Consider the following 144,179-nt stretch of genomic DNA (forward strand, 5'->3'; position numbering starts at 1 on the left):
AAAAAAAAAAGAGAAAAAAAAAAAAAAAGAAGAAGAAGAAGGAAAAAAAAAAAAAAAAGAAAAGAAAAAAAAAAAAACAACCCAGCCAACAACGAAACAACCCAAAGCCCAAAGGCACCACCGCCTCCAACGCCGCAGCCCCGGCCCCGCCGCCCGCCCGGAGGAGCGCAGCGCAGCTCGGCCATGGCGCGGTGCTGAGCCCCGCGGGGCCCCGACGGACCATGAACCTGGTGGGGGGCTACCAGCACCACCACCACCACCACCATCATCACATGCTGCACGAGCCCTTCCTCTTCGGGCCGGCGGCTCGCTGCCACCAGGAGCGCGCTTATTTCCCCGGCTGGGTGCTGAACCCGGCCGAGGTGACCCCGGAGCTCCACGGGCAGAGCACCGCGTACGGCCCCGCCGAGTTCGGATCCGGAGGAGCGGGCAGGCTGGAAGCGCTCAGCGGTCGTTTGGGGAGAAGGAAAGGGGTCGGGGGTCCCAAAAAGGAGAGGAGGAGAACGGAGAGCATCAACAGCGCTTTCGCTGAGCTCCGCGAGTGCATCCCCAACGTGCCCGCCGACACCAAGCTGTCCAAGATCAAGACGCTGCGCCTGGCCACCAGCTACATCGCCTACCTGATGGAGGTGCTGGCCAGGGACAGCCAGCCCGGAGAGCCCGAGGGCTTCAAGGCCGAGCTCAAGAAGGCCGACGGCCGAGAGAACAAGAGGAAACGGGAGACGGTAAGCGGCGGCCGCGGCCCTTCCCCTGCGCTGCCCGACGGGAGCGGCGGGGCTGAGGGAAAACGCTCCCGGCGTTGCTGGGGAATTGCTTTTCCCCTTAAAAAAGGAAAAAAAAAAAAAAAAAAAAAAGGAAAAAAAAGAAACAGAATAACGTTGGGGATTTCGGTGGAGGAAAGGTCGGGATTCGCGCGGTCTGCGCGGGGCAGCGGCCCGAGGGCTGACATCGCGGCGGTCTTTCCTTCCCCATCAGCCGGGCCGGATTGGAGCGGGGTGGCCGCGGCTCTCCCGTCCGTTTCGGGAGGAACAGATCGCATCGTACCGTAATGGCAATAATAACTATAACGGCAGTCATAACACTAACAGCAACCGTGATATTACGAATAATAATCATAGAAGAAAAAAAGGAGAAAAGCGCAGGCTCCCTATCCCGGGGCTGCTAAGGGCCGCTTTGCTCGGCCCGGCTCTCCTCTCCTCACTGCTCTTTTCTCCGCAGCAGCCCGAGGTGTACTCGCAGCCTTTGGCTCACGGCGAGAAGAAGCTGAAGGGCCGCACCGGTTGGCCCCAGCAGGTCTGGGCTCTGGAACTGAACCCCTGAGCCCCGCTCCATGTGCAATGCCGTCGGGGAGGAGCGGGGGGGGCACAGCGGGGCCGGGTGCCGCCGTTCCCCCCCCCCCCCCAACCCCCCCCTCGTCTCCCCGGGCTCCGTCCCCGTTTTGAAGCCATCCCCGCTCCCCCCGCCGCCCGCAGCCCCCGCCCGAGCCGGGCCGGGTGGGATCGGTGTTGTTCGTTCGCTGTTGGAATAGCGGAGAAACCCCGACCGCGGCCGAGAGACTGCGTTGAAACTACCTAAGGTGCCTCCGGGACCGCGCCTGGGCCGGGCGTTCTACCTCAGCTCTGCATGACCACTTCCCGAGGGACCGGGCGCGCCACACCACGTATTTAAAACAAAACAAACAAACAAACAAACAAAAAACCCCCAGACCGGAATAATTAAAAAAAAAAAATTAATAACAATAAAATTTAATCTTTATGCAAACGATTCCGGGTCCGCCCGCTCCTCCTTCCCCGCCGGCTGCAGAACCGCGGCGTTGGTTGTCGGACGGGGCAGCGGGGCGTTTTTTGCAGTTCCCCGTCCTGCAGCCCCCGCCCGGCGCGTGGTTCTGAGATGCCCCGCAGCGCTGTGTGCGGGGCGGCACCGCGGGCTCCGTTCCATCGCAGCGCCGCGGTTCCCATTCCTCTCCCCACTCGGCAGCTCCCCGCACAGCTCCTCGCAGCGCTATGGCAGGGCTGAGCCCTCCACAAAACCCCAAACCTCCTCATTGCAGCCTCTCAGACAAGGCTCTTTGGGCTGCTCGGGGCGAAACCAGGATGGGAACGGCGTAAATTCATGGTGGGGTTAATACGAGGGCTTAGCGGGGAACATTCTAGCTTCTATTTCACTAAAGTAAATCAACAAAGATGCAACACCTATAAATCGCAGATGTTCCTATGAGGATCGCTGGTTTAAGGATCACGTTGTGCGTGTGCCCGGATCCGGATGGCCGCGCTGTGGGTACGGATGGTGTAAGGAAAGCAGCGGGCTGTGAGATGCAGCCCCGGCCCCTCCAGCCCCACCGCGGCTGTGTGCCCGAGCAGAGCCATCCTCCCGCTGCGCTGCTTTGGATTCGCATTAGACAAAGTTCCGCGTGGCATCGGTTCTGCGAGTTAAACAGGGAGGGGGCCCTGTAAAAACAAAAAGAATTTAAAAAAAAAATTAAAAAAAAAAAAAAGAAGGAAGAAAATGTACAGAAGAGTGGCTGCCAGTGTCCTGTTTAAGGCTGAGTTTCACCGTTCCTTACGGGGCTGCTTTGTAACGCTCCTAAGCTGACTCTGGACACTCTGTGCCACGATGGTGCAGCCCGAGCTCCTGCTCACACGTTCCAGCCACTCTCCCTCACCATAAGGCATCGCACGGGGCTGCCCCATAGTGTGGGCTGGGGGAGGAAGGGTGATGGATGCGGGGACAGCTGTGCTGCACAGGGGTCGTGCAGCAGTGTCTCCGGACCCAGCACTGAGCTCCCATCACCGGCAGCCTGGGCACACTGTGCCTGCAGCCCTCCCAAAAACCTCTGCTGCTGTTTCTCCCGTGGGTTTCCAGTTCTGGCAGTGGGATGCCCGGCACTGTCGGTGCAGCTCCTCAAGCACTGCTGTTGGGAGCGCAGTGCCTACTGGCAGACAGCATCTGGGACATCAGTGCCACGCACACCTCCCTCATGTCTTTGTGGATTTCCGAGTAAAAATGCTCTCTGTTTCCACGTCCAGATCAAGGAGATTGTTCAGTGAGATTAGATCACAAAAACGAATGCTACACGTTTCCTGTGCTCCTGTGGTGCAGATGGGCTGTGTGTGTGCGAGCAGCCCAGCGTGCAGGGATTGTTGAGCTGGGGAACAGCAGCTGCAGGACGTCCTGACAGCGGGCAGGCAGCTGCGTGCAGCTCCTACCTCAAGCATCCCCTTTCCCACCCAGCAACACGTACCGAGTGGCAGCTGGGCCGTCAGCTTTGCATTTTTGGCCACCTGATGGCACACCTCCCACTCGACCCTGCCGTGAACTTGGTGCTGCTGGGACACGACAGCTCCCAGCACGGGGCTGCGGCAGCTCGGGCAGAAGCAAACACCCCGGGGCAGCACCCTACGTGCTGCAGTGCCTCCACTGGGATGCAACCACCGGGAATGGCGGAGCAGACCCTGACCAGACACAGGGATAGGAGTTGGGCAGCAGCGCTGTCGGGTCCTTTTCACCCCATCCCTGCATCTCTGGGGCTTGGAAGAGTCCTCTCGTCCTTTTGCATATTTCTGCCCCGCTCCTTGTTGTTGTAGGTATTTATGGGCCTGTTTATCTGATCTCCAGGGAGCCCGCTCTTATCTCAGAAGCAGCGACGGAAGGGTTACGCTGGACAGCTCAGTAGACAGTATGGAGCCAAATAAAATACCAATCTGACAAAAAAAAAAAGTAAGAAAGAAACACCCAACTGCAGCCCCAGCTCAGCCAGGAGCAAAAGGGGACCTGGAGCAAAACGGTGAGATCAGGGGGTGCTGTGCACAGTGTGGGAAGGGGAGCGGCACCGATGCAGCAGCACAGCACAGGGAGATGTATGGGGTACCTGTAGGTACCATCAGCAGGCTGGAACTCAGCTCAGCGCTGCTGCAGCCTCCAGCAAGAGGCACACGGGCACACAGGGCAGCAGAGCTGTGCTTTAAGAGCACTGAAAGAGAAAAAGCAAAAGGATTTTTTAAAAAACTCAGGGCTTTGGTGACCTGCACTGCAGCAGAGTCAACCTCAGCCCCAGCGGCAGCTCCCCCCAAAGGTCACGGCCAGGGCCAGGGCAGATGCAGGGTGATGGGGATGATGATGCAGGGCAGGGTGGGGGCAGCCCCTGTACCATGCAGCCTGCACCCACCAGCAGTGAGCCCTGGCCTGCAGGTTGAATGCAGTTCAGCCAGCACAGGATGGGATGTCTCCATGCAGGAGGAGACCCTATGCCAAGAGGAGGGTCCCCTTTACCCCTTTCCCCCCCCTCCCCATCCTGTCACTGCCCCCTCCCCAGCCTGCACCCCAGTAATGACCTGCTCTTAAGGAAGCGCCTGACAGTTGTGGCCATTTAAGGTAGCCCCAGCCCCTCTCGGGAGGGGTAATTGGGTCATAATTTGTTTTCGGTGTCAAGATGGCGTCAAAGATAAGACAAAAATCTCCAGGTTTGGGGGCTAAAGAGACAGGAGAAATCCTGACCTGGGGCCGACCTCAGAGGAATGGCCACAAGCTCCGGTAAGGAAGATGGCAGGTGAGAGATTTACAGCTGGGGCAGCTTTTTGATCCTCACCCAACACTCGGAGCCGCTGAGCCCAGTTGCCGGCTCCCGGGTCAGACTGTCTCCTGCAAGGACTGCTCAGGTGGAAGGATTCTGTCCAGCACACGGCCCCTCAGCTGTAATGCTCCCAATGCTTTCCCTTGAATCTCCGTGCTCGCAGAGCCACGTGACTGGGGACCCACCTAAAGAGAAGACTTGTTCCCAAACCGTAGCTGTAGGCACAACCTCCAAGCACAGGGTGACACTGCAGGTAGGAGGCAGATGAACACTCTTGCATTTATTTATTTTTAAATAAATCCACACTCTCTGGCTTTGCACCCCTCTGACAATCCCCACTTGGATCCACCAGCACTGTGATCTGCCCAGGCTGCATTTTCCCATACAGACAACAGCGCTGGAAGAAAACCAAGAGCAGTGCACCCTTCCCAAGAGCATCCCTGGCACAATGGACAAACTGCAGTCCCATACCCTACACCTCTTCATCACCAACCTGTATTGCTTCACCCCACGAAGGATCCATTTCCAGCTGGGAGAAGTGCACATTTACTGCTCTCACAACACTCACAAGCTCGGGGTGGGGATCAGTAAGTATTCTCCACAGCAAGCATCCTTACTTGTCAAGTTCCCTTTGTTTTTTTTGCCTGTTTGTTCTTTTGCATGAGGAATTCAGGTCCTGACCACCCCGAAAGATTTTATAGTAAGCAGAGAACCAGGGGAATTTATGGTGTCACCAGCAGCTGAAAGGAGAGGAATCGAGAAGAAAAAGGGATTTTTTTTTCTCAGTCTGCAGCTACGTTGACAAAAGTTCTCATGGCCCATAACTGACCTGCAGGAGCAGTCTGGTTGGAGTGCCTTGGCTGGGAGCAGCATCCCGAAGTGAGGGGCTGGGCAGCTCTATGTGCTGACCTGCTGCATGACATGTGTCAAACCAAAAACTCCCTCAGCTGTTCACCTTTCCTCTTCCAAGTGCTCCTGCACACCAGCCCAGGTTTTTGTGTGAGGATCAGAGCTTACATCCAGCAAATGGTGGAAATTACTGGGGGGGGAAGGGTGGAGAGGGTGCTGGGGGAATTCCTTCCATTAGAAAGGTAGGTTTGGCTCAACGAGAACATCAAACTGGTGGGCACAGATCCTTCTAGGGCTGACTGGATAGAGACAAAGACCCAGACACTCACTTGTGCTGTGAACAAGACCACTGTGGGATGCAACCCAGCTCCTCCCCTGTCCTGTGAACAAGGCAGATTTGCCCACACAGGTGTCAAGGCCAGGAGGAGACACTGCAGGCAACGCTCAGACACTTGTGCTCAGTCTTCTCTGTGGCCACAGCTGGGATTCATCATTGTGCCCCCAGAGCTTGCTGCTCTGAGCTGTGGCAGGGGAGCATTCCCCCAAGCCAACTCTTCCCTCCTCACCTGCCTTGCGGTCACTGCTTTCCCCTGCATGGGCAGCTGTGCTTCCATCTTGGTGCTCTCTGCTGAGGAAGCAGATCCTGGAAAACATTCAAAAAACAATTAAGTAAAAGCATGTTAGGGGGCTCTGAGGTACTTAGGAAAGAAGCCAATGTTGCTTGCAAGGATAAGAGATCTCACTTGGCAAAGTGAGATTCAGCATTGGCAGAGCTGCAGTCACCTCTTATTGGATACAAGGAAATAAATTAAAAAATAAGAAAAAAGTAGAGCAAACCCAGGCCCTGAGGCTCTTCCTCCACCCTCAGCCCGCTCTGCTCAATCACATCTCCAAAGCATAAAACCATTGAACGTATTTTGCATTTTTCCCCAGTCCTCTGTGCTGCCCTTTCTGCTGAGGAGCAGAGAACCGGAGCCTGTTTTCCATCAGCACAGCAAGGAGGCTGCAGGAGGGCTCACACAGACAATCAGACACGTTCAATTTCAATCTCCAGCAGGGGGAAAAAAAACAACAAAACAAAACCAACAAACCAACCCTTTTCATGGTCTTCACATCCCACTACAGCATCACTCCACTTCCACTATCTGACAAGCCCAGCCAGCTCCTGCCCAGCAGCCATCCTGGGGACAGGGAGCAACCCCCAGGCCACGGGCACCCAGCACAGCGAGCCAACACTGCCCTCGCACGGCAGCTGGGAGCACAGGAGACAAGGCGGTGTCGGTCAGGGCGCCCAGTCAGCTCGCTGCAGTTTCAGAGTGTAAATACATGAAAAAGAGACTGAGTGGATTCCTCCCTGGTTTTTGGAGCATGAAAACCGTGGGTTGCTTGGCGAGCAGCCAGCACGAGATTAAGCAGCGTTATCTGTGCAAGCTGCAGGTTCATCAGCAGTTTGTTTCCAGCACTGGATTTCCCAACGTACCCTGCATGCTAAAGTTGGCATCTGCAAAACTGCTGTCTGAAGTCGTTCTCCCTTCAGCCCTGCTGCCTTTCCCCCACCAGCTCCTCGCTGTGCTGGCAGACCCCATGCTCACAGCTTTGGGAATGCAAATGATGCAGCTTCTTCCTTTCCATTGGGGTTTGCTGCCCTCATCCTCACCTGAAGACCTTTCCCTGACACCTCCTAGAAATGCTTGGCAACATGCAGGTGACGTCCTGCTAAGTTTCTACTCCTGCTCTTTGTGACCTCTGGTCTTGTCTTCTCCAACTGAAGGTTCCCCAGCACTCCTGCAGCATGCTGCCATGCATGCAAAAAGATCCTGAATCTTTCCTCAGGCTTCCATATGTCCCCAAACACAGGCAGTGAGGACACAGGGACTTTTCTGGAGTGCCAGCTCAGTTCCTCCCAGCGTAACTGACTGCCTTTAGCTAAGAGATTAGATTCAAACAATTACTGATCACTGATTTTGCTGCACATCAGAGTTATTTAACTCGACAATGAAAAAATCAGGTAATATATTTTGAGCTCTCAGCATTCTATCATTCCTCTCTGTGATAGTCCAGGTGTCTGAAAAGCTATGTTTTGTCTTTCCTGGCTAAAAATCAAGGCTAAAACATAGCTCAGACAGCACCAGCAGAGACTTAGGAGATGCCACGACAGGCTTCAGGAGAACAAGTATTCCAGCCACAACTTCTGCCATAACTCAATTCTTACTGAAGCAAAACACAGGAGTTGTCTTTGCTTACAAGGATGATGGTCAGGATGAAGAGCAATACAGGAAAATGAAATGAACCAGAGCTCTTCATGGAAGGCAATCTCTCTGCTTAGCTGATTCACACTGTGACGTTAGCATTGTTCTGGAGCAGCACCCACCTCAGCAGCTGGGCAGTGAATCAGAAACACCTGCCACAAAACATCCGTGCAAAGCGAAGTGCCATTGTTTCTGGAGCTGAAAATGCTAAGAGAAGAAAAGCCAATACAAAAGGGAATGTAGGCCTTGTTGCTAGATAGATCATTTATTAAAGTGAAATTCAGCATTTCATCTCTGTCAGACAGTATAGATTTATAGTCTTATACACAGTGGAAGCAGGACATTTCCTACACCTCAGAGAAACGAGTTCTACAATTTTGCTATAAGTTACTAAGTAGCTTTAACAATACACAGCTATATTACACAGTTAAAAATACAAGGTGTCCAAAACATTTGGCATAATATCAGCACAACACATGGAGGCCAGAAACAGAAGAGAGAACACAGTTTTCCTCTCCCAGTAAGCCACTGAAAGACTCCAAGCCATTCTGTGAGTTACCTGCTGTTCACCTCCCCTGCACCCAGTGCTGGGCAGGACAGGAACCAACCCAACTCTGCCAGGGTGCAGCTGGGAGATGCTGGAGGTGTACAGCATGGCCTGCAGAGATGCTTGTGAGGGAAGTTTGGGTTTAAGGCAGAAGCCCCCCACTACTCCCCACATTTTCTTCAACCATTTCATGCATTTCTAACAGACGTGCTCACAGCCAAGTCAAAAACACGAGATCAGGGACAGCTGTGAGAAGTGCAAGGAGCATCTTACATCGTAACTGTTTGCGCTTTGGAAGTGGAAAATGAGATCTCCCCTAACTTGGTAAGCTAGAGATGGCTAAAGGACATCAGTGACAAGAGGAGTGAGGCATCAAGAACATTCCTTCACCTTTAGGACTCTGCAGTCGACGCTGTGGGCAGTGCAAGGACTCCTTGTGGTAGGGAGACCACCTCCTATCACCCACTCTGTTAAACTGTAGAAGCAAAGTGACGCTAGTGCTCTAGGGAAGTATAATGATCTGCCAATTTAAATAAACAGTCCTCCAGCAGACCATTTCTCTTCCCTCCAACTGCAGTTACTGCTGAAGATCTCCCATTGGTATTTACATTTGGCTCAACCAAAAGACGTAAAGTGCACAGCTCCCCCTCCTTCCCCTCTCATAAAACATCCATTACTAGAGTTAACACAGAAAGAGTCTTCCCCCACCTTGCTAACTGTGGAAGCGTGTTTTGCTCAGCCTTTCCATGGGCTGTGTCCTGTTGTTTTTTTTCTCCTTGCCATCACGATGTGCTTGAAAGCATGCATTTACTATGGATTATTTTGGCTCACGATCTTCTTGTACGTAAGATCAACTTTAAAATGTCAGACAACATGTTTAGATCAAACTTTGTACACCATGGAATCTGGTGGTTTACAGCCACACTTCTGAGGAAAACTGGGACACCAGAGTTTTGGGGCCAAGCAGTACAAGCCTGTCCTCTCTGCTTTTTAGTCTGAACATCTAAAGTGCCTGTCAAAAGAAACATCAGCTTTTAATGCAATTGCTTACTTCAGGTTGATATACAATACTCTTTGTGAGGCAAAGTGTTACAAAAACTGCATTCTAACCCAGCCTCCTTGGAAATGCATGCACTTCTCAGCCACCAGATTGTTGCTGACCTCACTCTTCACGTTTCAAACTCCCTTGAGTGGAGCTCAAGCCAACAGCTACCAGTAATTATTCCTTCTTCTTCCCTTAAAGAGAGCAGAGGGTCAGTACACAGGATAAAATTAACTCTGGTAGAGATGTTTCTGCATTATTTGGATTTCATATTAATGGATTTGGATCTGATCAGAGGTCTAATGAAGTTGATGCAGCTCTTCAACAAGGATTGAATTAGGCTATGGAATTGAGTTAGGCTAGGTAATGGCTGGAGGGCTTCAAAGACAGTTCTCTACCCCTGGGTGAACATCTCCTATGCAGGCTTGTAAGAAATAAGCTTCCACTCTATTATAAATGGAAAATGACATACGGTCATCCCCCATGCCCCAAGGCTTGTGCTCCATGGTTCAAAGCTAGACAGAATTTAAGGCCCAACTGTGAAAAGCAAAATGTAAAAGAGGCAAAAAAACAACCACCACCACCCACCAGATGTCATACCAGCCAAAGCCATCTGGGTCTTCTGCCTTTCCAACGAGTCTCATCTAAAAGTGCTACGAAAACCTCATGGCTTCATAAGTGTGAGGTTCAAACACATTTACTTTGAAATTAAAAAAAAAAAAAAAAAAAAAAAAAAAGAGTCGGAAAGTTTTTTAATTGGCATGCAGCATAAGGAATCAGATACACAGAATGGTATTGTACAGAATGACAATTGCATTGTTGCGTTCTCTGGTTATTAGACACTAAATGCTTTTCAAGAATCACAGGCACCCTGAACATGGATATTGCTACTGAATTGACGTGTGAGTTCAGTTTATAGCGTGGCAGCCAGAAAGTGGCCAACCCTTCCAACAAGACATCAGCTTTCATTTGCTCAAGGCGTTTTGCTCTAGCTAAGTTGAGAACAAGGCAATAAGGCATTCGCAATTTATAAGGCTATGGGGTCTGACAGCCAAAGATTCTTTTGGGGTTTTTGTTTGTTTGTTTGTTTTTTGGTATCTTGCCCCTAAGTCTTCCACCTTATAAACAGCTGCTAATGGCTGGTAAACATCACTTCATCATCACATATCACTATTATTATTAGTTTTCCAAAAAAGTATAATTGCTTAAGAGCGAAACCAAGGATCACATTTGACATCAATTGACTATTTTCAGAAAAAAAATAAAATAAAACAAATTCCTGGATACCACCTCTGCATAAAGCATTCCAGTGAATACACCTGAACAGATGGAACCTGCCACCATATTTCCTCAAAAAGAATCATTTTGCTGCTGGCTGCTAAAACACCCCAACAGATGTATTTAGTCCTAGAAATAAAACAAGTAACAAAAAACCCCAAACAAACTACTTTTTTTTTTTTTTTAATACAGTTTTGGTCTACAAGTTACGCTGAGGCGTAACTCTCAACTCAGAAACTCATTTTCTCTTAATAACATCCTCTGACTACGTGAGCACTTTGAATATTAACACGCAGCCAGAGAAAATACCCTTCTAGCTATCTGTCCTGAATGAGAGAAGCCAGATGTCATTGACTGATGTGGGAGCTGCTCCATCCTTCCAGTAAGGATCACCATAAGTCAGAAATTTTGAGACATTCACAAAATACCAGTACTTGACATTCTCTCCTCATTCTCTGAGCACTTCTCCTATTCCATGTTCTTCGGTTTCACACCGAACTGAACGAGGAAATGCTGAAATCACCACGCTCCCAAAACTTCACAACTGGGGCACGTAGCATAACAGGTTATGTCTGGCTATGACACAGAACTTATACATGCTGAAGCTCATTTAACATCTCCTTAGACTTTCAGCACACCATTCAAAGCTGATGCGGACACCTTGCTTTAAATTGTGACTTGATTTTTTAGAGACCTTGGGAGAGCTTCACTCGTGCCTTACAAAACATCTGACGCAGTGTCAAGCTGGGACTGAGACCGTGTGTTCTGTTCTTCAACACAGCATCGTCTAGATTCGGGTGACTAAAATGCTAGCCAATGTTTTCAACTGTTGAGTTCAGTGCTTAAGGCTTGTTGAGAATATACTCTGTGTGTGGAGTCTTGGCATCTTGCGACAGAATGGAGACAAAGGTTGGGACAGCATGAACACAGAGCAGTGCTTTACAGCAGATCCCCTTGTATAGAACTTGAGGTCACTGGAGAGCAGGCAGACGTGACCAACAATTTCATCAGCTCCTTTAGCCAAAATAACTACTGCTGTTGTTTATAAGGACACGTTGGCTTTAAATAACAAAACCAGAGATATTTCTGTCTACAGCACTGTTTGTGAGCACCAGCAATCCACCCTCCAGGTCACAGAACTCTTAGGAAAGCACAAGGAACGCTCACAAGAGAAAAGTGCTTCCATACTTCTGCTCCTTCACAGACAGATGAAATGCACCACTCTCCAGCCAGTTCATCGCCTTGGTTACTGTGCTACATCCATTAGCTGAAGTCTGATTCACACCAAGCAGAGCACACTGACCCACACTGCAGTTTTGTGACACCTGTTAAAGACCAGCATCAGTATAAAAGTCACACTGCTTCTGATTGATACCTGATCTGGCATAGAGATTAAGAGATGGACGTCTTAACAACCCACTGTTTCACCTGCTATCATTAAGTCTTGAATACAAGGGAAACACACAGAAGTGAAGTGAAAGAGCATTTCTACCAACATGATCATTCCCAGCAAATTTGCCTTGATACCACATTCTGAGGAGCTGCAAAATTCCTTAAATGCTTATAGATAATTAAGAAGTGAGTTCTTAAATTAAAAAAAATAAAAAAAATGGAAAAAAAAAATTCCAGAAAGTTGTTTGGCTTCCATTTTGGGGGGAGGAGGGGAAAAGGAAGATTAAAAAAAAAAAAGAAAAAATCAATTTTCAGCCTAGTTGAGTAGTTCAGTGGAGCAGAGTTGGTGAACTGGAGCATTCATAGAAGTTTGAGACTTGAAGCACTGCCTCAAGGCAAGACAGAGCACGTGTATGTGGGGAGCAAGCTTCAGACAAACTGCTGAGCCGTGCACCTCGACAATGCATTTCATCTCTGCTGCTATTCCAGTCCTGCATGAAAACAAACTGCATGGCGTTTGGTGAGACAGCTGAATTCAGGGGAAAAAACCCCATCCATGACCTAAATTGCATTGAGATGTAGATTTCCAGAAAGATTTTAGAACACTACGTTAACAGATTCCGCAGTCCTAAGTTTACTCTGTTTCCTTGTTATTGTCATTGCTTTATTCCAACGTGAGTTTTAAATGAGAAGTCTTCAGAAAAATGGTGTGCACGTGTTCTCAAATATTCCTGATAAGAACTGTCTATACTTTTCCATCATCCAGATTTACTGCATTAGAAAAAAAAAATTACAATATACTTCAAAAGTTTTTATGTATCTAAAAAGCACAATACCACGTGTTCCTTCAAGATCTCTCCTATTCCAGGTCTTGTTACTCTTCATTCTAGTTGCTTGCTACTTTCTGATTTCTGGTCCAGCCTGCTCTTGTTGTTCTTCACCATATAGATGAAATAAGCCAGAGTCTCTTTCTCATTCACAGGAATATTCCTGAAGTGTCGACTGACAGTCTAGAACAACAACATACAAAAAGACAGAAATTTGGGAATTTAAAAGCAGAAATAACCAGAACTCCAGGTTCCCTGCGTTTTCCAAAACCTGATTTTACGGTCGCTGAGCACAATACACTCCTAGGCAAACATGCACAATTCAAACTGTCAGTCCTCCTTTACCTCTCTCTGTCTCTCTCTCTACAGCTGGAACGTTCATACGAGCAGAACACAGTCTTGCTATGTCAGCAGTATTTGCAGCCAACCTACAAGCGGAATTTGAAAGCCAGAAAGTCCTCCTGCCAAAGCAGCATATTCTCATTTCATGCCGAGATTATTTGGAAGAGTAAAGTCTTCCTGCATCTCAGTATTTTAAGGTGGGGTGTCAGAAACACTGAAACACTTTGCTATGTGAACCAGATGTAGTAAAGTCTTAGATTCCAAGGGAAAATACACTGGGTAAGCTTTCACAAAAAGGAATCCCTGGGGATTGGCAATGGGAATGTCAGGGTTCAGTTAAGGCTACCCGTCTCAGATTTGAGTGTAAGCCCTGAACCACAGCTGCTTTCTTTTTCCCCCTCAGAAAATGAATGTAGAAAACACTGGAGCTGGCCGAGACCTGCTTCTTATATCGAAGAAGCTCTTTTGGTTCTCAGTACAACTCCAGAGCTGGATATTGATGCAGGCTGAGCAATAAGTCACTCCAAGAAGATTTATGGAAGTTTGAATTTTCCTTACGGTGGGGTAGCAGCAGGAGTCTAAGAGCCTCAGGCAGCAGTGATTCAAGCATGGGAGCTGGACGAGGATCCAGCGTAGTGTCAAAGCTGCTCAGACTTCACAGGAAATCTGGGAAGTGTGTGACAACTTTAAGTTAGGCTCCCTTTAAGGTTATTTTCTGCTTGCACAGTAGGTTTTTTTTTTTTTCTCCTTTCCCCTCCTGGGCATATGCATGGTAAATTGCTTAAGTATGCAGTCCTTCATGGCAGGAGGCAACCAACAGGCTGGTTACTTATAACATATAAATCTGATATACTAATGAGGACATACAATCTTACTCCTACGTGCACTACACTATATATTCTCTACGTTCATTCTCTAGCTGACACTGCAAGAAGAAGAAAGTGTTTTGCTGTCTTTTTAGGTTGTTCTTTAAAGTCATAGCAAAACTGTTCAGTCTTTGGGAAGACAGCTGTGAAAACTCCAGCTCACAAAAATAACCTCATTATCACTCAGTAACTGCTACAGTTCCTCTAAGTGTGGAGAAGACATTTCCTGGAGAATGCCTTCAGATCCCATTAGGAGAGAAAGAAGAGCAGATGCATGTCAAGCACAACTACCCTGACTAACAGAGTTGCAGGGAGTTATTTCTCAATAAATATGGTGTGAAAGAAACAGTAGAGTTTTTTCCTTAAGGAAAAAAAACCAACCCTTTACTAGAGAATCATAAGACATTGGGACAAGGGAGAGAAATAAGGAATCTGAAGTCACGGTCAATGATTTTGCCTTAAAAAATATCAGCAATTTCAACCAGTTCAGGTGGCTGCAAGGAAATAAAAAATAGGGGCACTTAAGGTAACTATTAATGGGGAAGCTTTAATTTCAGAAAAACAGCCATCTTCAGCTAACACTCAGGCCAGTCAAAACTATGTTTTCCTAAAGGTAACAGACTGTGTCTATAAGTACAGAAGTAAAGGAAGCAGGAAAAAGCAAGTTACTAAAACATGCTTTTAAGAACAACCTCCCATGATTCCCATGAACACCCCTGGTGAAAGAAAGCACACAGCTTTCTGTTCACACCATCCCCCAGATCTGCCATGGAGCACATGCTGCAGGTTAGTCACTACAAGTATTAGCATCCAAGAAACGGGCACTCCAGCATAGGAGCAAAAAGCATTTTAATAACAAGAGAGAATACGAACACCTCGTTATCACTTACTTCTGCCAGCTGAGCCTTGTTGAGTCCAGGCCTGGTCTGCAGCTTATAATGTCTCTTGTAACGTCGCAGAGTATTCACTTGGAGCTGGAACAAGTCAACCTGGAAGTGAAACAGAGCACAGGGGATGAGTGCTCACTTGAGCATCTATTAAGCATAGATGCAGAGTGATCTAAAAATAACTACTTCCTCATCAACAGAGCTGCTCCTTGCTCGCATTCAGAACCACGTCAGCTTGCCTTACAGACAAATCTAAATCTATTTTATACTTGTTAATGCTAAAAGACTAAAACAGCCTCAGGGAAATACGGAATTTCGTTCTGGTTCACATGCTGTCAACAGAATTGCTGGCCAATTTCTACTATCAATTACACCTCCGCAAGCTCTGAGCAAAAGGAAACCTTTTGTTCCCATAAGGTTTAAAAAGCTCACATCCGAAATACCAGTTTTGCAGGCACTGAACAAATGCCTTGTGACATAAGACAGAGCTCAGAGATAAAATGTAATTCAAACATATCAATGGGGAATGCACTGCTTACAAGCAGGTTGCAGGATGAAGATCATGTGAGAAATGCCACGTTTCAGAGACAGAGAAGTTCTGCATATTTCCTTCCCCTCCTTCCCCCCCCCAAAAAAAAATTGAAAAAAATGACATAAAGACCAACATGCTGCACAGTTCCATGTGTGGTAACATGATGAGCATCCCTCAGTTTTAAAACAGCACACAGCATACACATGCTGCAGCACCAACATCCCTGGATGCCAGCTGGGCTTTCACCAGCTGTTACGGTAACTGATGTGATGTCAGTATTGTGAAGTTCCAACAGAAAACCAGATGGAACAGAAGCACAAACAGCTACAACAAAGGCTCACGTATCCTCAAAAGGAAAAACAAATCTCAGTGCTTCTTCCAGACCTCCAAGCAGGTGTGTGGATTGCTGGCATAATGCCTTACTTTTCTTTTGAGCACAAACGCTCCTTGCCAGCACGGGAGGCACATCCAGCAGAGGGCTCTGCTGACACGGCCAGAACTCAGGGCCTCCATCACGATTACCTTTGCTCAACTTCATGCAGTGCTAACAGTGCCAGAATCATCAAAAAGCAAACACTGCATACCGCTGCACAAAGGGGCGATTCTATCATTTTGTAACGCAGAAATAAATCTGCCTACCTCCTTAAAATAAATAAATGTTACCAATACAGTCCATAATTTGAATGTAATTTTTAAGCAGTGCTACAAGTACGACATACAAAGGTCTGCAGAAGCCTAAAATCTCTGGTTCTCACCAGTCATACAGAGATGGATTCGATACTCTACAGTCTTTGTGAAATGATGCATGGTTGCTAACAAGGAACCACATCAGGACCCCAGTCCCCTCTGTAAATACAGTTTGCTTAGCTTCAAAAAAAGGAAGTAAGGTTTTCTTATCTAAAAAAGGTAAAGCAGCCTAGCAGCTCCCTGTTTGGAAATGGTACGTACACAAAGCTGTGCAGTTAGATTATTACACTTTTTTTTATAGCAAGCTTTACAAGATCAGAGAATTCCTACGGGGATGACGAAGAAAACCAGGATATCACACATCAGCTAAGTCTTGGAAATAAAAAATCAGAGCAACTTCACAGCAGTTTTTGTGGTGCTGAGAATATTCCAGTGAAATTTCACCAGGCCCAACACTGGTTAAGGTTAAGGAATCTACAAGCTCTTGGCAGCTACTGACCTCCGGGACGTCCGTCTCGTGCTCAGGAGAGTCGCCTCCATCATCGCTTGTCTTCCTTTTCCGTTTGTTTCGGACACTTTGAATAAAATTCTTGTGAAAATCACATATATACAGATGTCTCACCTAAAAAGCAGAAGTGGTAAAAAAAAAAAAAAAAAAAAAAAGCAATCAAAACAGGCAGTGTAAAAATGGCATCCAGCAGTATTACAGAGTACCTGCTTACTTCCTCGTGGCTAACGGTAAGAAATTTCTAATCTTAAAGCCCAGGCATGGAAGATTGCTTACACTACAAACACTAAAAACAAGGAAAATGAAGGACTCAGGAGCTCCAGCTGAACCTCTGCAGATAACATATTTCTTCTTTATGGTTGTAATCACGTGTCAGAAAAAAAAACAACAGTGGACTGTCTGGAGGAAATGCATCTGCTTTAGGAATTACTGCCAGGGTGCTACCAAGAAAAATGTTGCTCTGTTCAGCCTTGCAAACTTTCTATTTTGAACAGTAAGTGAGATTATTAATTTAGGCAAAACAGAAATTGGCTAATTATCTCAGTTAAAAGAGGCAAACTAACAGCAAACGTATCCCTTTGCCATAGCTTATCTCGTCACAGACCCTGGATTTTAACTGAAGTTATCTCACAAGAAGTGGCACATGTACAAAAAAAGACCACAAATGATCAAAATTATTTGATACCAATAAGATATAGAATATCTTCAAGTGATGCACACACCCTGCATGCCAAACTCCTTCGAGTAGCACACTTCATACTCCCCACTTCATTCATCTGGTTTCCTCTTTCTATCTCTGAAACCCTTAACCTAGCAATGAAGACTTACTTTCTAGAACGAGGTGCCTGCACCACCAAACCAACCCACTGCACTCTGTGACCAGCAGAAACATTTTATTCCTAAAACCCCAGAGATCCCCTTCTTCCCATCACATTTTGTATCTTGGATGTGTAAAAGGGACGTAAGCAACAGAAGAAGCTGCCAAATGAAGGACTCGAAACTTCACCTTCTTTACTTTTCAGTGCTTTCAATCTGAGATCAGATAAGAAAAGCAGGCAGAGCAGACTTCCGGCAACAGCCTCACTTCTGAGAAAAGCCCTCTGCAGCCCCCACCACTGCTCTGCTCTATGCATTCTCTGCCCAGCAAGCCCGTTTCTATCTTGAGCTGACAGCTGTCACTTCGTGGCACAAAGCAGTCAGCAGCAAACCAAGCTGCTCGGTGCCAACCAGCCACCACATGTGCAAGCGCCCTATTTAAAAGGCACCTCACATTCTGAGCTTGATGCAATGGTTTATTTTTAAGTAACCCGCTCCACTATCGCGTTCGCAGAATCACAGAACGGCACGGGCTGGAAGAGACCTTAACGATCGCCTCGTTCCCACCCGCTGGCAGGGCTGCCACCCACGAGGTCAGGCTGCCCATTCATTCTCCTTAATTAACCGAGTCGGTTACGCTTAACTTGAGATAACAATCCGCACCGTTTATCTCACCTAGCAGCACGAACGTGTTCCAGCACGAAACCCGCATTAAAACAGCAGGGCAGCCTCCAAAGCGCAGAGCCGCCCGTCCGCCCAACCCGAACGACCCCGCCGCCCTCCGCTCCGCACCGCGGCTCGGTGCCGCCCGCATTCCGCGCCTGCTGCCGAGCACCGAGCCCGGCTCCGCACCCCGCAGCGCCCGGGGATCTCCAGGAAGGCGCGACCTCCGGAGGCCGCGACTCACGCTTTTGTCGATGTCCAGCTTCAGCTTCTTCTGCGAGATGCTCTTCTGGATCCTCTTGCTGAAGGACGCGTTGCCCGCGGGCCGCGCGCAGCGATCACCGTCGTCGATGAGGCAGCAGCTCTGGCCGTAAAAGGGGGCGGCGGGCGGCCCGTCCCGGCTGTCCTCCTCGGTGCTGAACCCATTCATCGCCCACCCGCCCGCCCCTCGGCCCCGAGCGCGGAGCCGACCGCCGCGGAGGGAGCCGCCGCCCCGCCGCCGCCTCTCAGCGAGCGGCCCTCGGGGGGACCCCGCCGCCCGCCGGGGCCCCCCACGCCTGCAGGGGTCCCCTCGCGGGGGGGATCCCCCGAAGCGGCCCGGGAAGGACCGCCCGCCGCCGCTCGCTACCGGCGGTGCCCGCGGAGGCCGGGCCGCGCCGGACTCAGAAGCGCCGTCGCCCCCCGCGAAAGCCGGGACCCCGCTCGCACCGCTCTCACACACACACAAAACCGCCTCCCCGGCGGCGGAAGTCCCGCCCCCCCCGCCTGAAAGCACGGCGTTGATTCGGTGGGCTAGGCCCGGGGGCGGGACGTAGCCCCGCCGCTCTGTGATCCTATTGGGGGATAGCGCCGTCCGTCTGTCGCTACAGCGAGGCTCCGCCCCTCTCCCGCTCTCGTACGGCAGCCGGAAGGCCGGGAAGAGGGGGGCGCGCGCCGTTGCCAGGGCACCGCGGTGCCCCCCCCGCTGCAGCGGCCTCCCCTCAGCGCCGGGCCCGCGTCCGTCACGGCCGTGCATGGAGGAAGGCCTTGCGAAACCCGGCGGCTCCCCAGGTCGGCCCTTGCCTGGGCGCTGGGCTAATTAAACACCGCAAAAAAAAAACAAAAAAAAAACACCAAAACACCCACCCCCCACCAAAACAAACAAACAAACAAACAACAACAACAAAAAAAAACCACCACCACAACAAAAAGCACCAAAAAACACCAAGAAAAAGAAAATTTGGGGCTGAACGTGCATTGCTGCCCTCGTAAATAACTCTGACGCTTTCTGGGCATCACCCGACACTGAGGTTCCTGAGGAGATTATTAAATACATATAATTTCTAAGTACACAACAGAGAGAGAGGGAAGAGTGAGCTTGGAAGCGTGTTCCCCAGGCAGGCTGACTGGAAACATGCACAAAGAAATGAATGTTGGTAAAGGTGTCACTTTGGAAACGCCGTCACCTGCGGGCCAGCAGGCAGCAAACACAGCAAACACTGCCAGTGGGCACGGGAAGTGGAAAGTCATCCCATCTTCCTGAGGAGGCTTCTTGTACAACCAGAGAAACAACGTGCTATAGGATAACGTATTTCTGCAAAGCCTGAACTCATACAGATGGAAAAACACGCTTTAGTGCAGGATGAGCTGGGCTGAAATTGCCCATGTGAAATACCTCAAAGGCCCACACAGCAACACTGACACTTGTGGCCTCTCCTTCCTCCAAGACAGCCCAAAAGTACTAAAACACACACGTTCCAGGCAGCCCTTGCATCACCAAGTGTGTCAGAATAAATCTCGAGGGCAGGGCTCAGTCTCACTACACTTCCTCCATAGTTCTCTCTTGTCTTGGTTTCTGTTGTCAATGAGTAATTTGTTTGTCCCTACAGCTACTGGAGAACCACAGTGCACTCTCCTGCGGACAGCAGGCCCAGACCCATCCACTCCAAGGGGGAGGGGTGGAAACAACTTCACCTTGCAGCCCAAAAAGCGGACAAGGAAGAAGAAAGAAACTTAGAGGAGCAAAAAGCCCCCGCTGATAAAAGCTCCCATCCCGATTGCTTGGGAGCCTGCCTGAAGCAGTATGCTGGTACATAGACCAAGGAAATAGGAAGCACAGAGGAGTGACAGTACATCTGCGGTCTTAGATTTCCTGATAGCACCCTTCTTTTATCTTAATGATACAAATAAAACTCAAATGTCAGGCAAGACTGCCTCAGCATTCAAGAAACTCCCAACACAGACTGCAGGGACAGAAGATGAGAGCAGCAAGCAATCGGATAAAAGAGAACTTAATGGTAACAGCCAGGGCTTCCTCCTGTCCCAGCAGCAAGGAGATGCTGCAGGTGCTCCTTGAATGCCTCCATGCGAAGTTGGCTGGAGAAAGAGGCACGGGTTGGTATTTACCATCCCACTGCATTTCATTTCTGTAAATTTCATGTAAACCCTGATCCCAGTGCAGGTGAAACAAATTATTTTTTTTCAAGTTGTCTTGCAATATCTATTAACGGGGAAAAAAAAACAAAACCAAGTTTCTCTTGTTGCTGTTTGCTATTTCAATGCTAGCTCCTGCCAGCTCAGGGTAATGCAGTGACACATCTTTTCAGTCTTCCATAAAACAGAACGTGGAGGTCTTCATATAATTACAGTCTATTTCAGCATATTTATCTTCATGGGAACCTGAAGATTTCACAGTCTGCTAGACCAGAACTAGCTTGCTGTAAAATAAACTGCTTCACAGAGCCATTCTTTATTAGGTATCTATCACTAACCTGATCTAATAATTCTTTGTGGGAACTGCAATGAAGTGAGAAACAATGTTTCATACACCCATCAGCACCGAGGCAGCTTTAGTGCCTTTGAAGCAGCGATAGCCTGCTCACCCGAGTCAGCCTCTAATGAAATTAAGGAAACCCACACAGGCCCTTAAATCTTACCTGGAACAGCACTACCTTCTAAAGATAGGTCTGCAGTATAGCTGTCATCTGGAAGTTGCTGTTTTAATGGCATCATTCACGGTTCTTGAGGCAGAAATACTATTCCCCAAAGAGTACGTGCTGCAAAAGATGTCCTGAGATGGCCTTTTTTTCACCTCCAGCCAGAAATCAGAGTATTCCCATTCACTCTGTGTTGGAGGCCCATACAGTCACAGCACTAGTGGTGCTACAGGTTCCCTCCCTCATCACCATTTCTGTGATGGCATATACTGAGTTGAAGGTGACACTGCTATGGTGCTTAAACTCCCACAGCTATAGGCATGCACTGCCCACTGAAATGCTTCCATGGCCAAGAATCACAGCGCAGTCTTCCCCTAGGAGTCTGCCTTGCAGTTGTCTGCTGTTCCCAAAGGAAGAGCCTTTCCATACGTTCACACCTGCATTTTCACACAATACTGCTGCCCCCCTTCATTTTATTGCACTGTTTTTCAGTTTTACCCCATGGAGACATATAGAAATGAGCTTTGGAAAGGCACGAAAGAAATGGTGACATCTCTGGATGTTTCCCAGTGGGGCTGGAGGAGAGCACTGTGTCTTGTGTCAGGAATCCTATGGTATAGAAACACCAGACCAGGTAATGAAGCTATTTCTAAAAGCAGAGAGAAAGAAAATCAATCACCAGAGCAAAGCAGTCAGGGACAGTCATTTCTGCATACACAGATTCAGAAAACACATTAAAAATTTATTTTAAATATATTATAAAAGGAAGTCCATTCAACTTTAAAAACACTAGGCATTCTATCAATGATTCCCAGTTTATGAAAGCTACTACATTAAAGTGCTACAAGTCCTTTACCACCCCCAGATATTAGGCTGTTGGTCCTAATATGCACAGAAATAAATATACACTAATTCAAGAGGCACCATCCAGTTTTACAGATAAAATGCATGCAGTACAAGGTATAGACAAACTTAGATCTCATCACCACGATTCTGAAGAATATCTTTTAAAACCAATTCTCTTCACCACCCTACAGACTAAAGATATTTGTTGCTTTTATCACAAGGGTAAACACTTTCATCTTTTAGCTTGATCAGGTTGTCTTTTTTTTGTTTGTTTGTTTGAACTTCTCTTGTGGTTGAAGGTCTCATTTGCTTGCTCTCTAATTAGGATTAAAACTTTTTTCCAAGAGTTGAACTAGTAGCTTTGAGACCACAGGATCCAGTGTCGTTACATAAGACTGCTGGAATCCCTAAAGTCCTTTGGGTAATACAGAGGTATCAAGAAAGCTCAAATGCAGTGAGCATAATCAGCTAGCAGAAGCAGAGTTTAAAAAAAATAGCCATAGGGTTTTACTGAGGATTCCTGTAATATATCATTGCCCAGTTTCATACACAGATCTCCAAGTTCAAGTGTGACACTACAAAGGAGCTAGCTGAACACCTACTGAGGTAGAAAAATGAAGCACTTACAGCTAAATCTTACACTGGTTAGGAAACTCCAGCACACAGACTCACCTTGCTTAGCTGACTTGAGCCTATTGCTTGATGCACTGAGAAATGGAGCAGCACCTCCTAGTGCTCCTGACTCCCAGCCTGGCTCCCCTCTTACCGTCTATAACCTTTGACAGGCCTTTCAAACCGGTCTTCACAGATCCTGAAGTAACCTAAAGTTCTTCATCATTTTGGCAATAGTTTGCTAACTAATTAAGAAGCTTGTCATGCTAACTAACTGTTAAAACAAATCTACCTTGCTGCTTCTCAGGCAAGGACCCCTTAGGCGCTATCAGGCTCCTTTGTCGTAAGTGCTTAGAAACACAGTAGGTGAGTATGAACTTGAACCACAGCAGTTGGGAACAGACAGCACACTTGGATCCCCTGCTAGCAAAGCCAGTCTGTTTCACACAATTTTAACAGCACTCTTCTGACTGAAAGAAAACATTACAGGCTGACTGCTAGAGGCTGTCAGTTCTCTCCAGTCAAAACTATTCAAGTGTCTGTTCCTATCTTGAAAGAATTTAAAATAAAGGCTACTCCCTTTTCACACCCAGCAGTTATGCAATTGCCCAATACAACTTTTAAGAGATCTCCCTCATCTCCCCTCAGTGATGCAAGTCAGTAGAGCTACTGTAATGATCCTACTATGAGAACAGTATCTTCTGCAATACTGGCTGCTGGTGGTGCTTGTTTGACTTCAGTGCAGCACGGAGAGGAAAGTTTGCTGCCTGGAAATTTTCAGTAAAGGAAAGTGAAGTCCTGTGCACAGATGTTACAGTAAAACAAACCGGGAAGAAAGTTAAGGGGAGAAATTGCTTTCTTGCTACTTCTGTATTAGATTTGAACGTATCCTTTCAAAGTTTCTTAGCGATTGAAAGTATCAACTTTCTGTAAGACACTGCTGCTACAGATCTGATCATTTTTATTTGTGATTTCCTATTTGGATACTCACAACATGAAAGGCAGGACCTCACATGCCAGTGAAATTCATTAGCCTTCACCATGAACACCCAAAAGCTATCAAGAAAACCTCTGGTCTAGCTTTATTCATTAGTGATAATGTCCACCCTACCCACCCCCAAGTCATTAATGACATCAATTTAACAGAGGAAACCCAGGAGCTTCTGAATTACTGTCACCCACACAAATTTTGCACTTACACATTAAAAAGAATGCACACACACAAATTCTGCATGAGTCAAGCTTTCTCATACACCCTCATCCCCCCGGCCCCTTCCCCTCTTCTCTTGTCCAGCAAGGCACTAGGAAATGGTTCAAGTTTAAGCATTTGCTGTACATTTACATTTAAAAAGGCACATCTTTATTTTAAGGATGCTGTATTCCCCTTTCAGTAAGGCTCACTCTTTCTTCTACTACAACGTGAAAAACAAAGTTATATGCTGAGGCATGAAAAAGGACACCTTGCATGCATAAAGTCCTCAGACATTACTCTGCAGGCCTTGGAGATTAGCGCCTCTATGAAACAACAAGAGCTTCAAGAGCAAATCAAAGTATAATTACGCATCATAACACACATCCAAGGATCTCACTCTTGTCTGGGATTCTGATATTTTTAAAGCAGCAGAATTTACGCAACCATGGAGTGAGGATTTGATTGAATATTTTAAGGAGAAAAAATGAAATACATTTGGCATTGGATAATGACTGGTATTTAATCTCCAGTCTCGGCTTGCATGCGGATATGAAGATTTGCTTGTGTATTCATGCTTCAGCAATTTTGCTTACAAATAACCAGAAGTAATCGGAATAATCAACCAGTTTGCCCAGCAAAGGCCCAATTAAAGATGCAGATGGTGAAATACAGCTTCTATTTCTCAATCAGTGGATGGTTGGCTATATTAAGTCTTCACATTAGTCAGCAAAGCCTCTAGGGTACTGAAACTTATAACTAATGTAAATAAATTAACAGCTCAAAGCCCAGTGAGCCAGTGAGAAATGTACAGAATTTGTGGGGCACTTACAAGTTCAGAACCCCAAATCTTTAGAAAACAAATGAGATCAACAATATTGAGAAGCACCCATAGGACCAGTCACCCTAAAGCTCCGGTTTCCACGTATTGTAATTGGTTATTGAAGACAAAATGCCTCAACATCCCTATGTCTTTTGATGCATACTGCTACTATCTGTCCTTCCTCACTCAATTAAGATCACTCTGTGGTAAAAGACCTGCTCATTACTGTAGTTCTTTCTGAAGCAAGCGTCCAGTAGGGCAAGCAGCTAGGACTGCAAAGCTCTCTTCACAAGGTGAGTCCAAGTACAAAGCAAGCCATGCATTTTAGAAACAGAAACAAACCCTCTTGTTAGAAAACAAAAACACACAAAGCTGCAAGCAGAACGCCCTACAGTCCACGTACATCACTTGCTGATTGTGTTGCAATTATTAAAAAATGAAAATTGCACTGATCATGGACAAACAGCTTCTTGTTCCACAGGTATTAAAACATTCATAAAGACATTTATTCAGGCCGTCTAGTGATCCACAGTCAGCACTACTAGACTAACGAGAGCATTAATAACTTAAGGAAAGCAAGTCAGACACAAAGCACTGGAAAGCGGTGCTCTCTCCCACAAGGGCGAAAAGAGATTCCAATGACAGACATATTGCAGATACTGAGAACATATGATGTCAACTCTGACTGACATTGGTCTCACTTCCATAGAATAGTGCTGCAGAACTGTCTCAAGGAAGTCTAGATCTTCTTTCCTTTCTTCACTCCCCAAATGTTAGACATGAATACATTTGGCAACCCCACACCCAGCTGCAGTGCAGTGCCCACTTTTCCCCTGCTCTGAGACTGCCTGTACCAGGTGAATTAGTAGAGCAGGTCAGATACAGCCTCAGTTGTGAGGACACAAAAGGTGGAAATGATTTTGAACCTCAGAGTTAGCATAACAGACGTTAGAGCTACAGAGGCAGCTAGTTCTGTCCTAGTCTGCTCCCAACTTACAGACACAGCTCTATAGGACCTCAAATATATCTGAAACACAGGTAATGATCCCACAGTTGGCAACAGGAGAAAAGGCTTCTTCTGGAGCTCTGCAAAGGTGAGAGCCAACTCCTTCACTTAACAGAAGAGAAAGATATGCCAGAACAGAGCTTCCAAGGAGGTCACATCCATTAACCATGTTTCTCAAGAGACCCAGGGTGCTGTACTGCACCTATCCTGAATACTTGCTGACTTTCACTCTCCCACAGCTGGTTGCCCGCTACTTCCCCCTTCAACATTACTAAATGCACAGCTGGACAAATTGTGGAACTGAACAATTATTGGAAAGGGCTGATTTTATTCCTTTAGGCAGCATCTTCATTCACTTTTTTTTTTTACCATGAAATGCAACTGCTGCCTTCAGAATGAGACAGCTGATTTATTGTTTTTGCAACAATTTTAAACCAGCACGTTTGTTGTGTTTTTGTTTTTTTCAAACACTCAGCTCAGACTTCATACTAATAGTTCTCCATTCATTCTTCAGTGTCAGCACTTTTTTCCAGCTTGAGGGATGACAGTTCTGGTTGTGTCTGGTAGATCCTGTAGCCAGACTAGAAGGGTATTACCTTGCACTGCTAACTGACTACACAAGGAACAGGGTATCAGCTGGCCCCCTCGATTCCACATCTCTACTTAAGCAGCAGGTTTCCAGTCACTAGAAACTGTACAGTTCTGTGGATGTTGGGAAAGAAAGGGAGAGTGCATTCCCACAGGCCTAGAACACCACTGACCACAGGACTCATGATTAGAATAAACTACAAATGGATAAAAACTAATGGCTAATCCCAGCCCTGACTTAATTATTCTGAATTAATCTGTTCACGCCAGTGAGTTAATCTCTAAAGGAAAAACAAAAGTTGCCTTCACATTTAACTCTAAGAAACCCTAGAGGTCTCCATGATAAAATGGTGCTGAACAGAAAGTGAGTTTGGTATCCAAAAATCTTAACTTGTAAGAACTGTGCTCACTTAAAAGCTCTGCTGATCTTTCACCTTGAGGATTCAGCAGCGAGTGACAAACTGACTGCAAAACAAATGGACCAGAAACCCAGATTCCTCATCACCAATAACTGCAGCAATAACCCCAACACTCGGCTGCACTTCCTCTAGAGCTCTTTCCTTTATCAAAGCTATCATTTGGAAAGCAATAACAGTCAATCTGCTTGAAATATATTTTGGTTTCAGGAAAAAAAAAATTCATTTCATTTCACATTTTGATGGCCTATTTCTTTTTTATGCCTGTGACATCAGAGAATTTAATTTTGTGTCCAAGATTTTACTTAGATGGAATTTGAAAGATAAAGCACATATTTGGGAATGCTTCAGCAGGTGGTATAGCAGCTACATAAAGCACTGTATTTGAGGGTCCTAGAGAATAAAATCAGTTACCACCAGACCCACAAGGGAAATAGAGCAGTTAAAAAATAAAAATAAAATAGTTTGAATCACATTCAGACTCCTCTGAAAACAGAGTTTTTGTTCTCATCTCAGCACAGAAATGGCTCTGGCAAAGCCTTTAGAACTCCACCATTACCAGAAGAGAAGGATGCAGCATCTTCACAATAAAGACTGGCCCTGCTAGTTTACCTTCTCCTGAGATTCTCCCTTTTACCTTCATTAACTGTTAAAAAAAAAAAAAAGGATTCTTAAAAAATTTTTTGTAACCCTCCCCAGTAAAAACTATAATTGTAAAATATATATATAATATATATATATATTCTCAGTCTTTTAAAGATCAAGATTTCTGTTGAATTTTTCCAAGATGGTTGAGTTTGTATGTTCAAATATCCACTGCTGTGTTGGAGATGAAGGATTGCAGCTGTTCATAAAGATCTTTCGGTCACTCTCACTGCAGTCCATACAGCTGCTGCTTACTGGATGGTAGAGGGTCTTGTCCTGGAGAAGATACATTTTGTGAGGTTGCTAAGCAGAGAAGCACAGCTAATTTAAAACCAACCGAAACGAGACTTAAAAACCAAGGCAAGACACTTCATCACTTGAATGTATCCAAATAAGTTGTTCTGCGCTTTACTGTTTGGCAAGTATTACCTCAATTTCCACCCCATGCAATGGTATTGAGAGCCCAATCCTAACAATCACACTGGGAAGCTCAGAACCTATTTCTGAAGGCAGGTTCTGCAGACTCCAGGCTCATATCCTGTTCCAGTCACTCTACAGCACTGTGCATATGGACTGCAAGGACTCAGATATGGCATTTAATCAAGAACTTACTTACCTGCCTGCAACAAAAGCACTGCTTAGTAGGAAGATGAATAAATCCTTATCTACTTTTGGCATGACCTTCTAGTGTTTAGAACAAACCAATAAGCACAGCACAACTCTTTGCAAACAGGTTTTGCAAGGGCATTACATTATCTCACTTCCAGCAGCAGACAGGACTGCAAGGACAACATCCTTCTGCTTAGCAAGCCCTGGAGAAGAACTGCTTACCTTTTGTAACCAGTGAAGAAGGGCAGCAACCTCTTTCTAATCAAAGGTAATTAGTGGCACAACAACAACAGATGAAGAGTCAACTAAGACTTAGGTTGTGTCGTTTTAAGGAGATTTAGGTGGCTATAGGCAATTTGACACCTTATATATGCACACACATACACACACACACACACACACACTCACTTTTCGGTATCTCCACAGCTGGTTCCCCTTCATCCCATGACAGTCATAGAGGGTCACAGGGCTGCTGTGGGAAATGGCATCAAAACAAAACTTCTTGGTGTGCTGAGGATCCCCAGGACGGATGTCTTCTCTCCAGCTAAATGTGAATACCTGCTAGGACAAACAGGACCCTCAGGATGGTACCAGACACAGTCCTTTCACCAGCAGAAAGGCATTCCCTTCTTTGCCCACAGGGTGGGGGTTGCTTCAAGAAAGGACAAAACTATCCTAGAGAAAAACTGCTTCCACCTTTGGGGACAGGAACTGCTAATGAGGGGAGTCTATAACAGCTACCACGTGGACTGCCACACAGCATGCTAAATGAGACTGTGCAGCTGCAAACTGCCATGCTAGTTAGCTTGGATACTAATGGCAGACTTGAATATCTCTGCATTGCAGACATACATCAAGGATTAAGTGAGCAGCTGACCAATTACAGCACTTCACAGCTAGCAAAAACAGGGAAGAGCTACAGGAGCTCTCAGTTAAGGCTGGCAGTAAATATTCAAGTCTACATACACAGTCTGCAGTCACCTTGAGAACAGTTTGCCCCATGCCTTATGACACAAGGAAACAGGAGGTTTACAGCTCCCCACCCCACTCCACTGAACTGTCACAAGGGTTAACAGCAGGGCAATGCTTCCTGGTGCTCCATATTGACCTTGCAATGATCTGTCAGCCTGTCCTAGACCTCTTTGTTGGGGTGAAGTAAAAGAAGGGAAACAGGAAAGAAAAAGGGTTTTATCTCTAGTAACTAGGCGTAACCTATCAATGCCTGGCCAAATCATAGCTTTAATAGAAGCTGCTGGATGCCAGCATATCCTTTCTATGCAGTGCTGCAGGAATTGGCCCTGCATGTAGCAGGGGGGTTGGAGATTCATGATCCTTGAAGTCCCTTCCAACCCTGGCCATTCTGTGATTCTGTGAATATGGGCCAGCACACAACCCCTCATGGCCCTCATTGGGAAGGGGCTGTTTTGGGGCTCCTTTTAGAGCCAGGTAGGGGAACAGTCTTTTCCACAGAGAGATCTCATGGAGCACTAAGATAAACCAGTAATGAGTGGAGTGCTACTATTTGATGCAATGTGGCCAAAAAAACTTCTGCACAAAGCAGCTTTGTTCCCATCTCCCTTTAGACCGCTCTTGTGGGAGAAATTACCATAATCATTGAGGTTCAAGGCTACACAAAAGTCCAAAACACATTCTCTTCCTAAACATAAGCCAACACTAATTGTTGAAGATCCTCCTGACACAACAGAGGCTTAGTTTTGGACTGTGTCTGAGTAAATTGGTTTCCAGTTTTCATGCATCAAAATTGATAGGCAGCAGCCCTCTATCTCCCACTGAAGCCATTGCCCTGAAGAATTACATATGGCTCAGTAATAAAGGCATTGTTTTCTTGATCTTTTCTCAGCCCAGTTGCTACAGTTTAGACAAACTAATATTTCCCTCCCTTCTCTTACAATAAAGCTGTCGTTTCTGGCACTTTATATGTTGAGAGGGTGAATCTATAGCCTGGACAATTTCATCTCTCTCCAGCAGTGGTTGGGTGTTTATAATGCATTTGCCTCCTGTCAGAAGGATGATAGTAAGTGGTTATTGAATGCTTCTGCAGGCTCATTAATATGCATGATGCTCCTCTATCACTTCTTTCAGCACAACCTTTGAAGTTAATATTCACTTTGTTACATATTACAGCTGCCTTGTCACTGGTTTCTTTTATTATTTTGGCGCATTGTTTTCCTGTGCCGTCTTTTGTTCACCCTGAGAACTTCAAAGCAGAGGTAAAAGCTCTGCATGAAGGCTGCCAGACTGCAGACTCTGCCGCAAGCACGTCACATCCTGCTGCCAAGACCATCAGAAGCAATGTGCACGTGAGCCTTGGGGTGCACAGCACTCTCCCTTCACCTGACAGTTCTACAACAGCCTTGCTTCGCATTTACCTGTTGTTGCCACTCCTGCTCCCCAGATTTATTTAGGAGCAAATGAATGATCAGAGGGACTGTTACCTGCACGTTGTTCCATGCTGCCTCTCCTCTGTCCTTCACGCAGCTTTCCAGCCTCAGCGGGGATCCCAGAGATCCATGTTTAGTGTCCACACACAGCCCAGTTCCTACGTTGCGTATCTGAAATATTAAATTAGTGCTCAAATCTCCTCTTATCAAGTGACAGCCAACAGGAAAGAAGGCTTAAACTGCTTCAAATAACAGCAGCATTTGTACGAACACAGTTTTAAGATTTCTCACTTAACTACATATCTGAGCTGGCAGGTAACAGCTAGAAGAAAGTACAAACCCCAGATGGGACCCATCAGGAGACAGCTGTAAAATAACCTGCAGGTCACAGCGAAAACCATCAGCTCTACAGATGCAGAGCCCACTGTGTTGTTACGTGTAACAATTCAGTACCTCACCACTGGGGTGACTCTTTCAAAAACAAAAATGTCTTTCCTGGTTTTCAGACGTGGAAATGAAGGTGCAGAGTAGCTCAGAACAGTTGTACAGCCCTTTGGAAATACAAGATTCCTACTAGTACTCAGCTGCCCCCTCCTTCCAGTTTACCCTACTGCCACGTTCTGCCTTTGTCTAGGAATGCAGCATGCAGACCAAAACAAGTCCCTTTTTTGTTTTGTTTGTATTTGAGCACTAATAGAAGCTGCTGCTTAACTGCTTTCATCAATTAAACCTACGTAACAGTATGGGAATTCTGGTCTTTGAAACATATCAAGCAGGATCTTTAAATACTTGCTTAAATACTGGAGCACAGGGCTAAGGCAACTTTAACGTCCTGAATTGAGCGTGCTTGCCCACGGCAGGTTTCAGAGCACAAACTTGCCTCTCCCCAGGCAGCTGCAGGAGGCTCCACTGGTGGGTAAAACTTTGGCAAGTCCCATGCAACCTCACTCATGAACCACTTGAAGCTCTTGCAGTTGAGGTTGTTGCGGAGTTCCTTCTGAGCCGTGACGTCCCCTGCAGAAAGATGCCGGTACTCCGGTCTGCGCTGGTAGATGTACTCTGCATACTCGTCCATCCACACCTCAGCAACCCGCTTCAGATTCTGTGTGGGTAATTGCCATGTGTGAAAACGGAGGGGAGAAACACACGAGAATTCTCTGCACAAACTACTGACATTAGCATTCAGCACAGCTCTCCCGTTTTAGCTCAGAAAGGATTTTCATTCACATCCACTCTCTCTCTCCGGCTTTAGGACAAAGATTATTTTTATTATTCTCTAGTTCCAAGGGATTTTTAGAAAGATATTTTCAGCTGAGGTCAAAAAGAATCCTGGCACTTAGCCATTATATCCAGCGCCTTGTGGTTCAGAAAAACAACATTAATCAAAAGTTGTTTCGGTTTTTTTTTTTTCCAAAAAAGAAGCAAGTCAGAGAATGATGCTGGTAAATTCCACTGGCCATTCAAAGGTCCCTGACAAATTGTTCTTTCTTACATATTCCCTGTTACATTTTATATTCACCTAAGAACTGGATTTGCATTACTGCCTGATAGAAAGCTTCGGTTTACAGTATCCTTTCTTACCGCTCTTCTCTGGTTTCATGGCTTAAAAAACCATTTAAGAGAAACTCCAAGATAGAGTAGGAGTGCACCTCTTTCAGATGACCCTTAAGAACAGAAGCAAAGGGTTTATTTCCTGGCAGTGGCATGTTTCACACTGCTCTGCACAACAACCCCGCCAAAATAAAACCAACAGACACAGAAGAACATAACACAGACTTGAGCTGTTCGAATCACTCAACCAACTGTTGGACCTTGGACTGAGCTCTGGCAACATGAGGCACACTCCTGGTGCCACACAGCAACGTGTTGCAGGCAGCCATGACTGCAGTGACCCCTCAGCATCGTCCAACTTACCTGAGGGCAGTCAGCCCTGCAGTGGTCAGATGCTGCCAAAAAAAACAAGGATGTTAAGAATGAGCAGTGCTCCCCTGCCCCAAGTTCAGCCTACACAAGACAAAAACAGGCGTTCATCTCAAGGTGACCTTAATAAGTCGTAAGACATAGCCTTCCCTGCACCTGCCCACCAGTGCCTCCCAGCACTGTGAGGGTATACAAGAGTCAAATGCTGAATCAAAAGAAATACAGCTCCTTCCTGAAGGGATGGCACAGACAGGAGAGCGCTCTGCTCCTCTGATAGGTCATTTCTGGGCTAAGCAATAAATCCAAATCTCTAACTAGGGTGATGCTACTAAACTGAGAAACACTGCAGCACTTTGCAAGCCCTAAGACTGCAGAGCAGCAGGGTACTTTTTTGTAGTTTGTAGCTTTGAAGCCTTCCTGCTCCTATGATTTTTTTCTCCCACCAGAGGGCAATGCAATTCCTTCTCAATTTGAGAAATTAATTGGACAAAACCAGTGCACAACAAGTAAAGGCTTTTTCCACTTTGGGCTACACTAGGTTAAGAAATAAGATGTCACAGAACTTTGCATTGTGGAGAATTACAGTTTGCTCATTTAGTGGTTTGTGACGCTTGAAATGGAGAGGTCTTTTCAATCACCAAAACACAATCAGCACTCTGAAGCGTGCTGCTCTTGGAGAACACAACTAAAATGACTGAAGTATTATACAAATAAAGATGTTATCTTGTTTTTTAAATTGGTGATTCCATACCCTGTGCTTGACTCTCTCACCATGTAGCAGTGGATGGTATTTTAAGTGTAGCAGCTGTCTGCAGATGAGTCTGCAGTTCCCCTAGACTCTCATCTTTTTTTTTTTGTTAGATGTCTGCTTCTGCAAAAACTGCCCAGTTTGACCCCTGTAAATGTACAGTTTGAGTATAAGAAGCCTAAATTTGCCTCTCCAAGTGTGGCATGGTCACACTGTGGTCAGACATCACTCATAGCTTAAAAGGTAAAGAAAACGGACGAACTTTGCTTTACAGAACCTCCCCACAAGCGGGTGTCTGATCATGTGCAGGATGGGGAGAACATCACTGCCACTTACTCTTGCCAGGCTGACTCCTGTTGGAACCTTGTAAGGAACGTATTTTCTGTATATATGACCAACTCGAGAGCAAGGGATGTCCTCCATACGACCCCCACACATCCATACCTGTGAAACAGCAGAGATACAGATTCAGTCTTGGTTATATGGAGGGGAAAAAAAAAAGGCTTCAAGTTATGAAGAAGCTTGATGCAGAACTTTATTTTTACCTTACAGTACATTCTTTGGAACACCCTCCCTCTTTGCTTTAGTCTCAAATCTTTTAACTACCTGCTTAGAGCCATGCAAGCCTTGATTTAGTGCAAGTTTTATCAAGCCCAATGGCTGATAAACGGTTTAATTTTGCATTCCTTTGAGAGAAGAACAGAAAGAAAAGTCCAAGCACACAGCACACTTTAAATTGCCACAGCAGTTAAAACGGACTGCCATATACGATCCTTGGGTAGGCTGCAGTGCCATCTCTACAGTGCTAGTCCTGTCATATACAAAATGCTCCAGGGAATACACAAGTCTGCTTAGATGTCAGAGGGCAGAAAAAAACCTGCTACTTTACCCTGTGGTTATCACTGCAAAGTCTGGGATATCACTTACATAGTTTTACTGCTGACAGGCAATCATCGGTTTTGCAGCCTTACAATTAAGCAGAAATCTCTTCCTGATGAAAACATAATTAGCCTTAAAAACATTCTCAGAAAGCTGATGAAACACACTGCTAGTTAAAGATGATTACACTGATGCTTGACTTGTGGCTACATTATGCCCAAAAGTTTCCTTCCCCATCTGGGAAGATCTCACTATGTGCCAACAGTCCGCAACAGCTTTCTATTATTCCTCACTTATAGCACGGATGGAGTCATTTTGCCCAAGCAACCAAAACCAAAGGTGTTTTCTGCAACACCTGATCTACTTTGTTAGGTTTAGGAAATATATTCCTACGTGCTTCCCAGAGATACCTAATCAGTAGTGAAAAGCATCCTTCACTCTGCAAGACAAACCATGTTCTGAATTCCTGAGGCATGACATTGCCATGCCCTTCCCTTTGTCCCTAGACCTTCCGTTAATACCCCCAGGGCAGCAGTATTAAAGGCAGCCTGCTGGTGCTGCAAGCTGATGCAGAGCTCTTGATCTCTCCATTCACTGTGGCTAATTTGAGCCACTGCAGTTCACTGTACAACGAGCTTAGTCAACAGCTTCACATATAGCAGGCAATTCCATTAATATTCTATGGTGACGATATTAAATACTTAGCTTGGAAGAGAAATATTTGGCCAAGGCTGCTGCATAATTATTAACTCTGACACTAAAGTCCTCTGGTGTTTCAGCTTTGTCTACTGGCCCTAATAATTACAGTCATTTGCTGACTGTGTATAACTTAATGGGGGTTGGTTGCTCTCCATTAGTGGAATATTTTTCACAGGCAACTTCTAAAGTTCAAGGTACTTAATTACATGTCATTACAGTGAAAGAGATACAAGAAGTTGACAAACACTCCTTTTACAGGATTTCATCCCTTTTGTCCCTGCTGTGTCTTGAGAGTCTGGCAAAGAAGAGATGAAGATGAAAAAGAAACTTCTTCCAGCTTCTGTGAAGTTTATAGTGGAATCAGAAATGCTTCCTGTCCCATAGCTGCTGTACTTTTTACTACAGAGGGCCACGATATGATTTCTTCTGCTAGGAAATTAACAGACTGAGAAAACAAGAATTTGGAGATGTTTTGTGCTTCTATGACAAAAATTTGTACAAAGCTGCAAGAACTGCAACGTAGGTGTCCAGACTGGGAGCTATTAAATCTGCAGGAACAGCTGCAAAAGCCTAGAACTTAGCTGCATAAGCAGAAACATTCCCCAACAACCTGTATTTTTATACACTGCAGCCAGCAACAAGAAAGTCCTATTGGTTCAAAAGTAGCTGCATTTTAGCATCATGCATGTGTGCATGAAAATACCAGCTTGCTGTCCTTCCTGACTGCCCAAACGATTCTTTAAGGAAAGGCTTTCAGTTGGGCAATTGCAAATACACATCTCTGAAAACATAACTGCTCTAAGAAACAGCAGAAAGCAACTTCTGCAGTCAGCATGCAGCTAGAGGAAAAAGCTCTATCCTTGCACTGCAGGTCTTGCGGTGCAACGCAGACAGCACTCATCTGTAAGGACATATGGGAAGCTGGGCAGAATGGTGAGGCTTTGGGCCAGGAGCTCCTCACTGACTCCATAAGGCACTACGTAAACACATGCAGTGATGTGTTAAGAAAGGCTACTGAACAAGGAAAGTCTAACATCAGTTCTAAGCTGTTTTTCAAATCACGATTTAAAATATTTACTCCCCAGTGATGCTGTACCAATGCTGCATGGAGCCAATGGCAAACTTCCCAATTCCTGCCAGCAGACCTCCGTGACTCTTCCACCGTACTTTGCCAGCTCAGTGCTTTACTATTGTCTCGTGCTGCAAGTGACAGCACGTTTGTGGTACAAATCTAATTTTAAAAGCATAGTCTCTATTCATTCATTGCTGCTTTGATTTATTTTATTAGTGAGCTTCTTTGTGTGGTGACAGAACTCATTACAACCTCCATAAAGACAATTACCAGTCCTTATCTATAAAACTGGCAGAAAGGAGAGAGGGAAAGAGTGTGACGTGCATCAGTAAAACACTGCAAACAAAAGCATTAGGACGCTGGAGGTAAAGGTCAAGGGAATCGCATCCAAGGGTCTGTCAAGGAATAACTGCAAGGGAAGCAAACCCGAAATAGCTGTGTGCTGAGAGCACACTTCCACTCAGTTGGCAGCATTCGGTTGTTTTGGAACGAGGGTGCAGTTCACAGGCATGACACATCAGAACTTGCACTGCTAAAAATACAGCACTGCTGAACAGCTGAAGCAGCGCTGTTCTGTGGGGAGCACCTCACAGCGACACTGACTGTCACTTACTGCCGCCTTCCCCCTTGGCCAAGCAGCCAGCTTTTTGGGGGGGATGTTGTTTTATAGAGGGGTGAGCTAGTGACTCAACTCTCCAGTTGGGCACGACAGTAAACATGAGAGCCTGGACGTGATGCACTTAATTTCCAACAGCCATTTACTAGATCGTAAGAACAAGAATCAGAGCTGGGCAGGCAGGCAGGGCTCTATAAAACGACCTGATCAGATCTCATTAGGAGAAAACAGGAAATTTCTCTTCCTCCTCAGGCACAGTTTTACCAATCTACATTCTGAGTTTGGAATCCGGCAGCTGACAGCTCTGCTGGAATTAGCTGAAAGCCTGGCTATGCTGAGGTCAATGGGAAAGCTGCAACAGAGTTTTTGGAGGCCACAGACTCGCTCTAATGATAAAATCATATACAGAAGAAGTAAAGTAACAGCACAGGTGATATTGTTTCTGTCTTCCTGGCAGCCTGGAGAGCTATAACTCCATATTCATAGAATGACTCAAGAGCTTTTGACTTAGCTAGTGTGCTATGAAAGCATGAGATAATAACACCACCTATTCTCTGCATGGGAATGTTATGCTGATCCAATTCCCGTTCTGCCATTTCAGAAAACAATGTCACATAAGAGAGCTGAACCTCTCCTCAAAAACACACCGATACAATACCACAGTTGGTGTGAGAACACAAATTATCTGGGTGTACAAGGTTTATGCTTCCCAAGACAGGAATAAAACAAAACAAAACCACACAAAAGAATGAGTCAAGCCTTGAAAAGAAAGCTGCTTCTGCAAGAAACAGCAAAAATAAAGATCATGGGGTGCACCAACGGAGAGAAGCTGGCTGGTTGTCTGAGCACACACTGAAAGGTGGGAAGAAAAGGGCACGGTGGATGAGTCCAGGGGGTTCTCTGCATGACAAGGTAAGTGAAAGGATGAAAGCAAGGGCAAACAGTAACTCAGGAAAACATTAATTCTCTGTACTGCAAGCATCAGCTGCCACTGTACCTGGGACTGACTGCTCTACGAAAGATTGAGGTGGCTAGAAAGGCGCTGTGATCTGTGCATGTGCACATCTTCTCTTGCACTATACGGCCAGTGCAACCCTTCCTCATCTATTCAAACACTGTAGAGTGACAGAGCAGACAGCACTTTCCAACAGCCACATTTCACAGGGGGACAGGGAATGTTGTGAGCTCATTCTCCTGCTGGTGTGAGAGTACACAGATATTTGAGCCGAGCACACAGGATGAACTGAGACCAAAAAGTGACAGTCTGATCTCTGTGCCAGCAGGACAGAGGAAGAGGGAAAAAGCCACTCTTTGCTGAAGCAGAGAGCCTTAGAATTAATGAATATGCTGTCTTTACAACAAACGAACAAAAGAAAACAGAATGCCAGGTCTGCTTCAGTGTGGGCAAACGTGAGCTGCTCCTTCATTTTTAACCCAGAAATTCCTATTTGGATGGACTGAGACTGCAAGCCAGCATTTACGGTTGGGACCCCAATTAGAAAGTTTGTTCCTAATTCAAATTTTGCTTAATTTCTTTTTTTTTCATCCCCACACTATGCTATGTTTCGTAGTGAAGTTTTTGCACGCGCTTAATCCAAGGAACAGGTGTTCTATTAATGGAATTTGATTCATTCCCTGGTTAAACGTTTTCTGAGGTGCAAAAGACTCATAGTTTCTGTGTTGGCTTGCCTTCAACCTGAATATTTCTTTTCTGAAGGAAGCACAGCCAGCTGATGACAGAAATACATACGATCTCAAAACAGAAAGGCAAGAAGCTCCTAAATAAACTTGTTTATTTGCAGTCTCTCAGCAACAGAGCCCTGGATTTTAAAATAAATGCAGAAAACCATACAGTCTATGTGTGGGGGGAAAAAAAAGAATATATTTGAGGAAAAAAGAAATCTGCTCCCGGTGAGGCTTGAGAAGGCCAGAACTGACGCAGCAGTTCAAAAACCAACAGCACAACACAGTACTGCACCCACAGCTCCCAGGCACAGGAATGGGTTCTTTATTAAGGCTGAGCTGTACATTTGGCACAAATCTGAATTTGCATTAAATAGTAAATAGCGCAAAAAGAGTTAGCCCATGTCTAAATCCAGAGGTAAATTATTTGATGATGTCCCTCTACAAAATCTCAGTTTGCTTCTCAAGGTAAAACGGCAGCTCTAAGCTCACCAGGAAATGTCATGGCTTCATAAATTCTATGAACAAACCTTCTATTCTTGCAATTCCAGCAGAATTATTAAATCTATCAGCCATAGATGAATGTATCAATTTATCTTAATTTCTGAAAATATACTGAGCCTCTTTCAGCTAAAACTTCATTTTTCTGTTGCGCAATGAAAGAAAAAAAGAGGGTCTTTGCAGAGATTAATTAAAGCAAATTTATCCCTCCATAAATTACTGTCTTTGGACTGAAATAAAACACAGCATGTTTCAGAGAGGATAAGCAAACAGATGAATGAAGCAGTCTTATTTCCTGCAGATCAAGCAGCACGGCTGTCTGCTGTGGCACCAGAGACAAAGGGCTTGCCCTGCTGCTGTCATCACTCTTGGAAACCAGCATTTTCCAAAAGGGCCGAGGAAAAGAGGCTGAATACTGTCACTACCCCTCCTGCAGAGAATGACATCGTTACACTATTTCATTACATGCAACACAAAGAATAAATAGCTCCAACTGTAATGACATCCCCAAAGAGGGAGTCCCTCCTCCCTTTCTGCTGCTGTTACATAAGACAAGGGACCTCCACCATGGCTTTACGGCTGCATTTTGTGAGCAAACAATGGAAGAAAAAACTTTGCTGTATGGTAATACATGGTACATACGCATAGTAATGTGGTTTGCTGAATATAATTTAATATGCCTTTGAATTGCACAGAGGCACTGAGATCTAAGAATCTCATTTTGTTAGAGATCACCCATGCCTGTTTGTCAGGGAGACAGATGAGGAACTTCAGCTGCTGAAATTGCACACTGTGCTATCATTGCTCCTGCCTTCGGGCCCAATACCAAGGCCAACTACCTTACTTCAGTGGCATTCATACGCTTATAAGTTTATATATTCAATCATTGAAAGAGAAACCACACAGTGGCCCAACAGAGCTTAATGTGAAAATTTTTACTTAATCCTCTACAGGCTATGGGAAGGATTCCCACCACTGAAGAGAAGAACAGCCACATGCCTTTGGTGATCTGGGGCATCCCAGTGGGCTTCCTACATGTATTTCAGAGTGTCATACTCCAAGATAACATAGGTATCAGTGGTCTTCGTAGGTCACAAGTGGCTCACTGCCACCAGTGTGCACTTTTGGTCAGCTAACTTATTTCAGAGCCCTGAAACCAAACAGTTTGGACAATCAGTAACAGAACTGTCTTTAAGGCAGACAGATAATGATACGAAGCTGCTGCCAGCAGAAGTGTTATTATTGCAATTGCTGAGGATTTCTCCCAGAGTAATTAATAGGCTCCGTTCCTTGCAGCCAGGAGTCAGATGGATTGACTACAGACAGTAAGTTGCTCTCAGCTCTGGGAACTCAACCTCAGGATGGAGGCACTCAACCAGGCAGACAATGAGATGCTTGGATCTCTTTCACTCAAAGAGAGCATTTCATCTTCTTGCTAGAGTGCAAAAAGCCTACCAGTAACAGATAGCTCCACGCAAGCTGACTTACCCTTGCTGGGAAGAGCATATGCATCTGAAGCTGTGACCACAGAGCAGGGGCACACCAGCTAATGCTCCAAAACTGACCCTCACAAATGACTGGTGACATCATCACTGTCTCTTCTGCATACTGTCTTACTTACTCCCAGCTCTTTCACCTTTAGTTGCACGCAAAAGCAAGGACAAGATAGAACATTCACATTCTGAGCCTCAGAACAGTTCTTACTTTTCAAAACAAAAGGAATTTCCAGAGAACATAGCTCACCTTAAAGGATATTTCATACTGCTCTCCTCCCCATATCTCCAGACCTGCATCATACCCTCCCAGCTCCCAGAACCACTTTCTATCGACTGCAAACAGTCCTCCAGCCATTACAGGAGACCTTTAGGAAAAACCAGACTCCATATTACAAACATATTCAAAGACACAGATCTCCAGCTAAACATTTAAAAAACAAAGCAAGATTTCACAAATATTCTTTCCATCACCCAGTGTTCACGATGCATTTGCAGTCCTTTAGGAACAAGCAATTGCTTTTGCATTAGCTATTAATTTCCCAGTTGCAAATGGAGGACTAGACTAGGCTCCTCTCAGAACCAGTAAATGCCTCTCCTCCAAACAGAAAGAGTTCACCATGAAGTGACAGGACAGAACCTCTCCCAGAGGGACCCACATGCTGCACTTGTGGTGTTCTCTGACTCAGTAATACGATCAAGTCATTGAGAATGGCCTCAAAAGGTGTTTGTGTTGTGTTTTTTTTTTTGCTGCAGAAGTAAAAAGGACAGCAGAACTGCCTCAATGTTGGCAAGCACAGCAACAGCAGAACATAACTTGATCACAGATTTACTTCTGCAATGCACTGCAATCATCAAAATTGCTGTAATTATTCTGCTAGGTTTTCTTCTCCCCCCACCTGGGAATGACATATAAGCTGCCACCAGTTTGTTGTTTTTGGCAGAGCACTAGGGATACTAAGTTATGTTTGAAAGATCTCAGTAATAAATGACCACATTAAATGTTATACATCACAGTTTCAAATGAAATGTTAACTTCTGCTGGAATTAAGGTGGCAAAAAATAGCAATGAAAAGGAGAGTGTTCACAGCTACTACACAATGCGTTTCTTTTAAATCAGCAAAGCAAACAGCTGCCAAAAAGCAAGTAGCTCACAATCAGCTTCTGGCTTCCAGTACACCGAGGTGTAAACCAGCCCTGTGACAGGGTGTTGTGTTGTTCAGCCAGCTCTTAGCACACTGCATTTCAGTCACTTACTCAAATGGATCACTGGGATCGAGTTTCTGTAACTCGGGAGGAATAGGGATCCTCTTGTAATACATCTCCCAGTCAAATGCACCTCGCATTGCATCTCCAGCCTGAGTCTCATATCCAAAGTGGTCATGATCAATAACATCAATCATGGGACAAACGATAGTCTTGCGGTTTCGGGCAATGCGATCTGAAGATTGGAGAAACATGTTAGAAAACCTGCACCAGTCGGTTCTTTGACCATGAAAGCATAGAAAAAAACATCAAAATATGCAGTCCAGATACAGCTTTTCTCCCTTTCTCTGTTTCATTCTCTTTTGAGCAGGTACTTCAATTTGTATGAATTTATCTGGTGTTTCTGAGATAATCGAGATATCCAAGGTAAAACTATTCAGATAAAAGCATCCTATTGAGGACATCAATCCGAAGCAGAATAGAAAGACACAGCTGCACCACCACAGACACTTCAACCATCAGGTTCAAAAAACAACAATCCTGTAGTTGCTTAGTTAGTGGTCCTCATTTTAACGAGCGACCGCAACGTGAACCCTTCTGCACTGATTCCAACGGAGGGCAATAACCCATTGTACCACCTCGTTTTAATTGCTGTGCCAGAATCTGTCAGGAAGTGATCCAGACTAATGGCATAAGTGCTCTCAGCAGGCTCCAGAAATGCAACGCACCTCCTCCCCTCTGCCTTTTCTTCCAATCAAATCACAGACGACAGGATTAATTCCTGCATAAACATCTGGAACTTCTTAAATACTTTATTACCAAGTAGGTCTCCTGTTGGAAGTTAACTTTCGCAGCAGAGGCGACAAACGGTGTTTCGGCTTCCAATGAACGTCGAACAGAAATCCTTACTACGCTTTAAAACTATAGCACACCACACATGTTCTCATTTAAATGGCATTTGAACTAATCCTGTGCTCCCTCTCTCAGGCTCAAAAAGCTGCAAATGCTTTACACTGTTGTGAAAGTAACATTATTATCATCCAACAGTCCTGCTGACAAGTCTGACTTCTTTGTTAAACCTCAAAGAGCTGTGACAGGTCACTTGCCAAAAGGTTGTAAAGAGTTTGGTACTCCGTAGGGCAAAGTTTCTTCTTTCATACAGCATCGTATCTGACAGCTAAAGCGAACTGGGTACTGTGAGACACCCACTCTAAATAACATGGGTAGAGCAGCAGACACAACTGGGAATTCTGAATCTATAGGAGGGCACAGACCACAGAAAACACAGCCATCCAAAACAAGCACAAAATCCAGATGGCATCATCCCACCCAGCTGAGCGCTGCAAAAAAACAAACAAAAAAGGGAACTTGCCACGTAAACAGAGACCTCCTCAAGAAGCACCTGGCGAAAGGTGGTGCTGACCAGGGGCACAGAAGGCACTGTCCTTGCAATTAGTCATCCTTGGAAAGAACTGGCATTGTAAAAGTGATGCTTCCTCCTTAAAGATGAAGCACTGCCTTGGAAAGGACTAATCATTTCCACAAATACATACCAGCAGCCATTACTCAGAAAAAGTATTTTCCACAGGCTTACAGACTATGAAGTTGAATACAGTTTTGCAGGAGAAAAAAAATGGAAGCTACTTAAAAACTGTATATAAAGATCTTTTCTGAAGCACAAAGCAATTACTTTCTGCAAGCTGCTGAGTGACCACGTAATAGTTTACTCTTCTAACAAGCTGCAAGTTATTTAATACTTCACTTAGTGAGGAAACAAAAGAACATGATCTTCGCTCTTTAATTAATCAAAGCTTATTACAGTACCATTGTACAGCCTAGCACAGAAAAAAATCTTGTGGTGAAGGTTGCAGGTTGCCAACACTTTTCTTTAGTCTTGCGGTTAAGTGTTGTTGGGTTTTCTTTCCCCTCCTTTAAAGCTATTTCATGTTCTTTTTGTTCACTTACTCTCAGCACAAGGAGCCAGCAGCAGGTGGAAATAAAATACACTCAGCACTGATATATGTCACCACCTCTACAGCAGTTCAGCCATGTACAACACGACACCTCCATGCATACCTAACAGAGGTGGCAGCCAGTTCACGTTGGCCTCGCAATGGGAATCCAAGAAGGTGATAACATCTCCTATGGCCACAGAGGCTCCCAGCATCCGAGTTCTTATCAGCCCTTCCCTCTTCTTGGTTCGGAGGATTCTTACATTTGGGAACTGGGCCATATAATCTTCCAGGCGTTTCTTCAGATGTTCTGTATGAAAAATGAGAAAATAAAACACAAATAAATTCTTTAAAATGCTGTTCCTTTCTTTACCAGAAAGGTAAAGGTATTACCTTTGGAAATAGGTTCTGAATGCTTAACAAATGCACTAATAGGAAAGAAGAAATAAGAATACTTTGGTTGAAATCTGAGGTTTAAACATAACTTCATAATCAAGACTTCTGAAGATGCTCTCAAACTTCAGGAGTAATTAAAAAAAAAAAACAAGGAAGAACAAGAAGAAGATGGAGGAGTGCAGGGTGAAAAAAGAAGCAGCACAGAAAGGGAAAAAGGAATAAGAAGCCAGCAGACCTCTAAGAGAACTCTATCAGAACAGACTGTAAGGAGTCACGGGCATTCTGCAGAAAAACATACTGAAGCCTAAAGAGATGCAGAACAATTCACTTTTAGGAGTAAACTGCACTCAGTGCATTTAAATTGTGTTTGGTTTCTTCAGAGCACAAGACATGACCACTCCCTTATGCTTAAATAAAAAAGAGCCAAAGCCTAGCCAGGTACCCTGCAGGGCAGGCACAGCCTCCCTGTATATTTGGATGGCTACAGAAAATGCTTATCAGAGATATGTGCATTTAAATATGGGAATATTTATGTTACTGAATAGAGACTGGAGCCACGTTTGAAATTGTGCACACGCTTGCGGTCACCATGAATAACAAGAATTCAAACAGGAAAACTGCAGAGAAAGATGACCGAGTGATCAAAACAATGGGCAGCTTGTTTAGATGCAAGAAAGCTTGGTCTACAAAAAGGCTGAGGGCACACAGCTGTCTTTACATCAAAGAGCAAAACACCACCTAAAAATAAGCTCAGAGCTGATGCTGGCCTGCTTGCTAATGGGGGGATCTTAGCAGCTGAAGTCCTGACTTACTTGACAGCAAAGCCCATTCCCTGTGTGCCAGGAGCCGTTCATTAACACGCTGTACTACCTGCTGCCATCCAGTGCTGATCAAGGATTCGAGCCTCTTTCAGCCAGTCCATTCTATCCAAGCAATTAACTAACCTTACATCTCACACACTAAATGGAAGCCATCGTTCACATCCAAATAACCCCACAGGTTTATTTGCCTTGACCACAGGGAACACAGCAGCATATTCTTGACTCCTAGCTGTGCTGAGGTGCAGCACGTTGTCCATGCGATGTGCACAGAGTGCTCCTCTGCTTCCAAGCAGGCACGGAAAGGCAGAGGCTGAAAAGGCAGATGGGGTGAAAGCACTCTTCATCAGTGTGCCAGGGAAACCCAGTAGTGGAACAGCTCCTCAGAAAGAGCAAAAGGGTAAATAAACGTCACCAAGTCTCGAGCTCTCCTGCATGGTGCTGACCCACTAATTATGCTTTAGGACTTTATCTACTGGGGGAAGAAAACAGGCAAAATCCCTGTGCCTGCCATATGTTCTGCACATTCCCTTTGAAGTAATCATCACCTGCCTTCAGTGAAAGATAACCCAAACCGACTTCTTTGCTTTGGAGCTTTCCTCACAAGCTCTTTACCTTTTTCAAAGCTTTATTTAAATTTCCCCAGGATTTTTTGCTCACAAATGCATTTTAGTGTTTTGCCTGACAAATCTAATTGTCCCACGAAATCTGCATAGGTTTGCCTGCTCAGTAAAGCCCTGCCGTACTTTTTGCTGGCTGGCATACCTTTCCTTCACCCTTTTCAAGTCTTTTCTGAATATGACTTTGAAAGCAACCAGAAATTTTGTCCACTCAATTACAGGTTTGTCAAATAAGAGGTTTCTGTAGAGACGAGATCCATTATTACTGCAGCTGTCCTCACAAGGTAGTGGATAGACTTGAAAGGCAGAAAGAAAAAAAGGGGGGAGAAAAAGAAGAAGAAAAGGCCACCACCACTGTTCTCTAACATCACAGAACATCCTTTGCCATTGTTAGCTTATCACAAAAGAGAAAAATAGCCCTGACTTCACGCATAACCCAGCAAAGCTGGAGCTATGAGGTATGACTTCGTAAATCCACCCAAGACAAGTTCAGTAAAAGAGTGGCTGCTGGTGTTCATTGTAAGAAGAGAAGGCAATGGTCACACAGAGGATTTGAGCTGGTTCCCCTCCCTGTAACCACAGACACAGCAACATTTGCAAGATCAGATCCCACTTTTAGTACTTTTCTAAACCAGACCTACAAGGCACGGGAAAGTCTTAAAAAAAACCCCACAGCTCCAAAACAGTGGAAAATATTTATCTGTTTATTAACGTATCTACTTTCCCTTAGTGAAGTGTGACAGACTTTCAAGCAATTTCACAAACAAACAAACAAAAAAACCCACAACAAAACACAGTTTTCAAAGGCAAGGTTTCCTCATTTCTTTTCCCCCCCCACTCTACTCTTCTCCCCGCGTGGCCTTTGCGAGCCCTGATGGAAGATGTTTGTTTCATCCTTTTACAAATACTATTACAATTAAGTCAGTTTTTGCTTTTAAAAGAAAATCTCACAAAACAAACAAGTGGCATTAACTACTGCAAAATTTTATGAGCCTTTAAAAAATGTATTATGGCATCTTGTCACACTGAGTAATTTTTATTACGAGAGCAATTTTCTTTAATGAAAGTTGTTAGGTGAGCTGGATGGAATCCAATGGCTGTGCCTATTCTGGGCAAAGTGATACAGCCTAAACACATAAATGAAAGTAAGTTTATCTGTAGATTAAAAACTAGGCTGATAGCTTAATAACACACTTTGCAATAAACTTGATATACAGCATATACATTAACAGTACCAGGCAAGAACTACTTCAACTACCATCAGCCAAGAAATATTGTTGCCTTTATTTTGAACTGTAAATATAACTCTGTGCTAAGAGATGCTTCAACAGTAAGAAGGGGGACAAGGCCAGAGGAGCCCAAGGATTCTTTCTGATAGCTTAGAGGGGTAAATACATAACAAACAGGGCAACTGAACACATGCATCTGCAGCACAGGACCAGCTGAAGTGGCCCTGAAGTCCCAGGCTCCACAGGATTAAATTGTTCAAATAAAGCAAATTGATACATGTCTTGATATGTCCTCTCACTGCAAACCATGCAGCCTGTCTCTGTGCAGCACGCCTGGTTCCTTCCCACTGCTTTTGCTTCTCAGCGGCTCAGTTCACATTCTCATAGATGCTTGTACAAAACCACCAATAGCTTTGTAGTTCACTTTGACTTGCTTAGTCTTGGACCACAGTTATATTCCCACAAACATCACTGAAATGATTCAACAGTCCTCAAGTTTATGCATTTTAACATCATCTTGTCCTCAAGTTAAACAACTGTTTCTACGAGAGAGGCAGGCCACTGTACTGCCACAGATAACAGAGGAAGTCTCACCTCTTTTCTGTCCTTTCTGCTCTCTCAAATCACACTGCAGGACCCAAAACACCTGATTAGAAGCAACTGCATATGGGATGCTTACCCTCCCTACAGACAGCCACAAACCCCACTGCTTTATGCAGCTGTCCCTCACTGGGCAGACTGGATGCACATGGCACAGGAGGGGAGAACTAACTGGAGGATCTGCAGAGCTTCCTTTTAGCCAAACAGGGCTGGTTCTTCTCTCCTGGAGGTTATTCTGGATAGTTTCCAAACACCAGAAGCGTAACTGTTTGCCTGGCGTTTGTTTACTGGTTATCCCATCCCTACCCCCTACAGGCAGACGCGTTCGTTTAAGATTACAAATGAGCCCATTCATCTTTTCTTAGATACTTGGGCCTAATGTGCTGTTTAACAATTTAGGAATGAATTATACTTCCTCCCAAATCTATCACACTGTGCAAGCCAGGCCTCCCCAGAATAGAAAGCTCTACATCATTGAAATTAACTTTTCTCCCTGTTTTGGTACAGATGAGTAATTCTTTCAAGTAGCAAAATGTGCTGTTATCCAAACAGGCAGCACTTACACTGGTTTTAATTTTCCTTCAATGTTTTCAACCTCTGATCAGTGAAGTTTGGGAGGATAATAAACATTTAATAAATTACACTGTGAAAATCAGTCCCAATAATAGCAACTGATTAAGCTGATCACAGCCTTCTGAGCAGAATCTTCTTACAAGCAAAGAAGAAAAGGCCTGGGAAAAGAGCAAATTAATATCTGTTGCTTGCTTGATTACAGTTCTGTGGTGGGCTGCCTTAAATGCCTGATAGCTGTGCAGAGCTGTGCAGCTTCACAGCCCCTCCTGCATCAGTGCTGGGGCTCAGCACTGAGGGAAACAGTTCTGAGCACAAAACACAAGAGCTGAAGCTGTAACACCTCACTTGCTAATACGTCTTTCCCAGGGGAAACAGTCAGCCGCTCTCATTAGTTTACTCTTCTCCTTTCCAACTTCATTGAATATGAATCAAAATTAAAGAACTCAGTTTTTTCTTTCCTCCTTTGTTGACTATATCTGATGTAAAGAGGTGATTTTGTGTCTCTAATTTCCTTGTTGTTTGCTTTTGACATCAGAGAATATTTTGCTGACATACACACTAGATAGCTATATTTTTGTGCTACGTAGCTTTTGAGGCTGCTGAAACAGGAGCGAACTCTTTGCAGCACACTTAATATTCAGCTCAAGATAAATGTAGCCATGGTGATGAGCAGGAAGGGCAATACTGTCCCAAATGCTGCCTTTAAAGTGGGGAATCTGTGCCCTCAATCTTAATCAAAACCACTTCTTTGGCCTTATCTAGTTGCTTACCCAAGGGAACGTCCACATTCCTGCTCAGTGCTAATGTACTTTTACTACACTGATAAACACTGCATGGGCAGAGGAAAACACTGAAAATCCCTAAGACAGGCCATCACACCACTGGCATCACCAGTCCCAGCAGAGGCTCGTGTATACACCTCATACTGGTTTATAGTCCTACAAACAATGGATGCACAGGGAATGAGTGAAAGCAAGCTGCTGTGCTAGAGCTGCTTCTGCACCTGGGCAGCACGTCAGTGTACTTTCACCGTGGATAGTGATGTACAGAGTAAGGTATCATAACTGGGGCCTGACACCTATAACCAATACCAAAATAACACACCCAACTTGCCAACACACGGAGAGATGCATGCAGGCTGATGAAGCATTAAGGCACTGCATGCTAAAACATTTTGGAACAAATCAAAGCTGTGAGATTAAAGTCTTAGAAGTCACCCAATTTTGCCAGGAAAAAAAAAACAAAACCAACACAAAAAGACAACAAATCAGCTGGTCCTCAGAGATTCAGCTCTGCCTTTATCAGCAACGCTCATCTAAAAAAGTTCTTGGCCTGAAAGTATTTGCTGTGTGCAAAACAACAACAAAAAAAAGGAAATTGCAGAAAGTGCAAGAATTCACAGAAAAATCCACCCTGGACTTCTGTCTGTTAGAGATGATGCTATTAGGTCAGAGATGCAACCCACTTGAAAGTTGTCTTGATTTGGTATGAAGGCATCCCTTCAGAGTCCAAAGGCTTTGCTCCAGGTGTCTCTGAGAGGAAGGGTAACAGAGAAGGCTAAAACGAACAGCACAGACCTACAAATGTTGTACTTCGGGGCAGCCAGACAGAATACTGAAAAACATAATCCTTCATTTCTACAATAACACTCATTAATAACAAACAATGACAAAGCGAAATGTTTGCACTGCAGTCTGTAAGCCAGAGAACAACAAATGAAATATCTGGCAAACAGAAGAAGTTAGCAATATGGCTGTGGGAAAAGTACACAAATATTTGACTTGCAGTAACAAACCCCCAGCATGTCAGATGTACAAACTCAACATTTCACTCTTTTCTTCCAGATCCCTTCTCCATCAGTTCCCAATGCTCTTGTTTACTTTATGGGCACCAAATGCAACTATTACAGTAAGTTGTTGACATCTGCCAGGAAGGTCAGTGTATCTATTAAATCCTGAAGCACAAATCCAGGGCTTCTCACAGCTGTGCTGATACCACAGCTAAAACATCTCATGGAAAATAACCTCACACATTCATTTTAGGATGTGGATGACATATGGGAGAGGGGAGCACTGATAGCTGCCTGGCACTGCCCAACGTGGTGAACTACCACACTGCACATGCTTAGCTCACTGTTAACAAGACCCTCCTGACACAAATAGATGTAAACAGGAGTGAAGATCGCGTGCACTGTTTCTTCTTTGAAAACACAACACTGCAACTGAAGCTATGTAGAAGAATATGTTTCAGACTATCCACTTTCATTTCTAAATTACAAAAGCACTATTTTCCAGTTTTCTCAAAGTGCAGAAGTTTCCCCTTCTACCAAAGTCCCTGTATCAGAACAGCTGCTTTGTCAACACACCCAAAATGCACACTTGAGTAGCAGAAACCACGATTACCAATAGTGGACATCACGTACGAGCACTGGCAGAGGGTGTTCGAATCACATTTCTGACCAACTCCTGTAGAGAAGCAGCTGTAAAGCATTAAAATGCTGATCTGCACTGCTGCTGACATATCTAGATATTTCTGACTCCTAGCAGATGAGGACACAAACTCCAAGACACACTTCAAGGTGAGGAGAAGAGAGTTAAATCTGTTTTCCTGCAAACTTCCAGCAGCCAACTACACACGCAGGGTTTTGTATCACTGAGCAGTGCAGTTAGATTTATTTAATGAGCTGTAATGGAAAGCCTGCTCCTCAATTATTTTTTTTCTAAACTTCAGTTTACCAGACATCCTTCACTAACAATAATTAGCTCACAAAGAGGTCACACTCAACTGGACCCTTTCAATCTACCTCATCTTCTTTCCAGAAGGATCCTTCAGCAGCAGCAACTGATCTCAAAGCAATAAATACAAGAAGATGAAAAGTAAACTAGTTAGTTAATTTAGGCTGCCTCTTAAAAAGCTCAAGGAAACAACTACAAGGGGCTCTCAAGTTCTTTACAACTCTAGAGAATACGCTTTTAATACTCTCCAGCTAATGCTTAATGAACACCACAGTTTTTTTATAGCCCTTTATGAAGTTACACACAAGAACAGAAATGGTGCTTAACAATATTAAAAATGATTATTCAAATATGAAAAAATTAGAAAACTGAATCCCATCCACATCTCACTGTGAATCCAAAGAAAGCCGTTACTCAGCACTTCTGATGTATTGCACAGCCACAATACATGGCCAGAAGTAGAGAATCAAAATTACTCTTTTTTTTTCATTAACAAAAATTGGACATCTGCACCAGGCTTTATGCCACTCCCCTTGGTGCCCACCATCAAATAGAATACTGTGTAGCCCACAGACTCACTGCAATGGTACAACTGCTCTGCAGTGCTAGCTCTAATTCGCAGCAGTTTTGGTTACAAACATCACATGCAGGCTGTGGGTCACAACCACTCAGGAGCCCAAATCCTCTTTCTCTTTTAATGTTTTTGCCACTATCTCAATGAGTGCTATCCACAAACTCAAGTCACATCCTACCTGGAAAAATCACACAGGTATCAGTGACAGCCTTAGAACTTGGCCATGGCTGCTTACACTGTGATGCTCTGCACTGCTGTTAAACCACAGGACAAGTGCCCATGCTCACACAACAAGCATCAGCAAGAAGCTGAGCAGATTTGTGATAAATCTTCTATTCCACTGAAAGAATGAAGTACATTTTTCCTCAGACTTCCAAGTCTCTACACTTATCAAGACCAACCTGCAACCGCACACCCAAGGGGAGATTCTCACTGACAGCCATTTTCAAAGCCGTTATGAAAAACTAAGCAAATCTGAGATGATCTGCAGTGAATGCTAAGGGCAAGAACTTAATTTACAAAAATAATCCTTTCATAAGTTGTTTGAGACTATAGGTAATCACAACTTCTACTTAACTTCAACGCATCACTTAAGAAAAGGTTGTGGGAAATCAGTTGCCTAAGAAAAGTTTGTTGTTCCCCGCCTCCCCCTCAATACTTGAAGGTTAAAAGCTTTAAAAGAATCATATTCAAAATTCAGTAAGAAAAACTGTCACCACTTTGTCCTAAGCACAGTCACTATTTCAGAGATGTACTCACCAGATGCACTTTCGTGCATTTAAGAGGGAAAAAAAAGACTTTTACAATGCATGTGCCTAAAGATGAAAAGATAATCTCTTTAGCTGCATAAATCCTTTCCTGTTCCATTTAAAGATCAAGAAGAATTCAGGTTTTAAACCCTTTCTTTTATTTCAGATGCTAAGAGCATGATTTCTTTCAATTAAAGCCTGGCAGATATGGTTAATGGAACAAGAGTTGTATTTGCTACATACCTGATGCTGCAGCAAATGACACATTAATCACCCCTTGCCTGTTCCTTTCAATACGCTGTGCTTAGTGACTCATGCCCTTCAGACCAGCATGTGGCTCAGCCAAGTAGCCTTACCCACATTTGTTTTTCCATTCGGATTATCCCATATGGCCTCCCCCAGAATTACTCGAGCTGCAGTATGAGGAGAGATTTAAAAAGTCACAGGGATTTATCTGTAAAAGGGAGAAAGGAGATTTGGCTGTGCCTGCCTCTGGCACTCGGGGAACAGATAAGCTCCCGAACTCCCAGTGGTAAACTTTCAAGCAAGCTGAAGAAAAGTGTGGGACAGCAACCCTACAAGTGGAAAGGACAGAATGGAAATAGATTTTGCTAGAGGTAAAAATAGATGGCGCTGCCAACAGAAAACACTCCTTGGACACCATCACTGGAAGCCCTAGAAGTCTTGTGCTGCTTTCCAGAGCCAAGAAGCAGTGCCCACAGGCTGCATTCCAGACTCACAGCACCTAGAGGAGTCTTCCCAATGTAAAACTGCAGTTCTAATACTTATTGCATAAAGTCCTGCTGAAATAAAACCTACAACTAAGCAAAAAGCAAGTAAGATGGGGACAGAAAAATAAAAAATGGATGAACAAAGACATCCAGGACTTCTAACCTGTTTTCAAAAAATAAAGCCAAAGGAAACAGTGCAGCGGTGGAAGAAAGACAAAACTGTAACCTGGAACCTCCCGAATGACCTCCCCAAGGGGAAAATAACACCCCATGTGTCCTACTTATAAAGAAAATGTTCTCAAAATTAAATATGTCTACATGTGCACGCTACCTCCTAAAATACAGTGCTGTTTTTTCTTTCTTTTTTTTTTTAAACCTGAAGTCCGAAGGTAGATTTTGAAAACATCATTGTCATTCTGCATTACACACATTAAATTCAGCTGAAATTGTTACTGCCTTTCAGTCCCAGGAGCAGATTTTGACTATTTACTGCAAGGAGGATGTTAAGCCTTTCTGCATTGCCACAGTACACACACGTATAGTGCTGTGAGGCACACAGCCCAGAGCTGAGTTAACACTTCCAGAGCAATCCTGATGTTTGGAGACTGCAGTATTTTCAGTGCTGCCACATTCAACATCACTGCTGTATCAACACAGTGCTTTGCATATAATGTGTGCCTTAGAGATGACTGATGTGCAGTTCTCATCCTTCAACAAGGGACAACACTTGTTCTAAAACACTGTCATTTATACAAAAGCAGCCTTAAAAATGAGTAAGAACGAGCTGTCAGGCAATATGCAAATAACCAAATAGAAGAATGTGATGCATATGAAATTTAAGCACTTAGTCACAATCGCTGATTTGTGTCAAGCTAGACCGTAAAATAAGATATATCCAAAGCACTTCTGAACCAATCTGTGGTGTGCAGATTGTCTTCTACTCATAGCTAACCCCAAGTACACAACAAGATGCTTCTTGTAACTGACATTCAGCAATTGTCACCACCTCCCAGCACACAGGGAGGATGACTCGAATAATTTCGGATTTTCAATTGCTACAAAGGGTGAAAAGGTACAAACATGACTGCTTTAATGTTAAAGGAAAGTCAGTTTGTACCAAATAATCATACTAATGCAGACCACGTCATCAATTCTCGGAGATGCCTGGCTCCCCTGTTGTGCCTTTTGGTGACTCAAGAAGGCAGCTGGGGCACATGGGCATATAATGTGTTTGAGCAGCCCATTCTGGTAGGTCTACTCTCCCAACACATTTGGGTTCCCTCACTTTGGAGATTTTCTTACCTATAAAAAAGGTATATTACTTTCAGTGTTGCCTTTCACAATGTCCTAGTGGACAAATGGATGAAATATCATCATTCATTTATCATCACTGAACATCTTCATCCATGACCTCAATAAAAGAACTGTACAAAGCCTGTGAGGTTTTGCAGGTGATACAAACTTGGGAGGCATGGTCGATGCACCACTCAAAGAAATTTTGACAGGCTAGAGAAACTGCAAACAGCAAGCCCATGAAGTTCAACAAACTGAAATGCCAATTCCCATACACGGGGAGGAGTAACCTCATGTGCTGACCGGGGACTGGAAAGCAGCTTCGTAGGAAAAGACCTGGGAGTCCTTAGGCACAAACTGGAAGACAGGAAATACAGATACTGGCTTAAATAAGATTTCCAACCTGATGCTTGTGGCTTCTTATTCTTAATTTCATTTTCCCCCCACAAAGTCACCATAAGATCGACTGAACAGTAGAAGAGGTTCCCCAGAGAGATTATGGAGTCTCTGTCCCTGGAGATTTTTGAAACGTAAGAGCTTGAACAATCTGCTGCAGGTGAGCACCGGAGAGGCAGATGAGATGATCTCCAGGTATTGTTTCCAACCTCAACTACTCTGCGATTCTGTAAGTGTCCCAGTCTAGCCTCCATCTCAAAGCCACCTCTTCTCCGAAACAGTCACGAGAGAGGACAGTTTCACTTCAGCCTTTCACCCAGTGGTAGTGTTATGCCTGACGTTCTTGTGCAGCAGAGAGCTACTAAATATGTATCAGGTGCAAAGCAGAAGAACATTTAGACAAGAATCCTGCAAAGACAAAATTCGCCATCCTCTGCCCTTTGTTCTTTTTGCTGAAGGCTGTTCATTCATGTAGTGAGAGACAAGGGCAGCTCTACATTTGCAAGCTGCAAGGATTAGATGGGAGATCAACAACCCATTTTGCACAAGGCAGACACTTGAGATGAACAGCTTGATTTCTCACAACCATAGATTCAGATTGTTCACCTAGGAACTGAAGCAGCCCCTGAAGCATCACAAACTGCCTGCCTGGTATTCATTGCCCACTAGCAATAATAAAAGGCTACAGTCGATACAAACTGACCTGCATTTCAACTTCTCTTTCCATCCTCCCATTGCTATGATATAATGGAACTCACAAACCACTCAACAGCATTATAATTAAATAATCAAAATCAAACAAGTTTCACATCTGACAATCCCCAGGAGAATGCCGATATACATACAAAAAGCATTTTAGTTTACTTCGAGCAATTCTGGTAACAACAAGCTCAGAGGGATATAATTAGTACCCTGCAAGCCAGCATATGAAAAGCCTTCATTTAACTGAGCTCAACACTAAAGAATAGTTTTAGAAATGAAATGTGAAGCCACAAATCCACATAGGACTGCCACAGCTAACCATTTTTATGATCAAGAATTCTAGTCATAATTTATATGTATTGCATTTCTGATTTCTATTTATCCAGAAGGGTGCATCCTGAACCAGCTGAGGTCAGTCTGTGGGTCTTTAGCAGTTCTCAGCAGGATGCAGAAAGAGGCAGACAATGTCAGGCAGGCTCATTCTTCCTCTCCAAAAATAGCTACTGAATTGGTGCCTCCCTCTGTTCAATATAACCCGTACTCTTCTCCACATTTAAACCTTCCCATTGCTTTGAAATGCTTATGGTCAGAAGAATGAACTCCTTATGTCCCCACAAAGTTTGTGTGGAAGAAAAGTACATGCTATTATAGCAGCCTTGTTGGGAATGCTAAATTCATATCAGAGACTAATAGGAGAAAGTAGAAATACACCCAGAACATTTCCTCTGTTGTGACCAACAGCACACGCTAGAAAGCAGCTTCTTATTGAACCAACCCAGCCAGATTACGAAGACAAGGGTCTGTCTAATCTAACAAGAGTCAGGTGCTAAAGAACTGCTGGAGACAGAGACCACTAAGACCATCATCAACCATCATTAGACTGATCCCACAGACAGCCAGACCTTCCCAGAGCAACGTGGCTGATATGGGATTCAGCTTTAAGTTTGAAATAAGACCAGATTTTGATCACTGTGTAAGAGACATCCAAAAATAATGCCATACAGTACGTTGCTCCAGCACATTCAGCTTTCTCAAACAGAAAGCAAAGGAAATATTTCAAAAACACAATTGGGTAAGCTTTTGTTGCTTGCTGTTAAGATTTGCTGTCATCAGGGCCGTCTTCTGGCTGAAAAATGTTTATTGTTAAAAGTCGCAGAGTTGTGTCTCAAGCAAATCAAGAAATAAATGGCTGTTGACACTTCCAGAAGATGATTCATCTGCCCAAGAACTCCAGTAATGAAAGCTGTGCAGCTGCCTTTCAGGTATGCTGCAGAACACAGCATCCACCAACTAACCCAGAAATCCATCTTCACTCTCCTGTCACTTTATTAGCTGACTTCTCAACTCTCTTCATAACCAAACCAAAAATTTCTTGCTTGGAAACTGATAAAAAAAACCTTACAAAAGTAACATCAGTCAAAATCATGTGCTTAGAAGTCAGGTTTCCATATCTGTTCTTTAGCTATTATTAGTTAAGTCCCCTTTACTCTTCTGGTGAAATATCCCCCATGTTTGAGAGCTGATCAGATGCATAGATGAAAGATGCTGATGGACTGGTACTACATAGTCCAGTGTAGTACAACACAACACTGCACAACACAACACTGCTCTGCAACAGCGGAACAGGAGAGAAACACCATCAGCAGGGCCTCAAGGGCAGCTGGGCAAAATCCAGTGCAAAATCCAGTGTGTTTAACCCAACACAGGTGAGCACACGAGAAATGCCAGTGAGAATAATATGGTTTCCTAGCTGGAGATAGCCAGGTTTTTGGGGGTTAGTCTTTTAAAGAGTTATTAAGGTGCTAGGTCTCTTTGTACAGCCCTCAAGTGAAAGGGCACCAGGAGGTACAGCACAGAGCATCAGATATTTCATCTTGTTGGGGTAATCTCTTGATAAAAAAATGATTAAGGTTTTTTTTCTTTTCATTTTCGGCTATTCACTGGAGTTCATTATGACTGTTTACTGATCTCTTTGGGAAGAAGCTGACATTTACTGTTCTTACTATCGCCTCTCTGATCTCCATCAGGCTCCTAGCTATCACCGTGCTCAACAACGGTTCTATAATTTCTGAACAAAGACTGTTACAAATCTGTGGGAAAACCAACTGAAAGAGAAGCACAGCATTCCACTCTGCAGACAATGCAGCAGAGCAACCATTTGAGATTTTCAAAGAAAACTGAGAAATCTCTCCTCACTATTAACTGCTCACCGATTCTGTGGCACAGCAGTGATGGTATCATCTGCTCAGAGATGTGGTCTTTATTCTCTGCCCAATTTAATCAGGAGATAAATAACCAGAATGGTGGTCTAACAGTCCAAATCCGAGAATGTGGCCTTCCTCAAATACACAATACGTGAAGTAAAAGATTTCCTGGAGCAGTTCAGTTTGAGGTGTTAAATTATCTATTCGCAGGCCCTGGGTTAAAGAAAGGTGATTATTTTTTTTTGAAACACTTACCATAGATAAATTAAAAACAAATTTATAACCAGCAAGCTTTCAAATCAAGGTAATGCTTTTAGGATTTAGCACTCTTGCCTCTTGAAGACTGAGGAGCTATTTAAACTCCAGGAGGAATGTGGGAAAGCAACACCGGTGCAGCTAGGGGAGAACACTGCCTGCTGGAAAAGGAGAAGCAGCCAGCAGGAAATGCCACAGTGCAGATACAGACTGACAGCAGGGAAGGAAAAATGTTTCATCCTAACCAGTAATTGTCCCAACATGGCTAGATCAACTGAGCTAGCAGGAAAACATTGGTTTCAGAAAGGTTTTTATTAGCATGCTGTCTGTGTCTCGTTCTCTTCCCTTTACAATTCACCTCACTGTCCAACACCAGTAGTCTTTTGTACCCATCTGTAAATAGCTGCTGCACAAATTAATCTCAGCCATTTCTTTGTATGAAAGATGGATGACTGATGGAGAGGAGCTAGCAGAGGCAGGTGGAACAGAGCAAAGGCAAGCTGGACAAACAGCACGTGTGCAGCCTGATGGGGAGAGAAACGAGAGAGCCAGAGAAGTGCTCTGTCAGCTGGTCAGATGGGCACTTCTAGAGAACAAGGAAAACAGATGCACAGGAAAACAGATTTCACTACTTCCACTCGTCCCATAAGAAACGTGTTTGTACACCTCTGCTGTGGTTACAGTATGAGCTTTACTAATTTGCTTCTAGACCAAGTAGCAATAAAGAGACCTTGTTGGGAGGGTATTCTTCCCCCAGCGTAGTTTGAAAATCCTCTGAAGAAATACTTAATTCATACAACTGATTGATTTGTTCAAATCAGCATGCCTTACTTGCAAACTAATTAGAGATATACGTTAGAACAATTACTGTAGCTATCGGGCAGTGCTTATTTCACAGTCAATATAGGTCAGAACACAAAATACTCACTAGCTTGTTTCCAAGCTCATTTTAGGAATTTCCTACATGTCCAAATTTTGAAGCTGTATCCTTTAGTGTCCCTATAGAGAGTTCTTTTTGATTAGTTGCATTATCTCAGGAGCAGGACTCAAGCTCTGCAGTCTGTAAAGAATCTAAACAGTCGTAATAATTTTAATGGAGAAAACAGATTTGCTGGATCTGACCGTAATCCTCTAAAAATCACTGTACCCTCTTTAACACAGGAGGACCAGCTGCTTCACAGGGCTTCCAAATTCCATGTGCTCTCAACACAGCAATGTCTACAGGACAGACATTCATTCCTCCCGTTTGATTGCTTTTTCCCCCTCTTTAGCAGGAGTGCACACTGCATGTGTTTTGCTTTAATATATAAATTAATTTAATTTAAATCACGCAGCACATAAATGGTTCAGAGAAAAAAAGATATCTTGCCTTTCTACTGCAGATTAAATACATCCAGCAACGACATGTATACACCGCTATGACAATTAACAATGGTTCTTCCATTTATGGTGATTTCTCATGCCAGAGATGATATGTGTTCACAATGAATCCAATCCAAAACAAATGCTCTTTTCTTGACAGTACTCTCCCTGTTTCGCACTGCATGTCAGCAAGGGAAAGCAGTCAAGGCTTTGGATGCTGCAGATTTACTTTCCAGAGGCACAGTACTTGGGGAAAAAAAAGCCAGGAATCTCAGATAGTCCAAGGTAGAGACTTCTTATCCAGGCTTCTTTCATTTTCTGAGTCTAGAAGAAAGTGCAAGATCTGAGGAGTGAGCTGTTTCCCTTCAGTCCTTGTTTCTGATTTGCTTGCTTAATTGTCTGGTTCCTTCATATTGTCCAATATGCAGGACAGCCCATGCCAGGAGTTGAAACAGTACAAACTGAACTTGAGACATGATTTTTTTTGCTGAACTTTTGGACTTTCAGTTATATCGGAGCAAGATTTACCTGAGCTCCACTGTTGGCAAGGAAGAAATCACTCAGTTACCTTAAGCACACAAATATTTGCAAGTTCATTGATCCCTTTGGCAGATAAGCATAGGCAGATAATAACAGATGGAGATGTAACATGCAAATTGTCATACCTCTGTCACTGAAGTCATCCACCAGCACTATCTCTGCTATCAGCTCAGGAGGGGAGCGGTTCAGAACGCTGTGCACTGTCCGGAGCAGGGAGGACCATCCTTCATTGTGGAATGGAATTATCACGCTGGTGTTTGGCAGCTTCTCCAGGTACAGCTTATTCTTGCAGCTGGATACAGAATAAGGTCAGGAGGCAGTGCCAAAAAACACTAGCACTTCCATATTAATCACCATCAGGCAACTCAGTTCATCCTCTATTCCCCAGAACGATGCAGGGTGCCTGAAAAAGGACTTCTTCGAGACAAAGTTGACCTGTTCCAGTTTGCCTTGCCAAAAAAAAACCCATTCCTTATGAAATAGTGACTTTTAATAGCCAATAAGTGATATTTAGCAATTCAGAAAGTCAAAGAGATCTGTTAAGTACTGAAACTGCTTTTAAAGGAAATTCCCATTATAGCCTAAGGTACAGCATTCTGCAATACTTCTTTTTCCAGTTCTCACACCTCCAAGATCATTAGGAAGAGGATTTTCTGAAGTCATTCCAGAAGTTGAATGCGTCTGTTTTAAGCTCTCTTAATACATAGGTTTAGCATACTTAATCCCAGATTTCAGGGAAGTAAATAATTCTAATCACACATATAGCCATCATCCAAAAATTTCAAATGGAACGTAAAGAAAGTAAGGATCTTGTCTAACAGCACCTTCCCTAAAGAGCTGTAGAAATAGAAAACGTTATGAACAATAGATGGAAGAGACAGGATAATGACAAGAAAAGAACTGTTCGATAAATAAACCTGCTTCCCTCAGTAACAGATCGATCTCCAACTTCTACACAAGGCTTCCTTTGTCATCCTGGGTAAATTATTCAAATGCTATTTTTCTTAAGTAGCCAGTCTTGTTTTAGCAGTTCTAATTTGACACTCAGCGTTAGCAAATCAAAGCAAGAAAGTTGGCCTTTGAATCCAAAGCACTGCAGGATTTGGATATGGCCAAAGATTCAAGTCTTAAGGGTCCCCACAGACCCCTGGGCTTTATGGGCACTGCCCCAAACCATTAGTCTCCCTTAACACTGAAATAGGAATAATGCTGCCTCATCCTGTGGGTGTGTTTTCAAGATAGCCTCATGAAAAACATCCAGACAACAGCATTAAGTGCAGAGTTTATTTTCCTGCAGGTGTGGCCCTCAGAGTGGAGTCTGAACTTTGCTGAACAGGTGAGGTACAAGGCCATTTGATGAACAACTGCAGTTAAAATTACCCCACATGTTCAGTGCAAAACAGACAGTGCTGAGAGCACGAACTGAGATTTTTAGCACTTAAATGGTAATGCTAGCATGGTGGCTAGCAGAAAAGGGAGGCCATGCTCTATTCCCTGCCCTGCCACAGCACCGCCTGTTGCACAGCATGCACTACAGCTTTGCAGACCAGGCTTTTAGCACACGCACAGCAGAGCACTTGCATGCAGGCAATCCCCTCCCCATTCCAGGAAGGGCAGATAGGAACAAAAGCAGCTCTGGCAGTGGAAGCTTTCTCCTGGGTGCCTTTCCCAGGGAATGAAGAAGGATACACCTATGTTACACAAACTCAGTAAATCTGTGGTTACAGGAAGCGACTGTGATGCCTGCATGAAAGGACAGTAGCTTATTATGGGTCTAATGAATTGTCTTGGGGAGCTGCCAAGAGCTTGCAGGCTACGGCTGCAATGCACAGATTCAGTATGCAAAATAAAGCTGCATGGACTGCTTTCATCCAGCCCCTGGCAATGCAATCAACCTTCTTCGGAGGTAGCTGCTAGCTACAATTTTGTGACAACATGAAACAAGGTCCCCCAGTTCTCTTCTAACCCTTCCTAAACTGCAATTCTCATTCTCCAACTTTAGCAAGTAGAAACTTTATCTATTCAGTTTAACTATTAAAGAGTTTCTCTCAAGCTATCATATCCACAACTGTTTTTACAAAACCTGCAAAATTAGTACTGAATATTAAAAACCCCAAAGGCACTGAAGGGAAACATTATTGCCCCAGTTCACCTTGTGCTTATATTCTCCTCTATCTGCAGGCACATATCTGAACTTCAAAGTTTCCATTTTTTCCTACCAAACATAAAAAGGAAGGTGAAATAAGTGCTCTGCAGCACAGCTGGTGTCTTTCTATAGCGTTCTTTATGGACTTTACCTCAGCTAAACTTCATAATAAATTGCCCTCATCAAGCTCCCAAATAATATGAAACAAAACGTTTCAAGTGTATCTTTTTTTAATGGGCAGGGAATAAACAGACCTTCTCAGCTGTGAATTCCTTTACTGCAGATCTCCATTAAATGCAACCCCATTCCCTGCCCAGCTAATCCTAGCATCCATTACATACATGCTGTTTATCCTCATCTTGAGACCTCTGCAATTATAACTCACCACACTGGGGGAAAGGATGTGTCAAACATCAAGCAGAACCAGCTGCAGCAGTGCCATTAATCACAGCTTAAGTTGTTGGTGACTCAGACACTTCACTTATTAATTTTAACTGGGGACTACAGTCAGAAGTTTCAGATTTTAAAAAAGTTTTAATAGTAGAATTAGCAATGAGGAATCAGCAACTCTGTGAAGCACTGGGGAACGTTAATTAATTTATTAATCTTCAGGTGAGGAAATACTGCATTGTCTACAGCTTAAATCCTCAGAACCATGGCAGCCCCCTTAAATGGCAGCCAGGCACAGCTTAGGTTAGCAATCTCAAACTATTTCCCAGAATTTGAATATAAGCTGACCAAAAGCATCTTCATCTGATCAATCCGTATGTTTGAACATTTCAGCTGCGTGCCTGAAGCGTTCATGGAGTTATGCTTGCTCCTCCAGTCTGTGGGCATGCATTGAGAAAGGTCAAGCTACAGGATTTGGTTGGTTCACTGCGACAGCTGAAGAGGTGATCTCTTGAATGCCCTAATGAATTTTAAAACCTTATTTTTGGAAATGGTACTTCATGAGTAAAGCAGACGTCGAATTCAGGTTGCTGAATTCAAAACTAGCTTTCATCCACACATCTAACGAGGCTTTCTGATTAAAAAGTGTGCACAGTTTAAAATACATCTCAGCTTCGCATCAACAAGGATTAAACAGGTGATCTCAAAGGTCAGTATTCAACTAGAACTGCTTTATACAAACTCTGGTTAAGTTTTATGAGGAAGATATGTACAAAAATTAACGTCCTTTCTTCACTGGTAGTTGAGTAGAGCTACTCAGGTCTTGTTTTGCTCCTAAAAATTTCATGGTTATTTCCAGCTACTGGCAAATGTAAGAACCACACAGAGTTTACTGACAAAGCCATCATCCAACTACATTTAGGGCATTTGTCAAACAAGTCAGACATCTACATCAGTTTCTGTTGCAGAGAGAAACAGTTCTATCTTATTAGTTGCTAAAAATTGTTGGCCATGTCAGTAGACTCAGGAACTAAGCTGTCATGTTAGAAGAGATGAACATGGAAATACATGCATCCTACTTAAGTTCAAGGTTCCTTCAGTGCAGGGCTGCAAGTTTTTGGTAATGTTTAGTATTTTGGAATTGTAAGAGATCTCATCTGCTTTATGGGCCTGCTCTCAATGATCTCTAGAAGTCACTTCCAACCCCTACAACTCTGTGATTCTGGGATTTTTATTTATTTTTACTATTTTTAAACTGATTTGTCACCTCCATTTCCCACTGCAATTACTGTTCTTTATGAATGAGACAGCAGTGCCAACAGCACCCTGGCTGTGAAAGGCTTGCGTTGGACAAACAAAACTACATAAAAGCCCAGCACACTGCAGACGTAGTAAATTAGGGCTTGTAAACTTCCACCTCTGGAAATGCAAACTGTATACTCACTTTGGATGTCTGATGTCTGGAAGGGAACGATTCAGAGAAATTTTATCGCTCACGAAGATATTAAAGCCATTTTCCCTGTATGCCTGGTCCACTCGCTCTGCATCTGTCATCGGGTAAGGTTTTCCCTGTTCTCCATTTCCTATAGACAGACAAAGTAAACACACACTGTTACTATTAATTGGCATTTAACAGGCTACAGGCTAACCCGTGTATCAAAAGGACAGCAGTTATCTTAGAGCCCTTTGAAAATTTCTCCCTTAGTTTTGTGCTGTATGCCATATTCAGCACTGGGTTAACCTCAGCTGTGCAAAACCGTACAAGTTAAAGTCTTCCTTCTGGGATCAGAAACAGATGAAGGGGCTACAGCAACGCCAGGAAGGATCTTCAGAGTATTTCTTTTTTTTCCACAGCAGGAAGAATACATATGGTTTAAATACCTCATCAGTGTTGCTTTTTTTTTTCCAGCACAGATGGATGTGTATATTTAACAAAGCTGAGTTCTTGTACAGAGGAGGCAGAGCCCTTGCAGACATCAGTGTAAGGATGCAACATACAAAATGGACCCTTTTATAAGGTAGAAGATAAAACCCAGAATTACAGAATAGAAGTTGAATGTTATGATCTACAGCATTTTCCTCACCCCTTTTCTCTTCTGAATATCCCAGGTTTGGAATCCCATGATTTTTAGTCAGCTTTTAAAAATCAATTCTGCACTTATTCTAAAAACGCCAGGATGTTACTAACATCCTTTCACCTCATAATGATTATTTTGGAGTTGGCGGAGAAGGCTTTAACTGAGATTAACCAACAATAACTGCTGCATCATGCCAACATCATCTCAACTCTGAAGTTCAACATACCAATCCGCACTCAGTCTAGCAAATAAAGTCCAATTAATTTATGATTTGTATTAAAATATGTGTAGTGATCTTACATACCCACACGCTCAAGGTCCCTCCTTATAGCTTCCTTATTATGCCAGTCCTTTTTCCTTTGTCCGTCACCCAAGTAAAGGTCTTTCTTTTGTCTCATGTGCAGTGCCTTTTAAAGAGAAGACTGGATATATTACAAAACCACAAAAACCAATGAAACCCTTCTATTAACAGCCTCTCCCTTCCTGTAAGGGGAAACTATGGATCTCCCTTGAGGTCAGACTTGAAGCAAATCATTTTTAACCCAAATGGGAAGATGCAGAAAGCAAGCTTTGCATGCCTCAGAACAGTACTTTATCTATAGCTGTTAAGCAGGTGTTTTTTTTTCTTGTGCACTATCATGTATGCAGACCAGTATTCTTAATCAGAGAATCTATTAAAAACTCCCATTTTCATTCCGAAAACATCTAATACATCTTACTTCCTATTTAATTAACAATAAAGCTTTAATGGGTGACCTATTGCAGGATCATTATTAATGAGCACACGACTATACCTGAATAAAATCAAAATAAGATTTAAAAGGTCATTTATTAGGACTCTTGCTGCTCAACTTAAAAGCAAATTTTACACGAGGCATGAGCCTGAGCTAAAAGCAATTAGAGCTGCTCTTTTCATGATGTTGTTCCTGAAATTCAAAAGCAATGGGTGTTTTGGGAACGAGTTGGCAAATGAAAAATGGGGTGAATTCAGAACCAAGCAGACGATTGTGTGTGGAAAGAAAAATCACAATCTCTCTCTAAGACAGACATCCCAAACCAAGGGAAATATATGCATGTTAAATAGAGTTTAAGGCTAAAAAAAAGAAAATCTCTGAGAATGGGTTTTCAATTACGTTACAATATGCTGCTAAGCACAGATACAAGTCATTTGTAGCATCTTCTCTGAGGAAGTAGTTACATAAAACTGTTGGGTCTTTGTGTTTGTTTTTTTTTTTTTTTTTAACCTTTAAAATACTCTGGAACTGCAAAGTAAGCTCCACACATTACAACTTCCCAGAAAGAAAAAGCGAGAGCCAGGCACTGCTCACAGGCACGAGGATGCAGGTCTCCCTCTAACAGATCAATCCAACTAAACCACCATCCGTCCAAGCAGCAGTTGGCACAGTAACCTTGCAGGGTTATCAGATGTCTTTGGCATTTAATGCACAGATTTCATTTGCTTTCAGAGTTAAATTGCAAACTACTTCTATGTCTAAGTTTCTCATGGGAAAGTAGGGTGTCTGGACATCTCCTTTCTGTTTCAAGGTGTAAGGCTTCAGACACACAGAGCTCACCTCACTGCAGTCTGACTGCTGAGCTCTGAGGAGCCCTGCTGTAGAGGCTTAATGGACTATCCCCATAGGAGCACCCCTTCCCATGGTTGCTAGCACTTCTTCCACTCCAGCTCAGCACCCTGTGTATTAGCTTACAAAACCACCAGTGAAGACAGGTTTAAGGTAAGATTTCAGCATAAACTACAGGGGCTGAACACAGGTGTCTGCTCTGTTCTGGGTACTTCTTTATGGGTGGTAATTCTTAGCAGAGGAAGTGCACCAACAGCATGAGCTGTGCTGATGGTATCATCAGACTAAGGGTAATAAATGAGAGGTCTATGAGTAACAGAGCTCGATCTGATTGAGAGATGCCCTATGAACTATTAGAACTTACTTGGTATTTTATTTTCCATGCAAGAGACTTAAAATCTAGATTTTTTTCAATGTAGGATCATATGATGATTTATAGTCAGTTGCTCAACTTATCTGGCAAGACATTTTGCAGACCTGGCAGAAGTCAAGTTTCATTCATGAAAGCAGACACTCAGCTACACATATCAATTAATTAATACAGATACTCAGAGTATTCCCCTTCCTGCTGTCTGCAATTCAGATTTAGTTCCCCTGCAGGAGAGCTGAGGGGCACTCAGCCAACAAGGAGTCACTCAGCTACTTCTCAATGTCAACAACTATTAAGGAACTTCTATTTGTGTCACGTGATGAACAAGGGGAGAGCAAAGCAAACTTCCTCTTCTGATAACAGAATCATTAAGATTGGAAAACATCACTAAGATCACCAAGACCAACCCCAATCCACCTCTACTATGCCCATAACCACATCCCTCAATGCCACATCTCTACAGTTGTTGAACACCTCCAGAGACAGCGACTCCATCACCTCCCTGATCAGCCTGTGCCACTGCACCACCACTCTGCTGGACAAGAGGTTTTTCCTATCGTCTAACTTGAACCTCACCTAGTGCAACATAAAGCCACTGCCTCCTGTTCAGAGCTCAAGAAGGTGCTCCAACCCCATATTCCCAGAAGCAATGAATGCTGGCTAACGCTAGCGATTGTGAGCAGGTCTGGGTGACAACTGTGACAGAGCAGCATGACAGGAGGAGAGGCAGCCTGGTTCTTTTTGGTATAAAGCATATCAAATTTTCAGCTCAATGAAGCAGCTGTCCTGCAACAGTTCAGCAATCCATTTGTCTGGTCCACCAGAGCTGGTTCTAATTTTTCATCCCCACTAAATAATCCTCAGCGCACAGCCATTCTGTGAGAGCTTGGCCTCTATTTTGCACGAGAGACAGATTATGAGTTATTTATCCCTAAGTCCTGCACAGAGACTATTACTGGGCTCTCCCTACTGACTTACAGTTCTACATATCAGCACCAGGGAAGTAAAAGTGATCTACACAGCATGCCTCACCTCCTGCTCTTCAGCCTCTGGTGCATACAGCCTTCCTGCCCTGTACAAGCGAAGCCAGACAGAAGAGTCACACATGTAAACAACACTAATCTTTGTATCAGCATATCTTTCCATGAGTACCTTTTAAACCTTTCAGGACAGACATACTGCAGATGGTCAGGCAGACTGTGTTCTGGAGCTGTTTTGGCCTTGGGCAGACAAGTAGCATGAATCAATCCAATTGAGAAGTGCTGCACTAAATGCAATACAACTCAGCTAAGTGCTATGGATTTAGAATATTTCTTTCATCAGTATCACTGGTAAGCAAACTTCTAACACATTGGTTTGGCAAGTCATTATTAAAACACGGGACTTGAGAAGCCTGCAGTGATGAATGCCTGTGTCTTTGCTCCAGTAGACCTCCCAGCACTCACCATCAGAGCAGCCCTGAAGGGAACATGTACTTGAAGCAGTTGTGGTTAACGTAGCATCTCTTGCTAAAATCACACAAAACTAAATAAACTTAAACAGACTACTGAAAAAAGAGCAAATGACAAACATCTGCCATCCCCTGGACTGCAACTGCTGTGCCCACGTCACTGCTCTTAGCAGAGCAGCTGTAAGAGCACAAGCAGCATGCCACTGTCACAGGGAATGCACGCACGTTAAACTCCAAGTCCCCCAGCAGCCACAATGGGCACTTTGCTGACATTGGTGCTTTTTTGGAAGCTTTATTTTACATGTCTGAGCTCTAGACATCCAGACACAGCACATACAGAGCAGAATGTTTCCTCTTTTAGTGGCTTTCTTCAGGGATGCTGCAGGGATTTGACTCATTTATGCAAATGAAATAACTTGATGATATCCTTTCAGCAGAAGCTCTAGACTGAGATATCCAAGCAATGTGCAAAACACAGCCAGGTTTCTAGGACTGACTTTTGCCTTCACTATTTAACAAGCAGCTCATTTGTGGAAAGCTTTATCTTACCTGTAGTGCTGCAGTTTGTGTCATTTCTCACTTTTATCCTCATTACCCATAAATTTGAATTGCACAGCAGAAGGCACAGCACTTTTGTCCAAAACCCATCAGCACAATCCCCTCCTTACCCACATTTTTGCTATGAAATTCAACGGCTGTTGTTCGAACATTGTGGTTATCTGTTATTTACGGTGAGGGTGAATTGACATTAAGCATCTGCATTTCTGTCCATATAAAGCAGCTCAGCAAACAGAAGTGCCAGGCTACAGACTTTGCCATTTTCCATTTTGCTCTGCTTTCACTTCTCATTTTGCAAAAATCTGTTTGTTTTTGAAGTGGTCAGTTGTTAACAGCAAAGCAGAAAGGAGATTTCAAAGCCTGAAAGCTTTATTACAATCAGCTATTAAAGCTATCTGAGTGCACAGGCCATTGAATTTCATCCATTAAGTCCTACAGCAAGCCCATAACTTCTGTTTCAGCTCAAACACATTCACTTTTTCTTCAAAACTGGAAGTTGTTTACCACACAAGTGATTACTTCTCCAGCAATATCTTAAACTAATCTCCTGCCTGCTTTCACTCCGTTTTTTCAAAAAGTGAAAATGAATTAAAGTAGAAAGGCATATTAAGCAATACATTGGAAATGGATTTAGACAGATTGCTGTTAATAAGCCCCTTCTGTCGTCTACCATGCTGTTACTTAACGTGCCACCAAAGGAATCGATCAGTGTTCAAACGCCAAACAAAAATGGAATTTTAATCTTTCCTTTAATCACTATTTAGTGTGCCTGGCTCCAGCCAGAATAAGAGAAGAGTAGATGGAGATGTAAGCCAAGAGCTTTATATACTAGAGGAAAAAAGATTCGCTGAAGTGCACGCAGCTCATCACAACGCTGTACAGATTTCAAACCCTGTTCAAACATTTATTTTGTTGCTTGTTACTTTTTAAATTTTTTTTTATTATTATTTTTTTTTAATCAAGGAGCTACGATCTTCAGAGATGATGGCATTTTTTCACCTCAGGTCTCTTTGTTTATCCCTGTACCTCAGTGAGTAAATCTCGCTGTCGCATCCTACAGCAAGCTGCTGAAGATGAGGAAAACAACAGGGAAAGGGAGGGCAAATTTAAGCCATTCCTTTATTAAAGGAAGCTGCAGTCAAAGGCAGAGGTAAGTGACATGCCTGTGGGCTATCTAGAGCTGGGTCAGAAAATCCTGAACAGACAAACTCACTGTAAGAGGTCAATTTTGACTGTAACCCCTATAAGCACTGCTGACAACAGCTGGCTATTTCAAACCACAGTTGGCAGGATACACATACAAAGGTGGGATTTCCACCTCTCAGCTGATACACATTTAGCTTCCGAAGGCCAGAAGAGAGAATATCTCACTTCCCAGAAGGTTGTCCTTAAACTACATGAGTAAGAAAAGGGGGATAACGTTTAAGATGTTCCTCAGCACTGTCTCCTCTACTCACAACAGCTGAAAAAACCTTCTTCTCTGCAGCACTCCAAACATTTTGCAGTGCCAACACATGATTGTTTCCAATCTGCTGGCAAAAGCTACAGAAGAAGCAAGTTGCAATTAATATGGGCAAAGCAGACCATCCTTCTAGGGGCGCTGCGCAAGAGAAGAACACGCACCTTGTGTGCAGCCTACCATGATTGTGTTCCAGCAAAGCTGGAGTAAGGAACACCTGGCCTCAGCACCGTGCAGCCTCCATTCTCTGTACTAGCATGAAAATAACCGAGATTTTCTCATAAAAAAGAAAAATATCTCAACCATCAGCTCGAGGTACGCTTTCTAGGTCAGGAAGCTAAGCACGACCTTGGTTAGTCACAGCTCTTCATTTACTGGAATAGGAGATGGCATACTACTAGGAAAAGAAAGCTACTAAAAGCCTGTCCTGCATTCCATTCGAGTGTTTTCAAAAGGTTAATTTCTTAAGCTATTTCAGTTCATCAAAAATTTAAGAGCTACATTAATATAATCCATTCGCTCAACGTTTCAGGAACCGTTAAAAGGCAACGCAGAACTAAATGGCAGCACATCATGGGGAAAGATTAAATGCTTTAAAAGACAAAGAGAAGTATGTCTGCACAGCTGTGTCGTGACTCAGATCCAAGCAGCAGGTCTGAATCAGACCTAGAGATTCCCCGCATAATGCTAAGATCCCGCAGTTTAGCCATCATGCTCTTCTCTCCCACCAGCATCATCAGTAAAATGGAGATTCGTACGTTCATTCTTGGGCTGTTCTTTGAGGCACTCACACCTCAGGGCATGGAAATAACTTGCTTGGCTCCTGCAGGAAGGAAGAATGCAGCACGTGCCCTTGGTTCAGTCCTTATCCTGTGTCAGGGATCAGGACTACAGCTGGAGCAGAACCACAGAATGAAGTGGGGCACACGGACACAGAGCAGAGCCTTTTCTGCAGAACGCCCAGGGATGCTTGGCAGCTGCTTGCAGAGCTGTTAAAGTAATGCTTCCCTCGCAGAAGGCCAGGTGTGCAGTGCCTTTGGTGGACAAGATGGCCTACTGCTTCAGCATTACCCTGTTCCAGCTGACTCAGTGCTTATTAATGCAAAAAGCCTTTCGTATGGAGAGCTAGGACAGAACTTTGTTGATCTGAATGACGCCTCCCCTTTACATTTCTTCATTTAAGTTTCATTTGACCTCAGTTGCTGAAAATCCTTTAGCACAAAGCAACTTTTATCTGCAGAAGCATCCTGGTTCATCAAATGATTAAAGTCTGAAGACATCAGCTAAGGACGGCAATATGACATCCAGCTCAGCCACCTATCTCTGCCAAACACTTCACACCTTGTTCTTCACTTAGCTTTACAAGTAATGTGATGCTTCTGCAGCACTCGCTGTTCTAAACCTGCTCTCTGACTGACTCCATCCAGGCACACACACGTACAGTGCCTTCCCAATGTCAGTGCAAACAGTGAATTCCTCCCCAGGTTCCAGCACACCTGAGAATGCAGCGCACCTTCAGTCTCGGGCCATTCTTTCAGCTGCCAAAAACCCAGCAGAATTATTTTTAGACTTCAAAACAGTTCCCATTGCTTTAGTTTGCCCGCAATCTCTTTCTCATCCTTTCCGTTCACTACAGCATTTAAAGCCCTTGGTATCTGCAGAAATGTTCTGTTTCCCACGTAGCAGCATGCCTCAGGAATCTGCTCCGAGTTGTGGGATAAGCTCCTACAGGCACTGAGCTGCATCAGAAACCTCATTTTCCCCCTCAAGCGACAGGCACAGCTCTTTGACCTTGTGTTAACATATAGCAACACACTGTAAAATTCCAAAAACAAGAGTTTACTCCCTGGGCTATCCTCCCATTGAGATAGGAAACAACTGTTAGTCACATTGCCTGAGGTACTGCTGTGATGAGCTGCTCTGACAGCAAGTTTGTGAGGTATGGAGATGGATAAATCATCTCTGAACCATCAGTCAGAACGAGATTAAAGACTTCCCAACACCTCTTTTTGCTTCCTGCTTCATGGGAACTCCACACCAGGGAGCCAACACATATGCTGTACGTCAGTGTGTCCCCAAGAGCCCTTTGGATTGCAACTGCTGGAAGAAGCTCTGCAGAGCTGCACGCTGTTTTCTGCAGTATTCAGTGCTATCAGAGGTTGTTTAAAATGCAGTAAACCTTATTTTATTCACAGGAATAAGAATGAACAAGCTGGTCTGGAGATCAATGGACAGCTGACTCCAGACCTCTGCGCACATCCACGCTCCATTTAATCGCAGAAGGCACTCAAGCTGCAGCAATTTCCTGTATGGACATACTTTACAGCACTGCTGCTGAAATCTGACTTATCATAGACTTACGGGTTGTGCTGCATATGCAGAAACACCTGACTAATCTGCATTAAGATTTAATAAAAATGCAGGATATAAGAGCTGTTAATTCCATCATTTCCATGTATTCCCTGCACCCAGACCATAAGCTGCTGGTCAGATTACAGGAACATTAGGTCATTCAAAGACTGCTCAGATGAACACAACTTCCAAATATTTTGACTATTAGCAGAGATTCACACCATGCACTGTACCTGCAGAAATTCTGATCTCATTAAATATACCACAACCATCATAGTGTGCCATCCTCAACAAATACTGCACAAGTGAAACTCACAGTATTTGGACAGCAAATGTAAAATTACACATAAGCCGCATGCTGCAAAGTAGTTGGGCCTGGTAAATGCATGACCACAAATTGGACTTTGCTCAGTTTACAAAAATTATAGCATTTGTAATAGCAGAAGATGAAAGAGCTATCGCAATATACAAATTTGCAATTGAAATGTCCCTGGATAGACCTTGGGAAACTCTGGTATAATGGCTGAAAGAAGAGAGATGGCTGCTAAAGCTCCAACAAGTCACCAGGTGAGGGCAGGACAGAATCTATGCACTGCATGTCCAAGGAAAGAGGTCTAAGTGTGCTCCATCAGGTAGATAAATCAAGGTGAAACCATGGTGCACAGATCTCTCTCTTTGATGCTTTCTAGAGCATAAGCAAGGCTACAAGTATGCCTTGCATTTTGCAATCAGGAGCCACCATTAAGACAGGAGAATGCATTATAAATATTTACATGAGGCTGGATTTGGCAGTTTGAAAACTTGCTGAGTGATAGCTCAAACCAATAAAAAGAAGCAATCTGGATTTTGCGTGGAAGAAGGCAGAGCATTACAAGGTATCCAAAAGCATGAGAGACCTGCAGGCTTCAGAACAGCTGAGATCAGATGGTTGCCCCTCCTTGTGGAAGTTGGGCTTATGCTCAAACTCACTGAAGTAAAACTCAAGGGCACACTACAGAAGTGGATGCCCTTGGAAGGTAATAGGAAAAAAGAAGTCTATAACCGTCATTGGGATGAATAAGTTATAGAAATTTTTCCTACAAGGAACATGCAAGAGGCAAAATCTGACCAGGAGTGATGTAATCTGCCAGAAAGTCAGACTCAGTACTGGAGGAGCTCTAACACCTACAAGTGGCACTCAGCTGTGCTACAGGAAATAATTCCCAGTGCCAACTCGTCCTTCTTAGCAGATCACTGCTGCAGTAAGAGAATAAACTGCTCCTCAAAAGGTTCTGTGTCACCCATCCACCTCTTTCACCTTTCCTGCTACTGACATCAGTATGAAGACCAGAAGGACTACAAGCCCAAGACATTGAGAGGCTTGCAGACATTTTCAGAGACTATTTTTCATGTTTTCTGCTGCCAGGAAAAACAACTTGCTAACTTAATACTTAAACATCACTTGAACAAAATAATTCCAACTAACTCCAATAAAGCTAAGAGAAGTGCACACATTTTCCTGTCTTATCTTCCATGCTCATCACTCAGTACCCTTCAGTTCTTGTAACCCTTATTGTGACAGCTGTAGTTTATAAAAAGCATTACTTGTAATTGAACACGTTTATTACTGTTACCTCAGGTGATGATCCACTGTTGTTTCGCCTCCTAGTTCATATTGCTAACATCAGCCTCAATCTGGCTTTTTAATTAGAAGCAATGGAGCAAAACCCCATTTTGCTGTTTTTCAGCAATGGAAAATCACTGTTTTCCTTTCAGATATTTTAGGAGCTTTGAAGTAAATTCTCTATCAACTTCCTGGCAGAATTGATGCTTCTTGACAGCGTTATGCTAAACTGAAAACATCAGCACTAAAAGGAAACATTTTACACGCCTCTTCTTCCCGAGGAGTTATTTAACTGCTGTTCAAACAAGGAGAACATTGCATCTAGCAATAGAAAATGCATAGATCGATGCCAAAATTAATCATGCTCCTCTCACAATCAGACTTCCTGAGATCACCTCTGTTACTCTGAAACGTTTGAGCCATCCTGCCTCCAGTTTCCCCATTCATGCTGTCAGACCATTTGACGTACTTGTGTTCTGTTTGCAACTCCAAGTTCTCCTCAAGCAGAAGGCAGTAAACAGAATAACTGCCCTCAATGGCAAGGAGTCCAGCTGCATACCACAATGTGGGGTAGCTGGTCAACTGTGCACAGTTACAGCATTCTTATGAATAGTTCCTTGTAAGGAAGAATAAGTCACTCCTTGAGACCAGACACAAGCTGCATTAACCCACCCTGAATGAGAAAGTAGAGCCGTGAGCACAAATGCCCCAATTTCAGTCTTCAAACATCTTCTAGAAACAGAAGTCATCAGTGATGGGGTACGAAGACTAAAGACATCACACACGTGAGGAATAAATACCACCATGACCTGGCTGTTGAAGGTTATAACAAGGGGAGTTCTAGGCACCTAGAAGTAGTTTAGAATAATGGATATCAACTTCCCATCAGTTCAGTGCTGAAGTGCCAAGTACACGTACCCAGCAAGACAGTGTCTGTCACTCTTTTACCACTCCTCTGCACTGCACTGGCAGAATTCCCCACTTTCTCTGTACACCATACATGCCACCTGGTCACATTTCCAAAGTCTACTACTTCTCTCCAAACAAGCTGCCCCAGTGGTCTGCTTCTACTCCTTGAATACGTTGTGAAACTGTGACCATCACACATCTCGACTCTGTCCCAAGGCTTTCATTCTCCGTACCTCTACCCTAGACTGAGAAGAGGCTGACCCAAGGCCAGGAAAGGATCAAGTAATCTATACTGAAATGATGAATCTAGAGGCTAGATAAATTCTAGGTGGGTATGTTGGTACCTCCTAGAGATGCCCTCTGGCAATGATTCATCACTTGACACACACAGCTGCAAGCTGCAATACAGCATGAAATTACCTGAGTGCTCAAGATGCCAAGCAAGGCAGCAAGGAGGGCACAGTATACCAGTTAGGGTACAATAAGAAACAAATTTGAAATCACAAGATAAATTGGTTGGGCCTAGGAAGAAGGTTGTTGACAGTCTGAGGGCTATCATCTCCAAGTGCTTGTGGAAGACAGATGAGATATCCAACAAATGGAAAAATACAAGCATAACTGGGGAATTAAGGACAAGAGAAGTTGAGGATACAGATGTAAAAACTGTGTATGGGTATAAAAGGTGACAAATCACTTTAGAGAGCACCAACAGGTACTAACTATGGCAGCATCAGGATAAAAATCAAGAAACAAGCAGCTTCTTTTTGGGACGATTGATGACTGTGCGGGCAGGAGGGAGGAGATGCATCACTTCCCTGAGTGATGCAAACATGAGTAGGCAACAGTCCTGTTATTGCTAATATCCAAATTGGAATTTACTCAGATGTAATCAAAATCGACATGTTTTGATGAAAACATACCAGTCATGTATCAAAATTAGCTTTGCCAGAATCTTTTTAGGCTCTGTAAGATTACCTATTGATTGCAATATTGGAATAACAAGCATGCTCATTAAATCTGATGTTGTCAGCTAAGTGGAAAACAGAATTAAAATCCAGAAGTGGTCCTGACTAAACAGAAGAACACATCAAAAATTTGGGATACCACTCAGAGGATGACTAAAAAGGCATTAACTGTATAAATGCAAGATGTGACTCATTTCTTATGCAGCATTTAAGCAGCTGTTTTGTCATTTCTGGGTGATGACAGATCACTGACTGTATGAATCTGCCCCACACTTTGGAAGAAAAGCAGAGCTCTTCCTGAGATATTTACAGACACATCTATATACAGAAGTACATAAAAGTATGGGCACTGAGCAGGGCAGAGAAGACTAGTTAGAAAAGAAGGTATTAGAGACAGTCCTCTTTTCAGACAGTTGCAAAGAAATGGGGAAACGTGAGATTAAAAGCACAGCACAGTCAGAATTATGGCAGTGGCTTTTCTACTACAGGAGATATTAGTATGTGCCATCTCAGGCCAAAAGCTAATTAGACTTTGAGGAGTCTCATTTTACCATAGGGGGCTTAAGGGATACTTCTCCCTTGACTTTAAACTGAAAACATCCAGCTCTGGAAGTCTTCACTAACTGGTCTCTGGAAGCTAAAAGTAAGTAAAAGCTGCAGAATAACCTCACGAGCATCCTGCAGGAATCACAGAAACACAACACAATATTCTCAATTTTCCCAAATCTACAGCACAGCAGAACTATATTCCAAAGAAACTGAATTATTTGGAGCATTTATTGACCTTCAGCATCGTTACGACAGCACAGGACTTAGCCTTATAACAAAATATAAATTCTCTTCTCTGCAGCACATAGCCTGACCTAGCCATAATGAAGCTCCATGGGACTGAGAAAAATTGCTGTATAGGAGGACATTCTCTGTAATAGAGGTTTTGTAGCTCGCTGTACCAGAATCAAGCAAGCAGTCTGACTTGAACACGTTATACCTAGCATTTTTATGAGTTTCACTTCATATTGAAAGAATACCACTTAAGCATTGACAAAAAAATCAATAAAGAAATAAAACACATGGTCATACATAAGTACACCAGAGAATGGCCAATATAAATATCTCACATTTGCCTATGTGTTTTTTTCTACCAAGGCTTATTAAACAGGCAAAAAATAAGTTCATTCTGCTAGGACTGTTTTAATGAGGGAAGGCTATTAGCAGGTCTTGGTAAGGTGCCTCTGAGCAATTCATTGTATGCACGACCTCCCTCACGTCCTCTGAAAATTTATGCTATAACACTTCAGGGCAAAACCAGTGCTGGTGAAACTGTACTGCAGCACAGCTTACAGGAACAGAACACGGTGCTCTGTTTTACCAGCTTGGAGGAATTTTCAAGGGAAACTTCTGTTTAAGCTTTTGTCAAGCCTTCCTGTTTTTCTTCAGTGGGAGCAAGGAGCGAGGTGCACCCTTTAAACTGGATATTAAGTGTTCCCAGAACACAAAGGCAGTTGTACCAGAGAATATTCAGGTGATGTTTGGGCTTGGTAACGTTGTTGTGTATCTACTGTTCAGTTTTTGTTACTCTTAAGATCAGTCGGAATTCAGAAAGTCTGCACTGTTTAGTGCAAGGAAGACAACATGTGGAAAGCAAAACACCCTAAGCTCAGCAGTGTGCAGAGGACAGGACAGGCACAGCTCTGAAGCAGCACCTTGGGCAACTTCAGGCAACATCACCTTCTGACAGCACTGCTTCCTAAACCACAACAGAAGATGTGTCCAGGACAAAGACCCTGGGCAATAAACAAGAATGATTTCTTCAAACGCTGCTTCTGGTGACTGGATGTTCCTCCTCAAGGCCTCTTTCACTTGTTTTCAGATGCAGACAGCTACAGGAAAGGAGTTATGGTAAGAGTTGTTCAGCACAGCACAGACCAAGCAAGAATTCTCACCGCCTCCAAAGAGTAATGTGGCTCTGGGCAGCCTGGTCTGGTGGTTGGCAATCCTGCACACAGCAGGGGGGTTGAAACTAGATGATCATTGTGGTCCTTTTCAACCCAGGCCATTCTATGATTCTGTGTTCAGCAGAAAAGCAATGTGAAAATCATGAGCGTAACATGCAGGGTTATGCGTGATTGGAAAAGGATTTCTGATCAGTATTTCAGATCAGCTTTTGCAATACTAATCATGTTTTTATTTCCCTCTGCCTGCAGAAGCATGGATGTTCTGAAAACAGAGCGCTCCAAGTCTTCAACACCATTTGCAACTGAGGCAGCACCTCCACTTCCAAGTTTGATTGGACATTGCGTATAAAATTGATCAGACGTCCCAAATTCTGTGCCACAGCAGAATGCAATAGGATAAACTTTTTCTAGAAGAAATTCTATCTATTTTAAACTCATTGTTTTTTAAACATTTTGAAAGATGTGAATATCTGCTGAGTGGGGAGTAAGCAGGCTGAACAAACTGAGACTGAAGAGAGTCAATTTAGTGGTAACAGACTCGTATTATTACCATAAAAGACTAAAGTTCAAAACTTGATCTGTGTTATAAATGAAGAATCAATCAAATTAATTTCGACAATAACCATTCTTTGGAAATGGTTTTTCCATCGCTGCTCAAGAAAAAGCCCTGACCTGATGACTGAGAGCACAGACCAGAGCAGCTGAGGTCAGCCAACACCATGCAAGATCTACTGGCCCTTTTGAGACTGATCTGCTGACCACAGAAAGCTTTCAGAGATCCTTTTTGCTCATGACAAAGGCTTATTTCACTGACATTTCTGCAGCCTTTGAAAACAACAACAACAAACCCTGCCAGCACTCGAGTATCACTGTATAATAAATCAAGAGTAATAAAACAAGAATACAAACTCTCTCCAACCTTCTGAAAGTCAAAAAATAAGTTTTCATTCAAGAACAATTCTTGAAGGAACCATGCCACGGATACAGACATACAAGGTTACTACCAGTTATTACAAGTTCTTTCCAGGTTATTCCAAGTACCTTACAGGGGACAAACAAGGTGCAAACATTGCAACTTCTTAAAACCTTTTGGCATAAGCAAATCAGCTAAGAAGTTCTGAATGACTTTGCTTAGGAGGTGGACACCCCTCCACGCTCCATCTGACCTTACTAATAATCATTCAAGCTCCAAATCTGCTACCAGAGTCTCTGTGGTAAGCAATTATTTGCCTCTGTTCAAAAACGTTAATTTCATGCTCTGTAAACACATCTCCTTGTGAAAGACCAGCCTGCCTATAAAGATTGCTTTTGACAGCCTGATGACCATCTTCTGCAGCAAGTGACTGAAGCATCCTTCAGTAGGTAGCAACATCTGTTCTCCCCTCCGTACAGCAGAGGACAGACCAAGATGACAGGTTTACAGGTGAATCACACACAGTGACCTTTAAAAAAAAGGGAGCTGGAGTGCTTAGGCACTTACTTAAAACAGAGCAACTTGACATCATAAAATTAAAGACAACAACTGCTTTCAAGTAGCTGTAACGTGTCATAACATTCCATCAAGTAACATACTGTGGAAAATATTATTTCTGCAGAGCTACTCCTAAGAAAAGGATGCACAGAAGATGAAGGCTGGGGTAAGAAGGATGGCTTTTTAAGTAGCAGTGGAACTGCAAGAGAAAGGCTGGCTGTCAAGCTTAAGGGAAAAATACCACATTTCACCAAAACCAGCAGCAAGAAGTAGGCAGATTATTTGGCCCATAGCACCAAAGCCAGCTGTACCTACACTTGTGAGCAAGAAACAGGCACTGCCCATGAGATCAGGAAAGATTATGCTATACTGCAAGCTTTCTTCCTCCCAGTGCTAGTCTGAATCCCAAACTAAATCCATCAGGTACATACAATTTTAATTTTCAATGTCAGCACATGTGAGAGAGAGAGACAAGATAAAATATTTAAGGCAATATAAAAAAGCAGCTGACTTCTGAAAACGCTACATGTGAAAGTTACCACCTTTGCTAGAAAGGCAAGAGAATCATAAATATGCCAGGCATCTAATCTAGGGAACAACTCGGAATTATTCTATGCTATTAACAGATGCACACTGAATATGGACTCAGATCACTTCATAATTCATATCTAACACACATTAGAAGTCAGCCTCAGTATTGCAAAGCTTGTCAGGGTGGTCTTCCAAACACATCTGAATCCATTTTGACATATGCAAAGAGCAAGGAAATGCTCTTCCACCTCTCTTAAAGCTTTCACTTCTGTGTTGCTTCGTAGATGCCTTCAACCAAACCTATTTCCTCATGTTCTAAAATACCCCAGGGGCTGCGCACATTAAATGAACCAGTCCTCCTCACTTTTAAGAACATTTCTTGAAACTTGAAGTAATAAGCAAAGAGACCTCAAAATTTAAGTCTTATGACACTTCCAGATTAGGAAATGTTTACGTCTTTCCTAAATTTACTGCTCTGAGGAGAGGCCAAACAAATTCACTATCCCCAAAAGCACAAAGCAGAGCAGTTGGCTACTATGAATTATGAAAGTATAAAGCTCAGATAGATGTCAGTGCTTCCATAATCCTATTTAGGACAACAGCTCAGAAGCAAGCTGCACAGGACTAGATTTTCACAAATTACATTAGGAGGAAGAAGGACCATAACATTTACTATAAAGAAGAGATGTCAATCTTACAAAGATAAGAAGAAAGATTCTTAATACAAACAATTTGTTGAAATTACTTCCCAATTCACAAAGCAAAACAAGCAGGACCAAGGCTGCTATGTACTTCCAAGTAAAACTGATGTTAGATTGATAAATTCTGAGACTTTTTTCCCATGGCCTGGGGTAGAACCTTGCAGAGTCTTTGAAAAGGTGAAACCAGACTCTCCTCTACATAGCACAGCAAGACGTGCATGCAGAACTACACTGTTCTATACTCCTCTTATTTTTGGGAGCAAGCTCATATAAAATACTTATTCCCTCCCCCCCCCCCCCATTTTGAATCCAGTTCATCTCATTGATCTCATTTAGAGGAATTCCCTATACAGAAATGTACCAGCACAACTGAGCAGGACACAGAATCACAAAATTGTCAGGGCTGGAAGGGACCTAAAGGATCATGAATCTCCAACCCCCCTGCTACATGCAGAGCCACCAACCTCCCCATTTAGACACGATCTGCAAAGTGAGGGCAAGACCAAAGCACCCCTGCCAACAAGACAAGACATGCCTCCAAACCCTACTTAACACGTGCTGTTTGATTACTGGATTATTATCAGCCAGGCAGACTATTTGAAGCTAATTCATTTGCCATTCTTGCTATCACTACCATTAGCAAACTCAATTCATGTTTTCTCGCTCCTTCAAACAGGAACACGTACCAACCTCCAACTGCCAGGCTTATTGAAGCAAGGAGTTTTAATTCCTTGCCTGGCAAAGCAGAAAACCACTCATGTCAAAAAGAAAGGAAACCTCAGTGCCAGCCTGAGGGAGTCAATAACTGCTTCCTGGTAGGTGCAAAATTCAGGATATTTTTGGCTGCTCGGTACACTTTGTTTTAATGTGCCTAGACATCCTCAACTACTTGCTGCAATTTAAAACACCTTCCCTATATATAACTTTAAATGGGCATTTGCTGTAGTTTTCAGAACTGTGTCAAGCCCATGCTAACGTGCTAATTGCAGTGACGCTGAAGATGACCCCAGCTAAACAACTCCACAGCAACACTATTCTGTTTAAACAATCTTGAGAAGTTTCAGAAGGACCATTATCTAAAAGAAGGAAAAAAAACCAACACAACAAAAATGAACCACAAAACAAAAAAATGCTTATGTAGTTGAAAGCCTTCATCATTTAATCCTCCATACTCAGTAAGAAGCATTCAGACTGTCTGGAATAATTTACATAGCAGCTCTCATTACAGTAAGCCAATCATTTCATCCAAGAAGGGAAAGTATGAAGAAACCATAATGCATGGTGGTGATGGGGGAAAAAAATACTTTTACCCCCACACTTCTTTTAAACACATTTTCAAAAGCAGCAGTTGTTTCAGACAAGCCAAGATATTCCAGTTAGACCACAGGGACAAGAAACCACGCCAAATTCCTTAAAACCAAACAGAAGCCAACTTCTTGCTATTTTCCATTAAAGGTGGGATCGTTTTCTTTTCCTTAAAGATGTGAGCCAAAATTCATAGCTACTACAGATTTCAAAGTATTCATATCAACCCTCTGAGTGCTGCTTGGAAATACAGTATGTTTTTGATTGATGCTTCTGAAAATGAACCGTGATTTGTCTCTTCATCACAAATGCAGACCTGTAGAAATTGTGGGCCCTTCAAATGAGGATCCACAGGTCAGTGGGATAACCAAACTACTTGCATTCAAAGCCAGCTTTGCTTCAGGCCAAATACAGTATCACTTATTCAAGAATCACTGCTACTTGAAGAGGCAAATCACATGCAGTTTTCCTGCTGTCAGGTTCTGCAAGCTTAACTACCTTGGTAGAGAGCTGACAGTTCTCCCTAGCACACTGTGATGCCACTTCATACAAGAGATGGAGAAAATCTCAGGTGAAAAACAGCTGAAGGAGAGCCAAGAGAAGTAAGGGAGATGAAAACCAGAATAATGCATGGTAGAAGAATCTCGGCCAGGTCTTCAGGCTCCATGCGTGTTATAGAAAGGGGACTTCTGAGCACACATTAAGAGAACACTGCAGCCGAAGGCACCATCTATCTTTGAAGCTTTCTGATGAAGCAGTATTAAGAAAGCAGAGCAAACCCTGCAGGCAGTGGAAAAACCCTGGGTGACAAGGGAAAACTGCTTTGTGGCTCAGATGCGCAACCACTAAGAAAAAATACGCATTATGAGCAGAAACATTTAGTTTAAACTTCCCTAATTACACATCGTAAGACAAGAAAATATGTCCAACCAAGCACATCCAACCAGTAGCCCTACAGCAACTTACCATCAGCAGAGCTGCCCCCCTCACGCATTTGGCATATATCATTTTCCAGTCATTACATGCCTGGGAAACATCAAAACCTGAACATTTCACTCGTTGCAGCCCACCAGTACAAAGAATCATTTTATCCTATACCAACAGAATCAAACAAGAAAACTCCTCTTTGCCAGGCATCAGTGAGAGCCTCTGTTGAGCTGCACAAGAATTCGGCATAACCAGAGCATACTTAAAAATCAGCACGCAGCAGTGAATGTTTGCCATCCCAAAGCATGGGGAGATTTGTTAGGAGGATTATATATAAGCAGTTTTAAACATTAATGTGAAGTAGCAAAATCCAAATCATTAGACTTGCATTTGCTTGATTCGGCTCCTGCTGCAGGGCAGCACACCATGCTCCTTCCAGCAGGCAGGTAGGCCCCTGCTCAAGTAGTTACCCACTGATGCTTGCCATCACTAATCTCCTCCTGGAATTGTCCCCCAGTGCCAGGCAGGCTCTGGGGATTTCAGTGAGCACAGGCTGGCTTATACCTAAACTGGTCCACAGCTGGAGGAAGGCTCCTTTGGGGTAACACGGACACACATGGAGATGTCCTATGGTTACTCTGCAAGGCATTAACCAGATACGTTGTTAACTCTACAAGAGAATGGATGTAACTTCTTGTGAAATATTTTTTTTACCCCTACAGACCTCGCAGAAAAGTTAGCAATAACATTTATAAGCAATCCCTATTTCCCTTTCAAATTCTCTAGAAACATTTTTGGTGGAAACCCCCACATGCAGAGAATTAGGACTACATTTAATTGAAGAACTACCAGCATATAAACAACTACATCCATTTCAGATGGACTGCCTCTTCGGCACCTCAATGCCTGGAGTGCCATTTCTACTGCCTAGCTTTGAGCAATTCATCTTTCAGCGTTCAGCCTGTCCACTGAGAACTCAGGGTGCTGAACACTGGATCACTTTTTAATGAGGCACCTACAGCAAAGCACAGATATTTCCCCAGCCACTCGCAGGCTATGAAGGAATGAATGACTGGTTTACGTACTGGGGAGTCAAGCTGCCTGAACTTTGGAAATCAAGGCTACCTGGCACAATTCCCAGTGTCAGTAATCACGTAGCTCCTCTGACCACAATCCCATACGTTTGAACACAAAAGCAAAACTTTGTCCTGTGCATATATGTGTATATACACACACACACAGCATCATGTGTGTATACGTAAATGTATGTATATATGTGTGTACACAGATTGCTCTGAAACTAAGGCCTCCTATTTATTGCCATGGAAACTACAACAGATGCAAAGAGCACATCAACACTGATAGAGCAAATTCTCAGCTACAAAACACTATTCTTCAACTGTCACCATCATTAGCTGTGCATTTTCACTAGTGATGAACAAGAGCCTGCATGCTGCAACCACACCAACTGCACGGTCCATCCAGAATGTGGCCTGTCATTCACATCACTGTCACCACTGCTGAAATCACCACCTTGCTGTGCTCACATCCACTGGTTGGTCTCCATAAACCTTCAACAAGCACTGAGGAATGTCAGTGGGTGTCATTTCTTCTGCATGCAGGAATTCAGTGACACACATTTGCTTCAGTCACACTTCCATGTCAGAACGCCTCTCTGCTGCCAGCTGTCACACAGCAACAAAACGTGATACAATATTGCTGGGAAGGTTCAACTTCTACTGCCATCCCATCAACATCTGCCCCTGATGTCATGGCCCAACATAGTAAAAGAGGAGGCATTACTTTCGGAGCAGCCATCATACATAAAATGCAATGAATGAAGATGCCCTCCTGGTCATTCAATTCAAAGCTATGCAAAGACCAAAAAAAAAAAAAAAAAGCATCAAATTCTCTTTATTTGAAATCCTTTACCTTAATCCTGAATGGAGCCATTGAAGTATCACAGAAGTGTCTGTAGCAGAGACACTGCCACTGGTGCACAGAACTCAGCGCTCCCTTATGCTCCAACACACGCTCCAGCTTAACGCTGAGTGCTTGCATGCATTTAGAGAAATTACACATTTAATTGCAGCATTTAGCAACGTGTTGAAGGACCATCTCAAGCAAACGCTCACCTTCTCCTGTTAGCTGCAGAAGGCCAGTAAATAACAGACTGAGACCATCCGTGGCAACATTTGTTCCCCGTCTCCATGTGTGCCCCTACTGACTAACATCTGTGCATGTCTTGTAAAAGAATGTTTGCAGCCAGTAAATTCCCTGACAAGGGCAGAAAGTAAATTTTCTTGATTCAGACACAGAACGTTTAATTCCTAAAACTTTATTTTCAACATTTCCTCAGAATACACTGCATGCAATATTTAGAGCTCCTGGCTTCCAGGAGACATTTGTCAAAGCACATTTAGAAGCAATAATGTCTAAAACATCTGCAGCTGGTTATAATGCAGCAGGAAAATAAAGTTGTCTGGCTTCAGTGCTGTGCCAGTGTTTGAGGGAAAAAAAAATATCAAAACCATATGCCTGCTCTTAGCATATTCTCAAGTGGTCTATATTTCATAAGGTAACTTACCATTAATTTTTAAAGTCCTACGAATTGAGTTCTACTAATTGGACTTCTTGGGCTTTTTAGAAAAATGCTTTTAAAGAACCTTGAAATTCCCATAATTCAGCTGGCTTTGATCCTACAGGTCAGACATCCAAAATCTTGCCAGTAAGAAGCATAAGCTCCAAAACTTCTCCTAGCAGGGCTATATCCAGCATACCTCCCTTCATTTCTACCAGAAATAAGTCTCCTGGGATTGTTTTATCCAGGATATCACTACGATGGATGCAGAAAACGAGTAACTTACGTTGTGGTTTTTAAATTTACGCTGTTTCAAATGAATGCTGGCGTACAGTTTCAAATGAAAGGAAATGATAGCAGGGATTTTAACCCAGTGAAAAACTCATCCAGGTCTGAAACGAATGGCTCTGAAAGCTGTTCAAACAAGGTGAAGGTCTTTTCCTGCTCCAGCACAACATTTTGGCTTCACATCTCCTGGGAAATCAAGGGAGATATAATTAAGCAGTCTGGTCGTACTCTTTTCTCTCAGCAGATGAATGTTTTTCTCAGACTCACAGATTAGCGCACTCACTCACCACTTTCACTGCTCAGTCTCTGATCTCAGTGTGAAGTTCATAAAGATTTGCCCCCACCCTTCTTTCAGAACACAAGAGAACATTTCAAAACCTGCCTTCAGTTTAAATGCTCAATAACCAGTTTCCCAGGAACACTGCATCTGGCTGACAGCTCAGCAGGCTTCCCTGTTCCTAAGGAGCAACTGCACTGCAGAGACGGAGGCAGAGTCACCCATTCCTACTGCAGAACCTTCCATCAGGATAGATACTGACGTGGCTGTTGACACACCAGAAGATTGCAAAGCAAATATAAAAGAACAAAATTAACATTTCACTTACTGTAAAACAAATATATATATACACACACACCTGGATGATGTACAAGATAACAGTGTTCTCTTTATAACCACACATTTGTTTTTGAGCTGAGCCCCGGCACGACATAGTCTTGCATTTCCCAGTCAAAAGCTGAACATCAACTTGATGAGCGGTTTCCCAGCTGCTCACAGGTCCCAGAAGGGGCAACAAAAATTGGCAGAGTTGGGATTTTATTTTTTTAAACCTTTTGCAACTTTATAAAACCAAGCAGCCAAAAGTCAAAGGCTAACTGCAAGCTCAGAGGGGCCTCCGAAGCAGCAGCCAAATCTCCCTAGCTCTGGTTGAGTACAGGGAGATTGAATATCACCTCCTACAGAAGTTAACTGCTCTCACCAGGAAGATGAAGCAACTCTACTGATGCCAACTGATCTCTTAAGATACCTTTAAAATCGGAAAGAAAAAAAAAAAAATTAAATTAAATAAGTAACAACCCACATCAGAATCTATGCAGAACATGGATTTGGAAAGACATCAGATCCAGAGCTCTTACAACACAACTTATAAGTGGAGAAACTCTGCTTTACTGTTACCGAAATTCAGTTCCTTCAACACACAGCCTTTTCAGTAACAGCCTACAAAGCCTGAAGTTCTGCTGCTGATCTGTCATCACCTCCATTCCAGCACCAAGAGCTGCTTTCAGTCTATAAATTGCTCCTCGCACTGCAGCCTGGCACGAAGTTCAGCACCATGCAGCAGGCTGGGCTGCGTTCAGTCTGACAGTGAAGTGCTGCGTGGATCTTGTTTCTGTAACAGGGCTTCTGGATATGGCCACTGAAATGTCCTGGGAATGATTGCTGAGGAGCTTTATCATCCCAACTTGTACAACTGGTTTCAGCAAGACCAGTATCACCACTGGCATGTCTGTGCATTGGTCTGCAAAACCCAAATTAAAACCCCAAATCAACAGCAGAGCCCAATAGAAGCATTCAATACATGAGGGCAGACGTGTCTAGAACTCACTACATAGATTCAGGTTTAAAACCACTATTCATAACGGCCCACAGACCTTCTCAGCTTCCAGCACAGACCCAGGACAAAGCAAGCTGTCCTTACGGCAAGGCTCTCCAGCACTTATTGCCTTCCTATCACCTGATCAGTGCAGTAAATACTTGCAGCACAAATATGTTGGCTGCCAACAACTCTACACAACACCATTTTTCTGCAGAGTTCAAAATCCATCGTGTAGAGCACTCAGTGTTTCAGCAGCAGCAGCAAACTATGCAAAAAAAAGAAAAACGCAGGAAAACATTGTGAATGTTAGTCTGGATGTTGCATGGTCTTAAGAGGCACTATCTAACCTGCTACTTTCAGGGAAATACCCTCTAAGGAACACTAGACTTTTTTTTTCCCATCGCTGCTGAAGGACCACAAATACAAAATTGCAAAACCCCAAAGTGTGACTCAATGGCAGCGTCAGCTCATGAAAAACTGCTGCAAGAAAAAAATGTATTTGTTTGAACTTATCTGCAACAAGCAAGCAGCACAATATTACTTTGTAACCCACAAGAAGGAGTAGATCAACCCGGGAAGGAATGTAGTCCATTTTCAAAGACTTCTAGAAAATGCCTGGAACATTTTAATAACTTAATTCTGACTTAGAGAAATCTTTAATTAAGACAGCATTTAGAAAGCATTTTCAGAACAATCTGGAATCCTGTGGAATGTGCTACACCCCCATGGGAGCTTGCTCTCGCTAAGGGCTGAGCTCAGCCACAACTTAGGGAAGGACAGCAGCCATGAGCAGCCAGCAACACCCACATCATCCTGTGCCACGTGCCCAGCACATCAGTGCTTGGTACCACGAGCACCCCAATCACCCTGTCTCCCCTTTATCATTCATTAAATGAACTTGCCATGCTTTTTCTACAGAGGTGTTACCTCAAGTCATGCTCATATAGGACTTAATTATTAACTGCTAATTACTTTTACTGACAAGCCACTGATAGTCTTCGTTGCTTTAAAATCAAGCAAATTAGGTCAAGGCAGCTTAAGTGCTAGTAAAGTATGTCGCATAGCACCTTATATCCACAGCTCAGACAGCACTTCCTCAGCCAGCAGCAAGCAAACAATGCATAAGCCCAGTCCAGACAGCCAAAGGGTCTTAGTCTGGATACAAACGAACTTTCCCTTGCTCTTTAGGCCTCACGCCTCCTCTAAGTGTCTGTTTATCTGCACAGGCAGTTCCTGGGAGATTTCTTTTGAGGAGATTATACCCTGCCAGGGTCCTGTTCTGAAACTTCTTTCAACTGCAGCCTTCTGAAGTACTGCAGGCCTCCTAATAGCAAGAGACAGAGCAGAAAAAGCTGCAGCACAAGAATCTTTCTTTCTTTTTGGATAGTCCTTAAGTGACAACCAGCAATTCATCAGCTGTTCCTCTGGAGAAAGCTGCCCATCCAACCAGTGCCACAGCAAGATAACAAAACACTTTAAACACTTCCAATTTCTGCAATACACACAGAACTAAAGAGCTGTTCTTTTACGTGAAAGCTGGAGAGGATACACAATCCATCACGTCCAAGAATGAAGCTTTAGCACAAGCACTTCCCAACAGCAGTGCTTAACTGCTGTGCTCCAACAGGGTCCCACCCTTGAGCAGCAGCACATACTCTGTCACATGCGCTCAAGCCATCCACCTTGCTGACTTCATAATGAAAAATTGAGGCCGACCAGGCAATTCCATTAACGTTGATTAATCGCTGTGTAAAGCATTGTGTCAGGTCCTGGGGATGCCAGCTGTCCAGTACTTCAAATTTGCCAGCTTCATGTGAGGCAGAGCCAAGCATTCTGCCCAGCGCAGCCCCAGCAGCACAGAGAAGGGACACTGGAGCAGCATGAAGAAAGGGACACTGCATCCTCTCTGCTCTGAAGCCACGTGTTCCAGAGAGGTGCATGTCTGCAAGTCCCATTCCCACATCAGCCTGTGCAGCCCAGCTGTAACTAGGGGACAGCTAGAGCTTCTCCTGCAGTCAGAGAATAGTGACTTGCAAGACACAGTTCTTTTACTGGAATAGTCTGTGTTGAATGTAAAGCACCATGAAGAACAAGAATCACTACAGCAGCATCCCATTTCAGACCGGGCACAGAGCTATACATCAAAAGCATAAGAAAAATGAGAACAGTTTGACTAACAGGAATAGAATAACCCCCCCTCCTTACCCTTTCAACCCCAAACAAGTTATGGAAATCTCATATGCAGCAGTCAGAAGGCATAAGGCTCAGCAGTGTCCCTTACGTTCTCTGTCACCTTTCAGAAGAGACAGAGTGCTCAGCAGAAGCCAACAGCAAGGCAGCAAGGGCTGACCCAAGTGATGGCATGGCATTATGTGGCAGGTATTTACCTAAACTAACACTTGACCCACTCCTGCTGATAAACGTGTCATTTCTCAAGCATGGAGTGTTCCAGGAATACAAGCCAACATTTGTAGCTATGATTGAGCTACAATAAAACCCTTTGGAAAGCCTTCTGCAGCTTTTTCTTTTTTTTTTTGCTAAAGAGCGTAGTTTAATGCTTCTACCATTTTGGCTGCAGATCACATTAATCTCATGCTCCCTGTAAGTTGTCCAAGTCATTCTGCAGACTAATAGGGAGGTAGTTTTCATAACATAAGCTAAAGCCAAGATTGTTTTGAACCACAGAAGATAGAAGATTTGAGGAACTTCAAGAAACCCGGGGATATCTTTGCAACTGCTGCCTTTCCCTCCTGTGTTTTCAAGTATTATCCTATCTTAAGATAAAGATCTTCTGGAGGGAGATTAGTTCTGACACAAGGACTTGATGCAGGAGGTAGTAAACAGAATTGCTAGAAGTCATCATTAAATTTATAAGCCCAGACACACAAATAGAATGTTGGATTATATGTCATTAAATTTTAAAAGCACTCCATAACCAAGAAGCTTTCAGGGCCTTTTCCATCAGCCAGGTTCCTCCTCCAAGGAGCTGCCCAGAGTTTTTACAAGCTTCTGAAGCTTTGTACCCAATGATTTCCAGCAAGACCCAGGTGCACACACTGGTCTCTCCTCCAGGTCCTAACCCTTCTTGCTGTCTGCATACATCACATAATTAAGAACAGCTTACAGGTATAGCGAATGGTGATGTGTTACATGTTCTTGCTTTGGAAATGAGAACAGAAGCCAGACTGCCTAATCCAGGAGCAACAAACACGTCCAAACTCATGCATATTAAGCTGACAAAGTTCAGTACTGGAATGGAAGAAAACCTCCTTTGGTGTTCCTTTCTTCATTGTGAATGGAACACGTTGCCAGAGTCTACACACAAGTTCACCTTCACAGTGCATCAGGACCTCTGAAGACTGAGACACACCAGTTTCAACAACCTTCTACCAGAAAAAGAGAGACAAATACAGTTCCTCACTGCTGACTTTGTGATCAGAGCTATTGCCTTTCCTTTGCTGCCCAGGGATAGCAGCAAAGAAATAGCTACACGCATATCACATACACAGCGCATAGCAGCGCTGTGAACAGGACTGTAGCTGCAGACACAGCCAAAAGTCTACATCAACACATCATTGATTAATCCAACTTTAATGAGCTTGAAAACATTTTACTGAAGACATGCTGCTATTGTGAAGCTGTGACTCACAGATGAGGTAAGCCAGTGCTCCTCTTAAATGTTTAGACCTTTAATTTTAAGGAATTAAAAAAAAAGAGATGAAAAACAACAAAGTTTCAAAAGTCAGATCGTCTCACAGTACTGATGAGCTAGGGAAGGAAAAAACAGATCCACAAATCTCACATCTGAGACAGAAGACAAAGCATTACAGTGATTTCACCAGGCATCAGAAGACTGGAAATGCCAAAGATCTTCACACCGGACTCAGCCAGCAGTGAAAATCCAGCTGTCCTTTTCAGGAAGCTGCAGACTACTTGTCACACTGTATGAAGTCAAATTACTGCACTTCTGGGAAGCTGCTTTTTGTGCTACCAGTACCAGCAAACAACCTGACTTTTAAGGCATTTTCTACAGAACAACTTCAGGGAAGGAAAATAAACATGCTTTCAGTGGATGCAGCTTTCAGAAACATTTTTCCTTTGAGTGTTTTACTCCTTCCTTACAGACTTCTGACCAGGCCTCCCCTTGCATTACAGAAATAGAAGTCAGTTCTCATGGAGCCATCATTTTCCCCTAATGGGCTCAGAGGATTTAATTCTGCTTTTCTAATTATCTTAACAGTTACTCAGAAGCAAGAACTTTATAGACTAATAAAAACAGACCTAAAATAGTTCTATAAAAGCTGCTAAATATGAGAGGAAAAAAACCTACCCCAAATGTTTGTAAGCTGGGCAAATGACAGTCATAGAGTGCTCCAGACAGAACAACCTCAGAGCTTGGATTTAACTGGAAATAACTTTGCTTCTTGCATTGTTTTTTTAAATCTTAGTAGCCAAATTCCTACTTACAAGAAGTCAGTCTGACTTTGATGATCCCAGCTCTGGAAGCACAGTGTTACACAGCATCTCATACATTCTAGTTTTCAGGGATTCTCTTACTGCTTTTGACCTTCCCTAATCCAAATGGTACTGAGCTTCTCTGACAAGATTTCAGAGGGAAAGATTCCATAAACATTGGTAAAGTTAAAACACTAATGTCCACTGTGATAAATGGAGCAGAGCACGCTTACTTTGCTCTCATTTATATGACACACTTGGCAAACTCCAGTATAACTGACAATGTGTGAACAGAGTAAGGAAGGAACATCTTTTACAGCAACTGACTGGTGACCACGTGCATGACACTGAAGGTGAAATCCACTATAAAGGTTTACATCGTGATGCTGCGATTCCTGCAGAGGGATCTCTGGTGCTAAGTGAGATCTGGAAGTGCCTTCAGAATCACATGTAAAACAATTGAGTAGGGCACATCTTTCACACTGTTTTTTTCCAGGTCTTAGGTATACTACCTCTTCTTCTCCCTACCCCAGGGCTTTGAATGCAGATACCAGAGTCCCACATGCCTCATGCAGAGCACATCATGCTCTGAACCTGCTGTCCTCCAAGGGGGCAATGCTGAAGATCACAGCTGGGTTTTGATGAGGAAGAGGCAATGAGGGCAATGAGGACCCCGAGCTGCACAGGAGCAAAGCTTGAGCACACACCCCAAGGGTAAGAGACCTGAACGTGGGCTTCAGGTCTGAGGAGGATCAGCTGGTTTCAGAAGATCACTCAGCCTAAGCCCTTAAACCCACTTAGGCCTCCATCCACAAGGGAGTTAAGCACCAAAGTCTCACTTTCAAGGGTTTTCAGTTCACTCTGGCACAAACCAAGCGTGCAAATGCCTGTACCATACAAACCACAAGAGATAGAAAACAGTTATCTAAATGAAGAAACTGAAGGAAATACACAGAGAAAGGAATGAGCCGTCTACTTGCTTAAATGTGAACAATTTGCAAGAAAGCGTATTAGTAACATGCAGATAACCTAAAATATCTATTCTCCATTCCTTCTCCAAAAGTACTCCTCAAAGCACTACATTTCTCACATTCAGCCCATCCAGTGCTTTCTCCACACAACGATCCTTCTCCCATTCCATCCTGCAGTGCTGGCCCCACTAATCACTGACATATGCTCCAGCGCAGCGCGTTTCCTCTGGCATGCTGTAAAAAGCAACGCTGTCACCAGAGCAATGCACATGCTGGCAAATATGGTCTGTCAGGTTTTGTTTTCAAGGACTATAAAAATAGACTTCACTTGAGAACTCATACCCTCTAGAGATAATTTTATTTTTTTTTTTTAAACCAAGTTTTCAGATGGCTTGTTAAATGAAATACAAGACTATGCTTTTTTTCTCTGGATGTTTGAAAACAATAACATTTTCAGGTTAAGCCAATATTTGAAGTTTTATTGCACGACTGACAATTCTCAGCTAATTTATCAGTGCTCCCTCCTCATGTGCATCAATTTACAGCTGTTCCTCAGACATTCTAGAGGAGCAGCCTCTTATTACAGAAATTATCTGAAAGGCACAAGCACTTCACCTGTTTCCACAGCTGAAGTCTTTCACCTTTGGTAACCAGCGTTACTCTGTGCCCTTAACAGCCTAGGCTGAAAAGCAAGGAAAAGGATCTTGGCGTCGACTGAAGTTTGAGACACTTTCCTGTTAGTCTGTATGTAATTGGCTTCGCCAAGGACTCTAGTTCTCTAATCAGATGGCCCAAGCTCGTATTTGCAGAAAATATGCAACTACGGAGGAAGAAAATCTATTATCTTCTACACACAGACACTCCACAGCAATTGAAATCAAGGACAACTCAAGAAGCACCCTTCACGTTTCAGATAAGACTTTTCTAATCTTCCACACCCCCATTCACAACCCGCATCTGTGATCACAAACAGCTCGAGACAGCCTCTCCTCAGGGTCATTTAGGAGACTGCAGCTGGAACAGCTATAGATCGTACATTTCTATCAGATCTGGACTTTTGAATTTAAGAATTAGTTTAGGTGACGGTGTATGCGACATCCTGCTTAGAAGGATACGGGAAAAGGAGAACTGATTCACCTTAAGATTGATTACCGAGGCTTTAACTCAAGTTTTTGCATGCACCTACCTGCAAAAAAAAAGTTTTTTTTAAATCACATTACATTGTATTTAGCAATGGCATTCTGTTTTGGCTGAGAGCACACGGCAGCAGCACAGATGTATGTGCATCTGGCAGCTCTGCTGAGGAAGTTCTCGGCAGCAAAGACCCTCTCCCCAGTGCTGACCTGCTGAGATAGGTGGTGAGACAACCTACAAGCAGATAAACTGAAGAGCTTGAAGACACAAACTTGTGCTTACATGGGACACTGAGGTTCAAATAGGACAGCAGGGTCCCAGGGAAGTCAAGAGACAACATGGGAAGAGCTACTCTCAAGAAATATCTGGATCTATCACCACAGGAGGAGAACAGCAAGTGACTCATGCCTACCTTGTCAAAACAATGAGAAAAATCTGAAGTGAAATAGGAGATGGATCTCATAATAGAATTGCTTGCTCTTTTTTAAGTTCAATTGCAACATTATATATATTTGACATTCCTCATAAGATTTTAAATCATCTGTTTTATAAGGAGCAATGATAGAAGGCACAACAGAATAGTTCCTCTGGCAATATTTGAGTAAAGATGCCCTTAATGCTTAAATGAACCTCACTCAGGGATATTTTGATAAATGTTAACAAATTGGAAGAGTGGAGATGCAGCTTTCACACATTCCAACTGTGCGAAGGAGGCGTTGGCCAAATCTCAATACAAAGATGTATTTTTAACCACAATGCATACGCTCAGCAAAGCACAGAGCACAATTCCCCACTCCTGCTTTTCTCCAAAGGAATTCCACGTTTGCCAAAATGTAACAGCTCCTTCTGCAAAGTGCAAGAGACAAATGTAACTGATGCAAATTCCACGAACGTGTGAGTTTACCTAAAAAGATCCGTGCTAAAGAACTGAGCTCTGAGCACCTGCACTCCCGGTGCAGCATCACACACTCCCAGCTTCACTAGCACCTCTTCCTGTAGCTGGAGCTGCCTGTGTTGGAATTCAATGAAATTGTTTATTTCTCAATCCATCCTAAGCTTAAAAAAGAAACATGATGGGTTTGGATGATTAAAGGAAGAGGGAAGAGATATGGTGATTACTGGGACAATTTACTCCTTTAAGGCTGATTTCCCCTTCACATTTCCAAACAGCCAACAGCAACAATAGGAAAATGCTAACAATGATAAGCATTTCGTTAGCCTTCTGGTCTCTCTCCTCTTTCTCCCTCCAGATACATTTCTGCCAGTTTCTGCATCAAAATCCCAAGTCTTCTGATACTTTACAGACGTTTCTGAAGCGTGATTCCATGCCTGCAGACTCAGGGAAGCAAAACAATATTGGGAAGTCTCATTCTGTACAGTTTAATTGTGCCAACATAACTTCTCCACCACTGTGAAGGAGACCTGGGAACAGATGCTGTTTTCTTGAAGTGAGATTTTTTTTTTTTTTTTTTTTTTGCAGATGTAATCAGTTTCTTAAACAGGATTTCAAAACAGCCACAAAAAGAATTGGACTGCACGAAACAGTAATAAGTAAACATTAGTTTTAGATATTTCCAACACAGCAAGCTGCAGGCTGAGAAGCAGAGAGAAGCAGCAGCAGCAGCCCACAGTGTATTGGTGGAGCAGCAAAGCTAACACATGCAGGTATGAAAAAAGGGTTGTTTCTTATTATTTGGCTATCACACATGAAAGCCTGACAACTGATAATCTGCAAGCTACGTGAAACCACAGAAGATAATGACAGGGTTTAGTTCTTCTTGAGAAACGGAACCCTATTCAGCAGTGGCTAACATGAACTGACAGGCATGTTAGCTAAACGCAAGAGCTCTTCTGCAACGTTACAGCAAGTAACTTACTGCCTAACCAAAGCCTTTTGCAGAGTAACACCTGTACTTACCCACCTTTTGAGGTTCTGATTCCCTTTAGTGAGGGAATAGATTTTTTATTTCACTCATCTGAGCCGAAAGCGCAGTGTCTGAAGAGCAGCACTTTCAAGGACATGGAGTTAAGATTAAAGTCAGACGAGAAGAAGAGAAGGAACTGCTCTTTCTTCTAAAATAAAAAGAAAATCCAAATAATCTTACGGGATGCTAGACCTGGTTACGTGTGTTTGTGTATCATACCTTAGATCAAAGTCACTAAGACTTTGGTTTTTCAAAGGAGCATCACATCCTAGGACATGTTTGAAAACTTTGGTCTGAGCATTGAGAACACTCAAACACTTTCGCTTGTTTTATTTATTAAGCAATAGCTCATGTTTACTAATGCCTCAGAAAATTCCTCCTTCGGACTTCATCTGAGAGATGCTGAGAAACATAAGGTGTCTCTTTTCCATCATGGAGAAAAATCGTTTTATTGATAACGATGCAAACAAAAAGAAAGCAACTTTCCCAATGAATCTGAACAAATAATTTACACAGAGGCAAGCCCACATGATATTCCACTCAGGAAAAATCAAGATTGCCTATTAAAGATTTTAAATGTTAGATCTTCTTACATATTTATAAGCAAAGGTAGAGAAGAGGATGATAGAAAACCATCTTAGTTTGCACACGTAATTGCAAGCAAAGGATTTCAGGCTTTAGAGAGAAAGCAGATCTGAACCTTTCATAGCAACCCAGCTTTGTAAAAGCAGTTGTTCAAGTGGGCAGAAGCAAAGCAGCTCTGCATGCAGCAGACTGCTAATAGCACGTTCAGATCAGATCCAACAAAACCCTGAAACAGAGCAAGAATTTGACCAACAAAGGAAAAAAATATTTCCATTCTAATCAGGTTGTTCAAAGGACAGAGCAGAGACATACAAATGTAGACTTCATTCATTCAAAAAAGTTCCTGCAGGACACAGATAGATTCACCATTGTTCTGCAATTCCTTTATACTTATTACTGACTACAAGTTCTGCAGCAGGAAGAGAGTTCATGCAAGTTTGAAGTGGAAGTTCAACAATCCATACCTGGAGAAAAAAAAAAAGCAACAACCAACAACCTCTTTCAGATTTCTTTGAAACTCAATGCCTGGTTGGCCATTATTTCAGCAGGCAGCCGGAATTCCTATGCATTTCAAACAAACACTCTGAAACGCTTTTTGGAATTTTGACTTTGGCAGTCGCTTTGTGAACCTGCAGCCACACAGGACAGATCTGTATTTGAAAGCTATGCCATCAAGCCACTGCTACGTCAACTGAGAAATACACATCAGCGCTGAGGGGAGAAGCTCTGAACACAAATTGGTGACACTCAGCTTGGCAGGGAAGGATGGCACCATTCACTGCTTTGAGAAACAATTTTTAGAAGTTACTTTCTGCTACTTCTTGTGCTAATTGGACAAAAAAAAAAAAAAAAAAGTACTGCAGTTGAAAGATTAATAAGAGTTTGAGCCTGGAGGACACAGGCACTGAACAAACATTAAAACTCAAGGTTCCATGCTGCTGTGCGCTCAAGTCTTTGCTGCCTCCACTTCCCTTCCACTCTCCTCTATTTCTTGCTAAGGAAAGAATCACAATATCCACACAAGTTACACCTCGCTTACAATGATTTTTTCCATTTGAGACTCTTATTAGGGTACAAATCTCAAGCCCCACCAGCTGCCATTTAGCAGCTGCCACCAAGCAGGCGCTTGTTCACAGCACTTGGAAGATCTGTGAGAGCACCCAGACAACAAGACAGATCTCACCCCAGGCTTACTTTGCTGGCAACGCATTTGTGCACTTGTATAATGATTTCCAAAAGATGAAAGTCAGTTGAATGCCACTCACCTTTGGTACTGTTAACCAGAACTCAGTTTTAATTAAGATGCCTGAAGAGAGGTGTTCTAAGACCTGAAGAAGTCAGACCTTAAAAATGAACTGGCTGACATTTCTCCCAGCTTTCTGAAAACGCTCATGATGGACACTAATCGCCGTAGCTAGGAGTTGGTGCTTCCAAGAAAGTGACAAGAAGAATAAATAACTTCTCTTGTGAGCTGCAGAAAATGTCATCAGCCTTAAAAAGGCAACTCAGCGAAGTGAGAAGGTGCAGAATAGCATCAGGGGAACTCCACGAGTGGGACAGCTGGAAAAGTTCAGTCTCAGTAAACTCAGCAGCTTCTCTACTGAAACAAGTTTCTTCCCTGGGTATTGGCATCACTGGAGCACTGCTTGTACTCCACTGTAACTGTGGTTGAAAAGCCTTAATTATAGATATATGCTCCAGAGAGTTCTCTTTTAACCCCGGAGCTAAGATTAGAGAAAATGAAGCAACTGCAAAAGGGCAAGGAAAAGAGCTAATTATTTAGAAAGAAAAGCAAATTTAAAGACCAAGACGTGGCAGACCTCCCTTCTTTGAAGCCACAATTTAAAGCTTTATCAAGTTTATGAACAATAAGAAGTGTCAAGTGACACATTTCTTATATTTTAAGGGGCACGTGGGACTTGGATGCAGAGCTGCCAGCAGATCTCAGACATGGGAGCAGGTAAGTTCCCATTCTACCCAAGATTTTAGAGAAGAGGGGCTGCCCAGTAACATCTTGTGCCACACTGACTGGTTTTACTGACTGGTAGTTTTCTCCAGTCATCCATCAGACCCTTTAAATTTGGCAAGAGAAGCACAGTCTGACAAGTCAGCCATAACTTGATACCCAGTACTGCTTGTATTTCTCACAAAGCTGTGTAATAAACACTCTCATCCTTGTTACCTACCTATCCAGTCGAGGTAACACAAAATAACACCACGAGTGTCAGTTACACTGATAGGGGAGATACCATTACCACTGAGAGGTCATGTTTTGTGCTGAATGGAGCAGGACAAGTAGCACTTTCTGCTCCCCAAGTTGTAAGAAGTCAAGAGCAGCACGCCAGATCTGTTTATCTGAAGGTAAACTCCAAAGGAGATAACAAACGTGAAAGTTTGTTCATGGCAAACAAAATGGAAAAGGCAGTCTTAAAGGAGAGCAGAGAATTACAAAATCGAGGGGGATGTGCTCTGATTTCTGGATCAGGGAATAGAGAGTCATTGTTATACTCCTGAAAGCGACTTGAGCATCAGGATTTGTACAGGTGTCTGTGAAATCTGATGAACAGATTCACATTTCTGTTCAGTGCCAAAAAAACCCATTGACAGCATTCTGCAAACAATCTGGGATCTGCAGTCAGAGCTTCTTTCGCAGCCCTCTCTAGAAACAGGAATCCCAGATAAAACTGCATATAAAGGGAATACATGAGCAGCCCAACCACACCAGGCCAGCCTGAAGTGGTTCTGTCCTGGGAGGCTGGTTCAGATTAAGACAAAGTACAAATTTAGGGCAGAATAGTCACTCCTGATTTGATTCCAGATTAAGAAGTGCTAGATACAAAGCTAGTATCTATTCAGCTTTAACAGAATCTACATAAGCGTTGCTTAAATGACATTTAAAAAAACAATCATTTCAGTAGTCATTGACACCTGCTTTCTATTCCAGTATATCCCACCAGATTATCTAGATCTTAATCCACTCCGTTATGGAAAAATTCCTTTCCAGTTTTCTAAAAAAAGTGTGCCAGAAGACCTATATGTGCATTTCAATCACTAAACACGAGTGCTTCTCTGCTACTTGTCCAAGATCTCATATGCACAAAGCTATTGCAGCCACCTGTCCCTGTGACTGCACCGTACAATGCAATATTTATGGTATCACGCAATTTAAAGCGGCACAACTTACTGAAGTTAATCCACAGAGAGAATAACATGGAAGACACGAAGCATGATGGACCCTCCAGAGAGGCAGAGTCCTTTGACAGCCAATGTCACAACTGCTCTGTTCACATGTGTTCATACCTCCCTGATGTGCACTGCACCACTGAGCCCCACGCACTGCGTTCTGGTTATGGCACACTCCATAGGAGCCTACAAACGTCAGATCTCCTGCACTGAATGTGATGCTACGTGAAAGGTGATACTACCTCAGTCTGGTAGAAAGCATTTTTTGCCTGACTTCAACACACCATCAGTGATAAGGAACTTTCCAATATTTTCCCAGTTGGTCAAACACATGGCAGTTTGCTGGCAGGAAATTTGTAACTACAGTTGCTCATAAATCTTGCTGTCTCACCATCTGATCCCTGCTCATACTGGGAAAACATACAGCTCTGCAGATTGCTGTGTGATTACGGCTTTCACTGCTGACCTACGGATGTCAGGAGCCAGAACATTTTCCTGCTAAAAATTTCCTTTAAAGGAGAGTTAATCATGGCAGTGCTTAAGAACTGCATACAGAGGATGTTTCAACGGCCAGCCACAGAACTACCTGCCCATGGATCCTCTGCCCCAGGGCAGAGATAACCCTGTGGGATACGAGTACAAGACTCCCCCTGTTTTCACACAACATAGGGGAGAGCTAGAACACAGCCTGTTGGTTCATTCAATGATGTGTTACCATCGCGGTTCAGACCACCAGCACAAATAACGAGATCAGTGAAAGCTCTAACTTCTTAATCAGCATCTTTTCCCAGGTTAACTTGGGACCTCGCAGCTGCAAGATGGATTCACCACTTCACGTACTCTGTGCTTCAAAACTCTTCCCCCCCTGCCCTCTTTCCTTCTAAGACAGAAACTTTTGCATAAGCTCACTCTGTAGTACAACATTTAGTCAGCCCAGGAAAAACTGCTTATTTCACAACTATATTGAAATAATGAACTTCAGAGTAGCCAGTTCTAGAAATTGGCCACACAAAAATAGCTGTTTTAGCTCTAACTTGCATTTCATTCCTTACATTCCAATTGTTTTACACTGTGTTTATCAAAATAAGCTTTTCTAAGTTTGCTTTTGCATCAGCTAGGAAGCATCTAGCCAACACAAGCAACAATGGCAGCCTCAAAGGTGTCACACAGAGCCAAGCTCAAAGTTCAGCTGCAGCACCAAGGGCCAGTGTGCCACTGCCAAAGACTCAGGCAGCACGACAAGCTGGCTTTCTGCTTACCTCTGGCTGGCAGAGAGCAGAAAGGTTTTCCTCTTCTCTTCCCAAGCCCTGGGGAAGCCTTCCAAGCAGGGGAAGTCTGCAGAATCACCCCATTCTCAAGCAGCATGTGCCAGCAGCAACATGAAGCTGACAGCCAGAGACAGTTTCATAGCTGCCCCGGGGTTGGTATGGCAAAGCTGATCTTCCTCTGGTGAAGAAGAGGTGAGCAGCATTCTGGAAGCAGCACTCGCTGCTCCCTGCTTAGGTTGAAACCAGGGCTGCTTTTTCAGCAGTACAGCCCAGACACTTGGAACTTAATTGCACCAAAGCCAAAGTTTACAACCCCAAATTGCCCAAGGGCTGCGTTCTCACAAGTCTTCAATCACATTTGAAGCCTGTGTCTCATTCACAGCCCCGAGCAGCCAGGTAGAGCTGGCAGCAGAGGGCACCACACAATCAGCTTTGTGATTTATATACTTCCATCATGCTCACAAGTGATTTTATAGAGCACAAATTACTACTACAACAAGCTACAGGGTGACTTTATAAAGCATGCATCATATCAAATGAAATGCATAAAAGGAAAGGCTGCTAATTTGCCACAGTGCTTTTATCCAGCAATTCAGAGAATGAGATGTTCGAGCTTAATCTCTCCTGGAGTCCAGGCACCACGTTCCCATAACAGCACACACCATGCAGCGCGGATCTCCAGCGCGGCCAGGCAGGTAGTGAGGGGGATCTCTGCAGAGGATTAGGACTCATGCAGCTATCACATCAGCCCAAGCACAAACTACCAGCCCACAGACTAACTCATCTGTGTCTTACAAACCGCAGGACCAAACAGCAATTAAATGTTTGAGCCGGCGGTGCCCAGCAGCCTCTGAGGCAGAGAGCTGAAATTCAAGAGACAAAAGGAACAGGCTGATTTCTCTTGAAATCCTCCACGCTTGCAGATCATGTTTTTTTTTACCTACCGAATACCTTTTTAAAAATATATAAAGAGAAAGATGAAACTACACCAAAGTCAATCTTTATTACATTCGCATGCTGATATATGCACGCTGGTGAGGAAAAAATATATTGAATATATGAAGCTAAGCCAATACTTTTGTTATCAGCAGAGCATTTTAGTACCTCCATCCTGTCATCCCTATCGAGAGCCACCACCCCACCAACCTTGTTGCACACACCATGAATAAAGGACTTCATATTGCCTGATGAGCAATCGTAAATCCATTACGATAAAGGATGCTTCTGCACATGCAGTCGTAGTCGAAGCAAATCAATGCAATATTGACACCTGCAGCATGACCTTGGGGCAGGTCCGCCACAGCTTGAAGCCATCCCTTCTCTGCAGGGTGAGACCCAACCAGCAAAGCTCCAGAAGAAGAAACCCAAGGGCAGAAAGAAAGAACCCAGACCTGAACCACGGTGTCGAAGCAATTCTGTTAATTTCAACCACCCTCAAAGTGTAACTGCAGAAACAATTAACTGCCCAGGAACTTCTGCAGAAACAATCCACCATAACCTTCTCAGGAATATATTTACATGGCTCCTGGTTGCTTAACTTTCTGATAGCTCTGTTTCAGGCACTAGAAAGATTAAACAAGTCAAAGATAGCCTGCATGGATACACCACCCTTATGAAAGTAACACGCAGCACAGGTGCACAGCTACGCAAACACCACGCATGATTTAAACATCCAGATCTTAACACTGCAACTGTATACTCCAGGAATTCTTTTACCATTTTAATCCAACCACATCTTAAAACTCCTCTCTCCTTTTGCTGTAACTCTGGAAGATAACATTACTGAACAGCAGCGGTATTCGAGAGAAAGAATGAGCAGGAACAGAGATCTCATTGAAAACCTCATTTTGTATCATGTCTAAAATGCCTCCAATACAGACATGAGCCTGCACGAGAAGGCAAATTAAAGCCAGAAATAGACAAAAAAAAAAAAAAAACAACTCTTTTCTGACTGCAACGAATATTGATTTTTATGATATAGCCTCCTATGGTCTTACTAGGTTTGGTGTTAAGAAGTCAGACCTTCTGTACGGGTTCATGAGCAAGCAGACAAACAGCACATTCATTACAAGCTGGAAGGTGATGAGCTGTACAAAACTGTGAATGGCTGTCAGGACCATTGGAATCATCAGCACTGAGAGTGCCCGACAAACTCTCTGCAGTCAGCTGGCAGATAACTCTATGACAACAGTAAAAAAAAAAAAAACAAACAACCATTTGTTTTATCTTTATTCTGCTTCATCTGAAATTATTTTCACCGTGGCAGCCAGCTGTCCTTCGGGGTACGTTTTCCATTGCTCAGTGTAACTGCAGCTATCACTTCAGGGCCCAGTCCTTGAAAAACACACACATATGATACACCGACGCCTTTGCTATCAGACCCACTGTGACCCACAGCTCCACATTACTGAAAAGGGAAGGTTGAGCCTTCATCCTGCACCCAGCAGCTCTGGTTTGCACAAGCACTGGAGCTTTCATTTCAAATTCCCCTGCAATCAGCACAAATATTTCCCGCCCAGTTCAACACACCCACAAAACAAAACAGACCTCAAAATTTATGGACAGCTGTCATGCTTCAAACAGCTATAGGATAAAGAAAAATGGAACAAACACTTTGCATAGCGCAGGTAATATGACATATCTTACTTCTGAGATGACTGAACATATACTGAAATCAGCAGTGATGCACTGCGCTGTAGAAACTGCCAGGCTTACAGCTCCTCTTACCCAAAGCCCACAGCTCAGGGACCATTTTGGAAGACCAAAAGAAGAAGTAAGCCTGTTACCATCTTTTCTGCTGGTCTAGACTTAGCCAAAATTAACTGCTACCTCCACAGCAAGGAACTTTGAAGCCTCCCAAGGATAATTACCAGCTTCCTCCTTCATAATGCCTAGAAGCCACGATTTTACATTGATCTTCACCTTGCCAAAACACCAACTATGCAAAGCTGTGCAGCAGTAGCCTGCAGGGCTGGGTTATGTCAGCAATGCAAAATAGGCTGCCTGCACACAACACGAGCCCAAGCACAAGTACCATAGGCTCTTGCTACAAGCACTGCGCGCATTAAAAGGATTTCTGTGCAGTCTTGAGGGTCAGCTGCACAACCACTATATGGCACACAACAGCTTCTTCCCCCATCAGCATGGGACACGAGCAGATAATCACACCAGGGCTTAACCCCAAATGGTCACATCTGGAAAGCATTTCTTTGGGAAGGAAGAGCCCCATCCCAGCATGGCTATGCCTTGTTCCAAGAGAGGAACTGCCACAGGAAGTTTCTCTACCTTTACGGTGCAGTCATAATGCAAGTCTCCAAGGAGGGAAAGATTTAGACAACCAAGAGTTTTAAGTGGTCCTGAAGAAGGAGAGTCTTGTGAGACAGCAGCTGAAATGGTAGTTACACACTGACATTTCAAGCTTTCACATCCCCATCATTCTTAATGGTACAGAGCCAAACCAAGAATTGGATAAAGAAATTACATTGCCAGAAGTAAAACAGCTAAGCTGAGCTTACAAATGTCTGATTTGGGTGATCTAGCTCTGCTGTCTCTCACACGGAGAGGAACGGTTTGTCTGCTAGATGTGCAGCTACCCCACCGGGACAAGGAAGGAACGCAGCCACTGGCTGCACTGTCACTGAGCAGTGGGCACACAGTGGGAAGAGCAGAGGGACCCGAGCTCGTCCTGTCCTCAGGGAGGGCTGAGTTCTGCAGCTCCTTGCCACACGGCCTGGGGGCACCAGGTGTAACAGGAGCTGCTCGCCGCCTCCACCTGAAGCAGGGGAGGAGAAATGGAGCAGACGGCTCTCCTTTGGGAGGCAGAATCCTTCGTGCTGTAAGGATGGGACAAGCCTTCTTTTTCCCTAGAGCAAAGAGCTCGCTCTACTCCCTCACCGCGCTCAGCCGAAAGGCAAGCAGACCTCCGGATCCACGGCAAGTACCGGCGTCCCACCTGCAGCCCATCCCCGTGCAAAACCCTCGTCCCTCACCTTACGTAAAGGCAGACCTCACGTTCCCCACGAAGAGCAACGACACTCCCCAGCGCATCCCGCTCAGTCGGGCAAAGCCTCCCCCGGCCCTCCCCGCGCCGTTTGGGATGGGCTGATCCCCCCGGGCAACTCACAGCCAAAGGGGAGCGCTCAGCCCACCCCCCCCCCCCCCCCCCCCAGCCCCTCGCACGCAGGACCGCAGCGCAGCTCAGCGCTCGCCCCCCGCAGCCGCTCAGCGCGCCGCCCGGCCCCGCTCAGCACACCGCCCCCACTCACCGCCGCCTCTCCTGCCGCCGCCCCCGGCGGCCCCACGGCCGCCCCCTCCCCGCCGCTCGCCCCGCCGCCCTCCAGCTGCCGCTCGCGGTACAGGGACCAGAGCCCCACGTTGGGCAAGAAGACGAGAGCGGCCAGCGCCAGCCCCACCGCCTGCAGCAAGCGCTTCTGCTTCCGCCGCATCGGAGCCGCCGCCGCCGCCGTGAGAAAGGGAGGAAGAGCGAGCGCGGAGCCGCCCTAACGGAGCGCAACTTGCTCAGCGCGCGCGACGGCGGCGGGCGGCAACTCGGGCACTTCCGCTCCGTTCCGCGCGGGGGGCGGAGCAGACGAGGCCCCGCCCACCCCGCCGGGAGGGAGGGAGGTCCTTCCTCAAGCCCCGCCCCTCCCGGCTGGACCCGCGGGGGCGGCGCGGGCAGCGGCGAGCTAATTGCGGCGGAGCGGCCCCGCAATTAGCGCCCTGGTGGAGATCTTCGTGGTAATTAAGCTGCCTTCCTCCGGCCCATAAACCACATGATGGATAGCCACGGGATGGCTCATTTGTTTATTTATTTTCTTCTTTTAAATAAGCAAGCGGCGGCTTAAATAAACCACATTTCCCGAAATTAAGGATCATTTCTTAATGGCAAAGAGCCCTGGGGGTGAGCAGCAGCAGCAGCGAACCCCGTGCGAACAGCAGCACTGTGACCGCAGCACCCTGCAGTGCTGCCGGGGACACAAACACGGCCCTCTTCCAACGTGGAGCCCCGAGGGAAACGTTCCATTTCCTTGAACAACAGCAACAGAAAGTACGTGAGAACGTCACGACCCCCCGGCAGAGCGGGTTGGGGTATAGCCGAAGTTCTCAGCCCGCTAGGTGGCGGCTACCCGCACGGTCAGGCGCAGGGAGCCCCGATTTCGGGGAAAACACAGAATTGGGAGGGGAGTTCTGAGCTCCACTCCTTCATTCCTATTAATTATAGATGAGAATTGGTTACCAGCTTATTTCTTTTCTGGAGCTGTTAGCGCTTGCGTTGTTCCTTCTTCAGCAGGGACAACAGAGCCCCGAAATTCCCCTGTTCCTGCCCCAAAAGCAAAGTGAGTGCTATTCCTCATCACTGAGCATCCCCCAACAGCACTGAGAATAAAGCTGCACTCGCATTACCCACCGCATCCATATTCCTGTGGGCAACACTGATAGTAGCTGGACAGTTGGACTAGATGGCCGTAGAGGTCTTTCCCAACCTTAATGATCCATCCCAACCCATCCCACCCAGGATCCAGGCTGCAGAGCTGCACGACCTCCGAGCAGACCACAGAATGTTGTGCTGCCATCTGGACCCTTATAACAACAGCCCATCCCTTTGCTTCCGTGCTCTTTGAAGAGCGCTGGGGAAGCAGCAGACGGTTTTGTAGGTATGCGCACAGGATTACATTCTGCCCTTGGCAGAACATCCTCATTTATATAAAGAAATGACAGCCACAAAGTTTGAGAGTTAATTAAAACAAAGCTACTAGCTGGCTTGACATATGTTTAAATTTGGGATTCTGAGCCTGCTTGCTAAATTAAATGTTTGCTTCGTAGATTGACTACGGCAGAGTTGCACAAGATTTAACAGGGAACAGAATATGTCCGATGCTGCAGGTAAATCAGTGCTGAGCCTGGGAGCATCCTGAACGATGAAAGCAAGTGAAGAGCCACGTAGGAATTGCAGTGATTGTACCTGAAATGAATGCCTCAGGTTTTCCTTCCCAAGTCATTGTGGACTGCAAAACCACGTACAGCTCATGCAGCCATACGTAGAATCGTAGAATGACTTGGGTTGGAAAGGACCTTAACGATCATCTAGTTCCAACCTCACTGGGGTTCAATCCACCAGTGGGGTTCTGATAACTGAATGGGTTCCATGGGGTGAGCGAGCAGGATGTGGGTGCTGCAGCCATGAGCACACATTGCAATGCCCATGCCCTCCAGTTGGGACCTTTCCAAAATTTGTCACAGGGGGGACTGGGGGACCCAGCAGGTCCCCAAGCAGAGCCTGCAAGCCAAGAAAACCTGGCTTCAGCCAAAGCCACGGGTGGTACCAGCACACGGCTTTGGCACGTTGCTGTAACACTGCCTCACTGACTTCTTCCACTAACCACCCAGCATTTCTTCCTCTCCTCTTTCTCCTGAAGTTTCAGTGGAGATAGCTCTTGTTTTGGCCTGTTGGATGTAATGCTGTGGGGATTAATTGGGTGCATGCAAAATAAATGTGGATTTGTTTCTGAGACGGAAGAAAGCCTGTGGATGTTAAGCCTCGAGCTGGAAAGGGAAATGGTATACCTTGCTGAAGCACTTTTCAAAACAAATATAGGATGAATTAATCACTGCTCAATCCCCATTTGGAAGCTCTCTTTGCTAGCAAGCTGGGTCGCCTGGCTTCCAGCTTGTGTGCTGAGATGCTGAGAGGCAGAATGCAGCAAAAATGGGTAAGGGCCGGTGCTGGCCTTGATTCTCCTGCAGGGGTGGGTGTGGAAAATGTCCACGAGCTCCGTGTCCCTGCTGTGCCTGCTGTGAGGTCGCATCCAGGATGCAGCTCCTCCACAAACCCTTTGGCTGGGCTCTGGGTGGGTGTTGGTATGCTGGCAATGCTCCTTTCTGCAAATCTAGTTTTTAACCAGGAGGAGAAAAGGAAAAAAAAAATATATCTCTAAATAATAAATGAACCTCAAACATGACCGTATCACAACAGGACTTTTTTTTTTTTTTTCTTTGGCATTGCTTTATCCTTCAGCATTTATTGGTTGAAGTTCAGCTCATATCTCACGTGAATGGAATTGATTTGTTGTTTCTCTTTCCTATATTTTTCCCCCAGAAAAGGGAACATGCTGTGCTCAGCAACAAATCCACCTGTGGGCAGGAGTCAAGCCCTGCTCTGCAGCCCAGCAGATTCTGCTTCTGACATGCTGGGGTGCCCCCAGACCTGAGGGATGGGCACTGGAGATGCTGCAAAAGCACAGGTGTGCTTGAATTGCTTGAGGAGGTGAGGGTGACTGCAGGATTTTTAAAAGAAGATGTGAGCCCCTGTGGGAGGGCATCCAGACTTTGCGGGAAAGGGAAAAGAGCACCAAAAGCAGTGGAGTAAGGGAAAAACTTGGGAAGCAAAATGCGAGTTCTCTGTGTTGAGACTGACTTTGAGGTTAATCTGCATGGGATGGACCTATGCACAGCTTCTAGCAGAAAAAGAAATAAAATAAACTAGCCAGTGTTCCCCATGGATTCGCCTGGTTGAACCAAATCCCCATAGTCAACAGAGAAATCTGCTGCATTTGCTTTGGGCGAACAGAGGCAGCAGCATGAGACACGGCCAGCCTGCTGCTAGAGCAGAGCATGAAGCAAAGAGATGGTGGGCCCACTCATCCTCCACAGTGCAAACAGCTGTGTGAACATACCAGCATTCAGCTTTGCAAGGGGATGTTTGTGTTTGTTTTTTTCCAACCCAAATCCCTCACCCACTTCCAGGCTGGGGTACGGTGTGTGGCAGATGTGTGGCTCTGGCGGCTGTGTGGCTTTGCTGCTCTTTCTGAGCACAGGAGGATGCTAACAAATCTTGGCATGGGATGAGGAGGGAGAGGGTCTCCTGCTGCTGTCTGCTCACGTAACCTTATTACAAAAGAAAGAAAACCGCAATTGTTGTTGCAGTTTTCTGCCTGGCATAGGCAATGAGCCTCGTCTGCTCTCTCTGCTCTGAGTTCAGGTATGCTGCAATGAATAGGATTCGTTCCAAGCCCAGTGGAGACAGCAAGGCTGGCTGCAGCGAGATGTCCCCACAGCTCCCTGCCTCTGCTGCTTTGAGCACACCATGCATTTTTAGGCCAATATTTCCCATGCTTCCCAAGGGATGTAAAAGCTCACGCTCTAATAATTAAGGCAGCTCTGAGCATTGCAGCCTTCAGCATCACTTTTTGCTTCTTAGACTTTGTTTCCTGTCACAGCTATTCATGCATGGAACAGGTAGCAGCATTCCAAATGTGCCAACGTGGCTTTAGCTAGAATGAACTGAAAGCAGATTCTCCAGTGTGTATGTGAGAGCAATGCAGAGCTAACACTGAGAGGTTTGCAGCCATGAACCTTGCAGCTGGGAGGTTTCCTAGGAAGAGCTGTGCAGAACTGTGCTGGAGCTGGTGAAGAGGTTTGCTCCCCACTAGATCCATGGGTGCAGGCTGAGGAGTGCTGTGTGGATCCCAGGTCTTCTTCATGGTGGAACTGCAGTAGTTATGGAACACCTCCGTCCTCAGGCTCTTCTTTATTTGCAAAGTGTGAGAAAATCTGCTTGCACCATTAAAACAGAACCTTATGGCAAAGGGAAAGAGGAATGAAGATGCTTAACCCAGCACTGATTCTCTAATGCTGAAGACAGCCAGGAGAATGGGAAAAGTAAAGCTGGTTATGAGAGAGTTTAAGTGAAGTGCCTAAGAACTTAAATGATACAGATCATCACATCTTGAGTTACTGCACTCAGTCCCACTACGGGGAAAAGAGCACGAACTGTGAAATGGAAATAGAGGAGAATCCTGTCCAGAATTCAAGAAGTGCCTTTCAAGTGGAGAAATATCAGCACAGGAGCTGATCTATGGAGCAAAGCTGGGCACATGGGGTCTTCCGTGGGGAGATAGCATCATGGAACAAGCCTGGGGCTGAGCACAGGTCACCACTCTGAGTGGGTGGCCTAGGCACAAATCCCCCTCCATGGACCCCAGCAGAGCCTGTGGCAGCTGAAGTGGCTGCTGCCCAAAGGGCATGTTGCTGAACCAGCCCCTCTGAGCACTTTTCCAGCAAGGGGTTGCTCTCTGCTTCAAGCAGGTCCTCTCTGAGGGCTCTCGTGTTCAAGAGCCATAAGAAAACCAGGTCCTTTGTGCTTCTTTCGCTCTCTAAAGGGAAAGGCAGGAAACACCACGCATGAGCTCAGTGCGTGGTGCTGCCTTCATCCCCAGGGTCCCAAACTTCCTTCCTTCTTCTCCTCCTGCAATCTGCAGCTCATCCCTTCCTGTTCCCAGTCTGTGGACTACAGGGACTTAGACCATGACCCCCAGCAGTGTGCCCAGGTCCCCCTTTCCCTGTCTGAAGGAAATAAAAGCTGCTGTGTCCCAACCTGCCCAACAGCAAATCTCACTGGGGAGCCGTCAGGGCACTTGGTCTCAGAGCTGTGTTTAACGGAGCATGCAATGACCCAGTGATTCTCTGTCACACACTTGTGCATGTTGTGCCCTTGCAGGTGGGGATCTGAGCTGTGCGTTTGGTACATTGATAACATACGCGGTTTTGTTTCTAGATCAGAAGGAAACTTCCTAACATCTTTCTCTTCTTTTTTTTTTCTTTTCTCTTCTGTCTCTTTTTTTAAGGGCTCTCAAGGTGCTTTACCAAAGAGAAATGCTATCATATCATTTCAGTGTGGTATCGAGTGGCTCGCTGTACCCCCAGCAGGGATGTCTGGGGGCTGAGAAGCCCAATGCCTGCCCCCCTTGTCACACACACAGAGGACACTGCCACTACAGCATCTCCTCTCCAGTGCCCAGCCTGTCCCTGGTGCTGGGAACCCCCTGCAAGTCAGAGAGTGACCAAGTTGGGATGTGGAGAGCAGTCAGCAATCACTGGGCAGGAAGACAGAAATTAAAGCCATAAAAAAGCAGCTGACAGTATTCTTTTGAGCCTTCCCAGACATAAACCCTCTGCTCTGTGGACACTTGGGTCTCTCATCAGCTCGCATTGTTTTGTTCCTCCGTGTGCTTTTCGTCTGGATGAAGAGAACAGAAATGTTATGGCAGGGAGGGAAGATGGGAAGGCTATGAAATGCTGCGAGCTGCCGGTGTGTTTTGAGTTGCTTTATTCTGAATCAATATTGAACTGAAGAGGAATTATAAATCTAGCAGATTACAGCTGAAGCAATGCCAGGGCATCTGTTTCCAGATATTTTCTTTTCTTTTGTTTTCTTTTTTTTTTTTTTACTGGCTAGAGCAGCTGTTTTTACAAGAATCCACAGTAAAAGACTTATTAAAACAAAAGGGGAAAAGAAATAGCAATAAATGGGAGATATATAGCAGACAAGGAGCAGCAGAGATGCGGGGCTGGGAAACAAATGGAAGAGAGGAGGAAGAACCAGCAACTGACTGTTTGTAACCAGCACCAGGCGATACGAAATCTGGAAGACATTTGTTTTACACGACAGCAATCCCAAGCCCCAGGATTTTGCCGGGTGATTTATGATGTCTGGCAGCTGTTGCAGGGGTTGAACTAAGCACAGCAGAGAGAGAAATGTGGAAATCACCCTGAGCACCAGCATGTCGCTCAGTGACAGGGGAGATTTATGGGTGGGAAGCAGATGGGGCGGGTGGGAGTTCTGGAGGTGGGGTTCCAGACCCATCACTTTGCTGTCTATGACCAGATTTAGCTTTGGTGGCATTCAGGTTGCAATTAAGGCCGTGGCTGTGTAATGGAGGGCATTCACACAGCTTAAAGCCTCACTGCACATCACTGGGGTGATGTGACCGAGACATCACAGCCCAGCGAAGGATGAAATAATGCAGGGAAGGGGAAGAACCTGGAGGTCATGGAGCCCATCACACGGCCTCACCCAGCCTCTGTGGGTCACTGGGAGGCATGAACACATGCAGCTTTGCTGAGTCCATCATCAGTGGCCCAAACCTCCCTAATTGCATCCCTGCCTTAGATCTTTCTCTAACTTCCTCCATTTGACATTCCAAAGGCTCAAAACCTTGGAAAAACTTCCATTTTCACAGTAGCAGCGTGTAGGATTTTCCCCGTGCCATCCCAAATAAATGATGCTCAGGATCCGGGCAATGGTTTCAAACTAAAAGAGAGGAAATTTAGGTTGGATACAGGGGGGGAAAAATATTACAATAAAGCACGGGATGCCCAGAGAGGAGGTGGATGCCCCATCCTGCTCTGCTCCTGGTGCCAGGAGTGACCAGGGTGTTCCTGACCGGTGCTGATCCCACCATGGGATGTGCTCCCATGCCCTCTGCTGCACCACACATTGCCCCTTCCAGCCGCTGGGGATATGGCCTTGTGTTTGCTCTGGGTTTATTGATTCATTTTGCAACAATGCTCCGTAAATGGATTCATTCTTGCAGTTATAACCGAGTCGATGAGAGCTTGGGAAGTAGAGATGGAAAGAAAGCTGAATAGAAATCAAGCCCGAAATACAACTGCAGAATGAATGCATCTCCTAGGTGTGCAAAAATGCAATAAATGTCTCTCTGCACAGAATGGACAAACAGTGTCTGAAAACCTAATTTTTGATCTCTTTTTCCCTCAGCCCTCTCCATTAAATGAGCAGAGTCAGAATTCTCTTCTTTTTCCTTTTCTCTGCCTTGTGTCTTTAATTGCTAAATCTTCCGGGCACGGATTGTCTCTTCTAAAGCAGCTGAGGACCGTTGTGCACAATGGCCCTCCAGTCGCTGCTGGAGCTCCAGGATGCAATCCAAAGCGAAATTATTCACTGAAATTTGCAGTCAGCTCACAGAGAGCCGCTGAGCAGGAAGGAAGCAATCTCCACCTAATCCACAGTTTGATGCAGATTATTCATACGGTCCTGCTGAAGAGTTAATACACTCGATCGGGACAGAATCGAAACGATGCTGACTTAATATGATGGAAAATAAATAGAATCTGCTTTCGAAGGATGCATTGACTGAGCTGTCATGTCTGATGCTGGGGAGACAAGAGTCGACAAGGTTCAGCTTAATGTAGCGTGGAAATGTATTGGGTTGTATTTATGCCCATATATGATACTTAGCCGGCTATTGTGCTGATTAAATATTTAATTAGCTGTCTGTGAGGGGAAACGCACCATTAGTCTATAGGGAATTACACTGTTCCTCGAGTCTGCTCTTAAATAAAATGTGTAATTCATTGTCACTTAACGTAATGTTAAGTGCACATTAAGGAGGTGTTTTCAAGGGGAATAAATGCAAAAAATAGTTGCTAGTGTTGGGTTGGACGCGCCTGCATGTGCCTTGTGGGCATCCTGGGGCTGTTCCTGCCAGAGGAAATGCTCTGGGGCTCTCTGCTCTGCTGGGCAGCTGTTGGAGCTGGAGTGCTGATTGTGGTGGGCTGTAATCACTGTGCACCTGGTCCAGGTGCTGGAGCAGACTTCTTACTGCAGATGGACCTAAACCAAACCCAAAGGCTTTGGCACGGTCAGGTTGCTTCATCCCGTGCCCAGCTTCCAGCTGTCACCACTACTGCAGCATGGCTTCTGGGAGCAATCACCGAGATGGGATTCCCACAGCACTCCCAGCTCTTCTTTTATGTGTATCACATTGGAGATGCAAGGTTTGCTTAGCAGCCTCAAGCCTTGGGGAAGAATGGATCTGGGCTCAAGCCGTGACTTGGCATCACACTTAATTATAAGGTGCTGCAGGTGGGGCTGTGGGAAGCTGCAATTTCCCTGCACGTGAGCGAGGGGCCACGGTGCTCAGCCATGCCGTGGCTCCCAGGCATGCAGAGGATGGGATGCAGAGCCTACACTGGGTCACACTGGGATTCACAACAGTACTTCCCTCTTGTGCTCCCCTCCTCGTGTACTGTGACTGGAGTGCTGATGCCAGAGCTCAGACTGGAGCTCTCAGGGGGAAGTGGAGGAGGCTGTTGACTGCCTGAGTTGGGTTCCTTGGGTTTCATTTCTTTTTCTCTTTTAATTTTTTTTTTTTTTTTTTTAGCTGGCTTTCACACCTCCCTTCACTCTCTATTTTTGATAAATTGAGTCAGCCCCGGGTTAGGCACCGGGGGAGTGGAAAGGCATTGAGAGAGCTGTGGGATGGGATGGTGGTAAGGCTGAGTGCCTGAATCCTCTGGTGTAGGGCTGTGCCACACTCAGAGAGTGCACAGGCATCTATCAGCTGGTTAGGGCAGGGAAAAAGGGTCTGGAGGGGGGCTTTAGGGGCAGCTTTAGGGGGTGAGTAGGAGATGAAAGCCCCTTCTCAGTCCAGGGATGCATCTCGTGCAGCTCTAAGGGTCTTTGTACCCTTCTGCAGTGCGTCCTTCACGGTGCTGGAAGAACATCTGGCTCCTGAGCCCTGGATCCAAGCGTGACAGCACAGAGGATGGCTCTGGGCTTCACACAGCCTCAGGCAGATGGGGCGAAGAGTAGGATGGGTTTTTAGCTTTTCTTTAGAAAATTAATCACACTTTAATTACAGTGAAACCTGGAGACATGGCAAAGGATTAAGTGGATTATCTTCAAAGTAATTTGTTATCAAATATTTATCCTTCTGGGAAGGGAGATGCAGTTTGAGAAAGTCTGTGTTATTAGTGCTGTGGGCCAAGGACGTGCCATGTCCTTCCCTCCTGCTGCCCCCCCAGCCCCTTGAGGCAGTGGCAATGCACAGCAGGGTCCTTCCTTCCCCGGGTGCTTCACTGGGGCCTGGGAATGGTGGCTCTGGTGCCATACTGGTGCCATACTGGGGCATGGGGTGACAGTGGGAATAGCCATGGGACAGGTATTCTACTGAGGAACCGGAGCTGTGGGGTGAATCAAGTTCAGCCCGAGCTCCTCATCTGCTCAGCAGACTGCAAGTTTAGTGCTCGGATGCTTCATTAACTAATAATAATGAGTCATTGTGTTTGCCTCCTGGGCACTGTAAATGATCCAGTGCCAGGAGACGCCGTGGGCCTGTGGAATCGCGGTGAGGCTGGAAGGGGCTGAGTCTCAAAGCACAGAGAAGTGTGGCACAGATTTACCTCCATGTGCCCAGTCCTGGGGCTGCAGCCGTGGGGATGGAGGTCTCAGGGACAGGACAGTGCCACATTACAGCCCTCTTCCATCTGTCCACTCACACAGAGCAGCTCTTCTTCCTTTTCCTTCCTGTTGATTACCATCCTAACAGGCTTTGCATGTGCTGCTGATACCAGGACACCCCCAGTTTGGAGCTGGGGCCCAGCTGCAGCATGAGGCCGTGTCTGCGTGCCAAACATGGCAGAGCAAAGCATTGTTTCCCATAAAACCACGTGGATGGACATTAATTAGATTCCTATCCTTTAATTCTTTATTAATTGAATCTCGCATTCGCTTCTCTTTCATTTTGCTGCAGATTAATGCCGTACTGAGCAGTGGGGATTTCCCTGGGCATCCCTTCCCAGCAGCACATCCAGCCCACGCTCTGCCCTGTGCCCACCACCACCACCACCCTGGGCTGGAGACCCCTCCTATGCCACTGCAGCGCTGGGTGTGGGTGGATGCTATTTAGTGTGTCCACATCATTAACGAAGGAGAAAGCACTCCAGCAGCCTGATGGGAGATGGGAGGCAGATACAGCCGCCTGCTCATTTCCGAGCACCAAACAGAAATATTTGCTGCGTGTTTCTGCCTGCTATGTATCATCATTAGCAATTTTGCTGTCTCTGTTAAGCATTTGTCTGTAATAATATAATTTTAAAAACGCCTTTCTTATTTCTTTTAGCCCTTCCAGCAGTGGATTCTCCCTGGTGTTTTTATCTTACTTTTTGCATTAACCCTTCACATCTCCCGTGCAGTGCCAATCCCCACCTACCTTCCCTTTGCTATATAAACATTTTCCATTATAATTGCTGCTCTCCTTCCACTGCCAAATCACAGAGCCTTTAATTGCTTCCTTTCTTGACCACATAATTGGGCTTTCTGGTCTGCAAACCACCTCTCATCTTCAGCCATACATTTTCCCACCTTCTCACAGCTCCCCACCTTCCTGGAGCCCACCCATCCCTTACTCTCTGCCATGACCACCAGCCCTGCCAAACAGGAACACTGCCCCAGACCCATACTAGAACTGCCCATGGACAGGCAGCACACAGCATCCCACCTTTGCCAGGCTGTGGGAGGTGAGAAAACTCCCACTGTGCTGCAGGAGGTGTGAAAAATAGGGAAGGGAGAAGCAGTTACAGCGTGGATTCTCTGAGTGTTAAGTCACATGTGTGACCCCTGCTATGTTTTTTCTGTGTGCTGGTGCCTGCATGGGGTGGGAGGCAGAGCTCCAACACTGGGTGCCCACTTTCCCAAGGTGAGGCTAACTGGTTAGCTCTGAGGGCCAATGATAGGAGGGGAGGAGATCTCCAGGCAGTGAGTTAGGGATGCTGTGAGCCTTCCTCTCCAACACACAGTGCCTGTGCGGCTCAGCAGCCTGCTCACTCTCCCTCCCCTTGCCCTTTATGGCAGGCTTCAGAGCAGGGGAGCAGCCTCTGCTTGTTAGCTGCAGGTAATTGGTTGCAGACGGGGCTGCTCTAGGAGAAGAGCAGGGAGCGGCTCAGGGAAGAGAGCTGGGCTGAAAGAGCAGTCACTGTGCCCAGCACCAGCTCACCAGGTGGTGGGTCTGGACCCATTCTCTGGCTGCTTAACGTCCCCTAACTACAAAGCCCTGCAGTGTTTGAGCTCCCCCCTGGCAGGGGTTGGAACTGGATGGGCTGTAAGGTCTCTTCCAACCCAACCAATTCTGTGACTGTGCAATTCCCAAGGAAAGCTGAGAGCCGGGGATATCCCGCACTCAAGAAGCACAGCAAACCCCACGAGGCTGGTGTTAATTGCCAGTTTTGCAGAACGCAACTTGTGAGCAAACTCACTGCTGGAGGCAGGATGCGGGTAGCCCTGAGGCAGCTGCCTGCACCACACACACACACACACACACACACTTGTGTGCAGCTCTCAGATTTTGCATGCCTTTGGATATTGCTGTTGAAAAGCTGCAAAGCCAGGGCTGGTGAGGATCCTCTCTGCAGCCAAAACCCAGTGAGATAGTGAGATGTGACCCTGCCCTCCTGAAGCTTCCCCCTGCCCTGAAGCTGGGGGCATTTCATCAGCAAAGTCCCACTGTTAAGCTCCTGGCTGCAGGTTTTGGCTGATGGAACCACATTGAGCCCATGCAGTCAGAAGTTAGTGAGGGAGTTTGAGGGGCTGACAGGTGGGAAAGGGGAAGGTAATGGGAAACAGAGCCCTAAAATGAAGCAGGAATGCAAAGGGAAGATTTTCTTCCCCCGTTTAACTGGCAGAAGGTGACACTGGGCCTGTCACCCCTCTCATTACGTCTCCAAGGCTTTTCATGCAAATGCAGGCAAACAATTTCTCGGCTCCCTTTTAGCGCTCCGGGAGGGCCGATTTCATTTCAGGAGCAGTGGGGAACAATAATCATCTTGAAGTGTCTTCCATCCTGAGAGACGCCGATAAGAGCCGCGCAGTGGACTAACAGCACTAATTTGGCATTTTCAGCTGATAGCTTTGCAGATGACAAAAATCAGCCAACATAAAAGCACGGTGAGCTCCTGAACAGCATCACTCCTGCCTTTGTGCCCACCCTCCTGTATCCCAAGGGCAGGGTGAAGCCCCATCCTTGGGACACCACTGCTCCTCTCTGTGCTTTCAGTGTGGATGGGATGGTTTTGGGAGGGGAACCATTGGCAGGGAGTAGAGCCCCACTGTGCCACAAGCTGTGCATCTGTTCTGCAGTGTGCCAGTGTTCACCCCGAGTTCTGCTGCTGTCCTAAAAGAGTACCAAGCCCAAACCTTCTTGCTGCAGTTCCAGTCCATCGCATCTTGTCCTCACCAGCAGAGGATGAAGAACAGACACTTTCACCTTTGTGCTCACTTTTCCAGCTGTTGCTTTGCTACAGCCTGCTCTTTCTGAGCCTAAAAGCCCAGTTTTCTCAGCTCACCCTTTTGTTTTCCTCCCCCTATGGTTTTCTGCCCCCATACTCCTCACTGGGTTATTTGCAGGTTCAGCTGAGTTCAGCTGAGCCATAGGCATCAGGGCTGGCAGAGAGTTAAACTAGGGATGCCAGGGCAAGACACACTAGGAAGAGCAGTGGTGTTGCTGATGCAAGTCCCCTGCTGCCAGCTGGAAAATGAAATCCCATCCCATGCTTGTGAATGGGATTTCAAAGCAATTTTTTTACCTGAATTGGGGCAAAATGCGATACCAGAGTTTTTTTCATGGGAGAATGGGTGGAGAAACAGCTTTAGGAGAGCTGCAGTGGAGTGTCACAGCTTGACGCGTGACTGCTCAACCGGTGCCCATTAATTTTGTTTTCTCCCTGAAGACAGAAATGGGACAAGACGAGCGGCTCTGGTTCTCCCATCCCTTCTCCCGGAGGAAACTTGTAATTTCTGAACCATCTTGAATTTTTCCCAAAGGAAAAATTTTCATTTTTATGAGAGTGACATTTTCAGCCAGCAAACCGTTCTCACGGGAAATTTCTACCTGCTTTTAAATTCACCTCACTCTCCAGAGCTTTGATTTCTTCCTGTCTCCTCTTTTTTTTTTTTTTTTTTTTTTTTGACCAGAGGCACTGAGGACGGGCACTGCTCACTCAGAGCTGCTCTCATTCTCCTGTTCCTGAGATCAAAGGCAGTGATGCCCAGGACAGCCCAAGTCCACTGTTTGGGAGACAAATTCTTGGGTTGCATTGCGCTTGCTGGCCCACATTCTGGCCATCTCCAGCAGCTCCTGCCCTCTGCTCTCACTCCGCTGACATTTGTTGTGGCTCTGCCAAAGCTGAAAAAGAAATGTTGCCCATTTGCCTTGTCCCTTCGGGGAAACCATACAAGATTTCTTGTCTCGTTTCCAAATGTAATGGGATAATGTCTCGCTGGTCTGGCTGGTGGTTCTGTGGAGGGAGCTTTGCTAATGCAGCAGTAATGCCCTGTTGATGTAGGCTATGTATCACCAGGGAATCTTGGATCAGCACTGTTATTTTATTTTTTAGCACAGGCAGCTTTCATAGGAAGGGATCACCAGAAATCACCTATGCTGTGACATATGGCACTGTGTGACCGCTCTCCCAAGGACTCTGCAACATCCCAGGGGTCCCCAGTGACCAAAGGTTGAGCGCAACACCAGCCTGATGAAAGCCTTCAGAGGCATGGAAGCATAGGCAAACCCAACTTCTTCCCTTTTCCCTTCCCTTCCCTTCCTTTTCCTTTTCCCTTTCCTTTTCCCTTTCCTTTTCCTTTTCCCTTTCCTTTTCCTTTTCCCTTCCCTTCCCTTCCCTTCCCTTCCCTTCCCTTCCCTTCCCTTCCCTTCCCTTCCCTTCCCTTCCCTTCCCTTCCCTTCCCTTCCCTTCCCTTTTCCCTTCCCTTTTCCCTTCCCTTTTCCCTTTCCTTTTCCCTTCCCTTCCCTTCCCTTCCCTTCCCTTCCCTTCCCTTCCCTTCCCTTCCCTTCCCTTCCCTTCCCTTCCCTTCCCTTCCCTTCCCTTCCCTTCCCTTCCCTTCCCTTCCCTTCCCTTCCCTTCCCTTCCCTTCCCTTCCCTCTCTTTAAGCCTGGGGCTCAACTTGGCCTGTGCCCAGAAACTGGGGAATGGTTGTGAGCTGGTGGGAATGAACAGGGCACTCTTGCATGTGTGATGCCTCCCTGAATTATTCACGCTGCCCAACGAGCTCTGTGTCATTTTGCCGAAGGGAAGGACTTAATGGCTCAGCCCCGCCTTACCCAGCTGCTACAGGGAGCAGCGCTCCTGCACTGGGAAAGGCTTTGTGCTGAGACGATGCGATCCTGCGGAAAGCCCTTGGAACCAAGCAGCATCTTAGAACCAGCATGGACCATGCTGCAACTTTTTCTCTTGCAGGAAAAAATGCTGTGTTTGGCTCAACGTGCAGGAAACCACCTATGAAGTGCAAAAGCACTGGCAAGCCATTTCTACAAATTATCGGGGGGGAGGGGGTGAGAAAAAGGAGCTGTCAGCCCTCGTCCTTCCCTGGGAAGTGCTGTAGGATGAGATCTGCAGCACTGGCACCTGCTGCCCTATACAGGGCCTGCTGTGGGGCTGCAGCTAACCAGTGCTGAGTGTCAGCTCCATGCAATCAAGGAGGAGGTGTTTGCAGCTATTTAAGCACACACTCCTGCTGAGCAGGCTGTTATCAGTGAATCTCCCAAGCTCACTGAGGATAAATGCCAAAGCTGTGCTCCCAGAGCCCTGCTGTGAGCCGGGTTTCATCACGACCACAGCTGAAGGAAGAAGCTCTTTGCCCTTTCCTTCTCACAAAACCTCAGGGTCCTGAGCTTGGCATCATCACCCCTTTGCTGCTCTGTGGCTCCAGCCTCTGTGCGGCTCTTTGCTGCTTTCCAGTCCCATCTGATTATTCCAGATCTCTGCATTTGTCCTTGTCTTTCCAACAGAAGATGCTCTTTACCACTGTCCCCTGTAAGCAGGGCTTCATCTGAGATAGGTTTAATGAGTGGCAGCAGAACTACCTAGGAAGGCTCTTAAAGCCTTGCTGCTCTCGAAGCTTTTATTCAGCTGGAACGGCTTCTGTGTGAGTCCTCCAACAACAGCTGGAGACTGATGTGTGCTGTGTCTCCTGGGGACCACCAAAAGCAGAGGGAGAGGCCAGCAGGGCAGCACAGAAGTGCTGATCTTGCTCAGAAAAGCCGTAACGGAACACCCAGCGCTGCCCGTAAATCCCATTGTCTCATTACGCTGCTGAGCAAAACCCCAAAAGAGGAGAAAAACCCATCACAAAAAACACTCCGCTGTAAAAGTGGAATATTACAAAACTCAGGGCATAAAAATAATAATAAAAGTGCAGGAAAATGTGAAGGCACAGCTCTGTGCATGTGCCAGCAGAGCGTCAAGAACTGCGGCGGGAGCGCCAGGGCTCACTTATGGGGCTGTGGGTCTGACCCACAGAACTTCTCTTCTGCATTTCCAGCTCATTACAATTCCTTGGACTCAGGAATATTCATGTGCATTATGAAAAGCTTCCCCCCTGCTAATATTTTAATTGCCAGCCGCTTCCTGTTCCAGGCGGGGTGAGGGAATAGGATGCTGAGGAGTCGGGGGGGAGCATCAGGAACTGCAGATGGAGCTGGGGGGGGACCTGGGCAGGGATTAGCACTCTGCACACACGTGCACGCACACACAGCACAGCGGGGTTTCTCTGCATGCCGAGAGGAAACCAGTTCAAACAACAGGTCTGGCATGAACATCTCCTGCTCTATAAATAAATCAATAAAGGGAGTGCGCTTTGGCTGCTCCTCCTGCGAGCAGCTTACATTCCCCCCAGTGCTTTAGGTCCTGCTTCAGCTTCACTTTCCATCCCTGCTGTGAGGTTTGTGGGATGAGGACGTGGCTGTCCCCATAGCCCCCAGACCCTAAGTGCTGGAGGAGCAGTGGGGCTCAGGAAGGGTCACCCCAGAGCAGCCCACAGCTTTAGGGCTGTTGCCATTTGTTCATGTTAACTTTAAAGTAACAGAGCCAAAAAGGAGGAGGTTGAGCTTGTTTCTGAGTTATTCAGGTGACTTGGCAAAAATGTAGGGAGGTAGGGGGAAATTAATTGGTTGTTGTCAGAGGCCAGTGGAAGTAGGATGGCTCTATCTGGGATAGCAGGATCCTGCACCCAGGGCTGCTGCTGGCTGTCTCAGTGGCCACATTTGGGACCACATCCCACTACAACTGCCCCAGCAGCAGCACACAGAGCAGTGGGGTCCCAGGGCACATCCTGCACTGCAGCCAAATATTGATGGGCTCAGAGCTGCTGGCTGCTGGAGCACAGCATGCTCCCGATGCATTACAAGGTGATCAATAATGAGTGGAAATTAATGCAGTGGAAATGTTGCGTTCAGAGCCAGTTGAGAGGTTGGCTGTGGGCTGTCGGTGCTTCTGGGCCTCATGGGGACAGCAGGACACAGCACGAGATGCAGGCGTTGTCAGGGCATTTCACTGCATCTCCCTCAGTCTGGGGCTTGCAGGATCTCAGGTGGAAAATCAAAGCTCCTTATGGGCTTGCAGTCACAGTGTTACTTTGACAATCAAATGGTTTTCATCCCCATAAACCCCATCCTGCTCATGCTTCCTGCAGACACAACCCAGAGCCCATCTGCTCTCACCTCACTCACATTCCACTGCCTTTTTTTATTGCCTAACAAGTGATTTCTAATGTGATTTTGCCATCAGGCTGAGCTGCTGCTCCCAGCCTGAATTGCTGTGTTGGTGTAACACGAGGTCTCAGCAGGGCTGAGGGACAGAGCTCTGAGTCACAGCTACCTGCCGTTCCCCGGCCAAGCCAGCAGCTCCCTGCCTCAGCAGTCCCTTCGAAATATTTTCAGCTGGGGGCTGATGCGGTTTCTTTGGGATTGTCTTTTAAGAGAGAAAACGATCCCACTTTAATTTTAAACAGCATAATCTCCATCCATTTTCCTGCCCAGCTGTATGACCTGGAACACTATTGGCAGGATGAATTCTTTGCCCAGAAGTGAGCAGAGGTGCTGAGTGTGGCTCCCAGCCTTGGCTCCCTCTGCAGCTCCCACATGGTGCTCAGCAGCTCAGCAGCAATGAGGTTCCCCAAATACTTTTAATGCATAATAGGACTGGTTCAATAATCCCATTACGGTCTGTCTTCAGGATGCCAGGACTAATTGGCAGGCACTGGGACCTGCTTCCCCAGCTGGAATTTTATTGCTCATCACAATTAACCACAATACTAAAGTCTCTTGGCTGCGTATGTACCATTAGCTCAGTCTGGAGCCATGTCCTTGCTGGGCACTTCCAGGTCCCCAGTGCACTCTGTCCCCAGCCCCTGGCAGGAGCTCATGATTATTGCAATAGCTGATTCTCCTTTGCCTTGTGCCTTTTGCACTAATAGGATTTATTTTGCACATGTCCACTTGGAGCATCTTAGTGCACAAAATGCTGAGAGCAGCCGTGCATTGGACGTGTGCTTCACTCCGAGCAGGGGCAGAGCCTCAGCTCTCTCTATGTGATGGACACATTTGTTTAAGTGCTATTTTTTTTCTGCACTACAGCAGTTAAACAGCAATCAGAGCCCATCCCAGCCGTGTGGCTCCAGCTGCTCCAGGCCAAGCCGTTTCCTGGGCCTTGGAGGGAGCAGAGGGCTGAGGACAGACCCTGACAACACAGCTGGGGCCTTTTGTTGCCTTTTAAGCAATTCTGGCTTTAGAAACTCCACTCCCACTGTGGCTCTTCCTGGCGATGAGAATTTCTTTGGCTCTGTGTTCATATTCTCCATCCCCACACATGGCTCAAACGACAGTGCCATGGAGTGATGCTCTGAGAGCATGCGAGCCAGAGGAGAAACAGAACCTGAGAGCTATGACAGGAGAAACTTTACAGGGCTCCAGAAAGTGATCACACGAATTCTAGGAAGAAAAAAAAAATCCACCAAATACATTAAATAACAAAACAAACTCAGAACCACAAGTGGATGGAAGCAAGGGGAGCTTTCTGGGGAATCCTCAGCATTCCTGATGGTCCCTTTCCATCACTTCAGCAGCACCAGGATGCTGGGGTGAAGGGCACAGTCTGTGCAGAGCTCATGCTGTCTTTAGTTTCTCGACATTTTTGAGCCAAGAGCTACGAGATATCTGTGGATGTTTGAGCTGCTGGATGTACCAGGAGTGCTGCTTTGGGATGAGGCTCTGTCATGGGGCAGAATGGGGGACAGCAAAGCGTGGCACTTCAGAAGACACTTGTTGAGAAGAGGAGCAGAAGGAGGCTGGAAGGGTTTGTGTTGTTTTTCACAGCCTGGGCTGTGACTAAGGCTGAAACCCACGGGGTCAGGGCGGGGAGGGCTTGGCTTCAGCAACAGCCACAGTAATGATGGCATTTGTGTTAAACACAGGCTGTCGGAACAGATAACCGCTGAGCAACAACTGAAATTACACTTCATTCCTCTGTTGATTGCTTTTTAGGTTGAATAAAACCCTGTTTTAGTCTATGACTTACAGCAGTAGCTGTTCACCAAAATAAAACTCCTCTGAATTCACCCCATTTCAGTTCACAGTTCCAAGCTCCCACCCCATACCCCCGTGCAATGGCATGCATGTGCTGGGAGCCCACAGAATGCATGAGGCTGCCTCCCATTTGGTGCCTCTTCTTCCACGCCAAGCTAATAGCAAATATCACCTGAATATTGTGTGGGGTTTTTTTTTCCAAATAACAAAGCCAGCCTCCTTTACCCACTTGGCTGTCCATGCCCACATGTCATCCCTCATTGCTGGTCCCCATAATGCTAAGCACACTGCAACATGCGGGGCTGGGGGCTCTCAGCATCCTCCTGGGCTGGCACTGAGGCTCTGATTCCGGCTTAGCGCCGCATGCTGGGGCTGTATTTCATGCTTTCTGGTGTCGGCTGATAAACCTTTGATTTTCACTTCTGGGAATAATAGCACGGTAATGAATTATATTCACAAGAATAACTGTAATAGTCATAAAACTGAAAATAGAAGAAAACTGTAAATCAGTCACCCTCTTGTAATGTGCTTACTTCATCTGAATCACCCTCTCTGGGCAGATTATCAATTTTATTTGGCTTTTCTGTCCTAAACTTTTATTAAGTGGGGTGCCTCATGCGTAAAGATCCCGAACACGAGCCATATGTTCCCGGGATTTATCTGTTTATTTTGCCTTTCTGCTCTCCCTCTCCTGCTCACAGCTTTCTGGACCTGCAGGCAGCTGATGTTGGACCGTAAAAGACACATATCCCCAGTGTGGCTTTGCCTTTATCATCAAAAGCAGTAAATGCCATCACGCTGCACGGTGATCAACATGCTCCGTGCCGCGCTGAAGGACCCGGTGCTGCTGCACGCTCATAATTCCATGTAATTAAGCCAGAAAGACATTAGCATCGCTCCTGAGCAATGAGAAGAGCCCATCCCAGCCCCCAGTATGCTGTGAGCTGGTGGCACGGAGTCACTCCTGACCCAAAGCACAGTGACCCCAGCAAGGCTGCGGCAAGCCCAGGAGCGACAGTTCCAGGATCACAGAACAGGTCATTGATGAGGAACTTTTCATGGGCATTTCCATCTGTGATCTGAAATCACATGTGTGATCTGAAATCACTGAGTAATGCAGAGACCCAGAGCTGCAGCTCTCCTCTAGAGCTGTGCTTTTGGCGTCGTCCTTTCTGCTCCACAGCTGGCACCACACTGGGCTTGCCCAGCAGCAGCCCTGAGTCTCTGGTTTGGTGGCCATATGCTCCTGGAAGTGTTGTAAGAGAGGGTTCCAGAGGAGTTTGTGACCTCATCTCTGAGTCCAAGATCCAGATTTCAGGTGTTAGCAAAAATCATTTGGGCCAGTAAAGACAATTAATGGAGCTGAGCCTATGGGCACATATTGAGGACACTTGGTCGGTCCCTTCAGCACTCAGCAGAACGTTTGCACGCAGCTGTGGAACAAAGGCTGTGCAGGAGAGGAAACCCTCCTGCAAGCAGCTCCTCCACCCTCGTTGTATCACTGCTGCCCAGGGCTGCTCTGCGGCCATTCATGGGTGGATTTCCCCACTTCACTGGTGGACATCACAGTGGAAGCCCAGAAAAGCCCCACCTTGCCAGCCTCTGCCAGCTGGAGGTGCTCTGGCTTTTCCAGAGCTGCTATTAGGCCTGATGCAAGGAGAACCGGAGCCTGCTGTGCAGCTCAAAGTGTTCCTGGCTTAAGCAGAGCTGGAGAACAGAGAAAGAAACAAATTGCAGAGGTGACTGAGATGGGCCGTGGGTGGAGGACAGGCAGAGAGCTCAATTATTTCCATGAATCACGGAGGTGCTTTGCTCAACATGCAGGGCACAGAGTTATCCTGCACAGATTCCATCAGGGAGCTTCATCAGGGGAATTATACAGCAACCAGAGTGGTGCTGCCCTGGAGCAATGGGGGCTGCATGGCAGGGATTTACTGCTCTGGTTCATGGCTCTGCACTCTCTGCATTCCCAGGCACCCTTGAGGCTGTTGGAACCTCGTAGAAATTGGATTTAAAGGACAAATCCAAAGTTCAAAACTAGGTGCAATTTGAGCATCAGTCTGCTCTTTGCAGCCAATCAGCAAGGTGGTAAGAGCAGCAGGAGCACCCTGTGTTTGGACAGCAATAAGAGGGAACCAGAGCCAACCAGTGCACATTGCACACAGTGCCAGCAGCTCCTGGCACTGCTGAGGTGAGGGGACCCATTTGGAGGGACCCCAATCTCCCAGTGAGGACAGAGCGAGGGGTGCTCTGCTGCTCTGGGAGTGCCAACAGTGAGACCTGGGGAGGGTCCTCTGGGTCAGTGAAGAAGTGAGGCTCACAGCAGATGGGTTTGGTTGATCAGTGAATGGCACAAAACTCTGTCTGGTGTCCAGGGCTCATGCACAAATGCACACAGCTCTGCTGGGGTCTGCTCATATGAGAGGCTCCTTGGTGCAGCTTCTCATGGTTTCCCAATGAAAAAAAAAGGAAGGTCTGATACGGTAGTACAGATGTGCCCATGAGTATCTGTCTTCCTTCAGTGTCTTTGGATCCATGGGCCAGCAGCAACCCGAACTGAACAGAGGAGAGTTGTCTCCCTAGTTCTCAGCAACCACAGGCATTCACCTAGAAAGGAGAGCACTGTGAGACCAGCCACTACAAGATACGGGAGAATCTCCACCATTCCCAGCACTGGCAGTGGGTCCCTAGGAATCCTGCAAACCCCTTGCACATGCAAGCTGCAGTGATGGGTTGGCCTTCCTGAGCATCTCCTGGGCTCACTCCCGTTGCTGGACTCCCATCAGTGGGATGAAATTAATGAGGAGCAGCACAGAGGCAGATCCTGCTCAGAGTGGGATGCAGTGAGGGAGCAGTGGGGAGGGATGCTCGGTGTGAGTCAGTGCCCAGCTCTGCTGTCTGCTTTGGAAAGCAGCTCCCTCCCTCCCCACCCCCAAGCCAAAAAAAAAAAAAAAAGAAAAAGAAAAAAAAAAGCAGTGACAGCTTGATTTAGTGCTGGATAATGAGGCAATTGTGAGGAGGATGGGTACAGCGGGAGCTTTGCTTGCCAAATCGTTCGGCTTAATTGATCAAATATTTTTATGCATCGTTTATTCCTTTAAGGCGACCGTAAGCCTCCACTTCTGCTGCACTGAAATGAAAAGAGCAGTGCTGGAAATCACCCAGGCTGAGCCCTGCTGGGACAAGCAGCTGTTGGGGACATCCCGACCACCACAAACCGCACGTGCTGAGGGGCCAAGGGTAGGGTGGGTGAGTGGACCCGGCCCCCAAAGGCTCCCCAAGGCATGCAGCAGGCAGGGGCACAGCCATGGGCACTGGCTGTTTGTCTGAGCTTGTCCTGAGGTCCTGGCAGAAGCGCAGGGCAGTGCCATGTGGGACCATGCCCTGTGCCAGCCCATGTCCTTGCTGCCTGCAGTGCGACGGCAGTGCCCTGCTAGCCAACCTGGACAAACAAGGAATTACTAGGAAATGCTTTCCCCATGCAATTAAGTCACTGTAATCACTAAATCCCTCCATTAAAGCTTCATCTGTTAATCTATGAAGAAAGAAGGACAAACCAAATCCTTCATCGTTGGCTTTTATCTCCTGCCCTCCTGTTGCTGGGGTGCCCACAGGGGGAGACATCCTATGTCCCCTGCTCAGCATACAGCCCCTTCTGCCGGGGCTGGGGCTGCCAGGGGCTATGCTGAGGGTCTGCTGCCACCCAAACTCTAACAGGCTGTATTTGGGATAACTCACAGCTGGGTAGGCTATGGAACCCCACGGAGCTGTGTGGGATGCTATGGAACCCCACATGGGCTGTGATGAGGGGCTGCAGGGGCTCAGGGGAAGGCAGTGGTGTGGCCCTGCAGAGCAGTGCCCAGCTGCAGCTCGGTGCCTGTGAGTGCCAGGCTGCTTTCTCTGTGTTCAAAACAAGAGCTGCCTCTAGTGGTAATGGGAATGGCCTCCGGGCTTGTGCTGGAAGCTCCTTCCCCATCCTGCTCTGTGATGTCCCCGGCACACTGTAACCCGCTGGGGCTGCACATGAGTGGGTCCCTGCAGCAACCCAGAGCATCCAGAGCATCCTCCTGCTGCAGCCCAAATCTCCAGGCACTGCTCCCATCCCCTTGCTCCTGCTGTTTGGGTTCAGCATGGCATGTAACGGCCTTGACCTAGGCTGCCTTTTAGCTGAATAAATCGTGTGTCCTCAGCCAGCCTGGGGCTGCTGAGAGGAGAGCAACGACAGACTTGTGCTGCAGCCCTGCAAGGACAGCGTGATGTGAAGCAGAGCACAGCTATTTAAACTCCAGGAGATCAGCAGAGATGTGGAAAGTGATACAACTCATGGACCAGAGGTGTGCTTCACACTGGAGTGGCTTCAATGGGGCACAAAGGGACAAAGGGATAGGTGTGCTCCAGAAATGGTGCATCCTTGCAGTTTCTCCACACCTGCCCTGCTCTGAGGTTTCCTTGGAGACCAGGAGATGCTGAGCTGTGGCTGAGAGCTGAGAGATGAGGCAGCTGATAGACACCACATATCCCAAGGTGCTCTTTTGGACAATGTTGACCCACAAATTTCATTTCCTCCTATTCAACGTCCTTCATGCCAAACTTTCTCCATAATTCCCCTAGAACTGTCCTCACTGTTCTCCTAGAAAACAAGCTGCCAGGTAACTTCATCACTCTTTTGGAGATCTCCCTGGTTGCCCAAGGCCAGGCGAGCTCCATCAGCAGCCCCAGGATGCACAGGTTCCTTCTCCTGTATTCAGTTCTCTGCACCTTCCTCTTGGTTCAGAGCAAGACTGGTGATGCCAGATTCCCCCAACAGCACACCCAGGGATGCTCCTCTCTGCTCTTACTCTCTACTCTCTACAGTTCAAAATCTCAGGGGAAAAACACCCGGCTCCACTTGCAGAGGTATATCAGGAAGAACCACCGTTCCTTAAGACCATTGATGATATTTGCGGCTCTGCATTTAAAGATGATGATAAAGGCAATCAAGCTGTCAAGAATGAAGACAGATGGGGAGCTCAATGGAGCCAGCGAGGGATTCCCTGCTTTCGGCTTGCAGCTGTGATTTATATTTCATTCTCACCTACGGGCTTGGAGCAAGGAGCAGGGCAGCAGCGCTTCACAGAAACACTGTATGGAGTACAAACAGCACCAAAATGTCCACATTTGAGCTTCTAGAGCTGCTTGTCCCTCCTTCAGCCATCCCCATGAAATCATAAACTGTTCCCAGAAATATTCTGGGGAGCAGAGCTCATTGCTCACAACGAACAGCCCTTGCTGCTGCCCCCAATCAGGTCTCATGGTGGCTCTGCTTTCCCTCCCTCCCTCCCTCCTTTCGTTGTCGGATGCTGTTTTCTCATCCTACCTCTGTATATTGTCATGCCCCCAACGGACGGTGCCAGCCTTATCATCTCTGTAAGACAAAGTCATCAGCAGGGCTCTGTGTCTGCACTGATACGGTATCCATGCAACCTGTGTCTCAAGGATCGTGTTAGCTTTATTTCTCTGCATTAAAAAAAAAAACAACAACACAACACAGCACAAGAACAGCCTCGCTACAAAGAGTTCTAGCAGTTAATTAGCTTCCACAATGAAAGGGCCACTGCCCGGCAGCTAAAAATCATCGTGTTTGAATGGAGAATTAAGTCAGCCAACCAATAAATCTGAGCAACAAAACAGTCCCTTTAGCTCCGAGGAGCTCTCTTTCCTCAAAACACTGATAAATGGCTTTTTCTCAGAGCCCACGAGGTCATCAAATTAATAAAGCATTTCAAGTAATGTATGGAAGAGAAGTGACACCCTGTTGCAAGAGATTTGCTGTTGAAATCAACTCTCTGTAACAGAGTGTGATGCATGTAGGGTTTCCAAAGCAAAACCATCCTCTAATGTAGGGCAGTTGTCCAAACTCCTTCATGTCTGTTCTGGGCCACTGTCCTCCTCCTCAGTCAGTATTCAGGAGACTTTGGTTGGAGGAAAACAATATGAAAATTTGGGATTTCCCAATTGACCACGCAAGAACCTCAGAATGTTTACCGTGAAGAAAGCTTAAAAGAAGGCACCAATGAGGGAAAGTAAGTAAAATGCAGAAAAGCTTTTGAAATGATGGTAGTGCATGGTTATGTCCTTTGCACATTCATGTCCGTTGCAGGGATTGCTCCCCATGCCCCATCACACATGGGTATGAAGCAATACTGCACCCAAGATACTGTATTTACGGGCAGGGACTTTGCCTGCCAGCACTGACACCAGGGATGTTCCCAAGACTCAGCACAGATAGGACGGGAGCCTCTCCCCTAAGCTGAAGGCTGGATATGTCCCCTCACTTCCCACTGAATTGCCTTTCTGCAAGCTTGTATTAGACTTGAAACACTTTAATATGAAATATATGTTTAATAATAGGTAGCACAGAGAGGCACTGAATAGGACAAACACTGAAAAACAGAGCTAGCAATCACCTCTGCAATGCTGCATCCACTGGGTACCTTTCTTCATGACATCCTCGCCTGGGTTTCATTTGCCTTTGATTTACTCAGAGCATAAACCTCTCGAGGGCCTCTGCTACGATTACAACCACAGTGCCACGGCCTCCCAGCGTGATCCCAATGTGGAGCCCATTATTATGCTGGGACAGCCCGTATCCCAGGGCATCGCTCATGGCTCCTCAGCTCCCAACACAGCCGACACACAGACCTGGCAGCAGGCAGACAACTCCAGCCTCTGTGCGGGCTCATCGGCATGCAGCAGAAAGCCCCGATGCCATATGGAGCGTGGAGGCAGATGGATGGACATATGTATCATCTGCGAGCGTCTCCGCTGATGTGAACGTCCCAGCGCAGGCATTACTGCTCGAGTAGATGGTTTGCATTTGGGGCACCAGAGGATTTTTCTCCCATAAAATAAATAAAATACGTTCTGAGCATCTTGGGATGCAGCCATTCTAATCCCTTTATTCCTTCTAAAGGAAAATGATTCCATATTCAGGGCGCTGTGCAAACAATTAATTAGCCTAATGAAAATGAAAGCCCTAATTGCTTGATATTATTATGATCATCGGCCGCCAAGCGTGACCGAGGAATAGGCACTGTCCTACCAGTGACAGAGCTGCACTCCATGCCTTTTCAGGATTTTTGTCCACATTTCAGTGTCTAGCAAAACCATTCTTTTTTTTCTGGCTTTGGAGCGGTGCTGCAATTCTCCCTTCCGCATGCGGAAAAGCTGGCAGTGTTTGGAGGCATCTGAATGAGCTGCTATACAATTTAAAAAGAGAACAGAAGAGAAACCCAGCTGGTGTGAAATGACCTGGCGGGGAGGAGGCAACAAAGCCATCACTTTGCCTGAGTTGAACCGCACGGCGGTGCTCCCACTGCGTCTCCTCCAGGAGACTGCACTGACAGGAGTGCTGCAAGGGAAGAGAAGTGATCTTCTTCAGGGGACACAGCGAACACTGAAGTACAATCGTCCTTAATGCAGCTCCTTTTTCAATTATCTGTTGTTATCCGAATGGAAAAGGGCTTTAAATTCAGGCAGATGAACTTTCTCACCGTGGGTTGGATCGTGAGGAGTCAGGTTATGGGAGCTTAAGGAAATGAACCATTCTCATTTGTGCGTATCTCATAACAGAGATAGAAAGCAGATGCTGACTCAACACTGACCCAGCCTGACGAGTATGGGTCCAATAATTCTTCCTTTAAGCGAATGATTCTCGTAGGAAAATCTCCAAGATTCAGCTTTAATTCTATTATCTTCCTTGTGCAGAGTGGCAGCTAGAGACTACCCTTTAAAAATGGAGTGGGTGAAGTCTGCTCTCACACTCAAACAGCTCCAAAGGTTTTACTATGGAAGGTTTTACTATGGAAGGTTTCTCAGGAAGCTGTATTTTGGATGAGGAGGTTGGACTGCAGTTTTTAAACTGTATTAGGGGCACTTCTCCTCTGTGCTGCAGGCTGGCACCCAGAGCTTCAGGAGAAGCCCATACAGAAGGCATTCATTCTCACACATCAGGCACTCAGGTGGGAAATGGAGTTTCCTGGTGTGACCAGTGGTAGAAAGCTCTTCACTTAGGGCCTCAGGATCATCCTCTGGCACAGTTTAATGCTCTGAATTGTTGCAGTGCAATAGGAACCCAAGCCTGGTCACCAAAATGAGGAGGAAAACAGTAACAGATTTGATCACTTCAAGGCTTTCAATACTTCACATTTGCACCAAGTTGCCACTTGTGAGACAAGCTGTCTCCAAATATACCATCTTTTGAGCAACATTAAAAAAACATAGAACTATACAATGATGTAGAAGAGGTAAGAGCAGAAAATAAATGCTTGTGGTTGAGGGTCTCTGCTCTTCACAATCACCTTTTTCCCCTAAAAAAGTGAAACTGAGGGATGCACGGGCCTTGCTGGAGCCATGCTGGGTCTGTAAGCATTTGTATGTACAGCTGGCAACCACACAGAGCTGCTGGGGACTCTGAGACACAGAAAACATCAATCCCAAAGGCATCGGAGCAGAAGCTGTCTATCAGATGACTGAGTGTCCTGGCACTCTGGTATCAGAGTGGCTACCAGCATTCAACCTCCCACTGCCTGCTGCTCATCTCCTCCCCAGTGATAAAAAAGTAACCCCAAAGAGAACAAAGCTTTTGTTTTTCATTTATTTTGCAAATCTACCAATTCATTTTATGAAAGTATGAAATCCTATGCAGTTACATTAAACAGTGACGTTACAATCCAAGTAATACAAATAACCACTACAAAGTTATTTTTAGGTACTCTCGGGTAATGAGTCGATTTTATGTTATTTTAAATAAAAAGCAGTTATAAAGAAGAGATAAAATAGCCTTGAGATTGTCGAAGAATTCAGTTTAAACCAAGGAAACCACTGTAGAATCTCCCTGACCTATGAAACGTTAGACACACTGTCACTTATACAATCTTTCAATGTTAATTTTCAGTTAGTCACATCAAACAGACCTACATGCACACAGCTAGTCAATGTAAGAAGAGTTCACAAGTTGTTTGAAACCAGTGTCAGGTTTCCTTCTCTGAAATCACATCTACTGCATAACACCACCATCCTCCTTGCTTTCAGAGGCACAAAAAACCCTGTAATATTGTTTGTAAAATACACTGAGGCTCCTAATCTGCTCTAATTGAATTCAGTGGAGGTAGGATCAGTTCCTACATTTAATAAGTGTCACTGATTTACTGAAATTCTTGCAATACAGCTTCCTTCCCAGGGATGGAATTAATTTGGGAAACAAAACGCTGCAATAATTCAGGAAAACACTTGGCTTTATTATCCAGCAATTGACACGGCAATTGCATTTCTGAGGACCTGGATGTAGGATTCTTTCCCCTCCACCAGAAATGGGGACACATGGCGACAGCGCGTAACGGCGCTCAGTGAGAACTCGGAGCTATGGAAATAAAGAATAAAAATCAGAGAACAGATTGAGTTAATCCCGAAACTCCTCTCCTGACACCCATCTGATGCACCTCCAGGATCATCCTGCTGCCTGCAAGCTGCTGCTTCTGACGAGACATCTGTCAATCACAACTGCATAACTGCTTCCACAGAAGCAATTAAACGGAGCTTTGATTTCGTAGCTGCGTCTCTACACTGCGTACAGGGGAAGGGGAAATGTCAAAGATGTTACTGCCACAAGGAATGCAAGAGCTTCACAGAAGCAAGGAGAGCTGTTTTGTGAAAACTGGCAGGAGCAGCTACAACGCCAAGGGCCTGTGGCTCAACAGAGATTAAAGAGACGACCCTCTCCTGTGGCCATCAGCTTTCAGGCAGGACAAAGTGGTACAAACCCCCAGATCTGTGCTCAGGCAATAGATCTGCAGAGCTCACTGTAAGACAGAAATGAAGCCAGCAGCATCTTGGCAGGGCTTCTAGAACCAGCCCTTTATTCACAAGAGTTTAACACTGATCACCAAAAACTTTTTTAAAAATCAGACAGGTTACACAAAACTGCACAAATTTCTCACCTAGACATAAAGTGCCACCAAACCATGGAAACTAACAAGAAGTTACTGCAGAGGGCAGCATCTATCGTGTCTATAGCAAGCTTTCCTCCCCTGAAGCAGATGTTTGCTACAGTCTTGGCAAAGGTACCAAGTTGGTCAGAGCACTACTGCAACTAAGGCTAGCAGTGTTCATTCTCACCAAAAAACACAGCTCTTACCCATTATACCAAAGCCAAGTAGGCTGCATTTACTGGTGGCTGTTAGCAGAACTTTCCCCAGGAGGTATTTTAAAACAGTAATAGATGCTTCACTTTCCCATCATTTGATATGATGTGATAAATGTAATTTGCTCAGACCCTTTGTGAGGAGGATGCACTACAACAGAAAGCTCCACCCTGTTATTACCACTGTGCCTGCTTACTCATGTAAATGTAGAGTCAAATCCTCTTAAGAATCCTGAACAGCCTTCCAGAATCACTTGTTCAACTGACATTTTTGTAATAATAAGGAAAAGAAAAAAGAGTTGTGGGAAATTAAATGGTGCTCCTGTTGCCAAGTTGTTTAAATTATATGGCAGAATGGTTCCAGTAGTTGTAAAAAATTAATTTGTGGAGTTTTTACAACCCTTACATCTACTGAATCTCGATAGGATATCTAATGCTATTTAAGTGATACAACTTATAAATGCTAGGGAGAAAAAAAATCAGCACCAACGTGTGAAAGAAAATACTTGATTCTTGTCTGCCTGTGGCTTCCATGAGGCCACAGCTCCAGAGCTGAGGAAGGAAGCCGTGCAGGAGATCCTTGGTGCAGCACGTACATGTGTAGGTATGGATGCCAGCTGCCTTTCCTCTTCAGCAGATGGGAGAGGGCAGCACTCTCAACCACTCTGCTCTGGAAACGGGCTGGCAAGCAGCTCAGCCAGCCCCTCTGCTAAGCCCTCTCTCCCACTGCTTCCTGAAAGCAGTAGCCAGAGTAAAGTCAGTGGCATTGCTTTTTCCCCTCCATTATTACACTGTTCAGAAATAACTGCCTGAGATACCTTAACTGTAGACAAATTTCCCTTTAAGTTACGCCTCTGGACGATCACTGTCATTCTTTTCTCACAACAACGTCAAATGCAACATGAAACTTTGGTTTCTCGATAGCGAGTGAAATCAGCAGAGCCAAAAGACAGTTCCAGTGGTACCACCGACTGCTCCACTCTGCAAGACAGAACCAGGGTAAGGCAGTTGGCAATCAGCACCAAGCTTAAGTGACAAGGTTTGTAGCAATTTGCTTTCCACACGCTCGAGTACAGATGCAGATGCACAGAAAGCAGAGATCCCCTGGTTGTTCTCTAAGCTGCCACAGCACTTTGTTTAATTCAGCAGCAGATCTCGGTGCAATTATTTTTCTAAACACAGTACATTTTGATAGCAACACAGAAGCACGCCACGCAAAACAGATTTGTTCAAGCTCACCATGGTTCTGATGGGCTACACGCAGTGTGAGGCAATTCAAAAAAAGCCCACAACTCAATTCATTGGGGTAACAACATTGGCTTTAAGGAATTCTGCTTCCACTTTGTGAAGGAAGAACAGGCCTACAAAGCAAAAGATCTTACTGCATCTTGTTCTGCTCAGCTTGGCTACTTCTAACACAGAAGTATCAGAGGGTACCAAGGAGCTGATGAAAGAATTACTGTTTTGTAAATACTTGAAGTAAAACAAGCTGCTTCAAAAAGAAAATCCACTGAACAACAATTCAAACACCCTTCTCTTACGGATCTGAAACTGTTAGACCAACACAGCGAAACACTGACGGGAAATACAGACATCAGCAGTAGTTCTGGCACCTTGCAATTTGGAAAAAAAAAACAACTCTTGTGCACAGGGGATGAGGCAGCTTGTTTGCACACCCCTTTCTCACGTTATCCCAGAGACACCCGTGCTCCTGTACAACAGATGTGGCTGGGTTCAGCAGGTGCCCTCCTCAGAAGGAGCTAACTGGCAGCTGTCATGAGAAACGGTGTCAATGCTCTGCGCTTCTGCCTGCGGGTGGATGGACACCTGAACAGCTATTTCTTGGCCCTGCTCATTCACAGACCCATCGTCAGAATCCGCGGCTGGCGAATCGCTGCGCTTGATCTCCGGGTTGATGGGGTACATTGCAGCTTGGGTACCGCAGGCTTGGGTTTGTTTTTCTGCCTCGCCGACTTCATCGGGATCATCGACTCGCACAGCCTCAAAGATCTCTTCCATGAACGCCCTGCAATTAAGGATCAGCGGCGGAAGGGGAATGCTTCTGGCAAGCTCTTCGATGTACCGAGCAAACTCCATGGTCTTAAACTGAGTGACTTTGGCCAGCTCTAACGTTTTGGCAGATGTAATGATGGGGATACGCTTGGCTATCTCAAAAGCCTTCTGAAGCTTCTCGGCCCCTTCCGTCCTGAAGAACTCATTGATAGCCTTCTCTGTTTTGCGGAGGTGGCTGCTCATCATGCACAGACGAGTTATGTTTAAAATGAGCGTGATGGCAAAGGCAACGAGGCACACAATCATGTAGTAAATGCTCATGTCTCCCGAAGTGAAGGTGACTCTCAGGGTGACGGTGGAATACGCTGTGTTGTTACCATGAACAGCTGCACACGTGTATCGTCCCCGGTCAGCAAAGTTGACCCTTGTGATGTTAAGGAAATTACCAGCAATCCTCCACCGTCCACCTGGAGGTTCAGAAGAAATGAAGTGAGCTAATGAAACACAAACAGCCAGGTAAGCTAGAGACATGCTGCTGCTTGCTCCACAAGCTTTACAGTAAGCTCTCTGTTTCTAGCATAACACAGTAGGACAAGAATTAAATTTTCCTTTTTATGCTTGTGACAAAGCTCTAACTCAGTTAGCCATCCTACTGCTTAATGGTAAATTACTTTGTGCACTTGCAACTCTGGTTCTTCTGTTTTCTCTCACCTATATTTTTTGGAGTGCTTTTGCATCACTAGTTCTATCTGACAGGGAACCTAATTCTTAAATAGAACTTCTCACTGTCATTCACTATGTGCAAGGACTGTCTTCTATAGAATCTAATATTCCATATGTTCTGAGTCAAAAGTCAAGTGACCCATGAAAAAGATCGCAGTCTAAATGGCTCAGCTGGCAAAAGGACCCAGAGTTTTCTTCAGACACAGCTTTCTGCTGAGCATGCAGTGCTGATACACAAACCTCATGTAAAAAGAAATCAATAAAAGAAGCTTTATGCAGTATTTCCTACGGGTTTATAACTTGGGGTAGAAATTGTTTTCATAACTCATTCTTCTAATTAGTCTACTCTGAACTAATTTCCACATGGCTCTATAACTACAAAGAGGTTACTGAATACTTAAAGCAGTACAACGGCCTCTGGGAAGATCCTATCAATTAGCTCAATGACCTTCATTAATACTAATAGAGGATACCACACAGATCTGCAAAAGCCTTTTTTAGAATTAATTTTAAAAATTGGAGGGACAGAACTACAAGAGCCAGTAGGAAACTATTTCTCTCTCTGTAGGAAAGGGTTACATAGCATCCATTTCAACCCTGGCCATTACAAGCTGTGTTGGTTTCCACAATCTCAGTGGTGCATAAACCAGAAAATAAATGTAATCAGTTACCTCATGCTTTATAAAATCCTGTAACAAAATTAAAGCAAGGCTTGACAGCTTGAAAAGGTCATAATTTTGGAGACTTGTATTTAATTTGTGTGTTTGAAAAGATGTAATATGAACCAGAGCAATAATAACATCAGTTACAATCTGGTAGGATATACACTCAGTTCTTGTGTACTGCACGTTGTGATGGTTCTTGAGCGAAATGACAGAAGGGCATTATAGCAGGATGGGTGGGCTAGGACTTCAGAACTTGGGTACAAAGCCTGATCCGCCATATGCCAGAGCTTTGTCTTGTTCTCTCCTATTTCCCCAACTGTAAAAATGGGAGGATAGGAAGAGAAAACAATAAAGTTCCAGAGACTTTCATGTACTGTATAAAAGCAGAACGCCCAAGGATATAAAACAGCAGAAAAGCTCACCTTCATCTTTCTGTTGAAGCAGGTGTCCTTTGGAGTTATACCAAAGAATATATTCATATTGGCTGATGTTCACTTTACATTCAATTAAAATACTGGTTCCCTCTCTGGCTATGATATCATGGTGTGCTGGGGAACTTGCTAAAGCTTGAGGCACTGGATGAAGTGATGCATTGAAAGACTCAAAAGCAAGTGTCCCATTAGAAGCTACATTTTCCAGTGTAAGTCCAATCGAAAGATCAGCACTAACAGTCAAAATTAACAGGCAATAGCTGAGCTTCATGGAAAGTTAAGAGAAAAATGCTTTTTCATTTAATTTGGAGAAATGAGGTCACAAGATATTAAATTGTCTGTACGGATCTGAGAGAGAGAGGAGGTTCTTAATTTGTTCACTGGTAGAAAACGTCTTGGATCCAAATGCACTTTCAAGACCATCAATATTGTGAGAGGAAACTGGAAATCCAACTGAAAAAAAAACACGATTAAGTTTATTAATGGCAGCATGCTCATGGTGTATTCAAATTTCATTCCCAGTAAACAGATTTCCAGCAGCATAATATAAACTGCCAGCCAAGCAGTTCCAAATCAGAGCTTTGCTCAGAACACAGTAATGAAATGAGAGTAAGATGGCATCAGCACAACCTTCAGTCCTCCACACATTCTTCCTCCCATCCAAGTAAGTAATACTGGGAACAGTAATCAATAAGAGAAACGTGGCTTTAAAAGAAGAAAAAATTGTACGGCCTACTCAAACTGCATTAAGTACCTTCAGGATCAGAAAGTGGATCCTGCATTTGTTAACAGCAAAAAAAAGAAGTGCTTTCTTAATAGAGGAAGAAAAGCAAGAGAGGAAATAATTTCTGCCTTCCTCCACACCACCATCAAAGTCCCTTCACGTCCTGTTTTTTCAATGCTGGTTTTTCCTTTAGCATCGAGGAATAAAAGCACTCACACATTTGATTTTTAGCACTTGTACATTTACTTACTTGATTTTAAGGTAAAATCAATGTTATGTGTCTAAATACCAGATAACACTCTCCTCGTTTCTTGTGCAGGGAGAATTACTGTGGCATCTACCTACGAAGGGAGGAAGTCCCATTCTGAATAGCAGGACACCGATGTCTAAACACACTTCCCTTTTTTGGGCAACCTTTTTTGCTGCTGCTGCTGCTGCATTCTGGTTTTTGTGTTGTTGTACAGTAAACTCCTACTGAAAATCCTTTGCTTTATGCTGCTACATCTCAGCAGTCACACCTTGCTTATTATCCTCACCACACCAAACCCTGCCCCGTTTCACAGCTGTTTGAAAAATTATTTTCTCTAGGGACAGAACTCTCCCTTGAGGTTTATGTGTGCACAAGATATTTGAAGGCATTAGAATGGAGAATTTAACTTGAGGTTCTCTGCACACAAAGATTTTCTTTTCTAAAAGACAGAATAAAACCAAATTGTGACCAAATGAGATTACACCATTAATAGAAAATCTGTAATCAATTTTCCTGGAAGCCTGATTCATAAAGAAATTCTAATCCAATATGCATTCCCTGAGGTGATGATTCCATCTACACCGCTCCAGTGCCATAGAAAACTACTCACAAAGTACAGAAGCCACAGGCTAAAATGTTATCTTAAAAAATATCTGACTTCACCCCCCTGACAGCGTGACTTCAAATTCATCATCTTCTCTTCTAGCAATAACAAAGCAAGCAGAGTTGAATTTCATAAATATCACAATACAAAGGAGTAAGTTTTCTTAATAAATAATGCAGACAGTTCTTGTCCTTCCAGAACCGCTCGCTAACACAGCCTAAGGCAGACAGAATTCACATCACTTATGAAAAATAATTTGCTATAAATACATATGGCTGATTGTACTAATTGTGTTTCCAGCAGAGACAAATTAAGCATATTCAGGAATGGGAAAATTTGCTGAATAGGAATTTGCCAGACTTGGAATTCTTTCACTTAAAGATAACTTGTTGAAGGTCAAACCAGACTCTGGACCTGACGTCTGATGAGAAATGTGTATCTGACCCATTTCTGTTACAGCTATTGCCAAATCATTTTCACAAAGGAGGCAAAAGAGACAGCTGTGTCCAACTCTCCTTCAAGCTTGACTGACCAACTCACCCACTGAATCCTGCAATGGAAACGAGAAACCAGGCCCTCTGCTTGTTCCTCTGCAAACAGCAATCCCTTCACCTGCCCTCTTTTTCTCCTTTCCTTTCTCTGCTGCTCCTCTTGCCTGTTCATTTAAGATGAGACCAGCACCGAGAACTGTTGCATCACCGTGCTGAAGAGTATACTTTACCACAGCTAAACAGCTAAGAAAAAGAATACCAAGCCTTCTTTCACACATATTTTCCACCAGTTAGACTTTGGGGGAAGTGTTACTGACTTGTGTTGCCTCTGGAGAATGGCATCCCAGCCACAGACTGCACAGGTCTGAAAACACACCACCAAGACTGCTGCTGACCAACCACCACCCTTTTGTTTGAAGGAGGGATTTTTAACCTTTCTCTTTTTTCAGACCTCTGGCGTTTTCAGAGTTTCTGAGCCCTCAGAAAGCCCAAATAAGCCCACAGCAGATTGGCTTATTTGGGTAACCTCGTGTAGGTTCCTTACGTGCAGGCAATGGGCTGTGAGTGCTCTGTGGATGGCTGACATCTGGCCTGACTTAGCAAGATCTGCTGCAGCTCCAGCTGTTGATAGTGACAAAGCGAACGCAAACCCCGTCCCTCATTATTGAATCAAACGTGGTACAGCTTCCAGTCTTTCAAAACTATAATCTCCCAACTAATAATGTTTCAGATTTATTAGAGAACAATTCCAGCACCTCCTGTACTCGGCCTGTGTTATTTTTGCCATTTTAAATTATTTAATTTAAATTATTAGATTTCCAAATGTCTGCGACATTCCTTCCAAAACGACATTAGAAACCTCAGTCAATTATTTAACAGAAGAAATACTGAGCAACATTTTCCCTCATAAGAATAAGATAATTATCTTCAGTAATTGCATATGCTCTCCACTATGTCTGCACTGAGCTTGCATAATGTATAAAACATTGGTGATGGGTCATTGAATTTTACTATTAAACTCCTCGAGGTCTGATTTATTCTAAATTGTTTGTCACATTTCACTTTTGGAAAACCCATTATTGTTAAGCAGACAACGATCTCTCATTGCTGAATGCTGGGAAAAAAATAAAATGATTTCTGAAATCCGCATTCTTCAGCCATCACATTCATGCAAAACAGCTGCTGGAGCTGATAAAGGATCCAAAAAGGATAAAGCTTGAGCAGTGCCAACGTTACAATGCTTCAAGACAGCATTAAACCTAAGCAAGATGAAATGTGCAGAATAGAAACTGGCTACTTTACAATGAAACCTGGAGCTGAGCTCAACTTATTGAACCTTCAGGAGACTCGAAGTTGTAACAACAAATAGCAGTGAAAGGATAAAAATCCATGATGCGTACGCTTATATGAGTCATCTTTGGCACTTATCCTGAAAAAATGTTTGTGTTTAACTTAAAGTACTCTAAGTAGTCCCACTGAGGTCAATGGAAATACTGAGACTACTTAACATTACACACATTTATAAAGCATTGCAAGATTGGGACCCAAGAGGTTGAAAGTTATACGGCTTTGCATTCACTGATCATAACATCATCTCACACATGGAGAAATGCAAAGCAATAAACCGAGGTACACCTCACAGCCTGCTCCATCCTCCCACCGCCCCTGGCAAACAGTGTGGGAGTGTATTTTGGCTTTATGATGGTTTCCAAACAAGTTAACTGGCGACAACATGCACCAAATGGTGCTCACTGATGACTTCTGCAGGAAGTCTGCATCCTGACTGCAGCTTGGGCTGAAGTGCAGAGGGTGTGGCTGTCCCGTGTGGCCCACTTCAGATCTGAGGGAAGCATGTGACACAGAGCTGAAGGTGTGAACTGCGTGACTGGGGCAAAGCAGAATCACAGAATGGCTTGAGCTGGAAGGGAACTTTAAAGACTGTCTGGTCTGACTCCACTGCAGTGCGCAGAGACACCTACAGCTCAATCAGATGTGATGGAGTGAAGCTCCGAGGAAAAGCAATGGGCATAGGAAACCCAGGGAGCGCGGGCCCTCGATGCCTGGCAGGATGGGGAGAGATGGGAGACGTGCTGCAGGGAAAGCCCACGATGGATTTGTGAGAACAAGTGTGTTCCTGCTAATTGCTCAACACAATCAAGGGTACAAACTGGAAATGAATAGCTGAGTGTCCCCAGCCACGCACACACCGACAGCAGCACGACGGCCAGGCACGCTGCTGGCTGAGTGAAGTCAGACCACGCGGGAATGACGTCAGGCGGGAATGACGTCAGGCGGGAATGACGTCACGCTACAAGCCGCCCTCCTCACCGCACCTCTACGCCGAAACACCGAGCTAAGGCCTGCGCCCCGACGTCTCACGGCAGCAGCTGCCTCACCGTTTTCCCCGCGTTCTGAGGTCGCAAAAGGAAACCTGACGTCACCGCGGAGCAGGGAGGTACGGCCCGACCCGAACGGACCCGATCCGAACCCTCACCTCAGACGCCGCCACCGGCCCAGCAACCCGGAAGTGCTTGCTCGGTCGCCCTTCCGGGTGCGCCTCACTTCCGGTGTCAGCCAGCTGGCGCCGCTCTGCACCTCCTCTCGATGGTGCGGTCCGCCCGCTGGGGGAGCGCGGCGTCGGAGGCCCGGCTGGTGAGGCAGGGGCTCCCGTGGGCCGCCTCGGTGCGGCTTTTGGGGGCGTTGCTGGGGGACTGCGGGGTGCGGAGTCCCGATGGAGCCGGGGGGCTCCTTGGGCAGCGGGGAGGTTGCGGGAGCACAGGGACCCGTGCGGACAGCGCTGTGCGGGTGCCCGCAGCCTGTGCTGTTGTGTCATCCGCCCCTGCGGGATGCAGAGGCCGTGTCCCCCCGTCCGTTGTAACACACCCCGTGTTGTTTGAGCACCACGAAACAACTCAGCCCTAAATATAAAAGCAAACCAGCTGCTTGCCTCCCTCCCTGCTTGTTTTCTAATAGCTGTCCCCATTGGTATCCAACCCCTTCCAAAACAGCTGATCGTAAACAATTATTTTATTTTATTATTTTATTTTATTTTATTTTATTTTCTTATTTTTTGTGAATCAAGCCATGTATTTAATCACCTGCTGTGTGTTTTGTTTGCTTTTCAGAGCTGGCAGCGTTTCTTGCAGAGAAGGTGTGTTGGTGAGATAGGGCCACTTGTTCCTGTGGGACTTTAAGCTTCCAGGTGTGACATTTCTCCTGTAGAAGCTCCCTTAAAAACGTAATCTGTTTGTGCAGGTACGTGTGGCAGCAAGATGGGATTTCTGCCAGAGGTCTGCTGAATTATTTAAAGCACAGGTGTGCTGCTTTTGAACTAATGTCACAGCATGAAAGCGAGAGGTTATTTTATCTGCTTTGCTTTCTGTGAATGCAGTAGTCATGTCTGAAGAAGACAATGGTGAAAATCTGAAAGAGGAAATCTCTTACGAGGATGAAAGTGAGCAGAAGGTGGTAGAACTTGGCAGCACTGAGAGCAATGAAGAGAAGGAACCTGTGCCTGTGACTCGGAAAAGACCTGAACCTAAAGCCCCAATTCAGTCTGCTGACACAGAAAAGCCCACAGCTGAAACTTCCAAGGTGTGTGTTTGTGCTCAGTCTGAATGATGTGACTTGAAGTTTTGTGGCTTTGTGCGCAGAAGAATTCTGAAAATTCACATTGCTGTTCATTTGAAAAGAAAAAGCACTGTGAAAGTTACCCATCAGAGGCTGCGTGTGTTCTTCTTGTTACCTGAATTGCTCTCTTCTGCTTTTCTTCGATAAAGGTTTCAGAACCTCCTGCGTCTCAGTCAGGATGGGGGTACTGGGGAAGCTGGGGGAAATCCCTTCTGTCAACTGCATCTGCTACTGTAGCTACTGTAGGTAAGTCTCTTTCTGGTATTTGATAAATATTTTAACCATGCCTCATGTTTCAGGAGCTTACGAGCTCTTTTTTTCTTGAGAATGAGGTTTCTGTTATAGAAGCAAGTACTGGAAAACGTCAAGAAAACTGTTCAAGTAGTGGGAAAGCACGTGCCAAAAGGTACAGGGAGATTAAGGAGAGGAACTCAACCAAAACTACCAAGTTTTTGAGGTGTTTGAATAATTTGATGTTTTAAAACTTTGCAAGTTGATTTAAAACCTGAATGAAATCAGAATTAATTACGCTGGAAGGTTAAGAGTCTGGATAGCGGTATGCTTTAGTGTGGATTAAACTGTTTTGTACAGGAATAAGGCAGAATAGTAGGAAAACGATATACAGATCTGATGCTGTCTCTGTTCTTATGAGGGATAAAATATACCACATGGATAAAGCACTGCTGCTGTCTTTTCTAGGTCAAGGTATTTCAAATGTCATAGAAAAAGCAGAAACAACCCTTGGGATCCCCAGTCCTAGTGAAATCTCTTCAGAGACCAGAGATGCTGCCAGAGGTCAGTTTTTATTGCATAAGAACAACACTGAAACAAATCTCAATACAATCAGCCCCCAAATGACAATCGTGTTCTATCTCTCATGTTGGTGTAGATACCAAAGTGCTAAAAACAGCACATTGCTTACTGGTGTTAGAACTGAGATTATTTTCCTGTCCTTTTTCCAGTTCTAACCCTGCTTCTGGCTGACACATTTTGTTAGTTAATTTTCTGCACTCAGCAGCTGAAAGGATCTTTTTGTGGGAGTGAGGAAGCTGATTTTCTGCCTTCTAATGCAGGAAGTGAGAATCCCGATGTTAGCAGCGCAGATGCAGCTGGTGATGGCAGTTCCTTTCCTATTGCTGGAGCTTTTGGAGTTCTATCAACCATCTCTACTGCTGTTCAAAGCACAGTGAGTGAGTTGGGAAAGCAGGAGAAAATGAGTTTGAGAGCGTTGTCTGAAGCATCAAGAAACTTAATTTTGGCTTTTGTGAGATAATTAGTGAGAGAGTATGTCAGCCTTCAAACAGGCATTATCTCATGCCATGCTGGCAATTGATGTGCAAGTCATCTTTAGTTTTGTTTAGTTGTATATGAAGTGTTGATATATAACAAGCATGCATCACACAGTTCAAGGATGGGCATCCATTCCCATGCATGTCACCTCTGTGCTGTTATCTGTGCTCCCTTCCTTCAGGGCATTCAGTCAAATGGAGAGTCAGACTCATTCCTGGAATATTTTCAGAGAATTGTCTAGATGTGAAACTCATTCTCCTCTTCAGAAACTCATGAAACCAGCCCAAATTGCTTGGAAATCAGCTTGCTCCTGTGACCGTGAGAAATAGACTTCAATGAGTCCAGTACCCTTAGAAACAGTGCCTCTGTGACCTGCTGTCTTGTCAATTTTTCCCATGAATCTGAAATAGCTGCAGATGTTCAAACCTTAAAAGCAAAAACAAGCAACTGAAGCCCATGTTTGTAGCATTTTCTGCTTGGAGTGTCAGAAACGAAATATCTCAGAGTGCTGAGAACCAGCTCCTTCACAGAATAATAATATTTTCTGTCAGATTCATGTAGCTGATTGAGTGTTGTATTAAACTGTTGATTAATAGTGTATCATGGCATTTTCCCTGTCCTTACTCTATTTTTGATGACTTTTTTTAGCATTGAATTCTGGGGTGACAAGGACCAATTTGGCTTGCCTAGCATAATATGGCCTCAGTCTCATTTCTTCAGTTATATGGTCTTCTGTGACTTTTAAGCACTGACAATACCTAAATCTGTTTCACAGGGAAAAAGTGTTATTACTGGAGGTTTAGATGCCTTGGAATTCATTGGGAAAAAGACAATGG

General features: G+C 45.0%; 5 protein-coding genes across 7 annotated transcripts in view; 2 read left to right on the top strand and 3 right to left on the bottom strand.

The window, feature by feature from the left end:
• Positions 1-221: 221 nt before the first annotated feature.
• Positions 222-1,320, top strand: HAND1 (heart and neural crest derivatives expressed 1; the record flags this gene model as incomplete). The annotated part of the gene is made up of 2 exons (XM_079542170.1): positions 222-725; positions 1,219-1,320. The coding sequence occupies 2 exons, from the start codon at positions 222-224 to the stop codon at positions 1,318-1,320; spliced, it is 606 nt and encodes a 201-aa protein (XP_079398296.1).
• Positions 1,321-12,808: 11,488 nt separating this feature from the next.
• On the bottom strand, positions 12,809-18,485 carry SAP30L (SAP30 like; the record flags this gene model as incomplete). 3 transcript variants are annotated; one of them, XM_079542616.1, is made up of 4 exons in its annotated part: positions 12,809-12,937; positions 14,853-14,951; positions 16,568-16,690; positions 18,300-18,485. In XM_079542616.1, the coding sequence occupies 4 exons, from the start codon at positions 18,483-18,485 to the stop codon at positions 12,809-12,811; spliced, it is 537 nt and encodes a 178-aa protein (XP_079398742.1). The 3 variants fall into 3 exon arrangements, with proteins under 3 accessions (XP_079398742.1, XP_079398744.1, XP_079398743.1); XM_079542618.1 differs by lacking the exon at positions 16,568-16,690 and having other exon boundaries at positions 14,853-14,936; XM_079542617.1 differs by lacking the exon at positions 16,568-16,690.
• An 8,718-nt stretch (positions 18,486-27,203) lies between these two features.
• Positions 27,204-103,835, bottom strand: GALNT10 (polypeptide N-acetylgalactosaminyltransferase 10; the record flags this gene model as incomplete). Its single annotated transcript, XM_079542597.1, has 12 exons — positions 27,204-27,371; positions 28,113-28,262; positions 30,161-30,277; positions 30,987-31,208; positions 33,111-33,218; positions 39,968-40,085; positions 40,975-41,158; positions 43,000-43,185; positions 58,778-58,944; positions 62,633-62,771; positions 63,571-63,667; positions 103,656-103,835. The coding sequence occupies 12 exons, from the start codon at positions 103,833-103,835 to the stop codon at positions 27,204-27,206; spliced, it is 1,836 nt and encodes a 611-aa protein (XP_079398723.1).
• Positions 103,836-134,256: 30,421 nt separating this feature from the next.
• MFAP3 (microfibril associated protein 3) lies at positions 134,257-136,625 on the bottom strand (the record flags this gene model as incomplete). The annotated part of the gene is made up of 2 exons (XM_079542361.1): positions 134,257-135,002; positions 136,346-136,625. 2 exons carry the CDS (start codon positions 136,623-136,625, stop codon positions 134,257-134,259), a joined length of 1,026 nt encoding a protein of 341 aa, XP_079398487.1.
• Positions 136,626-141,819: 5,194 nt separating this feature from the next.
• Positions 141,820-144,179, top strand: part of FAM114A2 (family with sequence similarity 114 member A2) — a gene marked incomplete at both ends in the record, with an annotated part of 7,975 nt that continues 5,615 nt past the window's right edge. Inside the window, 5 exons of the mRNA XM_079542483.1 lie at positions 141,820-142,017; positions 142,203-142,299; positions 142,753-142,848; positions 143,127-143,239; positions 144,119-144,179. The exon at positions 144,119-144,179 is cut by the window's right edge and continues 74 nt beyond it. Coding sequence (XP_079398609.1) covers positions 141,820-142,017; positions 142,203-142,299; positions 142,753-142,848; positions 143,127-143,239; positions 144,119-144,179 — 565 coding nt within the window. The remainder of the gene's footprint in view (positions 142,018-142,202; positions 142,300-142,752; positions 142,849-143,126; positions 143,240-144,118) is intronic.

This window comes from Tetrao urogallus (genome assembly GCF_951394365.1).
Source record: "Tetrao urogallus genome assembly, chromosome: 14".
NCBI classification, from domain to species: Eukaryota; Metazoa; Chordata; class Aves; order Galliformes; family Phasianidae; genus Tetrao; species Tetrao urogallus.